The sequence below is a fragment of the Vanessa cardui genome, chromosome 11 (assembly GCF_905220365.1).
Source record: "Vanessa cardui chromosome 11, ilVanCard2.1, whole genome shotgun sequence".
In the NCBI taxonomy this organism is placed as follows: domain Eukaryota; kingdom Metazoa; phylum Arthropoda; class Insecta; order Lepidoptera; family Nymphalidae; genus Vanessa; species Vanessa cardui.
The window spans coordinates 4590944-4735122 of record NC_061133.1 but is presented as its reverse complement, the minus strand read 5'-3'; the positions used below and the strand labels follow the sequence as shown (position 1 = coordinate 4735122).

The following is a 144179-nucleotide window of genomic DNA, read 5'->3' as shown; positions in this document are numbered from 1 at the left end:
ATCATCCTTTCAAGTCCCGATGGCCTCATGTTACGCAATTAAACCTTTTTTATTATTTTCATTCATTCCGGCGTTACGGCGCGTTTTAATCGGCTCCCGAACCATTCATTTTGTTCGGGACCCGTCAACCGAGACGCTCTTGTGTAATGTTCCGGTCCTTCGCCGTCTCATTCTGGTTTATACGAGATCGTATATAGCTGTCCCTTTCTAACCACCGCATGGTTCTTTTGTGACTTCAAAGGAGATTAGGGGACGCGGCACGTTCCTGAGAAATCGGCAGATGTTATAAGTTTTGCCAATGTTTGGTTTTCGTTACCTAAGTTTGATAACTTCGACAATCGAGGCTTAACGGATTTAAATCTTAAAATATCAACTCAATCCGAGTTTTGGTACTTTTTAGAAACTTTTTTCATGTCTCTTTTGATAATGAAAGAGTAGATTATTTAAAACACGTTCAGTAAAATACTCTTTCTTATAGATATATATTCTAAACACTTCTATGTTACAAACGTCTTTTCATACATGCAAGTTAAAGCAGTTAATGGCTTAATGGCAATTAAATTTAACTATCATTAGATATATATCGTTAGATAGCAACCTAAAAGCAATCTATAATTGTCACTTAGAAAACTCGAATTAAATCCCATAAATTCAATCGGTACTGACAAAGTTCAAAGAAATCTATAAACTGTCACTTGGTGGTAGGCTTTTGTACAAGCCCGTCTGGGTAGGTAGCACCCACTCATCAGTTATTCTACCCCCAAATAATAGTACTCAGTATCGTTGTGTTCCGGTTTGAAGGGTGAGTGAGCCAGAGTAACTACAGGCACAAGGGACATAACATCTTAGTTCCCAAGGTTGATGGCACATTGACGATGTAAGGAATAGTTAATATTTCTTACAGCTACATTGTCTATGGGTCATGGTGACCACTTACCATTAGGTGGCCCATGTGCTCGTCCGCCAACCTATACGAAAGAAAAGGAAAAAAAGCTACTATCTAGTACTATCTAGTATCAAGAAGTATATATACTTATAGAATCTTCCAGTGAAGAAGAATATTTTTGTTCCGAGACGCTACTAGACTGTGTATCGCTGAATTTACATATGTATTCCTGATTTCCGTAAACATATCAACCGGCAAACTGCAATACTTTGTATTGTAATATTCCGGTTTCAATTGTTTGTGAGTCAGCCTTACATGATATAACATCTTATTTCCTAAAGATGGTTAATGTTCTTACCATGCCACATATTGAAAAGTAACCTAATTAACAAAAAATCTTCCGATAATGCAGGATTACTCACGATGTTTTCTATTATTCTCGAAATCGTAAATATTGCTGTACCGGATTTAAGCCAGTTCAAGAAATACTTATTCTATGAGTTGGATCTGAATTGAGTCTCAATGAGAATGGAAAATAATGGCGTATTATTTCAACATTTGCATGGGACGCGTATAGTGATGCAAGAGGCATCGACCCGTTTTTCCATTACAAGCCTCGTTTTTTTATTACAAATCTTGGTATTACAATAATATACAGAAAGATTAAACTTTAATATATTAATGTAAAGTATATACCTTAACTGTTGATTCAACTGTTAGAAAACAATTGAAGAATGTATTGAATTTAATCGGTACAAAAATCACTCTGTAGTATACCGTCATTGCGTATTATATACTTTAAATATTGTAAGTAAACACTATTATTAACAACTAGCTGTACCCGCGACCTTGTACGCCTTTGAATATAATAAAAAGAAATATTATTGTAGCCTAAGTTACTCCCTAGGCCTATTATATCACTCATCTGCCAGTCAAAATTTATCCAGCCGTTCCAGAGATTAGCTGGAACAAACAGTCAGACAGACCGAAAAAAAATGTAAAAAATGTTACACCAATATATGTTCTGTTTATAAATACATATGCATTGAGTAAAAAAGGGCTATTTTTATATTACAAACAGACACTATAATTTTATTATATTATGTATATGGATAAGGCATTTCTACACCAGCAATGTTCGTCTGATCGCATTACTAACTTGCTTTTCGAACCGGAACATCGCAATCTTACTAATATAACAAAAGCATGTTTGGATAGTTAACGGATCTGTTTGAAATTTGGCACAAAGATGGCATAAAGAGAGATAGATAGTCTGCAATGTCAGTAATAGTTCTCGTGGGTAAGATCTGTTTTAGCAGAGAGAAAGGGATGGACATTATATTATCAAAGTGGTAGGTAAGGGGTCAGAGATTGATATAGGCTAGTTTTCATACCGGAAAATGAACAGTTCCTCTGGTATAGCATTAAGAAGAAATGTTCGTTTGTCGATAGTCAGAGAATACTGAACCGAAATTAATAATTATCTCTCTATCAAAGTTTTTACTATATTCAGTTTCGAAGGATATAATTGTTAATATTGAGATTTAATAGAATAATAAAAATAGAATAAAGAGAATAATGGTATTTGCTATGCTATATACGCGTGCGTTAATCGAACAGGCCGTCAGAAATATATACTAGGTAATTAATGTTTGTCGGTCTTAAAAAGTCGCATTTTTTATGTTACAATGGCAAATTATTTCAAACATAAGCTACAAGTTGCATAAGCTTGTAATATCAATAAGGACTAAGGAATAACTTCTAAATATCAATAAGGACTAAGGAATAACTTCGAAAAAGAGAAAAGTGCGTGCCGTGGGACCTTTTGCGTTGCAGTCCAACAGTCTCTTTAAAATAACTGTTAATATCACTGAATTATTTTTAAATATGGATTATTTTAAAAAGTAAAATAATAAGTAAAATTTAAAAAGGCGCGTTCGCAAATTTTTTTATTATTATTGAATAGATTTCGACTGTTAAAAAATAAGTCTGTCAACTTTCAAGTGATTCGAAAAAAAGCGTGGCGATCAAATTAACGGCGAACCTACGAAGCGTACAAATTTAGTAGTGGTTGTGTTTTGGCGAGTCTTTTAAGAGTCTATTATAACATTATTTGACAGCCGTTGTCAATGCTGTTGTTTATCGACAACATAAAAAAAATCCGCTTAGAATAGGAAAAGACCTTATGGAGTACAGCCTAAAGACATTGTTTGATTAATTCACACGACTTTTATAAAAAACTAAAATCAGAAGACAGTGTGATTCATTAATTAATTACTTATAATGTAAAAATAGTATTTGTAACATTTATTGTTTTTCTTTATTACGTTACATATTAAATGAAAAAACAATATTTAAGCAATTGGTTTTCTACAGTCTGTGTCGATTGTGTGGCTGTATAGCTTAGACATTTGGGTTAGGCAAAGATGATTCACATTCTACATTCGAATTATTCGATCAATGCAAGACCACGAATAAATGTTAATACTCGAAACAGAAATAGAGTATAGGCGGGAAAATTAGGATTGGAGTATTAAAAAAACTTGTCACATTAATCAAATAATTTTATGTTTACGAATTAAATTATTAGCTAATAAATATGATCGTTAACATAATAACCTCAAAAAAAAATATGATGATTCTTAATTTGGCATTTTCATCAAAGACAGGTGAATATTAAAAGACTGAATGGATATTAAAACAAATATTAAAAAAAATACATAATATTTAGTTATACCTACTTCAAAGGCCTTGAAAACAAATTACGAAATTATGTATATTAAAATTTTATTAGCATTTTAGTCACGGACCACTTTTTGAAATAAATAGGTCGAAAATTATTTTTTATTACGTAACATAAAAATAAAAATGGTTTGAAGGTAAGTGGCCATAAAATGCATCAATAAATTACCGCCTCCCATTGAGTATAATGTAGAACGCCCACCCACGAATCCCCTCTCAGTACAATTCAGGGGATTCCAAGAAGTGTTACTTATAAAATGACTAATTTCTTGTAGGTAGTAATATATCTACCAATGAGAATGAAACGTATACCTTAACAAAAATATTCAAATCAAAAATACAAAAGTTTCAAAATTAGCGCATTTTTTTCTAATTGCATTCGGTGTCAACAAATAACTCACACAGCCTAAAATAGAATTTTAAATAAAATTTTAAACCACAAATTACGGTCTGCTTAGTTGAAATAAAACCAACATCGAGCCAAGTGACATTCCCGACTTTCAAGTCACGAGTGGGACAGACGAGACAAGCTAAATTCGAGAGAACTCTTCTAACATTATGAGATCCTAGTACTTGTCACCAGTTTCGATTGAGCATTTGTCGCCTCGATTTTAATTAATTATCCAATTTTTTTTTGTTTGCCTTTATGTAAAAAATATCTTTGATGTTTAATGAAATAATTATTCGAAAAACCATTGCATAAATAATGCATTTATTTGTTCGTTGATCGTATGAAGTACTCATAAATAATATTTTATGTGAAAATTAATTAATTACAAGTAAATTAACAACTAGCTTAGCATTATTTTTTGTTCCATTTTTTATATCATTTGATACATCGCGATGTTGTAACAATCCGGCCGACATTAATTGGATTGGTGACCGGTAAGTGGCATAAGTGTATCCATTTACCTAGTTAGAAGCGAACCTACGCTAACATAGTTCAATGTACTTAACCTGTGGCATATTATTTACATAGTACGTCATTTAATTTTAGGTAACTATAAAGTAACGGAAAAGGGAATAACTGGACGATTTATTTCATAGCATTGTTTCACATTTATGATGAATAATAAATAGTAAGTACAATTGATATAGGTTGCTTAGTATTGAGATGGTCTGTTTTATTGGTAAGTTGTTAATTGTAAATATTATCTGCATATTAAACAATGTATTGGCGATTTCTTCTAGGCCTAAAAATATATAAGCGTTTTCTATTGAATAGAAAAATATATTACGCAATTTACTAGTGAACTTATTTTAGATAAAAAATGGTTTTCGTTTTTTAGTAAAACTTATATTTACTTACCTATAGCATATATAGACTATTTTAAAAAAAAAAGGATATTATATGTTCCGACTTTCAACAAACTAGAAAGGTAGAGCCATTCCGAGTGCTCACGAACAAAGCCGAATATTTTGTCGGCAATTTTTTTCAGTCATTATTTAAAGGAGGTTTTTCTGCGAGGAAAGTTCCCGTCTGAAAAGTTCGCATTGTTCGAAATATTTACGACATTAAAATACAAAGTCTGGTTCTACTTCGAAAGTATCTATAGTTGACAGTGGAGATACTTAAAACTTCTTTTTAAAGTAGCTGGTGTTGTGGAATTAGTTGTTTACTTGTAGGTACGTTTATAGCTATAATTAACTTTTTTTTGTTTTTTTTTTTTATTTGCTCACAAAGTGACTTGGAGTTGCTTGAATAAAGATGTTTATTTTTTAATGTTTATTGTTACGATACAGGCAGCGTCGGTTTTCTGCTTAGGTGAAAATTACCTTAAATGAAAATTTTTCTTCGGCAAAGTTGTTATTTTCGATCGTTGATTTTTATAATGTTGACATCATATAACCTGTCTACTTTTATGGATAACATTTTTGTTACTTTTCAGCTTTTATATAATATAAATCGTAACGTTTGGAGTCATTTTATTATTTTAAAATCACAATTATAAATTAAATTTTAAAAACACATAGGTGTAGAATTATTTTAATCATAATATTTTATAATAAATATATTTAAGACATGTCGTTTTTAACAGCATTTAAGTATACAAATATAAGGTAATATATGAGGTAATATTTCGTAGTTTTCATAATTTTATGATTATTATTAATAGCAATAACTTAATATACGTTTCGAATAATATTTACCTATGTGACTTATAATATTGTTATGGAATAAATATACATTCAAAACACGAAACATGAACATGAAATCTATCATTTTTTTACTGTAACCATTTATTCACGTGCATAGCCTTTAAACGTGGACCAGATGAAGTCGGTAATTGACGTCGGCTGCTCGCGACGAGCCATTTAGTTCACTCAACCACTTCTGTATTGCTCGAAACGATCAATCAAATACATACCCTATCATAATAAAATAAGACACAAAATACAATGATGCAATCCACTTGCGTCATTACGCGCCGCGAAGGTAATTTGAAGCCGTATGGTTAGTAGCGACAAACGTATGATTTATATCAGAGTGTGCCTGTGTGCGTGCTACACGTGACGTGTGTGTGTAATGCGCTCAATAATATGAGGCATGCGCAGAGACGCGCACCGCCATCTGTTGACAGCCACGTGGTTGCCAGTCCAAGGCGCATGGGCGATTTCATCGATCCACTCACCTTGACTGGTTAATAAATTCATGTACACGACCGCTGGAGCGTTTCGTTCATAAACAACAGCCGTCATTTCCTTTTCAAGATGATACAAACTCGCCTGTTTTTTGACGCAGGTGCTTAATTTCTAAACGTTTATCAAAATGAGTTTTTTTTCTCAATGATTAGACGATGATAATGATCAAAAGATAAGCGACAATACGTTTTTAAAACCATATAAGTATATAGGTAATAGGTACTTATCTAACTACATTAATCATTATTCTCTGACGCGCTACATAACCAAGGACGGTAACTACACTCTTCTAATTAGGCCTATTCGCACCAGATATCTGATTACCAAATTTTAATTAACACTAATTAATTAATTTTAAAAATAAAACTTCGGTAATATCTTTTAAAGAAGCCTCAGCTTTTTGTTCGCGTCGAATAATATCTTTATTATTATATGTATTTATAGATTATTAACTTCACTTAGTGGTTTATTTGTGATAAGATAAGCGGACAATGTGTCAGTTATAAATAATTATTAGTATATCTCACTTAGCAATACAATTGTTAACATTAAATAGGCACTTAAAATCGTAATGACACTGTTTTATTTGTTGTGGTTGTAAGAAAAGATAACATAATAGGGTTGTTTACAACAGACCACACCTTATCTATGATATAAGTGCTCGTACCATACTCGTACTCATAAAAAAAACTCTTTAAAAACTGTTTCATAATGAAATTCCTATGATTTAAGCCCTATTTTCCTGGTAATCCGAAGATGAATACTACAGAATATGTTTATTTACGACATCACATTATAAACTTCTAAGATTATTACTGTTCCTTTACTATACAATCCCTATATTATATACAAAAATCTTCCTCTCGTAACACCCTACCTATTAATAAAAACCGCTTCAAAATCTGTTGCGTAAATTTAAAGATCTAAGCACACATAGGAACAGACAGCGGTAAGCGACTTTGTTTTATACTATGTAACGATGTAAATATACTACGATCAAAACATAACGCAACTGATAATTATAGTAGAAGCCGCTTGAAAACGTCGTGTAATAAATAATTCATTAACAAACAAATAATAACATAATACAGACGTTATTCTGTAAAAATTTCATATAATTTAACGCATGATCGGACCAGACATGTTGCAAGCATTGTTATGACACCGTATTCATGAAATCCTTATTCGATAACGATTAATAACACAAAACAATAATAGTTCCATTAAAAACATATCAACAAACATGAGTTCTTATAATTCAGAATGCTTTTGGTAAGTAATTAATACATTCGGCCGTTTATGGTACAAATATCGCATGACCGGTTCAAATATGCATCATGGAATTATAAATTAAAGATGTTTTATTAATTCTCTTTTTCATTTCACGAACCTTATTATAGACAGTTTTTATCCTATGCTGTAAATAGCTGGAGTTCTTAAGGTTTCGGTAAAAGTGCATGCACACTTCACTTCACTTTTGTCCGTTTTTGGCTTGAAATTACACACACATATATACACAATGAATTATTAGTATTGTAGCGAACAGAACTTTTTTTTTAGTTTTTAAGCGTTTCTATTATCATTATTTCATGAAATGCCTTAAGTACGATTTAAATTTTTGTGAAAAAATGACGTTTTTCCGCTTAAACAAAGTTTGACAGGGTATTTTATAAGAACATAAATATATCATAATATGTATAATATTTATTAACTTATTCACATTTTTTAATAATGCTTATTTTTTTTTAAATATGCTAATTAAGTAATAAATAGTTATGAAATTCCATTTATTTCAAATATTTCGTTTTTAACCAAGTAATGCAAATAAAGGTATTTAAAAAAGTATAAGAGATACCTCTTTATCAAGATGATAGATAATAAAAAATAAAGAATTACCCAACGATATTATTGGATTTATATTTATTTACTGGCGGAAATATCGTAAAACTATATGAAATAATTGTAAAACACGTGCGGTGCCTTTGTATTCAAATTACGTATACTTACTTACGTAAGAAAATAATGTACATATTTGTTTTACCTATATGCTTAAATGAAACATTGAGCGTTATTAATAACAACATATACCAATCTGCCTGAAACTCACAAACTACCAAAGAGTTTCATACAGTTTTCATGTCTATACAGTTAGGTATTAACTATTTGACTTTACTGAGGTAAGCTCAGCAATCCGCCACCAACATTGGCAACTAAGATGGTAATTCCCTTGTACCTGTATTTACACTGGCTTAATCACCTTCGAACTAGAACACAATATACTGTAATAAAAAGTAGGTAATATATGTAGGTAGATACTGCTGTTTCAGGGTAGAATATCTTATAGTAGGTACCTAATAACCAGACGAGATTTTAACCTCGAACTACTACTGACAGCTTTCATAAAAAGTAACACAATGCTCTGTCTTCTATTTTCGAATACAAAATCGTTGATGTTAGAAAGAGAGAGATCGGTATGCCGGTATATCGCTATTCATCAGCTATAAATCGTTTATTAGTAAGTAATAATGGAACATCGCGGACGGCTAAATGGGCCATCTGATGGTAAGTGGTCACCACCGCTTGTAGACATTGGCGCTGTTAGGCATTATAATCATTCCTAAAATCTCCAATGCGCCTTATGAACTAATAAATATATCCGTTGTGCCTGTGAATACACTGGATCACTAACCATTCAAATCGTAAAACGAGACTAGACTACAGAGTATTGCTACTTTGCGGTGGAATGATGAGTAACCTACTCAAACGGAATTACTCAAAGCCTTACCACCAAGTTAAGCTGCTTGATCCAGCCAATAGAACATAGGGCACATGTTTCAACGGAATTCAATGCGTAGGTAAATGTGCTCATAAAATGGTATAGTCAAGTATGTATCGCTATCATCAGGATTTCATTACAATACATATCCTTTATTTTTTAAATTTATAATAACAACAGATAGAAAACTATAACGACTCCACAAAGGTTTCATTCATATTACATTTCCATGCGCGCGCAGGATAAATTTGCGCGGGAACGACGTTCATTGGTCCGTGGGTAGCTTTTAGTCACAAATAAAAAGAGCCGACAGGTGCGAATAGAAACCACATGTTGGGTTCTGTATTAAAAAGTAAAAGTTTTAATTGATTGGATTTCATTATAGGTTACTACCATATCTTCCGTTAACTAAGTTATGACCTAGTTATGATCCCTCGATAGTTAATTTGCTCTATGAATTTTTCTCGAACGTTTTTAAGCACAGATAAACAACGCTTACACATACATGAGATTTAATCAAATAGCGTTATATTGGTATGTGAAATATTTAAGTATGTTGTTTTATTTATAATAATACTTAGCAATAAATAAAATATTTATTGTTATCGTATTTTAATAGATTTAAACGATTACAGTTACGAACAGATTACGTTATTCGTATTGCTTTGAAATTATACAAGATTTTCCCCGCGTAAAAATAAAAAAAATATAAGCGACACCGTTTTTGGGAGATTTTAATGTTATCCTCAGATAAATAAGGTAAAATAAAAAAAGGTTAAATTAATATTATAAAACATTATTCCGTGTACTAGTGTTTATTCGTAGTTAGGAGTATTACTTTCTAGTTTCCGCCCGTGTCTTTAACTGCGTATGTTTTGTTTGTGTTGTTTTTTCTGTTCTCCTGACATGTGAGCGAAAATTTAATAATGAACGGTTGAGTACTTAAGGCGTTCAAGCGAAGCAAACAAACAAACTCTTGTTCGCATTTATAATTTCAGTCAATTGGAATTAAGTTTGTGTACCAAGAGTTTGTTAACATAAGAATTAACAACATTAAATGCTTAAATATATACAAATATGAACTAAAACTACTTACTGTATAAATCTTGACCGCGTGGAATTGTGGCAAGAATGCTAGCAGTATTTCCCCGTTGAATCGCGATTCCCGATCCTCTGGGCAAAAAACGAACCAGCCCTCCTGTAACCAGTGGAGGCAATGTGGCGAGGTGTTATACTTTTGATGTATAATAATATAATTATAATAGCTTATATACTGGTGTGCACGTTTTAAGTTTATATTTTTCTGATTGTAAAGTGATGTAAAGTAACAGCCACACCTGTAAACGAATCACCTTACTGTTTCACAACCGACTGGTGAACAGATGTGGCAAATTTTCTTCAATATATGCAGGTTTCCTCACGATGTTTTTCTTAACCGCTAAGAGATGAACAACTTCCTTAAGATTATAATGGCAATATACTCGTACCTTAGATGACGTACTACGACGGGCTTTCTAGCTAAACACACGTCTACTGCATAGCATCTTAAGGAATCCGCACACGAGCATCTCAACCATAAACTTTAATAAACACATACGACAGCATACTAGTAAGGCTTATTAACAGTAAACCTTGCCTGTTTGCCTTGCCTATTACAGTACTCACGTTGCTTTTTGTTACTCGTACATAATTTTCTTTTTTATTCTACTAACATTGGTCCACCGATTCATTTTAAGAGTCGCTGATTCTGAGATCTTCGTGTCAAAAAGAAAATTTATAACGAATAATTTTTTTTTTATCATAAGTTATATCTGTATATCCAGAGTTTGGAAGGCACGTAGAACGCACTTACGTGCGTTAGTCCGTCCGTTTAATACCTACCTACATTGTGTAAACTTACTTAATAGGGAGTAATAATATCGTATAAACAAAGTCAACCTCCAGGTACCTTCAGGTCTCTTCAGATGATTTGATTCGCGTTTGATTTTAAATAAAAACTTATAGTATTTAAATTGACTCAATTAGATTTGGAGATTGATTGACTAATGACTTAAATTACTTCATATTATGAGTCTTAGTTTCTTTAAAGTATTATTATTTGGAGAAAATATGGCAAATTCATTGTAATAATGCAATGACGACGCAATATAAGCATGTTGTACGAAAATTATTAGTCCTGACAGAGCCTTTGTATTAGGTCCAGTTTAAGACGCTTGCGAATAATATTTTACTTTGGTTACTTGTACAACTATACTTACATATTAAGCCTATTGTACATAACATATAATATACATTAACTTATCATACAAACTACTTACATCTTAAACAGTTTCGTACAAAACATTGATAGTTAATTAATTTTAATGACTAACTTCAAAGTCATTAAATATACAATTAGATAAAACGAATCTACTCAACCCGGTCTTACAACGCGTCTGACGACTCTCCAGACTCCAAGTAGGTGCACGTGACGTCACAGGACCAGGGCAGCATAAGTGCGGACAAGCTCGAGCGAGACACTAGCTAATCGGGCCACGCCCACGCCCTACGCCCCCTCCGCTTAGGGATTCTATTGGAAAGTTTGCATTAATTGGACATTCACTTTTAATGGTTTTATAATGAAGTATAATTTGTAATTTTTAGAAATAAATAAAGAAATGAGTTTATTGTGTACTTATATTGTCTGTAGAACATTATATATAGCTTTTTCGTTTAGAGTATCTAGAACAGTTAGTATCTAACGAATAGTAATTTTAAGTCTGTCATATATCTTATATTTGTTTAAATTGGTCGCCTATTTATTTATTATTGTCTAATTTTTCACAAACGAAAATTAAAAAAAGTCCGAAATTTGCGCAGGACGCCTATCTACCTTTTTTTAATTACAGACCCGAAAGAGCCTTATTTAACCACATTTGTCGTAAGATATCAGATCAGTTGGTAAATTTACTTCTGTAAGTAAAGCGTAATCAGTTTTGTATATCTTTCTATTTTCCATTTCTAAATTTTTTACAATTGAAAGCTACATAATTCCTGAAGAGATATGGCCATGATATATACTTAATATATAAATGTGAGGAAACTAACTTTAAACATAAAAATTACAATCCACTGAAAAAAAGTCTCACAAAAGTGTTCTCATTCTTCAGGATCCAGTCGGATCTCCTCTTCAGATCATCGGTTATCCTGGCTGGTGTTTTTCTATGGTAATAAAATATATTTAGAGGATTTCTGTATTTATTTTATATTTGAGGTTAACCATGACCGATGTTAAAAGTCCAAGCCTTTTCAAAACTTTGGCAGTGAATTCCAATCATACTAGAAAAATGTTCTCGTTATGTTATATTTAAATTCATCTAAACTTTCCTAAAGTCATAATATTATTATGTCAAAGTAGAAGACGGTTACTGTCCTACTGTTTGGCTGAGTCAATTAGTCCTTTGAGGTGAAGGTTTTTAGCTAATTCGACACGCCGGTTTGTGAATATGTGTGTTCACGAATTTCATCATAATATTCACAAATTATGCATATGAAAATACAACAGCATTTGATTTGATGGTTAAGATATACGCGTTCTAACCATTGGATGATCTCGGCTCTTTATACAATAGAGTATGCACAAAACTATACTTCATTAAAAGTACCCTCAATATCAAGTAGCGCCATCTATCGGCGTAGTTTAATTCACAGTTTAGTTACTCGGATCATTCTCGCCAATTTTTCCAACGAAGAGAACTGTTTGAATTTTAAAAATGTAATAATGTTATACAGCTTAATTGCATTCAATATACTGTGACTCAGATGCAAATAAACGTATAATAAAAAAAATAAAGAAAAACTTATTTTTTACCTTGAACCTCAGCTTAACGAAACAATTTGGAAAAATACGGAAAAAAATTGGGTACATTTCATATATTTAATATTTAAGTCGGCTTTTATTGTTAAAGCGGCCTTGATAAGCGCCGGCTCTGGTTACCCGCAGGTATCTGGTGTCTACTCAGCGTGAATCTAAAAAAACGGTTTTTTTTTCCAAAAGGCTGACTCCGGCGCTGCGGGCCTGAACACTCTTTGCAACCACAGTTTTATCTACAGAGCGATAAGGCTTAAAAAAGTCGGGAGCTAACAGAGTCGGAGGTTCAGAACGCCTCACGCGCTTTCTTTATAATTTGGGTCTGGTGGAATTCTTATCCTTTAAAACTTCACTCCTATGCCACTTTTTATGTTAATGAGAAGCTGTGGGATTGTGTTGGTGTAACGCATCTCATGCATCCCATCACTGTGGATGAGGGGGCCTTTCCTCTGGGGATGATCTCCGTACCGTTATTCGTGAAGGAGGTAGACTTCAACAGAGCCCTCAGTGTTGCCACCGTTTCAATAAATCTAACGCATTTAGAAGGGTTGCGCTTTCGCCGCTCTGATAGAGGACGCGATTCTGCCCATAGATTCGCAGTAACATAGCTATGCCCATACAATAATGTGTTTGCATGGGGCCCCTGATACAAGGGGGCAAATCAATTCGCTAACAATAATTTTATTGCAAAGCATTTTTTTTGAGAAGGGTTCCGATTTATAAAAAAATGTCGTTTTTTTTTCTGAGGGCAACAAAGAATTTGATAGTTTGTATCATGTTGTAATAGAAACTTTGACTTTTTTTGTTTCGGGGCCCGAAAAGGCAGGCAAGACAAAATACCAAGTTTTTATCACTATCTGATAAATGTTTTAGGAATATATCGTAAAGTAATACATAAACACTAAATATTATTTGCTTACGACTGCCACTGCTATTACCTAAGTAAATAGGGTTATAAATGAAAATACGGAATATTAAAAAAAAATCCATGAGTTTTAGTTTAAAATTTCGATTATTTTACCTACCTACTGAAAAAGAGTAACTACTGAGTTTCTTGCCGGTTCTTCTCGGTAGAATCTACTTTCCGAACCGGTGGTAGCTTCACTTAATTGTTATATGACGATTCAAAAGTGCTTGAAAAAGCCCACTTGAATAAAGTATATTTTGATTTTGATATTTTGATTTTTACCAAAGTCGACATTTCATTGTTCAACCATTTCGCGGCAAACGATTTTTTTTTGTACGAAATTTTTAAATCAGTGATATCTTTTAGGTATTGATTCGAATGATATAGTGTTAAAGACAATTTGAATCTATAAGTATACTCAGACACCTCTTTTCCATAGGGCACTTTGGCAAGTGCCCAGGCCCCGCGATCGATAGGGAACCCTTCAAATCAAATAATATAATAAAATAAATATAACACAAATATGTGATTGTTAATAAAAATAAGTCTTGACCTTGTTTATCTACCTTCATTACCTATTCTAACAAAATTGTGTTCTGTTAAATTAATAGGGACCCCAATATAATAATATGCCTAGGGGCTACAACTTTCTAAAGGCGCCCCTGGGTATACTATATCTAAAAAAGGAATAATTATTATGATAACACTAATCTGTACCTACTTAATAGATAAAAATTGAATGAGTTTACCTTTTAAGATAGGAACTCCTTTTCGCAGACTTTTTTGTTGGCCATTATGTTTAAATCTTTGGGATGATTTTAAGTATTTTTAAAATATACATGTTTTGACAAATCCAGTAGTATTATTGTTATAAATGCGAAAGTAACTCTATCTGCTATTAACAACAACAGTTTTAAATTTCCCACTACTGGGCTAGAACTTCTCTCACTTTGAGGTGATGGTTTGTAACATATTCCACCACGTTGTTCCAATACGGTTTGGTGGAATACACATGTGATCAAATAGCTATGAAATTAGACATATGCAGGTTTTCTCACGAGGTTTCTTTCACCGATGAGCACGAGATGAATTATAAACACAAATTAAGCACATGAATGTTCCGTGGTACCTACTTGCTGAGATTGAACCCGCAATCATCGGCTAAGATGCAGGCGTGCTAACTACTGGGCCATTTCACCTCGTCATTCTGCTATTTCTTCACGCTAAATCTGTTGGACAAAAACGCTAAATCTGTTGATTAAAAGAAATGTGGTGTGAATATAGGAACCTAGGTTTAAATCCCGGTTAAGGACATATGCAACTTTGTTCAATGCACCTCTCAAGGGGTAAAATGGGTTGTGATGGTTTGTACCTATATTACCGGTAATTTCAGAAATCCATAAATTTTGTTTTTATTACGTAATTAAAGAGCTGTGATGGTCCAGTGGTTAGAACGCGTGCATCTTAACCGATGATTGCTGTTTCAAACCCAGGCAAGCACCACTAAATATATGTGCTTAATTTGCTCTTGCATCTCGTTCTCGGCGGTGAAGGAAAACCTCGTGAGGAACCTGCATGTGTGTAATTTCATAGAAATTCTGCCACATGTGTATTCCAACAACCCACATTGAAAAAGCATGGTGGAATATGTTCCAAACCCTCTCCTTAATGGAAGAGGAAGCCTTATCCCAGCAATGGGAAATTTACAGGCTGTTACTGTACTTTACGCAATGAAGTTTTTTTCAAACTACCTACTATGTATCCTAGTCTAAGTTTGTTTTTACTTTAAAAATGTAAGTTACTGCATCTAATTGGTACAGAAGTGACCATTTGATGGTAGCCACCACTGCTAACAGGGATTGGTTCCATAAAAAGTACTAACCTTCCAATATGTTTTACCAAACTACGTTCGTTGAGCATAAAGCATTTGTGCAGCACTTTACGTATCTCTTTGAAAAATGTCTAAACATACATATATTAATACAAATATCTAATTCATTTCTTACGATATATTAAAACATTACCTTTAATTAAACATAGTATTTTTTTTTTCATCTTTAACGAGCTGCTTAATAAATAATTAATACAAGTGGCATTAACAAGTTGAAAATAAAAGAATGAACGTAAAATCGATCCCTTTTGTATTGCAGTCCCTACGATGGGTGTGGCGTGAAGGGCCATAGGGCGTATCGGGGGCGGAGCGCTATGCAGGCCCGCCTTGGGAGGGGCCTCCGTACGCCCCTAACACGAGCCACAAGTCATTTTATTATTAGTTTGACTGGGGACTATAGGTTAACACAATGTTACATTTAAAACAGAACCAGTTTGCTTACTCGGCCGTAATTGAAGCGCGAGATTTTTTATATCGTTTTAATATGAAACTGGTTATAAATAATAATTTATATCATAGGGACGGCCTGATTTTGATTAATTAGGTTGTATTTCAAAATGTAAAAAGAAATAATACTTTTTAGGTAGATATATCACATTATAAGCATGTTTGCCCATAGTTAGTACTTAGTAGACCTATTTTTTATTCGTAGCTTTTTTTTTTTAATGGAATTGTTTTAATTTCCATAGATATATGATGACGATGAGATGATAGACTATGTGACTGGTGACGAGGATAGCGAATTCAAGTTTGGGCAATGTGATAATTAATATGTTTTGTGCATTTTGAGTAAGTACTTACAATTAAATACGCCTACCTCACTCAGGTAGATGAAGACCCGCAGTATAGCAGAATGCAATGTTCACTTCATATGGAGTTTGTTTGAGTCAAAATTGTAAGAGGAGATTTTGAGACGGATAGTGGGGTGGAGAACGAGTGATTTTATACTATGCAGTGAAACCAATAATATAGATATAATTTAGTTGGAGTAATTCTATTGTGAAAAATGATGACAAATAGAATAAAAATCATTCACGGCGTTCGAGATTCAATTTTGGATCATTTTAACTGCTCAGTTTACTTTTAGTTCGACTACCCGTTTCCTATCTAACGTTTATTTTCGTTGTAAATATTTTTAAAAGTAAAAAAGAATTGCACGCATGATGTAAGGCATCAGAGTGTTTTACGATCAAAACATTTTTTTTTTCGTCTTATTTACCATGGAAACTTTATGTATTGTTAGTTTAACGTATCAAAATAGTTTCCATACCATTGCAAAGATAACTTAATGGAAATAAAAAATGTTTTAATTTTTGTGATAGTCACGAAAAAAACATCGAAATAATTTCCTATCAACGTGAAACAAAAAAAAATTAAGTCACAAAATAAATTATTTATGTTATTTGATAGGTACCTACCTACTTTATTAATTATGAATTTGATAAATGGTTTCACAAATAACCTTATTTTTCATTAATCTGTAATTAGTAAGTATAATAATTATTATTACTAGTGTTAATAAATACTTACTTATAATAGAAGATAAATAAGTATATGACCCTTTATTACTAGCCAGTGGCGGATTTACAAATCTGCCGCCAGTAGGCTTTTACTCATATTAGCTGCAAGTTTTTTTGCCGCCCCTTGTGTTCTATCGTCTTCATTAGGTACTTACATCGGTTTTTTCCCGTTATTATTGTGATTATATACTAGGTGATATTTCATTCAGTTGCTAGATTATTTTTTCAACCCGCTATATAGTGACTAGTATACGGATTATGGACATAATGTGTAATAAAATAAAAAATAAAATAAAAAATACAATTATAAGTATTTTTTTAAATCTGTAAGATAATATAACAAATTTGGGCTAAATTTTACGCCCTCTAAATCTGCCGCCCTAAGCTCCAGCCTAAATAGCCTATTGGTAAATCCGCCACTGTTTCTAGCCCTTTTTAAGATCTACAATTTTCACGTGTGGTTGAATCAGCGTTAGTCATTCAGTAAGTATACGAAGCCAGTTTTTCTGATAAAACATCGTCCCAGCTCTGCCAATCTGTACAACATATTTACAAATGAAATCTAGTACTTAGGTAATTAATATACTAATTAGCGTAAAATGAGGCAGATATAGATAGCGATTTCGTTTAATACTACTTATATAGATATAAGTGATAAATATACACCTGCATATATCGCACAGACCAAATTCCCCACAAATACGTTTAATAGTATCGCCAGTCGCTCGGGTCATGATGTGGAAGTATAACGCCATCTATTGGGGATATTGGTAATATCTCTTACCCCTCTTAGATACCATCACAATTTAAATCAGGTGTTATTTTATCACGGGCTTCCCCTACTTGTCTTAAAAGATTTAATGACGTACAAATCGGTAATTCGGCAAACTCAGTACAAAAACATTTTTTCTTACATATTTATCATTTATACCTTCTTAAGTAATAACTACATAGGTGTTTGGCTTTTATGACCGTTCTGTTATTTGAACTAATTAATTTCTTTAAATCTGAAAACAATTGATAGGTTTAGATCCTTAACTAAGTAATAAGATTAGAAACCCATCTACATTTATTAATTTCTAAATTTGGTCACAGTTTACGAGCTCACAACACATAAATGGCTTATTATGAGTTAGACTAAGTACTTAGTTTTTACGTAGTTCTTACCTTCCAATTTGAATTATTTTATTCCAAACTTATTATGTCTATTTTAATCTTCTCTAAAATTTATGACTTGTGATGCCAAAAGGTAACAAATCATGTTAACGGCAGGGATAGTGTTTGTGGAAATACAATTGAATGAAGAAAAGAAATCTTGACCTACGATGTCTTCTGTTATTATAAACATAATTTATGTCTTTAGGGGTCTTGTTAGCTACTGTTATGGGCGGAGCTAGATATAATCAGAAATAAAGGGTACTCAGGTAGGTAATAAAAACTTACTCCCCGAATAGATGTTGTCTTGTGTTTTTAATAGTAAGTTCTAGATTTCAAGATAACCAGTCAAATGTGAGTTTCTTTCTTATTTAAACCATAAATTCCAAAAACCATAAATTTAAGACTTCTTTAAATTTTTTTTGGTCCTACGTACCATTCAAAATTTTTTGAATGCACAATAACCCTTCCGATTTCCTTAGGTCTTCTACCATACTAGTATTTTAAAAAAGGGATATGATTGTTATCTCCATAAGTAGTTAGTGGCTTTTAAAATTGGACAGAATATAATATAATTTCTCCTAGAGTTGCATATATTTTAGATTTTTTTAAAACATTATTTTACTTTAAATTTGAATTACTTTCATATTCATATATTATTCTACAGAAAAAAAATTACTTTACTTACCCTATTAATCATTTTATTAATAAAATATATACTTGTAAAGATCTCATTAAGTATGGTTAATATCGTTGATAAGCGTGGCCGTATCAGCAATCTTTATCGCCATTATAATGACTTCAAGTAGTTCATGATTGCCTCGTCCACTTAGTCCATCAACTTTCCCGAAACTTCTTCAAAAAGCCAATTTACAAATATGTAAAGGTAACTAACTCTAACTAATGGCGTTTGTTTGTTCGAAATTTGTAACTCTTGTAGGCGTCGCGTCGGAGCCGATGAATGTGCCCCTTTTCCTTGTCGGATTCGCCCTTATTACTAGTAGTGATAACTCAATATCTCCCTTTGAAAATATCCCCAATTCTCGACGTTTTCGTAACTCAAGTTCATCCCGCCGCTATACTCAATTATAGGAATACTCCAGGGCCTTGTCTTTTCTTTCTTCCAATGAGATTCGAAAGCATTTGGCCACTACTAGGTACTTAGTGCAACAGAATATCGAAATTACGAAATCATTATTTCTAATCAAGAGCGGCGCTGCGGCGGTACCTAATGTTTTAATAACCTCTTTTAAATCAATTAACAATGTAATTTAGATGAGTAGGTAATATAAAAAACGAAGAATATAATTAAAAACATTTTTATAATTGTGTTTGAAAATTATATTATCCATTATTTATTTACTTAGTGAGTATTTTATGAGAAAGATATTTCGACAATTCGGAAACCGCGACAGAGCGGCGCCAGTCCTCCGTTTAGGCCTACGTGTTGCCGCTGTAGTGTATCCGAATATCCTACTCGCTTCTGCGCTCCTGGTAGCTCGGACGCGATAAAACGTATCTTCGTACCTATTCGAGAGAGAAGGGGAATGAATGAAATTTAATTTATTTTTTTGTACCTAGCTTGTTTCAACTTTTATTGAAAATTGATTTTTTTTAAAAAAGTCATATATAACAAAATTAATTTATCACTTATTTATATTTTTTAATAAGATTAATTATAGGGAAATATGTGATGATATCATTATAAAGAGAAAAAAAGAAAAATGTGGAGAACATAGACAATTTACATTAAATACTTAGACATTTTGTAGTTTTATTTAACAGTTAAAGAGGATATGAAAATAATTATCAATTATAGTAAGAATTTCTGTATGTTTCATGTACTTAACAGAAAATACAGAAATTCTTACTACAATTGATATAAATAAATAATTGAATATAAACTAATAACCTTTCGTGGCTAGGAAATTAAATCAAAATCAAAATATGAGAAGGATTTTACAACTAACTTTTAAATCGTCAATTTACTCAACCACAGGTGCTAAGTGAAGCTGCTACCGGTTCAATGTGTAGATTCTACCGAGAAAAAGAACCGGCAAAAGAAGCAGTAGTTACACGTTGGTACTAAGTACTCCAACATTAAAAGTACAAAGTTATGTTTTATACAATTGAATATATTTATATAAGATATGCTGCTTAAATGAAAATAGTATTAGCTCCAAGCGTTTTTTTTTTATAATTTATATAATTTTATTTTCCATAATACCTAATAACCTAATATTATATTATTATAATATTCATACCTATATATTTTTTTTTAATTTACGAATAAACAAAGTTTAAATTGTCTGTGGAATTTTATTATAGAAACGGATACCGTAGCCGTAGAAGTATTTTATATGTCTAAACATTAAATAAATTATATTTGTAAGGATTAATATTTATGATTTCGTTAGTAACAAACTAAATTTAAATAGATTTACATATATTTTCTACACTAATTCGAATTTTAGAAGAAAAATTATAAGTATGATTTATTTTTTATTAAACAATAATTTATTGAAATAGTTTATAAATGTAAATATTTGTATTTGAATTAATCATATTTTATGGGATAAAAGATTATATTTTATCTTACTATTATGTTATCTGGGTAAATTGTTTATTCGGATAACGTCTGAACTCGGCAGGAGCTACAGTTAATTCTAAATTTGATTATTCCAGTTTTAATATGAGGTATTGAGATGATTATTTATCTGTATTTTTATTTTAATCATATCTTTAATAACTAACATATTTTAAAAATATGTTACTATACCTAAATACATATAATGTATTGTTAATTGTAGTTCTGGTTATATAAAATTGTTATTACATTACACAGTAGGCTATTTGACAATGCGAAAAATAAATTGTGAATTATTGTAATCAGTGTATATTATGAGTTTAAAAATGGTTATTTAGTAACGAAGTTGAAAATAATACTTTACTTATTCAAAAATCCATAAATAAATCCATTTTTTCAAACGTTTGTCACGTGACACAAAACGCTCCTGATTGGCCGGGCTTATGATGAAGTCACTTTCTTGTTAACCTTGCTTTTCTACTTATGTACCACACATTAAAATACAAGAAAGTGACGTCACCGACCCCATTGCAGCGCCATATTGTCCAAGTAGTGTTTTTGCGCGCTATTTAAATATGGAATTTTTCGGAAAATATGTACTAGAAACAAAAAAATCTACTTTTACTGGGTTCCTTAACCTCTACTTAATAATATAAAATGGATTTTAAAAACCAGTAAAATAGCTTATTATAAGTATATGTCATAAATTGCTTAGTTAAGTTATTTTAACTAAACCTTTTACATAATTTATTTATTTTCGCACAAAGATTGCTACTGTGAGCTGGCTGCTCGATGCCTGGGATTACACGGTCGGTTCGTGATGACAAAAGAGCGCCGTGGTGTTGCTGCCTCGACCTCGTACCAGAAGCATCAATAGTGTGTAATTTCATAATATATCATCACAAGCCACCCAAGAAGTAGGTAATAAACCACTTCAATGCGCCGCCAACCATAGTTAAAGTGATCTATTGTTGTTGTAAATTGGCTCACTCACTTTTCAAAGCAGAACACATAGATACAAACTATGATTGTTTGGCGGTAATGATAGGCGAGTGTGGGGGATAACAATTATCAACAGAGTAACAATTGAACGGGTGAGATTTTTTTTTTTATTAGGAAATTTTAAATGTTTTGAAACAGTACTTTCGACTGTGAACTTCTTTTTCCTTTAATATAATGTTCATACATTAGTTTTGTTATACAATATGTAATAGTAAAATGTCATATTCTTATTCAGCCAGGTAGCCTAGCTGTACCTAAAAATATAGTCTCGTTTCTTAGAACGCATGAATGAATGCAATGCATGCATGCACAGTTTAAATAAAACTTCTTTAGAATTAATGATTTTTTTTAGGAAATTCTGTAAAAAAAATTGTGAAGTTTCGCGCAATTCAAAATTCGAAGATTGTGGGAATTTCGTATTTATTTTTAATAAAGATTATTATTAAGAAAAAAAAAAGTTCCTTATTACATAATTCTAAATATATTGTTTGTAATCTCTCCCCAATGGGTTTTATAATATAAAAATAGAGATCGGTACTGTACGCGAAAACTCTATTGAAAAGAAACGAAACAAATAATATCTTACAAAATAAATAAGCTGGTAATGTGAAGAAAAAAACAAATAAGTATCTAGGTACTTAAAAAAAATAAGTTCTTGAATTTTCGATTTGCGATTCCTTGTAACAATATTAATTAAATAATCAATAATATGAATTATTTATAATCTGTACGTATAAGTAATAAAGATAATATCATGCATAAATTTAAGTAATATTATTAATAATAAGGTTGGTAAATAAAATTGCGGCCTCCATTAGGCCTAAACGGCTATCTCCTCGGCCCCTAACGTAGCAAAGTTTATAAACGCAAAGCTGTTATACCGTATCAGATACGACGTAATCATCCTTAAAATTGAAAAAAAAACGCGCCGCAATATAAAATCTCCTTTCTAATTTATACACTTACAAATTCGGTAGTATCGGCGCCCGCTTTCTCGCGGGTCACGAGTTGCACACTTCACATCCGTTCTTTACTGAATGCACAATAGGAATACTGTCGTCTCTTTCTAACTTACTGCACTCTATGTCTAGATGTCTCCGTCTCGCTCGTGCGACGTTGCCGGCTCCCCTCGTACGACGGAATGGCCTTGTCGCGGTCTGCTGCCGTCGCGATGTTGAGACTAGGTATAATTACTAAAGATTAACGTTTTATGTCTGAATTTTTTAACAGCTATGATAAAGTGATAAATTAAAAAATGGATGGTATAATAATTCATAAATGCTTAGTAGTTATTGTTTTCATCGAACAGACTATGAATTAAGCCGTAATTGTGTGAGTTGAATTAAATAGGTTGTTACAATTTTATGAGCAGTTTTTTATTTGATAACGTATTTGTTTAATTTATTGTTATGTAAATTTTGATGGATTAATTTAGGTTTGTGTTTATGTATTTTACTATTAATTAGTGCATAATTTTATGTAAACGAGATAAATGGCTTTGAAGTAAGTACATAGATATTTTTATTAGGTTAACTTTTAATCCTGTATATTTCTGAGTAAGGTTAATACAATAATGTTTGCCTAATAGAACAGCAAATATCAAATGATATCTTGAAGTATTAATGTATTTACTAATTCGATTTACGGCTATCATTTATCATATATAAGTAGGTAAGTACCAGTATAAGTAGTAGTATAGTGTATATTTTTGTACTAGAGGAATAAGATCTTATATCCGTTGTGTCACCCTTGGCTCACCTACCCTTCAAACTGTAATGTAACAAGTGATTTGTAAAAAATATTGCTGCTTTGCAGTGGAATATATGACGAGTGCGTTGTACCTACCAAATCAGACCGACTGGCACAATACCTACCGTCCATTGCCAAGTATTATAAATACATCTTGAAAAATAAATAGAGAAAATAATTAAGATTAATACCGTTTAATAAAAACTATTTCTAATAAACTTTTACTCGTTACAAAAAAAAACAACGCTACATACTAGCTTTTGTTTCTTTTGTTAAAAAATACACCAGTTTCAGCGTTTAAGAGTTAAAACCGCCACATGTTTTAAAACGAAACAAACAATACGCAGCTGAAACTCTCGAAACAAAGCGAAGGAAAAACAAAAAAATCCGAATTAAAATGGTTGAAACTACGTAAATGGTGCAATTCAACGGCTTCTATTCGAACCAAAAACCATATAATATAGACATACAGATACGATTGCACGCATCCACACTTAATTACTGATCGTACAATATACTTGGTGGTAGGGCTTTGTGCAAGCCCGTCTGTGTAGGTACCACCCACTCATCAGTTATACTACCGCCAAACAACAGTACTCGGTATTGTTGTGTTCCGGTTTGAAGGGTGAGTGAGCCAGTGTAACTACAGGCACAAGGGACATAATATCTTAGTTCCCAAGGTTGGCTATTCAATTTTTGTCGGTCCTACTGACTTTTGAAATTCAATAGGAATGTTTAGTTCACAATCATATTAATTATATTACATTTATTCCGAATTTGTGTTCTATCGTCCTCATTACATCGGTTTTTTCTCGTTATTTGTATGATTATGAACTAGGCGATATAATATGACTTTTTTTTTCTATAAGATAATAACAAATTTGGGCTAAATTTGCCGCCCCTCTAAATCAGCCGCCCTAGACTCCAGTCTACTTAGCCTATTGGGCTATTTACTTGAAACAAAGATAATGAAGGAGACCGCTCGGCAAACGTATTACGTATAAGACGTCCTCGGGCTCCGTGGAGTGACGATTTGCGCAAGACGGCTGGCAGGAGCTGGATGCAAGTAGCCGAAGGAAGATCACAATGGCGTGCAATTGGAGAGGCGTATGTCCAGCAGTAGATGAATATGGCCTGCTGATGATGATGATGATAGATAACACAAAACGAATCTACGTTTATAAGATCGATCGTGGCTAACCGCGTAGAAAGAACAAGGATTTAATAAGTAAGAAAAAAGTATATATGAAAAAATTTAACAAATCGTCAAATATTGAAAGAAGATGGATAGCAATAAAAGTTAGCATGTAGGTAATTTATACTATATATTATATTCGCCCAATTTCATGATAATCTCTTTACGGCACTAATGCCAATAACCAACGTAATTGAAACCTTTCATTTCCCATTACATTCCATAAAGCACCTTAATTTCTCATAAATTAGGTGCCCAAAGTCGTAGATATCATAATTAAATCAACGTTAAAAAATAAGCTATTATTGTCGAGAAGAAAAATAAATGGAATGGGTAAAATGCGTTTAGAAAAAAGTTTTAAACGAAATTTGCAAATTCAAACAAATCATCACTAAGCATAATTTAATCACTAGTTTCAAAGGAAGAACACCATAAGGTAGCTTGATGCATACTCTAATGCGTATAATTTCGTGAAACTCTGAATCGTGCATATAAAAATTGGGATGGGAATAATCCCGGGGACAAAGCAGAAGTCCTTCAGATAACGACATTTGATTTGTTTGGAATATTATAACGTCGGATGAGCCTGTGTGTACATTTCTTTAAATTATAAAAATGTAAAATTAATGATAATTTACTTGGTGGTAAGGCTTTGTGCATGCCCGTCTGGGTACCACCCACTCATCAGTTATTCTCCCGCCAAATAACAGTACTCAGTATTGTTGTGTTCCGGTCTGAAGGGTGAGTAAGCCAGTGTAACTACAGGCACAAGGGACATAACATCTTAGTTCCCAAGGTTGGTGGCACATTGATGATGTAAAGAATAGTTAATGTTTCTTACAGCTTCATTGTCTATGGGTGACGGTGACCACTTACCATCAGGTGGTCCATATGCTCGTCTGTCAACCTATACCATAAAAATTGATACTTCGAAATAAATAATATATAATAAAAGAAGATACAAGCGACCCACCCGGCTTCGCACGGGTGCAGTACTGATACTTATTATACTTTAGAATTTGTTTATTTAAGACATCACATTATAAACATCTAAAATTATATATTCTTTAGTATATTGCCCACGTATTACATCCAAAAACCTTCCGCTCATATCACTCTATCTATTAAAAGAAACCGCATCAAAATCCGTTGCGTAATTAAGATCTAAGCATACACAGGGAAAGACAGCGGAAAGCGACTTTGTTTTATACTATGTAATGAAGAACGGTAATAGTCAGTTCATATGGGACGACTTCAGACGGATTAATGCTATTCAAACAATGATACTGTTTCCCCTTGGTAATGCGGTGTTGTGGTGATCAAGGTGAACTGGAACATCAGAATACCTACGAGGATAAACAGTACAAATGTTAATATTACCTTGTACTTCGTACAAATAACTTAAATAAAGATTTTAGTGAAACAACTGATACAAATACAAATACTTATAATGAATATAAGAAATATTAAACACATCAAGAATTTTAACCAATGATTGTAGACACACCATATCAGGCACGGCGTTGAAGGAAAACATCGTGAGGAAATATGTATGTGTTTGCTTTTCATGATTTGTACCATACTAGCGGCCCATTAAGCTTCGCACGGGACATAATTTTTTTGTTTTATATATTTACTTTTTATTTATACATTTTTGTTGTTTTTCGACATGTAACAATTATCGTTCTATTTCAACTTATTTACACAAAAACCTTAAACAATTAGATACCTATTCCTTACTTATGAATCCCTCTGTCTATTATTGAAAACCGCATGAAAATCCGTTCAGCAGTTTTGGAGTTTATAACGAACGTACAGACAGACAGACGCGGCTGGGGGGCTTTATTTTATAATATGTTGTGAAGTTGTGTCAATATGCATTGGAGTTGCGTGGTGAAGTTATCTCCTCAAAGCAAAAATAGGCCTTAGCTCTTTTGTCATTTACAAGCTGTTACTTTGCTTTAAACATTTGTGGTAACATTGGAACTAATTAGTTGTATAGTACGTTATGTATCTTATGTCAATGATCAAACTAATTTACTCATACATTAAAACGAAACACGACGGGATTCCCTAGCTGAGGAAGGGCCCCGGTGCATAGAAAAAGAATCGGGCCCTCACCCCCTCTTTCCTATCCCTCTTCAACTAATATTAAACCTTTTAAGTTATAGATATCACATAAGAAATCTTGTGCGCAGGGTTTTTGTAGCTTCAGAAGCTTAAGTCTTAGTTTAGAGGGCCCCCTGAACTTGGGGGCCCTGGTGCACTGCACCACCTGCCCTACGATAGCTACGCCCTCTGGACAGGAATAATATTCTCACCGCAACAGAATAAATCAATAAGTGACCTTCAGTAGAAAAGTCTTTCATGTTTAACAGGATTAATCTATACCTTCATACATTGTATTAGTTACAATGTTGCCAGTCCGTGACCTTTAAACACAATTACAATTATACCATTATTGGTGTAAGAAAATCCAATCCAATTATTGTGTTTTTTTTTAATCTAGTTTCTGACAGATTACATAAAATGGTAAGCATTTCGTAGATGCATATTTACCTATAGGAAAGTATTACATGATTCTACAATTTGAATTTTTTCTAAATTATGGATTTGATTAATATCAAAAGGAAATCATTTAAGACTGTAAAATACCTAATATGTATTTAGATCGCTTTCGTAAGTTGCTGAAAATTAATTTCCAATAAAAAAACCATAAATAATGTAGGTACCATTTAAAGATTCCAAAATCGAAAATTGTTGTACCTACTCATTTCTAAAACAGTGAAAATAGGAAAAATAAACTGACTAAGCAAATCCGGTAGTGTCAGTTTAGTGATCGAAATTCGGTCACAATCATCATTGAAAACTCGAGGAAAACATTTATGTAATTCATGTTTCGAACATGTTTTTTTCCTCGACGCTTATTTCCAATTTTTTTATTGACCTGAAAACGGTACCTACATACTAAAATTTTTCTTTTACATCCAATGAATAAGAACTTTCGATAATAGACGTCAGGTTTTTACTAATAATAAGTAAAACTGTTTGTTTATAAGCATTTGTGGGTTATTTATATCAAAAGGTAATAATGAACACGTTAGTCTAGAAAGAAGATAGAATATAATACTTTTTGGAACCTCAACGATCTTTCGAGATCACTGATAACGCTACTTGACTCGACGTTCACTGAATAATTTCCTCTTCCAACATGTAAACAACATATTTTCACCGAGAACAGAAGAGTTTTAACACGCGAGATAATTATGATAGAAATTAAACCTTATCACTCGAGTCACAAGATTTAATTTTATCTGAAATTAGTAATGAAATGAAACGTTAGTGCGGTTCGTGGTTGAGGTTTATTTTTGGCTGCGGTAGGCGGTCGCTCGAATGCATGGGGCTTTTTTTTAATCTTTCATCGTGTTTTTGTTAGCCGGCTTGGTCCGCATTTAGCCCGTGCTTCCGGCTTTTGTGCGAGAATCGTTTTAATCAAAGGCCTTTCGATTTGATTCAGCTTGTGGGAACTCGTGTATCTATACTTATATTGAGTTTGTCCTTTTGTTTAGATCTTAATTAAGTCAATATTTGAACGGTTTTGAAAATTGTTTATTGGTAAAACATTCGTGTGATCTTTGATTGTATCGATTGTGTATTCACGGTCATATTAAGAATTTAATAAAACACTTAGGTATGTTAATCATTAGACCATGCGAGAATTAGATTAGTTATGAGGTATGTTTATAAGATAGGTAGTACAACCACAGATGAATTATTGGTCGCCTCTTCCAGCAAAGGTATTTTGATGATGGAATTTAAACACGAGTGTTCATCGATTTCATTTCACTAACAGACTGCCTTTATCAGGAAATTTATCTGGAATAAAAGTAGTCCTGTTTCTCTAACGCAGTGTACACATATAAAGGAGTCACCGGTAGTCTTTAAAGTATTCTAACCCTTGCAGCAGAGCTGAGATGATTCAGTGGATAGAATACATGAACTAAAGATCACGTTTACTAATCCAGTCAAGAGCGACTTAGCGCTTTAACTCACCGCGTAAAAGAAAAACGTTGTGAGGAAACCTACAAGTGTCGCTTCCATTTTTTTATGCCATTGATTACCAAATGGGTCATTACATGATTCATACTGTGGTTCATACGGCATTACGGAGGCCGACCAAATGGGTCATCGAAACTAAATGGTCACTAGGCAATTGGAGACACCAGATATTGTTGCTGTTAGTAATTTTAACGATTCTTTACATCGCCAATATGCTTCCAAACTTGGGAATTGAGATTTTATATCTCTGGTGCCTGTACAGTGTATATTCAGCCACCCTTCATACCGGAACACAACAATACTGAGCACTGTTAGAAGTTGAATATAGATGAGTGAGGTCGGTACCTACCAAGACGGTTTTGCACAAAGACCAACCAACTAATTTCCTTAATCAGATGAGTGAATGATTTGCCCCGGTCAAGAAAAATTAAGATATTTAGCGATTGCTTTTTACTTACGCTGTCGACTTTAAAAACAATAATACTATCGTTATAAAACACTCACACAAAGACACATGATGTATTGTATGTATTAGTAAATGATGTGGTGTGATCAATTAAACCGCGCATCCGTTATCTATTATAGGAATTAAAGTCTTATTTATCCATAACAAACGATGCACGATACAATTAGTACCTACATGTGAACCGCAGTTCTGACCTCACCATTAATAACAATTTAATGTACTGAATGGAAATATTCGTATGACAATAAATATTTAAAAAACCTACGATCATGAGTACAGAAACATATACGCTGACAAGTTTTATAATATTAATATAAATACAACAACAACAGCCTGTCAATTTCCCACTGCTGGGCCAAGGCCTCCTCTCCCTTGAGGTGAAGGCTTGGAACATATTCCACCACGCTGTTCCAATGTGGGTTGGTGGAATACCCACGTGGCAGAATTTCCATGAAATTAGACACATGCTGATTTCCTCACGATGTTTTCCTTCAACGCCGAGCACGAGATGAATCATAAAGACAAATTAAGCACATAAATATATTCGGGTGTTGCCATATAAATAGGTACAGTACGTTGAATAATAAAGTGTAAATTGAGTACCAATCGGCAAATTACTGTATTAAAACAAAGAAGCCCCGCGCCGCTTCTATTTGTCTGTGAAACCATCTTTGTTTTTGCTAATAGACGGCATAATTCATAAGGTAGATTAAGGTATACAATTAATTAAGGTTTCGTGTAAATTGGCCGAAATGTAACGATGATTGACGAATAATGCCGATGGGAGCTCACTGCTGCTCGAAGACCAATCAAGATATACGGACTTACCTATTACGTAGGAAGGTAGGTATATGTATGTATTAAGATAAAAGCGTTTTATGAGACTCTTAAATCAATACGAAGCCGGGAGATATGTATGTATTTTTATTAATTGTAAACAAAACACAATCAGATATTACGTAGGTTTCAATTATAATTTGCGAAAGACATGTATCTACTTGCAATCCATTTTTATAGAATTTCGACCAATTATTAAGCCTGTGCCACAAGTATTAATCCTATTTAAATCCTACTAATTTTATAAACTCGAGTTTGTGAGGATGGATCCAGTGGTGGATTTACAAATCTACCGCTAGTAGGCTATTTAATTTTTGCCGCCCCTACTTTTTTTGGAACATTTATGATTTGTGTTCTATCGTCCTCATTACATCGGTTTTTTCCCATTTCCTATTAGTGTCATTATAAACTAGGTGATATTTCTGTCAGTTGCTAGATTATTTTTCCAACCCGCTATTTAGTGACGAGTATACGGATTACGGGCATAATGTGTATACATATAATTATCTATAAGTTTTTTTTTTTAATTTCTGTAAGATAATAACAAATTTGGGCTAAATTTGCCGCCCCTCTAAATCTGCCGCCCTAGGCTCTAGTATTCTTAGCTTATTGGTAAATCCGCCACTGGATGGATCTATGTATGTACATGTTTGTTACTCTTTGCCGAAAAAACTACTAAATAGATTTGAATGAAATTTTACAGTAATATAGAACATAATTAAGAATACATACAAAGGTTATAAGTTATAATGATTTTATGTAATTTGGTCATAATATAAAGATACACAAAAAGTACCCGTGCGAAGCGGAGACGGGGCGCTATAAATTATAGAGAATATTGCGACATATTTCCTTTAATGATGTTCGTGACGTCACTACACCATACTGTTATTTATACTACTACATCCGAATATACAAATACTATGGTATAGCAAGATTAGTTGAATTGATACTAACTGTATTTTGAAAACACATTACCCTTATTACAAGACGCGTACTAACTTTAATTGAGCATATAAGCATATTATAACAACGTCTCCACGTGTAGCTTACTACAATATATGTTATATATAAGGTATATTAATACATGTTATAGGTAAGTGTGTGACAAGTTTTAGTTCACAAACTAACTATGTAGTGTTAGTATTCCCTATACGTAGGGAAAGTACTACACAACGCAAAACCGGTTTCGTATCCATTACATAAACATAAACTGAATTACTATGACGGTTTGATTGATTACCGCAAAGATTGACTAATAATAATAAATAACAGAAAGTAGGAGTGGTTTAACATTACTTCTCTATTTTGTCACTGGTAACGCCATCTAGTGAAATGTATGTGAACTATTGTGTACGCATGCGCGGCTTAGGTTTAAAGGCGCGTCGAAGTGACATTCAGGTTGACAGATGAAGAGCATTGTGTGCGAGCGAGAGGGAACAACAACAAGCGGTTTCCATCGATTCGCCGGTCAGCGCATGTCAAGACCGAAGCGCTACCACGGTTATGAAGTGTATTTTATTTTAATGTGGGCGTTTTATTTATAGAATTTTCTATTTTTAGTACATTTAATGTGATGAGTGCATTTTAAATTCTATTTTATACAGGAAAATTATGATGACGACTGTCCCTATTTTTTCTAACAAATCTGTATTCAGATTTAAAAAAAATATTTTTAAATAAATATTCTGCTTTATAAAAAAAGTTTTCATGACATTTTATTTTTACTTTTCTCAATACATTCATACACTGTACACATTCACGCAGATACTACCCATATTTTGCACATCGATAGGTACCATATTTTTTGTATCTTTTAATGTGTTGCTACTTATTATATTTATTCTGGTTCAACCCAAAATATATTTTCATATAAATTTTTTATGGGAATCAAATCTTTTATTGAGTTAATCTTTCCCCTATGAATGTGTAATAAACACACACACATACACACCAAAAGTTTCTTTTAAAGTGTTACTACGCTATCAAAGTCACATGATAGTCACCGCAGTGCCTTTTAAAATGTAACTATAAAATTTAATTTGAATAGTATTTTTCTAAACTAAACGGCACGCGAGTGACTTTTAAAACGTTAGTAGGCGCTCCCTTTCAAGCTACGTTAACGATCGATTTTTCCTAACATTCATATACACGATCTTACCTCTAAAAATATATCTCAAGATATTGTCATTAATTTTCATTTAATTATTCACAAAGATTATATGTCTAAAAATTTAATATTTCCATTATTCAAAGTACTTAACTTGTGTTTGGTAGATTTAGAATTTACCTTTTAATATAACTACTTTACAAATATAATACATATATTTAAAATATATGTTATATTAGTGTTTGAAATAAAAAAAAATCAAACAAAGAATTATATTTATTTATAAATTATTTTTGCACTTTTATTTTTATATTAAAATAATATTTAATACAGTTATCTCGAGATTAATCTCGATTAATGTATACCGAGTATATCAGACTGAACGCACACAGGCCAAATCTAACTCCCACACATAAAAAACGTAGCGATACGTAGACAGTCACTAGAATACGTCGAGACAAATCCTTACACACAGGCACAGCACGCCACGCAATTTTGAACCTTAAAGTTTTGGCACCCTCCGTTATGTGCCCTACATTTACCGATCCGCGGATAACCTCAAAAAATGAGATTTTGAACGGAACATGTCATGGTTCCTAGTGATAATTGTGATTCTGTGCGCTTACTGTGATTATAAATTGATTAAATTGTTGCAATATTATAAGTATAAATGATTATTTTATCGTCCGTTGTGTTTTGAAGTTATTTTCGTGTATCATTCGTTCCAGTTGTGTATTTAGTGTCGAATAGCGAGAATGTGGCGTGTCAAACTTGTATTACACGGTTATTTATGATATCGTATGTACCGTGACAATAACGTGATATAAATGAGTACGAATAGTGATATCGAATAGAGATGAGCGTAAGTTTTTTTTTTTAATCTTATTTTAATAGACTATAAACATATGTTATAAGTGCTTGTTATTCTATGCTTAAATATGATAATTTAGTAAATAACTAAATAATTAATATAAAAATAAAATAATGGTAAAATTAATTGACATAACTTTAGGAGAAAAATAACTTTAAGTTCATTTCTAAACGTACTTTTGTTGAAGGAAAATTATAAGTGAAATAAAGCTTGGTTGTCATTCATGGTAATTAAGAATTATTAAGCTTAGTTTACACTGATCTTGTTAACGTATAAAATTAATGACAGCTTGAAGTCCGCAACATGGCTGTAGGATATGATTCCTTTATCATTCTTATCGGACCTAATATGTCATGGCAGACGAATAAAATGCGATAAAAAGCGCAATACCAGCAATAATATGACAAATAGGTACCTATCTACTATCGTAATGTGTTTTTAGCACCATTCTTCTGTTAATTATTTCAAAGATTTTGTTGTAAGTTTTGTGAACTTAAGTATAAAAATATACTTATTTTTTTCTTTTTAATCGTATTATCTGTATTTTATTTTATCTGTTTTAATTCAATATAATAATTAATCATTTATTATACGCTTAAAATAATTGTATATTTGTATGAAAATTTGAAACTTTATTTTCTTAAGCAATAGTCACAATAATTTATTACAAGTGATTTCTTATGACAAAAACAATGCTAAAGTGCCAATTTAAATTATAGTTTCCCTTATTACTATCAATAACAGGCGAATGTTCCCAATTAACAGAATGGCTTGCCATGGTCGGATCATGTATCCGTCGAATGTTGATGACGTAAAAATTATAACCTTCAATATCATTCCTCTTGTATGTATGTTAGGATATATCTAATATCACTATGATGTTGCGAAATTAGGTTATATTAAATATTTTTTTCAATTTTATCGTTTAACTTAATTAATCTTACTTTAATGAACACTTAAAAATGAGTAATATCTAATTTACTACTACTTACTAAATACGCGATGATAGGTATACGGATTACCATAAAGTCTACTTAATATATTCTACCTAAATTTTGAACTATCTCTTTCGTGACATTAGTAGAAAAGATATATAGATATAGATATAGATATTTTCATTGTATGCCTAATTTACAGAAAAACGCATTACGCGATTTCCTAACGTGAAGTACACTTAGTGCGCCCTAATACACCGACATACCCACTAAGAAACCAGCGGTACCCACACCCTACCCCCTCTGTCTTTTCGGGCGTCACGGGATCGCTTTCTCATGCTACCGTGACGATTTATCAATGACTTTTATTGCTCGCAAATTACACTGTGTACATATATATCAGGAAATTCTACATATCGTAAATACATATATACATAAGACGCAAAATTGTGACTTAGAAGAACTTAAAGTTTAAATTTGATATATCTTTAACGCATTATAACTGAAGTTTATAAGACGGACATCTGTGTTCGTTATTTACTTTACGATGTTTTGTATATATATTCGACAATTTACTTTTTATATTCAATCCAAAGTATCAATATCCTATAACTATCATAGTTAAATTAATGTTCAGTGCGTCGTAAATAACTCATCGACTAAACCGCTCAAATGATCAATGAACTCTCAAGCCACTGTTTCCGTTTCCGTTTGTCCCTTAATAGGTTTAAAAGTGTGTCGCATAAGCCGTTTTACTGCAACAGAGAATAGTGTTTCTATCGATTAAAATACGTTTTTCAATCATTTACATTAAACTCAAAACTCAAACTCAAATTCCTTTATCCAATATAGAAGCATTACACTTACTTATTGATTGTCAAATTATCACTACAATTAAAAGCAAGGATATTTATACATTGAACAAATTGTTCCTATAGCCGCTAAACACATGAGCCAATGATATGTTATATGTAGAGCCCGTCTTGGTTTTGCTCGGATATTTAATGGTCTACGCTTATTGGTTTAATCAGTTCAAAGCTCCATTCAGCATACAGACTGATCGATAGTTTAACAATATAATAACTACATACTTACTAACAATCTAACAAAAGAAAAAAAAGTAACGTAACATCCTGCCAATTACCCACGGCTGGGCTAAGGCCTCCTCTCCCATTAAGAAGAGAGTTTGGAACATATTCCACCACGCTGTATGATGATGATGTATTCCTTCACCGCCGAGCACGAGATGAATTATAAACTCAAATTAAGCTTTTATATATAGCGTGCCTGGGTTTGAACCTGAAATCGGTTAAGACGCACGCGTTCTAACCACTGAGCCATCTCGGCTCCATACTAACAAGGAATTTGTTTATTCTTTAAATTTGTCCAAGCAGTTATAATCTCCAGTGCAAATCTGTAGAATATCGCTTCGTATGTCACTCGTGAAATATTAACAATCGACTTATAGTGTTACGCCATTTTGATACATGTATCCCATCAATTACATAATTATTATCGTTAAAGTCGTATATCACATTCTGACATTAAAATAGCGTGTTTTGCGGTGATTTTCCAGTATATTTTTACAGAATAGCCCACTAATACAATCATTAATTATTTAACGGATGAATAATGTAGAATTTTGTTTATCGATTCGACCAAATGAAATATTGAGTTGATAATTATAGATGATAAAAAAGCGTGGAGAATACCTGTTGACTTCCAAGCAGGATATATTAATTTAAATAATTGTATTTAGCTAAATGACTTTGTATTTTTTCAATGTTAAAAAAGAGTAACTACTGATTTTCTTGCCGGTTCTTCTCGGTAGAATCTACTTTCCGAACCGGTGGCTCACTTAATTGTAAAATGACGATTCAAAGGTGCTTGTAAAACCTACTTGAATAAAGTTCATTTTGATTTGATTTTGATTCAATGCAAATCTTTAAAAATAACTTGCTGGATTTGGACATCAATACACACATAGTATAAAACAAAGTCACTTATCGCTGTCTTTCTTAACGATACTATCGGGTCGATAGTATCGTTAAATAGCTGGTATTTATTGAAATATAATTTTATATTGCTTTTAAAATTTCTTTGAGAGAAATATATTATCGCGTAATTATATCAGACGCAGTCAATTGACACTCTTTCAACTCGTTGATGTATTATTTGGATCCTAATAACTAATAACTCAAGTTGAACGAGGGGTCGCTCAGCGCTACCAGTTGAATGCGACATTGACCCATTTTTACGAGTATATCACGTCTATAGTCACACATATATAGGTACATTGCCATATAACAACTACGAAGGGAAAGTACAGTTACGTATTTAAAGTACTATTGGATATATATTATTTTTAAAGAAATACTCAATGAAAATCTTTACAGTGAAACAGTGTTTTGATTAGTTTTGTTTTATCACAGTATATAAATAACGGCCATTGTCATTCCCACTAGATGCGAGAGATGGCGCTGTAACACAAAAATAAAACTCTTTTTAACTTTGTGTTATTATTACCCTATAATTCTATACCAATATTATAAATGCAAAAGTAGCTTTGTATCTGTCTGTGAATTGCTCTTTTACGGTCAAAACAACACCGAATTAAACCATTTTTTTTTTCATTAGCTTGAACTCCCAGAAAAGAAATGGTAAAAAAGTAGCCTTTTTATGTCTAACAGCTAACGACCAAGGGGCCAAGGCGAGCGAAACCCCGGCCTGCAATTAGTTCCACATAAAATAAATCGTTTCGTGTTTTGATAAAGAAAAAAAAACTATTTAATATATAAATCCTATTAAATATAAACAATGCGTCGTTTTCGTTTTTTAACCAATACATATTCAATCCTTAAAAGCTTTTATAGACTGAGTTAATGTAATAAAAAGCGAAAGCCCTCGAACGACCTTTGAGTAATCTTTTGAAGTTTTATATTATTGAGTTTACTTCGATTTTCTATCAAAGATTCAAATTACTCGATGCAAAAGGTTTTATTTAAAATGTAAATCTTTATAGCTGTATTTCGAGCTCGTTAATCTAGGGGCTACAGATACCTGAGATTAAGGTCCAGGTCAGTGCAATATGCCAGAGTTAGAGGTGATTTGGACCGGTGGTTACAACGCCTGCATCTTAACCGATGATTACGGGTTCAACTCCAAGCACCACTGAATATTCATGTGCTTAATTTGTGTTTATAATTCATCTCGTTCTCGGCGGTGAAGAAACATCTCGTGGAAAACTGCATGTGTCAAATTTCATAAAAAATCTGCCACATGTGTATTCCACCAGCACGCATTGTAACAGCGTGGTGGGTGTTCCAAACCTTCTTATCAAAAAGAGAGGAGGCCTTAGCCCAGCAGTTGGAAGTTTACAAGTTGTTGTTGTTGTTGTATGCCAGAGTCAGGAGGTTGATAGTGTTTTAACTTCCACGTATCAGAAAGCTCGTACAGCCTATAGTAGGAATAAAGATAAAGAAATCTTAGATTTACGTATTTCTTGCCATTTGCTAATACCTCAGCTTTATTGTCCATTACTTATAGTAAAATTTGTTTTGATAAGATTAGTGTCAGCTAAATTGTTCTATATAATTAATTTACGTTTATTTATGTTATTAACTAAGAAGTCTGTTCGTACGCAACACTTAAGGATACGAATTACATTGACAGTAATATAACATTTTATTCATATTTCGTCTAGACGTATAAAATTGAAAATCGAACAACGTTATTCGTAACTCACTTATAAAATAAAATATCTAGTTAAATAGTTAAGTTAAAATGTTAAGGAGTATAGTAGGACACAAATTAGTTGTAGCATCGGAAAATTCAATGGAATGAAATTAAAACCGATTACTGCCGATTTTCACAACCAATAGAAATAGCTACCTATCGCGCCATTCGACGCTATTCGTCGCTATAGATTCACGCGTCAGAGAAAGCAAGTGCATGTAAATAGACGGGTCAAATTGACGAATATATTAGGTCATATGATATTACAAGTTATTACGTTTGTGCAAAGATCATATTCGCATGAGAAATAAATATTGATAATTTGGTATGGCGTACTCAATTAGGATGTGATCGGTTTTACGAATTTTGCCGATGCGACATCTAAGTTGTGTCGTACTATACCTACCTATTAAATTTTAAGAAATCAAATGAAGCTTCTTAAGTTCATTTTCTTTTAATATTTTCTATCATCCTGTATCAATACGCTTTGTCCTTTGAATATTTTATTTAAATAAAAATGGCTTATTGTAGTCATAATCCTTTAGGACTAAGTCTTCTCAAGGAGGATCATCGATTTTGGCTTTATTCTTAACGGTACAAGCTAGTTGGAGAGGAAATATAAGGACATTGCAATCTCATAGTTGTGTAATAACATTTCGACACCATACGTTAAATAAGAGGCGAGATGCCTCAGAGGTTAGAACGTATACGTCTCAACCTATGATTGCGGGTTCAAATCCAAACAAGGACCACTAAATTTTCATGAGCTTAATTTATTGTTATATTTCATCTGGTGCACGACAGAGTAGGAAAACTTCATGAGGAAATCTGCTTGTGTGTAATTTCAACGAAATTCTGCCACATGTAAATCTACCAAATTGCATTGGTATAGCGTGGTATGGTCTTAACTTTCTCCACAAAGGGACAGGAGGCCTTAGTATGCATGCTATACGATAAGTAAAATTCAAGACACGCATGAGATACGGTAGACTATAACATTACAAAATTACTAATTATAATTATCGGTAATAACTTTATTAAACGACGTTATAACAGTAAGCCATAAACCTTACTTTGAAACAATGGACACCCATAATGGGACCGTGAATGTTACGTCGCGGAAGAGACGACGTTAAACAATGTATTTTATATGATCATGTTGTAAAATTAATGTAGAAACATATTTCAAATTTATATCTATACACGCCATAACGCATTCGTAACAAAATTAGTAAGTACTTATAATTTAACGCTTTATTTGACTGTGACTGCCACTTACATAAATGAAATTATTACAAATGATTGAATATAATATAATATACAGGGTTACTGGAAACTCGAAGTATATCCGTTAGGAGGTTATAAAATTAAAAAAAAAATATTTAGAAACAGAAACTGTTCAATTACTAAGTTATAAATAAGGCATTATATTTCATATATTTTTTAATTTGTATTCATTATTTTTAGTCAATTTTGTGGGAATTTTAAAGAACGGCCTATAGTACGAATTCGCTCAGGTTCGAATACGAATTTCCATCAGCGTCCTTTCTGGTCATTTTATTTCAGTTGCTTTGGAATAAATTCCTACTTTTTATACATTTTTGAAAAGCTAAGAACACGGTTATGTTTTTAAAATAATCTGCAGAACTAGTTTCATATTGACTTTTTTTTTTGTTTTTAAGTAATTTTTGAGGAAAAAAAACAATAAATTATTAAAATAACTTCGTTTTCCTTTTCGCATTTTTAAACTTGGACAGATAATTAATGTTTAAATATTGACAAATGTTCAGTGTTTAATCGTTTTTATAAAACCGAAAAAAAAAATATGATAAATATAAAAAAATAATCAAAAATTTGAAATTGCATTTATGACAGATTATGAAAAAAGCTAAAAAGCGCGATAACTCAAAAATGGTTATTTTTTGCATCATGCATATGGGGGTTACAAATATTGCAAACAGTCACCCCTATCACCTCCTAACGGATATACGTCGAGTTACCAATAACCCCGTATATATTGGACAACATCACGTACATTATTCTCATCCCATCCCAGCTTAAGCACTTCTGTTATGAAAAATCAGAAGTAGCGATGGTACCACAAGTACCTGGGTATTTGGCTATTGAATTTTTTCTACATCGACTCGGCCGGGAATCGAGCCGAAATATCGACTGGTGTGTAACGCTTTTGACAATTTCACTCTTAGGCTTCCGTGGAGAAGGAATAAATGTATGTATACTCTATTCCAACAATAGCAGGAAAAAACCAAATAAACAACAATTTACGCAATACAGTCGTGGGTTTGATTAATCTATGATTATAATGGATTTGGCGAAAAAATAGCAAATTTTGGACGTGAAATTAATTTGGAAATACGTAGTTAAGTTTAATAGTGTTGTATTGTAAATGAAGATATATTAATCATAAACTTATACTTCCTAATATAGCTGATTTATTAGCAAATCACTTGAAATCTCAGGTTTATTTATCTTTCTTCCTGCTTCCATTGAAATATTACTGAAGTTTGTGTACGTATAGCATACGTTTGTGTAAACTTCAGTAAAGCGCTCTTTTAATCATGCATATATTTGGTTCAAGGAAAAATAAAATGGTATAAATAAATTGGATGTAATTCATAGCTTATCCCAATTTCTCGTTGATTAGGTCACACGCCCACCGATGTAGATGAAATCTCATTTGCCCTTTCAAATTGCTTTATCGAATAATGTTATTTTATTTTTCTCTTTTCATCCTACTTAATATTTTTTCCAGAAATAAAAAAAACATCTAAATCTTAATTCTGCAGAGAAATAATTTTCGTTTGATGAAGTTAAAATTTAGGGCTCGTGTTTAAAGCGTGTATTTTTATGGTTTTATACAGATTTGTGTAAATCTAGAAGAGGTGAACGCAATTAGAGATGATCTATAGAAAGAAAAACTGATTCATGATTGTTGATTTTAGTATTGGTTACATTCTTGTGTTCGAAATGCCTGATTACCTAATAAGTTAAGGATTTTTAAGCATTTTGTATGTCAGTAATATGCATTTAACACAAAAGGGCTTAAGTTACATAACGATGTAAAAAGAAATATATCTATATTTCTTTTATCTTTTATAATTTAATTACACGCGTAATTAGTTTACTAACTAAATTTAGTTTTATACTGCGAAGTAGAAATTTTGATTTAATTTCTTTTATTAAGTATCTTTCTAGTTTTGTTTTAGAGCTGTTAAGTACCAGGATACTACGATTTCGAAGAGGTGTTTTGTAGATCAATAGACTTTTTTGTTTATGATAAAAATATAAAAATTATTCTCTTTCAGCGGTGATCAAAGTTGAATTATGGAACTTGTGGTCAGCTTCTATTTATTCTAGTGTTGGAATAAACAAGCAACATCAGCGTCAAGTCATACAACTTCCCTATTTAAAAAAAAAGGCGGGAGATTCGCAGTTGACACATTGAGATTTGCAATTATAATTTTTACGATGTAATGTGATTATTGATGGTTATTTGTGTTGTAGACTAAATGTTTTTCTTTTGTGGTAGATTGATTGTTATTATAAATTAAAGATAATTGTTTTAGAGGTTAACCTACTTCTTACTTCTGGTTCTAAAACTAGTTTTCTTTATCGTTGTAATTATCAATTAATGAAATGTGTACTATAGAATAATAATGTTAATGATTTAAAAGTGATAGCACAATGTCGGATCCCACGAAAAAGGAAACAACAAATGTATTTTGAAATAAATATCCAGCACTTAGATATGTTGACCGAAATAATAATGTTGTCATTATTAAATAATTTATTTTGTTTTCATAAGAATTGTTATATAAAAATTGCCATTAATTATTGTGACCGTATAAATAATTACCGCTCGGAATGATGGCTAGCAACAATTCTCAGTTGAATCGCAATTCATATCCTGATTTAATTAATAATTATTCGATAATCAATGATAAAGAAATGTATTTATTCCAAATTAAAATAAATATATTTTTTATTTTACAATATGAATTTATTGACTTTAAATCACCCACGATACTGCCATATTATTTGATTAATTGAAGAAGAAAGGTACTAAAAATTCGACACTGAAAATATGATGATAAAAACCGTCTTTATTAATGAAATACTTATATTAAAATTCATTTATGTTTACTTGGGCATACCACATACTCATCAGATATTATACCAGTGTAAGTATAGTCGCAAGGAATATATCTTAGCCCCCAAGGCTATGTAAGGCTATGTAAGGCATCTATGGGCGGTGCTAAACAATTTGCTCCATCCATCCATCCATCAACCATTTGCTCATCCGCGATATACCAATAGTATACAATTTTTTTTTAATTATTCATCATCGAGAATAATTTATAAGACCATTTAGTACCCACATAAAATTAAAAAGCTGACATCGACACCGCTTCGAGAGGGAAAAGAGTCTGTGTATTTTGATTTCGATTCTTTCACAGTAATTGAGATAAAAGAGGGTGTAGCAGGATATTTATAAACGAGTTAAAATTGTAGCTATCGTCTTAAAAATTATCGTATTTGATTATATTAATAAATCCTTTTTAGATAAAATATTATTCAATATTAAAATTCCCTCCGAAGAGAGGGAATGGGTTTTTTAGTGGGTTTTCCGGTGAGTTGGGGCACACTTGGCTTTCTCAGCACTTGCGAGTTCCACTTATACCCTCCACTTCAAGTGGGGGAAACGCGTAAGAGCGAGCAAAAAGAATACTATATTGTAAAATACATGTAAAAAGCAGTAAGTAGTTTTTTGGAGCAGGATAGTATGCACAGCTGAATAGATTTTGATGAAGCTCTTCACACATTAGTCCGAATTACACATTCATAGATAACGTTCAACCAAATGAAATCACGGTCAGTTCAGTTAAACCCCAAAATTCAAGTAATCAATTATAAAATATGACTCGCACATAAATCACAAGCCATTTACACGCTTACTTATACAATTACACGCTTATTTATACAATCATAAAGATCAATTTACAATATATCTACCGAGATCATCGACCGTCTGTAGTAAAGGAAGCCGGCAGATAGCGACCTGAATAATAATAAAGATAACCCCATAAGAGTAATGGGACAAATGACATATCTTTGTTTTAACCAATTCAAAATGTTAAGAGGTTGGTCAGTCCTTACTATAGACTCACAGTGTTCCATGGTACCATCACCCTTATGACTTAATATGTTTTTATTTGTCTTGCTTGTGTGAATGAAAGAAAATATCGTTGGACATTTTGAATTTGTTGGATGATAATAGATACATCTTACGTGTACTTCGCATTGGAACGGCGTGGTGGAGCTCCAAGATTTCTATTCAAAAGGAGAACTAAGCCTATGCCAACTTATTATATTTTATAAAATACCAATATTTATTAAAATACTTAGCTATGGTCCTATTATTCTCTCGATATAATATCCTAGTTATGAAAGTTGAGGCTCATTGGCAGGATCAGGAATTTTCAATATTCCTAACAGTGCCAGTGTCTAGGAACGGTGGTGAATCATCAGATAGCCAGTGTATTCATCCAGTTAGGTAATATATATAAATATCAGAGTTAAAGCCCTCAAATTTGAGCAATAACACACTGAGGAAACTTTCTCTTTCATTTTTATTTTATTGGTGTAATTTTTAAATGTATTTATTTTTAAACGAATCTTGTCTAGGCTTGGCTTTGTTCCGCTACATTTACAGTATATGTACATGTAGATATTAGTACCCAGATATACATATGTATGTATGTATATATAGGAACATTGTACATGGGTGTATCTAAGAATTGTTTATTCGTGAGCAGATGTCTTACTCTATGTTTACACTGTGTTCACCTCTATCCTCGAGCATTAGGCGAACTAATGTATTTCTGTTAGAACCCGCAACAGAACACACCAAATACTAATAATATAAATGTCGTAAACATATCTGTCTGTCAGTTTGTTTTACACGGTCAAACCGCTGAACTAAATTTGATGAAATATCATTGACCTTTTGAATGTGTCTTGAACCCTAAGGCTAAGGGTACCTTTTATGACACAGCTGATGACGCACCTCTCAAGCACGGGCGACGCCTACTGCAACTTACAGCAACAGCCTGTAAATTCCCACTGCTGGGCTAAAGGCCTCCTCTCCCTTTTAGGAGAAGGTTTTTGGAACATATTCCACAACGCTGTTCCAATGCGGGTTGGTGGAATGCACATGTGGCAGAATTTCTATGAAATTTGTCACATGCAGGTTTCCTCACGATATTTTCCTTCACCGCTGAGCACGAGATGAATTATAAAGACATATTAAGCACATGAATCAGCGGTGCTTGCCTGGGTTTGAACCCGTCAATCAATCATCGGTTAAGATGCACACGTTCTAACCACTGGGCCATCTCGACTTAATCTGAACTTGTTTACAAACTGCAACTTATTTAGAAGCAATCAAAACAAATTTATACAAGACATTTTTTAATTAAGACACTTCAAATAAATTCAATTTTTACTTTAAATTCATTGTATAAAAAGTAAACCTTGAAAATATTATTAAACCGCACACATCAATTTGGACTGCATGTAATATAAATTGATCAATATGGAATATAATGAATCCATGAAAGCGCGTCAGAGGATGAAACAATGCAAGGGAAATTGAAGCTTATGCCTTTGACACACGAACATTCTCGTGTCGACAGAGTGCTTAACTGTTGTTAGGCGTGGTGTAGATCGCAGATTTTATCGTTGCGACATTGTAGTTGGATGTATCCTGTATAGATAAGCCTATTTATAATCTACGCATATCAGTGCATTACATTTTAGGATTACAATTATTTCTCAAATTTTTTGGTTTGCGCACCAAAACTAACCATTTTACATTAATTGACACTTTATATCTTTTTTCGTTTTCAAATTGATTATTACGTTCGTAACAATCATCAGATTTTCATTATAGTCACATATAAAGTCGTTAATACATTAAAAAAACAATCTCATTTTCGCATTTGTAACCTTTTTAACTTTAATAAGGATATAAGTACATGTAACAATTTAATGGTAACTCTAAATATATACATTTGAATAGTTTTAATTGAGTAACGCAGCGATATTATACAAACAGTGTGTACTCTGCTTTACATATTGGCCCTGGAATATGCCTTTGATGTGTTGAACACAGACATGGTAAGCCGATTGATTGTGTGTCAAAGTCTATTATCATTTAATCTGTATGGCACGAGGTAAACACTGCCATGATCACGAACAATGTCAGTGCGCTCGAGCGAGTTTATTGATGTACATTATGACCCTTACATTAGTGCTGACCAGCGTGATAATGTCAGGTTAATAGTACTTATGCCTAATACGATAGATCTACCTATTTATATGTTAGATAAGATAAACGCCGAAACTCTTTCGTGTTCGATACTTGTTTGCTTGCAAACGGTTTTTTTGTTTAGTAGTTAATGACGTCATCAATAAAGGAATGGTAATAGAAAAAGATCCTATGTCATGAACATAAGTATGTATGTCAAATTTTCAGTAACGCTTTTATGGTCGAATTTCGAGCCCCGGGCGAGCTGTATTATAGTTGTTATCAATCTGAGTTTTCTTGATTTCTCTACTAATATTATAATAAGTTAAATTTATTTGATTACATTCAATTACAAATACATACAAAATATGATTTCCGGAACTAATAATACAATTGTAAAAGTTTTTAATGGTAGAAAACTAATTAATTCTCGAGAGCTTTACGGTATAAATTATTTTATCCATTTTAAATGTACTTGTCCTTTTATATATCATTTTCTTTATCAATAAATTACAAAAGTGCGAAGCCGGGGCGGTTCGCTAATCATAATCTCAATACATTAACGAAATAAAAGTATTATCGAGAATAATTTCTTTCGACGGTAATTTTGTGTAACAAACCAGCTTCTGAAAGGCTCATCGCTGTAAAAGTTACCGATCCGTCAAATAAATCGCTGATTAATTATTTCTTCAGAAACCCTGATTCGCTAATAGCAATCAAATACATTTCAATCAGATTTATTACTTTCCTCTTTTGTTAAAACATTAGGTAAATAATGATTTTGAAACAAAACAGACTCTATTACTTGGTGGTAGGGTTTTGTGCAAGATCGTCTGAATAAGTACCACCCACTGATCATATATCCTACCGTTGAGCGATATTTAGTATTTTTGCATTCCGGTTTGAAGGGCGAGTGAGCCAGTGTAACTACAGGCACAATACATAACATCTCAGCTCTCAAATTTGAAGGCGTATTGGCGATGTTTGGAATGGTCAATTCTGTGCGAACTGCCTGGGTTCGATTCCCTAGTTAAGCTTGAAATAATTAATTTAAATAAATCTATAAAGCCATATTATTTTAGAATTCGAATATGTATAATGTCGCTATATATACGTATAAATAACCTTAATATACAATGTGAGAGAAATAAGGTTGTACTAAAAGTGTTATCGATATATATCCATATTTTTATCGTTCTTCATTAAAATAAAATGTACTTACAAAAGATATATTTTTTTTGTTTAAGATCATCGTTATTTCTAAATAAAAGGTTTGTTAGAACCGTAATAATATTCTTTGAAGTAATAATTCCAAAGACATTATGAAGATACGATTTTCTTTGTGCTAACCTATTTCTTGAAATAAGCTAAATAATAAATAAGTTTTTATTTATCATTCTATACTACGTATTCTATATACTTGGTGGTAGGGCTTTGTGCAAGCCCGTCTGGGTAGGAACCACCCTCTCATCAGTTATTCTACCGCCGAATAACAGTACTCAGTATTGTTGTGTTCCGGTTTGAAGGGTGAGTGAGCCAGTGTAACTACAGGCACAGGGGACATAACATCTTAGTTTCCAAGGTTGGTGGCACATGGACGATATAAGGAATAGTTAATATTTCTTACAGCGTCATTGTCTATGGGTGATGGTGACCACTTACCATCAGGTGGCCCATATGCTCGTCCGTCAACCTATACCATAAAGTATTCTGCAGCGGAACTGACAGACAGACACATAATCTGTCGCCACGTCAATTTTGTTCACATCTGCTTGATCTGCATGATGATGGTTCAGTCTGTGACACTTCTGGCTAAAAGGTTTTTTGCTCTTTTAATTAGGCTGGTAATATTCAAACTGTTCGTATTCCCTCACAGTGCGACTTGCTAAGAACACAGATAATACAACTCCTGGATCTAGGATATGTTCATGATGTTTTTTTACGACCAAGCACGAATTTTTTGCATGTAATTGAACTATCGATGTTTGTGTCTATTTTTATTTTTGGTATGCAAATGTGTGAATGTAAGTGTTGACCATCTCCCATAGACGAAGCACTGTAAGAAATATTAACCATTAATTTCGACGCCAATACATTACCATCTCTGGGTACTAATATGGTATGTCCCTCGTGCCTGTAGTTGGCTCACTCATCCTTCAAACAAAAACACAACAATACTAATAACTTAACAGTTAAACAGTCTTGTGAACAAAACATATCGAGCTCCAACGAACAAAAATAAAAAACATGGTAAATATACTGAAATTAATATCTTTAATAATAAAAATAATCATGTTAATTTAAAACTTATATAATACTACTTGTATAACTGCTGTTTGCCGGTAGAATATCGAATGAGTGGGTAATAGCTACCCAGATTTAGACGGTGGTGGTGATTTTCCTCGTTTTTAATCGTCAATTTCTGTTAAAGCTTAATTTAAAAGAAATGTATTTGAAATCTTAGTAGGTATGGCAAGTTATCTTAATGTTAAACATACCGTTTAAAATTCATGTATTATTTTCTTAAGGAAAACGTTCGTTTAACAAATATAAGTACTTAACATTATGCTGTTTGTAAAAAGTTCAAAGAAATTTCTCTTTATGTAAAATAATATACAAACACATTTACGAATTTACCTACACTTTATCAATTGGTATTTTATAGAAGAAATCTCTCTTGAAGAATATGTAAATAATTTACCAAAGTATTTTTTATGTAATATTTACTGTATCTTATACATCAAAGGCGTAAGTCGATTTCTGAAACAGTAATTATGGGAAACTGCGCGTAAAGAATCGATTGTGGTCTCATTTCAAAGACCTCGGAGCCATGTGTAAAACAATTAAAAGAGGATTCTTGATTGCAATTTACTAAATTGTAACTATAATATTTAAAAAATAATTAATTTTAGAAAGCGGAAAAAATACTGGCCGGTTAGATAACGGGACTGCGGCTGTATAAGAAAAAATGAAAAACGTAAAGTCGAATAATTCGACATTTAAATTTCATTTAAAATAGGTTTCATCATTTTGGCGACTTGCAGTTTACAATAAAATTAAATCAAAAAAATTTTTTTAAAGCTTTCGAAATTCCTAACAAATCTCTTGAATAAACGCGAAGTTTCGCAGGACGCGAAGTTTATATTTGAATAGCCCGGTCAATCTAGACATTTGCAGTTACCTAAATTCACAACAAGCTGAAATTGCTTTTACTTGTTTAAAACATAATTAAATATAATATTCAGAAATTTCAAATCATTCCGTTACCTGATTTTTTTTAATTGAGGTTTAAGGTCGAAAACACTTTACTTCTCTTTTTCAAACTCCGTGGTCGAGTAGTGTGTACACCGGTTTTCACTGAAGACCCGGGTTCGATTCCCGGCGGGGTCGGTGTAGAAAATGTTCATTACTTTTCTATGTTGTCTTGGGTCTGGGTATTTGTGGAACCGTACTTCTGATTTTCCATAACACAAGTGCTTTAGCTGTTTACATTGGGAAATGCTGCTAGCATTCTTGCCAACATTCCACGCGTTCAAGATTTATACAGTAACTAGTTTTAGTTCATATTTGTATATATTTAAGGATTTAATGTTATTAATTCTTATGTTAATAAACTTACTGTAATACATTGGGATCAGAGTAATGTATGTGATGTTGGTCAATATTTATTTATTTATTATTTATTTTTGTTCGAATTTGACAGGACTGGAAAGTAATATTAAAATAGTCATGTAGAGTCATGTAGGTGATGTTTATGTTTGGTTGCGTTAATTATCTGGTTTCATTTATATATTACTCAGTTTACTTGTTTCTATCCTTAGCACATGGGAACTGATGACAGTATGAGTGACGACGTGTTTGAGGATGACACGCTCCGCGCCCCCGCGCCCCGCGGCACCCCCTCGCCGACGGGCTACAGGGACTACCGGCCTGAGTCACCCATCCGCACCGCCATTGATGACGATGTTCCGATACATAAGGTAATATGTATATATATTTGAAATTTATACCGTATGCACCACTAGATAGCAATTTCAAATTTGGAACTCGTTTATTTTTTTTATTTAAGTTATGACAGAACTACAAATGCTCCTTTGATGCGTGGAACTTTTGAACACTTACATTGTAAGTCATATAAACACTGCTTTACACTGAAAATAAATAGCAAATCATGTGATCTAATGGAAGGTCCAACCGATACAGGGTCGGCACAGACTTCTTCTTTTTTATTTTGTTTTAGACTTAAGTCTAAAAAAATTTAGAAAAGTCTGAACTTTGCATGAAAAATTCGGAGCCATTCATGAAGGTCGAAACTCCGTATATATGTCTGCGTATTACTTGGAGCAAAATAATTGATCAGTGAATAATTATTACTTGATTATTTTTTTTAGTGCAATATGAATGAAATACCCGAAGCAAAAATTTGCAACGATATTGATAAGAAAATTGTATGACTCTGCCTCCTAAAAACTAAAAAATGGAGATAATAAAGAGTTTGTACCTATACATTATATACATTTTGACGAGGGACCTTTTTACTCAGACTTGTGTGTACGAAAATAGTATGTGCCAAGTGTGTCGTGTGAACCTACTATAAGATGACATTAGTATAGGTACGTCATGTCCTTCAAATCGGAAAACTGCGATACAAATATTATTAATATTTTTATGTATTAGCAACAATCAGATTAAACCAAATCACAACAGGACCTGGAACATGACCAAAATCAATTCATAAAGCTAATTCTACACCTGTTTGACCAAGCGAGATATCCCTAACAAAGATATTTCACTACGGTAGAATTCGAGTGACCGCGCTTGGATGCACGGGTGTGGCGTTCACTTTACAAATATTTCTGCTTCGCTTGACCGAGCGGGTGTGTTCCAATCTCAATATGAATGAGTACAATCCAACTGAAGGTCCCCTAACAAAATACATATACATATCCTACTTATATTAAAAATGCGAAAGTTTTTGAGGATGGATGTATGTATGTTTATTAGTCTTGTACAAATAAACTACTAAAGGGATTTGGATGAAATTTTACTAGATTATACATCATAATAACACATCGGCTACAGTTTAAATTGATTTTATGTAATTTTATCATAAAATAACGATACATATCAAGTAGACGTGCGAAGTCGGGGCGGGTCGCTAGTAAGATATATATTTAAATATGTATATTATTGTTACTGAAATGAAAAAATCTTAGTATTTTTTTCCTTATAACGTACAGCGTTGTGCTTGCTTAATCACTTATAAAAAACGATACATTAATTTTTAATAATTTCTTGTCGGAGGGATTAATATATATTGCCAAACAGGAATACTTCCATTGTTGTATTTCGGTTTAAAGGGTGAGCCAGACTACCTACAGTTACTTAGATTAAAATTCCTGAATTCGTTATTAAAAATTAGTTATAATTTTTTACTGTAAATAATTGATGGGTTTCTTGCATTGTTTTTAATGAAAACTAGAAATAATAATTCGTCTCGAAAAATTTATAGTAGATAGGTGCCTTTTTCAAATTTATATTATTTACATTTTTAAATGTTTCCAGACGATTCTCCTGGGCGATAGTGGGGTAGGAAAGACTTCGCTGTTGGTACAGTTCGAAACTGGAAAGTTCCAACCTGGAAACTTCTCGGCTACCGTCGGCATTGGTTTCACGGTAAGTACTTTTATATAAATATATATATAGAATATAATTATATTTAAAACATTTTTTTTTATATATAAATACTGAGCACTCGGAAATCTATTTAATACTGTATAACCTCAAATAGGTTATGTTACTGGCTGCAAATGTCACTACCAGTGCCTAAACTATTATATTTGAGGTGAAAAATATAATATAATAAAATAGGTTCCGGGTCTTGAATTAACTGATAATTTAATGATATGCTATCACTATAACTCACTTTAATTATTAGTAAATATTTATTTTATTAAGAAAAATGTCATAATATGTGTTTCTAAACAGTTTGTAGGTCTTTAATTAGTAAAATGTTATCAATTTGTCAAATGATTTAAACGGGTTTCAGTGCTATTCATTTCGTTTTTACAAAATAGTAAAAGCGCTTCTGCGAAAGAAATATTTATGAACCTAAAATCTAATTAACATACTATACAAAGTAAAAGAAACAATAAAGTTTGAAGCTGGAAAGTCGTTTGCATTATATTCATTTTGTTTTGACAATTGTATTTTTTTTTGTATCACGAACATTTGAAGGCTTTGGGAATGTTGGTTGAAGTATGTTTTAATATTATTCGATATTTTAAAAGGTCATTGAAAGGTGGATTCGTTAATTGGTGAGAGAAACGAAGTCTCTAATATTTGTTGAGAGTTTTTTCTTGTGAAAACAATTGTCGCTGTATAATTTATAGTTTGCCAATTAAGGCCATACAACAAAGGAGCTACCGAAGATGTAGCGGGTCGTCACCGGGGAAAATACAGGTTATTGTTATCAAGTGTAAGGAAGTGGATAATTTTATCTTTCCAAAGGGTAGAAATAATCCAGACCAAGCGCTCAGAATCAGTTACTAAGTTACGAGGAGAAGATGACCATTAGAAGTTAGTTCTATAGCGTAATAATGAAGCTTGACATATGTTGTGGATTAACACTTGTATGGACTTGCGATTAGTATACTATACTTTTGGTTCGAAATCATAATCTCTATGATATTTCCCGCTTAGACAATTTGAGCTGTTTAAAAGTTTTGTATTAACAGTCAGAAGTCATCGAGGTATCGTAGGACAAACACGTTTTTCGTTTAAAAATCTAAAATTCTTCAATAGATAAAAAAGAGGTATCGTGAAACCCCCGGATAGAATAATGTTGCTTGCGTTTTACATTAAAAAAAAAACATAACAAAAATGGTAACATTTGATATATTTTATTAAAAAAATAAACCGTCTGAATTAAAACAACAACTAAAAATAATTTTATGTAAAACCCGTGTAGAGAAGAAAAAAAAGATTGCCAAGCTAGAGTACAACGTTGTTGCGTTACTTGACGATTTCAGTCTGTCTGATGTTATCAGCGAAAGGAACTTCACTTCAAAATTCAAGGTAAGTATAATTCAGTTTCATTACTAACATGATGTATTAAAACTTCATAAAATGTTCATCAAAGAAGTGAACCTCGGGGAATTGCCTTTTAACGAAATGTACTCGTATTATTTTTAAGTCGAGAATATTCATTCGGACGAATGAAGTCTTTCAAGTAAGTAGGATTATATTATTATGTATTCCGCTTGAATTTTGTAATCTTACAGACATAATAATAATACTTAAAATCCTTATTTTGTATATGTCAAACTAATATTATCTCATGTATATGCGAATATAATAAATGTGAAAGTAGCTCTGTTTTTTACGCTTTCACGGCTAAACAGAATTTGATGAAGTTTGGTTTGAAGCAAGCTTGAACCCCAAGGGACTCAAAAGCTACGTTTTTATATCGAAACCGTAAGATACCAACCCTATTTTGCATAAAATACAAATGAAACTATCCTTTGGAATAAAGGCATATATGGTAAAAAATATACCTACCGACCAATTGTTCTTCTATGCGAATTTGATATATGTATCTACTGATTACAAAGTGTCGAGCTAGACAAGAGATCCAAATGAATTTATATAACAATGTTCGTTATGGTCGTCAAATCAAATCAAATCAAAATATTCTTTATTCTAATGGGCATAAAAGCACATTTGATTCGGCACCACAATTATCAACTACAGAATTTATGTCAAAAATCTACAATTAAGTTTATATGTATCGTGGCATGAAATAAATTAATATTAATTCCACGTTTTTTATACTTAATATATATTGAGGAATGCCATATTTGTGTCATGAGAATTGAACTTAGGTTAAAAATGACTTAAATCTCATTACAATAACGAATACCGTACCCCAGGTAAGAGGTATTGACTTTGCTAAGTCGGAAACTAGTATTAATGTTAGTTATAGCAGGAGATCAATGATTGGCTAATGGATTATGACGCTGATAATTATTGTTTATACTAATTAATATTATAATTGCTAAAGCGATTGATTGTTTGTTTGTTACGGCTTCACCATCTGTCAGGGATACATAATAAGATATAGGGGATTCCCGCCCTCTTCCACACACACACACACATATGGGCGGTAACTCTTACATTTGAAATTGTTTGTATAAAATACTTCAACGGGTCAATAAGTGATTTTAATATTTGCTTTATTTCTTACCTCTCAATATTCATAGACATAACACGAATGATGTTTGTATATTAAAAAAAAACATTGGTCGCATTGATTAGTTTTGGATGCACCAGGAAATAATGAAAGATCCCAAAACAAGGTATGTTTATCTTCAAACATAGTAGTATAACTATTACAACTAATGTAGGCAAATCAGCTCTCTTATATAACAATCTATAATTTCATATTAAAATAACCCCAGACTTGGCTCTTGGAAATAAATTTAAGATTTTTCTCTTAACCAACTATACCAAAACAGTTTACATGCAATATTCATTCATTTTTATAAAATAGAAATTTTATTGCATAAATTTCATTCTTTAATTTTTAAAGTAGAATAAAATCAATGTTTTCTTTTAATAACGTATAAAAGTTATAAACTTCAAAGTTATTTAATAATGTAAAGCTGTTCGAAAATTAATGTATAAATAACTTAATTAAAATCAGAAATTTGCTAAAGTAAGTATATATATTATTATTATAAAAGACTACTACATCTATAGTTGGATACATTTCGTACATTCACATAGCATAAAGTAGGTATTTTTGTGTGTCCGTTTCGCCCGCTATCTTTTAGAATATAAGTTATAAAATAAATCGGAGTTATAGGAACTCCTTTATACTGACTTACGAGGACTAGGTTGAGTATGAAGGTTGTTAATATCGTCGTCCCCTTAAAAGTTCTTACCGACTGCATGCTTGCCTAGTCCGCGATATATGTATATAGGTGTATATGCACGCTTCTTTCAAATGCCTTATATTTTACTTATTTTATATATACTAGCGACCCGCCCCAGCTTCGCACAGCTGCAATACTGATGCTAAATATGTTACAGAATTTGTTTATTCACGACATCACATTAGAAACTTCTAAAATTATCAGTGTTTCTACTATACTGTCCATGTATTACATACAGAACCCTTCCTCTCGAATCATTTTGTCTATTAAAACAAACCGCGTCAAAATCTTTTGTTTTTAGATAGACAGAGAAAGCTGCTTTGTTTTAATACTATGCAGTGATTATACTTTTGGGTATTATGGTACATGTTTTGATGGTCATGTAATTGATATTAACTTAATAAATATCTAAATGCTCTTTAAAATGTTTTGTGTACAGTCATATTATGCGGATTATTTTCATCAGCATTAGCAACAGACATTATCAAGAACGAGATAAAATAGAAACACATAAAAATTCAAAAAATCTTGCCCGAATTTCAATCTACAAACTTCGGTTAAAAAACATGTCTGTCACGTCATCTGCAATGAACAAATAAATGCAGGTAAGATTAAAAGTTGTAACATATTTTTCACATATAAAAGTCTTATTGATTTTTATGTCTAGTTTATTTATTTTAAAATATTCTAATCATGTGCATTCATCAATATTGGTAATTAAATAAGCACATCACTATTAAAATGTCTGCTCATCTATACTATACATACACAATAAAATTGGAGTGTCTGTTTGTAATATTTAAATAGCCCTTTTTTATTCAATGCATACATATACCAAAATAATTTTTTTTTTACAATTTTCGTTTGTGTGTCTGTTTGTTCCGGGTAATCTCTGGAACGGCTGGACCGAATTTGACGGGACTTTTAATGGCAGATAACTGATATAATAACTTAGGCTACAATAATATTTTTTTTCCGTTAAAGTCAAACGCGTACAAGGTCGCTGGCACATCTAGTTTATAATACAAAACACGATTGACTTAACATATCATATAACGAAAAGAAGAATAAGGTTTCAGCAGATATCATAGATTAACTTTCACATTAGTACGAGGAAATACGAGATCGGAATCACTGCGAAATTTTTTCGTAAAAATTAATAAAGCGATTTCATTTATCGCTCGTATTCACTTATTAAATTAAATTACAATTATGATTTCGAACGTACTTTTTAATAATTGGTTATATGCCAATACGCGGCCGACCTTGGGAACTAAAATGTTATGCCAGTTAGTTATACTTATCTTTTCAATCGAAACATAAATCAAAAATTAAAAATATACTTTATTCGTGTAGGTTTTTACAAGCACTTTTTAATCATTATTTAAGATTTTTTTTTTATATATTAAGGGGACTACATGAGCTAAATGCAAGTTTTAAAATGCCAAAAAGTATATTATCCAATGCAATAAACCAAATGAAAAAAATATATGTTAATCTTCAGGATAGATGCTAGTTATTAATTGTGTTGAAAACATGATGTAATTAATTTGGTACGATAGAAAAAAATCGCAAAGTTACCTCTAAAAAAGTCTTTTTTTGTTTTTTAACTACACTTATATACCTTTAATAATTTTGGTCTTTTGTCAGATTATTCTACAAACAATATACTAAAAATTTATTATCATAATTATTTAGTAAAATCAATAGATTTTTTTTAAATCAGATTTTCTTATTTCCGACCAAAATGCGTAAGCATGTGTGCGTGAGCGCCTCATACAGACACTGCCGGCCGAGGCCTGTTGCTATACAGACGTGTCGCTCTTTTCACCGCATCGTTGCGTTAGATTTATAAATAATGATTATTGGAAACATTTATTAAAAACAATGCAATTAGTTCGCATAGAATCAGATTTTTCGACAGATTTCTTACAGTCACCATGGAGTATTTGGTCAATGCAAGCAAGTCCATGAAGAATGTGCGGGTTCGATCCTCGCACTCTGAACTAAAATTTTATTATTTTTAAAGGACTATATTTAAAAATATATATATATTTTATAATTATTAAAATTTAATTCCTAACAACTATGCATTTATTTTTTCAGAATTAAGAAAATCGAAAAAAAATAACACGGAAGCTATTTCGAGTTTAATTTTATCAATTTTGTTTATAATAGGAAATATAGTTATGTATGGATGAAATTTAATAATAAAAAAAAAAAATACAAATTAGCACATCACATGAATATTTAGTGGTGCTTGCCTGGGTTTGAACCCGCAAAAGATGCGCGCGTTCTACCCACTGGGTCATCTTGAAATATGTAATTGTTGTGAACCAAAGAACTAAAATATTTAGAAGTGTCATATACGTAATTCAATATTTTTTAAAGATTGGAAATAGTATCAATTGAAAAATTTTAGCTCGTAGCTTCAGTGAAAGTGGGTGAAATATTGATTGCAAGTATCCAAGATACTTTAATAACGAACGACGACGAACGAATAATTAAAAAAAATATTTTAATAAAAAAATTGAAACAAAATTTATTTGTTTTTTTGTTAAACCAAAAATAAATAAAAATATTTGAATTTAATTGAATCAGTTTTATTTCAAATATCAGTCAAAAACAATACAAATAATTCTAATATCCAAACTATTTTTATGAGATTTATGACTAAACCCACTGTGATTGACCGAGTTAACCAATAATTCTACTAAACCGACTTGACGATATTATTTTTATAGTAACTTTTTGATGCTGACTTTTTTAAATAATTTTTTTTCTTTGTGTACCGATATTAGTAAAACGAACAAACTCTACGCTTTTTGTCAATGTACAAATTACGAACAGTTCTAATTTTATTTAATAAATCGCTTAACAAACTTACAAAATTTAAAAATAGGTACGATTTAATATTTAGTATTACAACTAATTGAATTGATACAGTAAAAATTAAAGAAAAAAATGTTTAAATTAACTATTTTTTGTACATAAAATAATAATAATTTAAGTTTAATTAATTCAGTTTAATTTTATCATAATTTTTTAAATGACACAAAGAAACAATTCTGTTGTCCTGTCTATTTTTATGAAATCTATGATTGATAGAATTGATAGAATTGACTTCGCTTCGCTTTCGCTCGGCGCGGCGCGCGGCGGTTCGGCGCCATCTATTGGAATATTCAGGCGTAACCTCGCCGCCTCGCTAAGCGTAGTGCGCGCGGGGACATGCCGTTTTTGTCGTTAGTGTAAGTGTGTGCGCGTGATTCTCAAGGGCAATTAGCTCCTGTAGTCCCCTTAAGTGAAGTTACCACCGGTTCGGAAAGTAGGTTCTACCGAGAAGAACCGGCAAGAAACTCAGTAGTTATAAGTGCTTTTCTTATACTGACCTAACAAGTACTAATCTAATTGAAGCATATAACTGTTGTTGGTCGCTCGGCGGTTTTGCTCAAAACCCTACCACACATAGATAGAGTTGTATTTAAGATCTTATCTGGAGATTGTGGTTTCAAGTCTGGACCAACGCCACTGAGGCTTTAAGTTTGTTACAAGTATTTAAAACGGGGTATCTACCATGTTTTTTTATTTTTATTTGGTAGAGCTCGATATTTCGACATTACAGTAATGCTTTTTAATAATTGTTTAAGTACATTATTTTATAGCTTATATAATTTATATATTATATAGCTTTAAGTGATTTTTGTTTATATTTCATATCGTGATTTGCTCTCAAGAAAACATCATGATGTATCATCAACCTGCACGTGTAGATGAAATTTTCTGTGGAATAAGTTTTAAAGTTTATTTTAAAACGGAGAGGAAGCTTTCACCCATCTGTACTATACCAGATTACTTTACTTTTTTTCAGGCAACAAAGCGTTATAAGTCAGCCTTCCGTCTCGTGCGCTTAATTATGATAATTATTATCACTGATTCTATAATTTTTTTCTGTTATTAAGGAATCAACAACAATTAACAATCTATTATGACGAAAAACTTTTTTTAAACATTGTTACATTTCAAAGTATAAAAATCGTAAATATATAGTTATAAGTAAAGTAATGAATAAATTACTTTATTAATATTTTATGTCTAAGCTTCTTACATCTATGTAAAGCATAATCAAATTGTATGAGATTGTTAATTACTTAAGCTCGGCTCTCGTGCGACTATGGGCCCTCTATTTACTCGCTGGCTGCGAGAAATGTTACTAACTAACTTTGTTATAAGGTGCGTGAAACAATATTATGCCAAAGTTATCCTTGCTTAAAATAAAAGTAAAATTAGTAGACTAAATTATAGTTCTGACGAATGATGCGCGTGATAACAAAGATTACAAATTCGAAGTGACACCTACACTACCTAGATGTCCGAAAATACACAACAGTGCGATTCTGTGGAACACTCTTTCACCGGCAGGTTTTCCGAACCGATACGACATGGGAACCTTCAAGAAAAGAGCGAACTCATTCATTAAAGGCCGACAACGCAACTGTAAGCCTCCTGATGTTGCAGATGTCCATGGGCAGTGGTAGCCACTTTCCATCAGATCTCCCTGCTCGTTTTCTACCTATAACATAAAAAGGTATCTTAGTGTGCCTGATATGTAAGATTACGATTTAGAGTAAAGGCAGAAAATAAATAATTCAATTCCATGCCGTACTTATTTGTAATAGCTATTATATAAATTTTATTTGCATGTTATATAATCCATATTAATATTACATGAATAAAGTATAGTTTGATTTTGAGCTCGAAACATTTTAGAGAATAAGCTGTGCGGTTTAACCAGTCTTTGACAATTTAATTATACAACTCGTCGAGGCGAATTACAACAAAGTAGTTATTATAAAATTTGTACTATCAAATTACAATATTACAGAAATTATAGGCATAGAGATGATCAGAAGAAGGAATTGATAATATGGACAGTGCTAATATGAACAATTAAATATTACGACAAAAAAATATTTTTACCATATTTCTGACCCCCACTTGCAACACTTTATTTTTGGAGAAGAGGTATTTTAAAATAAAACCAACGGAAAATCGTATTACACCTTTGTTAATTTAAATTAACAATAACATTAATGGATAAAGAGTCCAATTAAGAATAAGCAATTTTTTTATGTATATGATTATGCAATGTCGCTTTGTAAATATTAAAGAGATTTACTTTGTTTAAAACTAAAACAGTTTTAATAGCGAATACGTATAAAGTAACAGCCTGTAAATTTCCCACTGCTCGGCTAATGGCCTCCTCTCTCATTTAGGAGAGGGCTTGGAACATATTCCACCACGCTGTTCCAATGCGGGTTGGTGGAATGCACATGTGTCAGAATTTCAATGAAATTAGACACATGCAGGTTTCCTCACGATGTTTTCCTTCACCGCTGAACACGAGATGAATTATAAACACAAATTAAGCACATATACACAGTGGTGCTTGCCTGGGTTTGAACCCGAAATCATCGGTTAAGATGCACGAGTTCTAACCACTGAGCCATCTCGGTTCGTAATACGTATAATGTAAATCAAATCAAAATAAACTTTATTCAAGTAGGCTTTTACAAGCACTTTTGAATCGTCATTTTACAATTAAGTGAAGCTACCACCGGTTCGGAAAGTAGATTCTACCGAGAAGAACCGGCAAGGAACTCAGTAGATACTCTTTTTTGCAATAGAATTATTTGTTTTTAAAGTTATTTTAAATATTAATAACTAATAGTCGCCCGCGGTTTCGCACGCGTTTTAGGGAGTTGGTTGTCATCCGTTAGGCAAAACAAGTAGCCTATGCCCTTTCTTGGACTTCAAGTTGGCTTCATAACAAATTTCATCAAATTCGGTTCATTGGAGGTCGTGAAAGACAGACAGTTACTTTCACATTTATATTATTAAAATAGATTACATGCTTTATTCGAGTCATCATTCTCCTGCCCTTATCCCAATTTTATTTGGGTTCGGCACAGCATGTCTTCTCCTTCCATACTTCTCTGTCAGACGTCATCTCACAATTAACATTCTTTCTAACCATATCGTCTTTCATACAATCCATCCATCGTTTCCTTGGTCGTCCTCTACCTCTATATCCATCCACATGCTCAAGGCCTTCCTCACAATGTGTTCCCCATTCCTCCGCATTACATGCCATGTTACAGCTTTATTCGAGTAATTAAAATAAAGATTCCAATTTGAATCTCGAAATCAAAATACCAAGCTTTAATTCATTACGTCATCGTCGTCAGCCTAAACACAACTCTAAGATCCCAATTAAGACGTATCTTAATTCGCTTTTAGTTAGACATTTCAATTTCGTTCTTTAGTTGCCTAATTTTGACGTCGTTGTAATTACTCAGTTACAAATGGGAGTTACAATACGTTATTCAATACAAGGGAATTTTTTTCACATTATTTTTTTTTAAAACGCTGCAAGAAAATTCGGGTCAATCGGGTTCAAGCCCAGGCAAGCACCACTATGTATATGTGCTTAATTTGTGTTCATATATATAATAAACGTATAATTCATCTCGTGGTCGGCGTGAGGAAACCTGCATGTGTCTAATTTCATAGGAATTCAGCCACATGTGCATTCCACCAACTCGCATTGGAACAGCGTGGTGGAATATGTTCCAAAACCTCTCCTTAATGGAAGAGGAGGCCTTAGGCTGTTACTTTAATTTTATGTATATGGGGCATATATATCTATACATATAATAAAATTGTTGTGTCTATTTGTTATATGAAAATAACGTATTCAAGTTGACGATCTTTTTCGTCACCTATATATCTTTAGTAATAAGAAATTGGTCACAAAGTGAAAAGTATCTGTTGGATTATAATAAACTAACGACCCGCCCCGACTTCGCACGGTCGTAAAGCTGATACAATGCTAAATATTCTATAGATTTTATTTATTTACGACATCACAATAGAAACTTCTAAACTTATCAGTGTTTTTTAACTATATTATCGATGTATTATATACAAAAACCTTCTATTAAAAAAAACCGCATCAAAATTCGTTGTATAGTTTTAAAGATTTAAGCATACATAGGGATATAGGGACAGAGAAAGCAACTTTGTTACTACTATAATACTATGTTGTGAAGATACTTTGTCCAAGAAGGGATTATTATAATTACGTGTGAGGTGATCAGTACCAAATGAATCCATGAATAATATCAAAGAATATATGATATATCTATAAAGGAAAAGTATATTTGATAGTTGATACTGGTTCTATTGAAACATACACAGCCCCCTCGGGGAGACCAATCTCATTCAAGTATTTGGTGCGTACTCGAGATCTGTTACAAATTACGTTCCGGGTCGCTATTCAGTTTATTGAGGATCAAAATTATTTAATTAAGCCACTATAGATACAAAACACGACTGTATTTGCTTCTAATCACTTATTGTATAATTATTCTTTCTATAAAAATTGACATTTGTGTATTTAAGTGTATTTAATTAATTAGACAAAAAATGACCCGCTGAATTTCTTTCGCCGGTTCTTCTCAGGGTGTTTCTTTTTCCGAACCGGTGGTAGTGTTTAATTTAACCCTCAATAAGAAAGTGTAATGCTTCTACATTAAAAAAAGTTAATGGCACAACCACTTTGTGGAACCAGCTTTTGCCAGCGGTTTTTCCGAACCGATACGACATGGGAACCTTCAAGAAAAGAGCGTACTTCTGTCTTAAAGGCAGGCAACACTACTGCAAGCCCCCTGGTACTGCAGATGTCCATGGGTGGTAGTCACCTTCCATCAGATGATCTTTAAAAATCTCATAAAAAAAATATGTTTGAGTTTGAGTTTTAATTTCGTTTTAGCCACTATTCCTTCAAACAGTGAATTAAAAAAGTTCCCTATACCTTTCCCTGGGATCTCATCCTAATCGGTTCAGTACTTTAAACGTAAAGAGATTACAGAGTTACTTTTACATTTATACACATAATAAAATTTTTACATATCAAAATCTGTATATGGAAGATATTTGAGAAAAAATATTGTTGGGGGTATTTGTTGACACAATAGATCGTATAACTTTGATTTTTCGAATTATTGTCTGTTTATTTGTGCTTTTGTTACCGCTTAATTGATAAACGGCTCAACCGATTTGGATATGTTTTTGACTAATGTACTTTTAGTACTCCTAGTGTAATATATGTCATTGTTGTTTTATAAAAATCGGTTCAACATAAATGACAATTTAAAAAAACACCAAAATATTTATTGGAAAAATATCGGTAGGTTGATTGAATTGAAACTTTGGTTAATCTGTAAACTCGCGTTGATTAAAAGTTAACGTGAAACAAAGTAAAAAGTACCTACGTTTGGAGATTTAGAAATGTACTAACAAATTGTAATGAACGTTGAGTTATCATCAACTAAATGGGTATTATAGTACTTTTTTATCATTTATCTCACTCAGCATGTTATATCATCTTGTTTAAGTTTAAATAATTTTAAAGATAATGTTCCAAGGATTAATTTTACTCTTAATCTATCTATAAATAAATAGAGTCGTGGAATATGTGAATTTAACTAACAATCCAGTTGAGATTTTTGAATCCCTGACGCCTTCCAGCTCATAAGATCAATTTGAAAATCGCCGTTTAATATACCTCCTAAAAAAATCTAGGCCCAAAAAATCAATATGATGGGACCAGAATAAAAGTGATCAATTTGCAACGTGACAGAGAGATCGTAATAGGATGCGCAGGTGTTGACACGTCGTATTTCTCTCATTCCAAAAAATTTTTCGTTTACTTTTAAGGTAATCCAGCTTCCAGAGCGAATAAATCTATGTATGTTTATAATATATCCTCTACGGCACTATGTCTAAAATCCTGTGCAGAGAAACATTATGATAATAATATCGTGGTATGTACATACATAGACAAGTACATGATAACTTTTTACTGCAAATATTTAATTATTAACTTAAAACATTCGGTTGTCATTTAATCCTATAACTTTTAAATTGATGATCTTGCTTATATTGTTCATGGACAAGAGCAATCTCGAATTAGTCGGACACAGAGATATACAAATATGTCAATCATACAAGAACAACAACAACAACAACAACAGCCTGTCAACTTCCCACTGCTGGGCTAAGGTCACCTCTCCATTTGAGGAGAACGTTTGGAATAAATTCCACCACGCTGTTCCAATGCGAGTTAGTGGAATACACATGTGGCAGAATTTCTATGAAATTAGGCAGGTTTCCTCACGATGTTTTCCTTCACCGCCGAGCACGAGATGAATTATAAACACAAATTAAGCACATGAATATTAAATGGTGCTTGCCTGGGTTTGAACCCGCAATCATCGCTTAAGATTCATGCGTTCTAACTACTGGAACATCTCGGCTTTTGTCACACAAACAGACGGACGGACGGACACAAGCCAGTTAATAATATTAATATAGATAGTATAGATTATTTCAGGGCGTTGAAGCCGCAATAATATTTAGGCTCTTATAAGATTTATTTCGCATTGTTTATTTTCGAGAGTTTAATTTATTTGAAAACTTTCTGAAAGCTTTATCAGTTTTTGAAGTGCTATATTCGTTAGATATTATGATTTTAAACTTAAATTTATAGGTACGAGAATTGATAATTAACTGACACTATAAGTTTTAATTAAACACTTAAGGTATTTATGTAAAATAATATTACATTTACGTATAATAATAATTAAATCATATTATTACTAGCTGCATTATTACACGAATAAATAATGAATCGTATAGCTATAATAATAATTGTTTTCATTTTATTGCTGTTGTTAAATCCACTTATAAATTCAAAATAAATTCAAACCTATTATTAAAATTATTAATAATTTTCATATTGGCCTTTCCTCGAGCTGAGATGGCCCCGAGGTTAGAACGCGTGCATCTTAACCGATGAGATTGGGTTCAAACCCAGGCGCACCACTATACATATATGTATATGTGCTTAATTTGTATTATAATTCATCTCGTGCTCGGCGGTGAAGAAAAACATCGTGAGGAAACCAGCATGTGTGCAAATTTCATTGAAATTCTGCCACATGTGTATTCCACCAAAACGCATTGGAACAGCGTGGTGGAATATGTTCCAAACCCTCTCCTTAATAGGAGAGGAGGCCTTAGTCCAGCAATGTAAAATTTATAGGCTGTTACTTTATTTTACTTTCCTTTCCTCTTATATCGTTATACAGAAATAGTAAATGATACTAAACACTATAAGGGTACTAGATTACACAGCTAATACTTAGTAAATAAGCTTTTTAAAGAGTTACTAACGTAACAAAGATTTATAAATTGATGTAAAATCAATTCAAAATAAAAAGGCATTTTATTCGAGTAGGAATTTTTTAATTAAAATTTTACAAGAAATATTAAACGTAGCTGCTTCCGGGTACCTATCTATAAGATTAACTACGGTATCTACTGAGAATTTAACAGAAATATCTACCTAAGATAAGATACGTATCTGTGGAGAATCATTATTATTAACCAAAAGTTCAATACTTTCATCATGTGTTTGTGTAAACGGATTTTTCATTTTAAATAATGAATTTGGTCGAATTGCGACCACTGGACGCTAGTAGGTATTCATGAATTTATGTTTCTGACCATTATTCGAAAAACAAAAACGATTGTTCCGGTGTAAATAATAATATTCAATAGCTCAACGGTACACAGCCTCAAATTCCGATCCTGAACTTTTGAATGTCATCCACGTTCCTAACTCAAGCTTCACCTTCATTTTTAAGTTTTTTTTTTAAAGAAAACTAGCAGTGCCCCAATTTAATTAAGAAATTACTAACAATTTACCTCAATTTATAAGATCATCAGTTTTGTTTGAAGTGGGTACAACAATAGGTCAAGGAGTCAGGATCGATCCCTCCACTTATAAACCAATACGTTATTGACGCTTAAAATGAAATAATTACTTATTTGTCTAAGATTTAGATATCAAAAGGGACAGACATCGATAATCTTTGCCGCTTTGTTACCAAGAGCGTGATGGATGACCTATTCTAACAAGAATACTTTTATATAACTAAAATTAAGATTTTCTTAACTTTTTTCTGTCTATGCAAATTACGTATCAAATTTTAAAATAATGGATATTTACGTTTAATATACATACAATCAGATATCAAATTAAGCAGGTAAGTTAGCTTGGAACATCGGATTTTCTTATTAGGTAATAGCGACCAGACCCGGCTTCGCACGGATGCAATACTCATACTAAATTTACTATAGAACTTATTTTTTCTTTACTATATTGACCATGTATATTGTACAAAAACCTTCCTCTCGAATCACTCTATTTATTGAAAAAAACTGCATCAAGAGATATAGGGACTGAGAAAGCGACTTTTTTACATTATGTAATGATTAAATCGTATATAATGAAATATGTTAAAATTTAATTCCAGCCACAAATTATAAGTGGTCAAACCGCATCCAATTTGTAATACTGCTGAAAGTGTAGCTCAATGTCGTTGCCTCAGCGACGCGACGGGGCGCGGGGCGTCCGGAGCCAGGACAGGAGCGATCTAGGATTTACGAGCAGTTGTGGCTCGGCGATAGGGTGAGTGGTTGCACTCCCTCGGCACTCGCGACTAATCGCGCGGGAAATTCGCGTGTCGCTACAAAAAGTTCCTAATTCAAATTTAGTGATTGTGATTCGGTATATTTTTTTTTATCTGTTCTTTCCACATTTAAAATTTTCGACATAACCAATTTAAAAAATAAAATTCAATAATATCGATTTATAAAAATAATAATAAAATATAATTTAAAAAAAAAATACAAAATGAAGTGTGTAACTTTTTAAATTTTATTTTTAAATTTTAATTTGCCATCATGTAACGTTCGGTTACTTTGTTAAACTTCCAAAGAAAGTAATTAACGGCGTGTCAGTTGCAAACTTCATATTTTCACGTTTTCGGTATTAACATGCAATCAATTGTTGTGTATTATATTTTTAACAAACAATAAAGTAAGTGATAGGGAATTGTAATATGAATTTAATCTTCTAACTAAAATAGAAAGAAATTCACTTAAAAAATCACACATACTAAATTCCACTGAAATATTAATTAACTAGCTGTGCCCGCGACCTTGTACGCGTTTGAATTTAATAAAAAAAAAAAAATTGTAGCCTAAGTTACTCCCTATTATATCAGTTATGTATCTGCCAGTGAAAGTCCTTACAGATCGGTCCAGCCGTTCTAGAGATTAGCCGGAACAAACAGACACATAGACAGACTGACAAAAATTGTAAAAAATGTTATTTTGGTATATTTACCGTGTATAGATACATATGCATTGAGTAAAAAGGGCTATTTTAATATAAAAAACAGACACTCCAATTTTATCATTTGTAAAGATATATATTTCCATATAGTTACATGTTAAAATATGCATATTGACCATGTTTTTAAAACACTTTTCTTATTATATGAAGTCAGTTTTAGTATGATTCAATTTCGCCCAAGAATTAATTAATTTTAACTGAACATCGTCATTTGTATTCAAGATACGTCAGACGAAACGCCCATCTAGGGTATCTATGGGTATATGCACCCTTCATTTCTCGTCTCTTGCCTACACAGCTCTTGGAAACGTAATCTTATAATTTTACTCATGAATTATGATTATATTTACTTACAAATGAAACAATAAATGAAATCATAAACGTTTAGGAATTATCATTTTTTAATGTTCGTTTATCTGAGTCCTCGGTAGGGATACTCTTAAGATATATCCAATGGGGGTAAGGGATTGAGCAACCTCTCTGCTACCCATGTATCATATTATTCTACCACCAAGCATTGTTGTCATTGTTGTGTTCCGGTCTGAAAAGTGGATAAGCCAGAGTAATTACAGGCACAACATAATGACTTAGTTCCCAAGGTTGCTTACATTGGGGGAGGTAAAATGTGGTTACTATATTTTTTATGTGAAACCGCTACTGGCAATTTCCGATCACTTCAGATACCTTCCATTTGCCAGTCTGCCAAGCTATTATATACTAGATAAGATAAGGATAATACGTCATCTTCATTACATAGTCTAAAACAAAGTCGAAGAATGCTTACCTTGATCTTTAAAATTACGCAACGGATTTTGATGCGGTTTATTTTAGTAGATATAGTGATTCGAGAGGAAGTTTTTTATATATAACAGGTGGACAATATAGTAAAGAATGAATGATAATTTAGACATTCTCTACTATATTTAATACCAGCATTGCACTCGAGCGAAGCCGGGTCGGATCGCTAGTTATGTATAAAATAAAAGTAAGTAAAGTAACAGCCTGTACATATCCCACTGCTGAGATAAGGCCTCCTCTTCCATTTAGGAGAGGGTTTGGAACACCACCACGCTGTTCCAATGCGGGTTGGTGGAATGCACATGTGGCAGAATTTCGATGAAATTAGACACATGCAATGCAGGTTTCCTCACGATGTTTTCCTTCACCGCCGAGCACGAGATGAATTATAAGCACAAATTAAGCACATATATATAGTGGTGCTTGCCTGGGTTTGAACCCGCAATCATTGGTTAAGATGCACGCGTTCTAACCACTGGGCCATCTCAGCTCTTTGTATATGTATAAAATAATACTTGTGAAATATCGTTCTCATGGCGACGAGACCGCTCTGTGCACATACATTAATCGAATCTGTTAGGGGGTATTTGTATAAATGCCGATATAAATGAATTTCCCATTCACTTTAACCCCCAATTAATTTAACAGGGCTCGGGCTGTAAGCGCGTGTCAAATAGAGAATCGCACAGATTTCACGACGATCGTGATACAATTACGGATTTATTTTCTTAACCTGCATGTTACGCGAGACGGATCAATCGTTACTTCTCGTTAGGCTTTAAATTAACAGATTATATTACGCGATGAAGTTTGATTTTAATCGTTTGTGAGACGCTTTGTGATTATTTGAACGTCGAATTTTAGAAACTCTTGTTACAAAACATTTGTATTTACTTTTTAATGCTACTAATGACATATTATGTACATATACTTACTTATATATATATATATATATATATATATATATATACTTTTTTTTTTTAATATGAGACAACATTGCATACATTACTCTGATCCCAATGTAAGTAGCTAAAGCACTTGTGTTATGGATAATCAAGAAGTAACGACGGTACCACAAACACTTAGACCCAAGACAACATAGAAAATTAATGATAATCTACATTGAATCGGCCGGGAATCGAACCCGGGACCTCGGAGTGGCGTACCCATGAAAACCGGTGTACACACCACTCGACCACGGAGGTCGTCAATATCATATATTTTTTTATTTGTTGTATTTTTAACTGAATAGACAGTGTTCATATAGACTTACCCGTTGTTATAATCACGTTTTATTACTACATATTATAAAACAAATTTCTTCCCGCTGTCTATCTGTCTTTGTGTATACATGCATGTTTAAAACTGTTCGACAGATTTTGATGTGTTTTTTTTAAATAGATAGAGTGATTCAAGTGGAAGGTTTATAAGTATATTACATGATTTATATACGAGACCGACTGATCATTTTAGAGGTATAATATAAATGTTGTAAATAAACACATTTTTACCATTTACTTTTTTTAATAAATGATGGCTTAGTTACGAAATTATTTTAATCAATATAGTGCAGTAATAAGTGCAGTGCATTGTATTTTTTTTTATGAAATAGGTTAGCGGCGGATCTGTGCCACCAGATGGTAAGTGGTCACCATCACCCATTTGAAATTTAAAATCAATATTGAATTTTACGGCTTGTAATATAAATAATTATTTTTGAAGATATTTGTTATGGTCTCTAGTTTAAAATAACAGTGAAATATCCGAAAAGCTTACAATGGCAGCAAAAGTAACAACGTTTTTCGCTATCTATTATTTCGAAATGTCGTGAATTTAGAAATTAAATAACAAATCGTTCTGTTGAGATAAAGACTAAACGGTATCTTGGATTACAGCGATAATAATATTATTAATTACATTTGTAATTTTACCCTTTTTTAACGATAACGTCCGGTAGAACTTTTATGTAACTTAAAAAATGGCAGTTATTCCTTCCTATTAATCACCGAAACATACTTTTATTTTTGAATTGTATATTTTTTCTATGTATAATCTACGAAGTTATGTATGTATAGTATAAAATCTGGTTGATTCGTTAGCAGTCTATTCGATACTTTATCGGCAAATAATAAGTTGGAGAATTACTACTATATACTCTCTGATATTACTCTATTTCTTTTAATGTTTTTTACTAACAAGGAGTTTTTAAAAGATAATTCTAAATTAGTTTATGTATCATATACATGTACAGCCTGTTAAATTCCCACTGCTGGACTAAGTCCTCCTCTTCCTTTGAGAAGTTTAAGAAAATATTAAACCACACTGCTCCAATGCAACCCGCATTGGAGCAGTGTGGTTTAATATTTTCACAAGGCACAATTTCGATGAAATTGGACACACGCAGGTTTCCTCACGATATTTTACTCAGCTCGAGATGAAGTATAAATACAAATTAAACACATGAATATTAAAAGGTGCTTGTTTGAACCCGTAATCATCGGTTATGATGTTCGTGTTCTCACCACTAAGCATTTCGGCTCTTAGTTTATGTATAATAATGGGATACAAATAATTTGATTCCGAGACCCTGTTCCGAAATGCTCATTGAGCCTTGCGACAATTTGTCCGTCCGCCCATCCATTCGAGTTCGGTAGCGCGGAAATACGTTCGTCTATCAAATGCGTGTACGAAGACACGAATAAAACCGTGTCTTAAGATCGTTTGTTCAAATCGTTCTTGTTTATATACTAGCGGCCCGTCCCAACTTCGCACGGATGGACATATGTTTTTTACACCTTGGGTTACGTTACTTAAGTTTTGGTAAGGATACCTTATCTTTTCTAGCAATAAATATAGCGTATGTTACTCGTGGATAATGTAGCTTTCGAATGGTGAAAGATTTATTTAAATCGATCCATTAGTTTTTGAGCCTCTTCATTAAAATCAAACAATGTTTTCCTCTTCATAATATTAAGTATAGAAAAATCGATTTGTCTCAGTACTTAGAACACGTGAATCCTAATCGAAGGTCACGGTTCACTTCGTCAAGCTCCACAAGTTGTGTCTATAATAATCTTTTTGGCGGTCTCACTCAAATTCGAATACTTTATTCATACATGCGTGTTGGAAAAAGTTTAAAAGTATATATATATATATATATATATATATATATATATATATATATATATAATATATGTATAGTCGATTAGTATATAATAGGTTGGGGAAAAAGTTTCTTCGTATTTTATATGAAAATTCAAAAAGTTTTTTTTATAGTTTATTTACATTTGACTAAAGTATGTAGGTGCCATTTTGTTCCATAACTTTTTGCCATCTTGTTGGTAGTGACATGATCCCATTGCTGTAAAAATTTTGGGGCTTCTGATCGAAAAACTGCGACAAGTAGTTTTGGCAGTCCTCTCGTGATGTTAACCTGACACTGCCTAAGGAATTCTGCAGAGACCGAAACAGATGAAAATCTGAAGGTGCAAGGTCAGGACTGTACGGCGGATGCATTAATACCTCCCAGCCAAACTCTCGTAATTTTTGTTGAGTGGCTAAAGATGTGTGAGGTCTAGCGTTGTGGATGGTGAAAAACTACACCCCTTCTGTTGATCAATTCTGGCCGCTTTCTCTCAATTTCTTGCTTCAATCTCATCAATTGTTCGCAATACAGTTCTGAATCGATGGTCCTGCCGGGCGGTAACAGCTCATAATGAATGATGCCCTTCCAATCCCACCATACACACAGCATTACCTTGTTGCGAGTTAATCCGGGTTTTGCCACAGTCTGTGAAGCTTGACCGGCCTTTGACCACGATCTTTTTCGCACGTTCTTTGTCGTATGTGATCCACTTTTCATCACCAGTTATCAGCTTCTTCAATAAATGGTTCGGTTTCATTACGTCGTAATAAAGAATCACAAATGAGTACACGGTTCATTAGGTTTCTTTCAGTGAGTTCATGAGGCACCCATATATCGAGCTTTTTTGTGTACCCAGCTTTATTCAAATGAGTCAAAACCGTTTTGTGGTCAATTGCCAGTTCTTCAGCTACATCGTAACTACTAATATGCCGATCTTGCCCCACTTTTTCAAAAATGGCATCAATTTTGTCCGTAACAGGGCGACCAGAGCGAGATGCATCTTTGATATCAAAATTTCCGGCTTGAAAATTCTTAAACCAAACTTGCGCTACTCTCACAGATACTGTATTAGGTCCATAAACATCACAAATTTTTTTCGCGGCTTGAGTTGCATTTTTACCTTTTTTATAGTAAAGTTTTAAAATGTATCGAATTTCTTCTTTAGATTCACTCATTTTAACAACAACAAAAACAAATGAAAATCTCACAAATTCCTAATTTGAATTTGGAAGTGCCTTCTTTAAAATTAAAACTTTTTAATGATACCAAAACCAGCCAGATACAAATGGTATAGCCAAAGAGATTTTATTACAAGTTCATACATACTATATGCGAAAAGACTTTTTCCCCAACCTAATATTATATTAGTATATATATAACGTTGACTGCACGACGCGAACAATCCTCGGGAATGTTTTCCCGTTGTCATGGTAACGCTCTCCTATAGTTGACGCGCGCCTGTATTTGACGCGTCAGATATAAAAGTCATTTGTAGCAGTGCTTTCAAAATTCATCCTCTAAGACGAAAAAGAAATATTGTCCGTCATTTTTGATTTAAGAAATACAGAATTCGACGATTACATTTACCTTGTAATAATAATAATAATAATTTATTTATTCCATACAAAAATAATCTTTATAAAAAGTTACATGGTTGAACTACGTCAAAAGTATGAATGTATGACTACAAAAGTCAATGTATGTAGTCAATGTATTATAACACGGTCATCAAAAGAAACACAGATCAAGTACTGGCTATCCTAGCTAGGCTAATGAAATAACCTGTGTTAAGGATAAACAGTCCTCTCCCCCAAAGTTAAGATATTTAAAATAAATTAAAAATATCACCTTGGTAGTTACAAAATAAATTTTAAATATATAGTGTTTGTAGGTAAATAGTCATCGCGAAATGTAATAATCGCGATACTGTAAGTTCTGTTACATGCATAACTGCTAGGTTAAAATAAATTAAATTAAATACTTTTTCGTCACTGTGGAAGCGCGCGAACATTCTACGCTCTATTTATTTATTGTATAATAAAGTAAGCATGACAAAGTACATAAATATTAAAAACAAATATAATAATAATAATTTATTGAAGTTCTTTTAACTCGAAATATTTAATCAAACTATTTTGTTACACACACATGAAAACTGGTACATGTAACTCTTGATTTTAAATCATAATATCGTAATTAATACTAAGAATATTTATAATACTAAAACAGTATTAAAAATGCTTCTTACGTTTCGTTATATTATAATAACCTAATAATAGTAATAACAATCGTAAGTTTAAACACTACTCGTTGAAATACTTGTTAACAATTGCTATAGAACGACGTTGACTTTTTGAACGCTGTATAACTTTGATTTGGTTATTATTTTGTTCGTTTTAAAAGCACTTTAATTTCATAATCTTACGTCAGAGCGTCCCTTGAAAATTACAAATAACTATACAATATTTTTATCATCATTAGGAAATTCAAATTTCGAATTTAAAAAAATAATAATAGATAGAACAAAATAGTGTTTAGGTTGTCTGCTCTGTTTGTGGAACAATATCGGTAACAAAAAAGACGCGGAATTTTTAAAAATAGAATATTTTGGCTGAAATCCTTTTGTGCAATAAATGGCAAAGGTTTTACAAAACCTAGGTATGAATCGAAACACGAAACAATAATCTATGCGCGAACCAAATTTAATAAAACATTTTTTTTTTCAATTGAAATGATAACTCATATATAATTAATGTACGAATATACCCACACGTCCACTAATAATTAATCTCAAGTATATTACATCTTGAAGCTGGAAGTACGGGTGGAGGGATTATTAAATATGTAAATTAAATGATATAACATATCTGTGATGTGATGTTATGACATCATTTGCGTAAAGCCTATGTTCCAGAATACATACAGATTTGGACACTGAATTCATTGATATAAAGTATTAATTAAATTTAGATCATCATCATCATCCTCCTGCCCTTATCCCAATATTATTTGGGGTCGGCGCAGCATATCTTCTCTTTCAATACTTCTCTGTCAGACGTCATCTCACAAGTAACATTCATTCTAACCATATCCTCTTTCACACAATCCACCCATCGTTTCCTTGGTCGTCCTCTACCTATATATCTGTCCACATCCATGCTCAAGGCTTTTCTCACAATATGTTCCTCATTCCTCCGCATTACATGCCCATACCATGATAGCCGCCTTCCTCATAACTTCTCGGCTATCGGTGTCACTTTCAAACTTCCTCTTATGTACTCATTCTTTACTCTATCCATTCGCGTAACACCACACATTCCTCTTAGCACTCTCATCTCCGCAACATGCAATTGTCTTTCAGTCATCCCTTTTGTAGCCATTAATTCAATTTAGATATTGAATAAAAATCATAATGCACTACATTATATAAAAAGACTATATATTATTTTGTACCTTTTTTATTTTTTAGTTGTTTTCCGAACAAAGGTTAGGCTACCTCACTAGTGTTTGAGAGCAGGTGCTATTTTTACTTTGATAAAGTAGCAATCCAATTTGCAAATTAATAAAAAAAATATATAAAAAATAATAAATCTTTATTGTCGTACATGTAAATACTGGCCACTTAACAATGTGATATATTTAACAATATTAATAACCATTTTTTAAATATACTTTAAACTTCTTGAGACATAGTTAAAGTTTGAACTTTAATTTTAACTTTTTGATTATTGAAAAATCTAAATATAAGTGGCGGGTAGCCGGAATGAGCTAAACCCTAAAAGGATATTTGACGATGTCATCTCTATGCCATTTTCATGATGTCAATGGTTCTCTACGGACCCTTTTGACATAACACAGACTGTCGTCCGCCTTTAAATGACTAAGATGCAAAGTTTGCAGCGAAGAGTGAGTTCGCGTAATATGACAATATCACACAATACCCGACGAAGTAGCAACCATTTTAGCTCGCTTTTCACCTTGGAACATTTTGGCAAATATGAACGCGAGAAGTCTCTTAGCAGATTTTCGTCACAATATCGTAAGCTGGCCCATATGAGTGCAACTCCATCCTACATACATATTCCTTCTATTTGTTCTCTTAGTTGGATGTAAGTATATTTTACCTGTATTTATTATGCTTTACAATAACAGCAAAAGCCATGAATGCTGAACTCCTGAGCAAACAGTTAAGTAGCATTGGAGAGCTGCTCTTCAAGCTTCTTATTTCTATACAGCTATATCCGTCATGTGGTTTAAGCCGCTTTGCAATTGTATTTTGAGTAATTTGAGCAAGATCAAAATTTTATGTGAGCAGGGCCTAAGTTCGAGGCCCAGAAAATGGATGACGTTTTTTTCATAAAATTGAGCCATTTAATATACAATAATGCAAATATATGTAAGTACATTTAAAAATGTTTTATAATACTTTTCCCAAAACAAGTTTTATTTTATTAAAATTTGAATCTGTTCAAATAAACTGGCTGCTCAATAGTCATATTATTTTGGAATCACGGAAAGCCGGATAAATAGATTTTATTTTGCGCAAACACGAGTTTTTGTTTGCACTGGACATATATTGAAGCATTATTCCATTAGTCTTTATTTACCTTAACCTATAACATTTTCGATTATATATTTGACTTTGTCTTGGGATAAGGAAATCAGTCAGTAAAATATTACAAGACTCGGAAAATCACGATTTGCGTCAATAATCTTAATTTAAAGAGGATAAAACTCCTGTGAAAACGGCTGTCACAAAAGCCTAAGACCTTGATAAGTTAAATCATCCTGAATTTATAAGCCGTTGATGCATAATAAAATAAATATCATCTTATCAATATTTTCTTGCCAAGCGCATTTTTCTTTGTTTATAAAATGAACAAACTCGCGCTAAAGATAGTTAAAACTTTTTCCGAAAAACTCCTCATCTTCGTCTTTGAATCCTATGAAAGATTTGATTCAATAAAAAAACGAAATTTTCACTTTTTCCTATTTGGAGTTGGTTTGTTATGTAATAATACTTCTGAAGAATGATTGAATGTCACATTTGCATAACAGATATTAACGTGTTCAGGCTCTTGGAGGGAACGTAAAATATTAAAAACTTTTTTTGATAAATTAGCGGTAGCATAACTGATGAGTGGGTGGTACCTCGGACGGGCTTACACCAAGCCTTACCTCCAAGGATATTGTGTCTCAGTTGTGATATTGTCGCGAATACCTTAATGTAGGTAAATATATGACAACGCCAATTTAAACTTTAAATAAGTACTTTCGTCGCCGCTCAACGACGCTTTTTATATTGTTTAATTGAATTAAGCGTTTGTTATGAATATTAATTTACTTCCGCTGTCCTTTAATTAATTAATTAAAATAAAATAATAAGCAAAGAAGGTTTATAATTTATTATTTAACTAGGGATACGCCCCGGCTCGCACGGATGCAATGCTGATATTAAATATACTAAAGAATTTGTTTATTTACAGCATCACATTAGAAACTTCCAAAATTGTTAGCGTTTCGTTACAATATGTTCCATGTATACAAAAACGTCCCTCTCCAATCACTCTATCTATTAAAAAATCTAGATTTTGTAAGTAAAATTAAAGGGTAAATAAATAGTTAATTGTAAATATACAGTTATGTTGTATTATAAATAAATTTATTAATATATATTAACCTTATAATCATAAACTCTTATTATTGTATAATATAGCTGTGTCATTAGCACGTCGAATGAAATACGTAAATGTTAGGTGTGTTTATCTTTTTTGCGCAAGAGTGTAAGCATTAGACACTTCCCAACACTGAGTTACATTCTTGACAGAAAACCCGAATCACTCTTTACCAGTAAAGAAAAACAATCTTCATCCATAAGTTTGAACCCAGGACCTTAAGGTCTACAATGACTGTATTTTATACTTATTATATGGATTAACAAAACCTAGCGATAACATTTCTATTTAGTTCCGATCTGAACTTCCGTCGTTAGCTATATAATACGATATCCTTGCCAAGATTGTAAGACGAGCAGCTTTGACGCTGAAGTACTAAGTCCTTACTCGTGCTGAATAGTATCATATACAGACGGATAAAAAGAAAGACAGGGAGAGAAAATTTGCTATAAGATACAATAGTACACCTTAACTACATACTCGTAAGTACTATTACAAAAACAACAACAACAACAGCCTGCATATATCCCACTGCTGGGCTAAGGCCTCCTCTCTCTTTGAGAAGGTTTGGAACATATTCCACGCTGTTCCAATGCGGGTTGGTGGAATACACATGTGGCAGAATTTCTATGAAATTAGACAGATGCAGGCAGGTCTTCATGATGTTACGACCGAACACGAGATGAATTATAAGCATAAATTAAGAACATGAATATTCAGTGGTGCTTGTCTGGGTTTGAACTCGCAATCATCGATTAAGGTGGACTCGTTCTAACCACTGGGCCATCTCGTCCCTAAGTACTATTATTAAAAAAAAATCTCCCGGCTTAGTGTCAGTTTAAACGCTATCTCAAAAACTGCTGAATGGATTTGAGTTGCCTACACAAATGCATGGAGTGATTAATATGGAAGGTTTAAATATAGGTATAATTTATTAAGGTTTTGCGAACCCTAAATACGACGGTGATTGTTTGATATATCGAAAAGAACCATGATAACTGGAAGCTAAAAAGGAAGGAAGGAATTTCGGCTAAACGGTAGTTAAAATGTTAGTATATGTTTTTTTTTTAGTTTGAAGGGTGAATGAGCCAGCGTAACTACAGGGACAAAGAACATAACATTTTAGTTCCTAATGTTGATGATGCATTGGACAGCGCCATTCCATGGGTGGTGGCGTCACCACCACTTGACTTACCGTCACTTGACTGGCGTCACCACCACTTGACTTACCGTCACTTGACCTATTTGCTTATCCGTCAACGAATATCATAAAAAAAAAAATTTAATAATTATTTTATATATTATATTGGCAGTATAAATAAGTAATATATTCCTGTTAGACAACTCGGCAATGTACGTGTGGAGTAACTAATATTATGCATCTGAAAGCCCCGAAAAATTTAATTTATTTTACAATATAGGTAAATATGTTTAAGCTTTCAAATAAATTATTTTTACTTCTAAGTAGGTAAACTTACCAGAAGTTGAAAACTATCGAGGAGCGCGAAGTTATCCTAAACGTGCAAACTAATGCTTTGATAAACTTTCCAGTTTATCTGAACGAACTACAAGACTTTAAAAAACTAAAACTAAACCGTGCACTTTCATATGTTTTAAGAATATCTGTAAAAAGATTTCATTTGTTTTTTTCCGAATAATGAAAGGCAATCGAGGTGAGAATTAGTCATTCCACGAATGCGAATAGTATCCCGAATTTAAAATAAGAACGCAAAGAGTTCCATGCACATTATGACAAAAAGAAAAAAATAAAATAAATATTAAAAACAAACTCTCGAAGCTGAAAACACTGGATCAGAACTCAGAAATATTTTTCATTAAAACCGTCTGCTGTCGTTTCAGGAAGATTATTTTCGACCGCTGGGAATGTACAAATAGAAAAAAAGAAATTGCCTAACGCCCACGAATTTACAGATGTGCTCTTTGAATAAAAAACAAAATAAAAGGTAAATTTTAATTACTAAACCTCTTCGTTAAAAATATTTTCTTTTTAACCTTGTTGTATTATTTATATATTAGTTAGTATTTGTATGCGTCTAATAATAGGTTGGATATTTTAAATCTTTGCCTCACTAGTGAGAATATTAGAAGAAGAAAAAAAACGAGACGGTATTGACCATAAACGTAAGACAGTTTATTTGTTGTTCGCAAGATTTCTGATAAAATCTTAGGAATTGCATGACCCTTTTTATCGATTTGCACTGGCACATCTGGCAACACTGTCAAATTGCATTAATTACATGTCATATTTCCATATTTTTTCGTCGAAGCCCGACAACTTCTCCCAAACTTTTTGTCAATTCATAACTACATATGAAGCGTAATACTACGGACTCATCATCAAAACTATTATAAATCGAATTAATTTGGAATTTAGCATAGTTATTCTAGAGGTCGTTCTCACTAAAAATATTTTTTAGCAATTTCAAATGGTGATTTCGGAGGGGTTAACATTGTATTATTTTTGCATGAAGTCGGGACCAGCGTTATTAATGTTTTCAATGTTTACATTTTTTTATTTGTCACATAAATTGTAAAAGATATTGTTATCAGTGAAATTTTTAACGATCACGACAGACCTGATCATCCCATGAAACTCGTTTTGGTGGTAGTTCATACCCCTATTAAGTTACACGGTAGAAAAAAAGACCATATTATGATAATGACCGAGGCAAACGACGCGGGCAAACCAGCTCGTTATAAAATATATGTTCATCCCTACAGGATATGAAGTTATTAACGTTATATATTTCACAACATACTATATGCGAAACATTTCCTTTGATGATAATTATGAAGCGTTGCACGGAACTCCACGACGCTCGGAAACGACGATATTAAAAACTTGCGATACGATAATACGTTAGGCTTCTCGTAAAAGCCGTTGAATGTTTAATTAATCTTCGCGTCTGCTTAATCAAATTATGCTCAGCATACGCTACGAATACGATTCATTAAGTACCTAAATGCTGTTTATAATTCGGTATATAATCAACTAATAAAATATTTGTTGATTTGATTTATGTATTTTGATAATTGTTTTGAGCAGAATTCCCGTTTGTACAGGAGGTAGATTGTCTCAGCTTTCATGGTTTTCTAGTCCAAGTTCAGTTGAATAAGGAATCAATAAAAATAACTCATATGACCTTCAATGTTCTTGTTCTTATACTCTGTAATTCTTCGGGATGACGGATGAACAGGATAGGATATGGGGACTGCGATGTTACTTGCATTAACACATTGGGCTCATCATATAGGGATCAGAATCAAGAATCAGATAATTATTAATCGAACAAACGACATCAACTATGCTCTTAATTTCAATTTATATATGGTGGTGTTTGCAGTTGAAATTCTTAACACCTGGAGTAGCAGCTTAAAAAAAAACCTAGGCATATTGTGCAAAGTTCTTGCTTCTATTGTAGATTGGGTCTTTTTTTGCCCAGAAATTCTCAATGGGCATGGTTATGCTGCAGTGCTAACATATGTATATATATAACATATATAGATATATTGCTATGTACGCTGGTTTGATGAAGAGGTCGTTACGAACGTCGTTAAAAAACGCTATTAGTTCACGTCCAGTAGGTAAGGTCCATTGATATTGAAATTGAGTACTGCCAACATTTCGTAAAACCGTTCATTTTAAACAAAATAATATACCTAGAACACTTTTACAATAGAAGTAGTTAATAATAATCTTGTTAAATATGACGGTAATAATAAATGCATTTGATAATTTTGTCAGCGTTTGATAGACTAATAAAACTTTATTTCTATTTGAATTAGTCAAACCAGCAACCATGTTGATATAAAAAAATTACAAATAAAATTAATTAATTCAAAATAGCAACTATTCAATAAAATAATTTACATACAAAACTATGCTTAGCTATTCAAATATTCATGCTTACAATAATAATGATTATTATACAACGCATATTATAAACAGGTAAGTTTATGTTTGTTTTCGAATTCACTAATATGTAACTTGTATATTAGAATTGAATTAATAAATATATAAAGCACATTTGCACATTATAATTTACGGTATGCTTTATATAAATAGAGCTGTCTCTTTTTGAGGGCAAGGTGAATGTTTGCAAAAGTATTACAAAAACCAAGGCTGGATTATCCATTACGCCTAGAGCATCTAAACAAGTTAAAAGAAATTATTTAAGATAAATATTATATTTGATTAGACGCAGGTATGCCTTTGTGTATGCCTATGAGTCGAGATGGCCCAGTGGTTAGAACGCGTGCATCTTAACCGATGATTGCGGGTTCTAACCTAGGCAAGCACCGCTGATTCATGTGCTTAATTTGTCTTTATAATTCATCTCGTCCTCAGCGGTGAAGGAAAACATCGTGAGGAAACCTGCATGCGACAAATTTCATAGAAATTCTGCCACATGTGAATTCCACCAACCCGCAATGGAACAGCATGGTGGAATATGTTCCAAACCTTGTCCTCAAAGGGAGTGGAGGCTTTTGGCCCAGCAGACAGCAGTGGGAATTTACAGGCTGTTGTTGTTGTTGTATGTTGCATGCCTTTGTAATATAGTGATAGCCTTCTGACTGGTTTCGGCGATAGCGGCAAACTACAAAAAACTACACAGGACATATTGTAGTACACAAAGAAAAGGGGACTTTTACAATCCGAAGGGATACACGAAACTCTTCCCATTCGTGTCGGATTTGCCGTCGAGAGTTTAGACGTTGGAGAAAGGGTTTTGCTTAGGCATGGGAGTGTCCACACTATCAACTTTTCGAGAATTTTTCGATAGAAAATCCAAATATTCCTTAGCCGGGCTTTTGAGCCAGGTCCTAAGTTACTCTGAATTTCTACTTGTCTTATTTATGTTTATTATTAGTTTCGTGGTCAGCGTTTTTGAATAAGCACCATACCTTTAGTCCAGCAATAGGACATAGTACCGGCTGTTACTTTTAGAATCGTTGTCAATTTATTGGATATGTTTATTTTCTTCTACAATTTAAATCGATCCGATCAAACGTTGAAACGTTAAATTAGTTTTCTGTGGATACTGTATACTTCATCGCACCGTATTCGTGTTTTCGTAACTTTTAAATTAAAGTCTATAGTTTTTAAAAGTTTGCTTCATGCTCAAGTAAAAAATCCAATCAAAGCGTCCGAGAGGGATTTTATTTTGCAGACTGTGTCTATTTTTGTTTGAAACTTTTACACTTAAAAAATATTTTTCTCGTTGAAAACGTCCTCTATATTTTTTTATACATATTTTTTCAACTTTTTACACATATAAACATGCACGCACATACACATAAATACTGATTTATCTGAATTATTATATTATCGTGTTGTTTTTTTTTTGAAAAAAAAAACATGGTAAATATAGCGAAATTAATAACTTTAGTAATAAAAATAACCATAATAATTTAAAATCTTAATTTTTATCAGTATTTGAGTGGGTCCTTCTGTGACCTTAAGATTAATCACAGAATCATTCAATCATTAAGATTGGTCACAGAATGTTGCGATCGGGTATTAAATAAAACCTTAATTCACCCGGGCGACATAAGATGAAAGTGATATAAAAAGCACGTTAAGGCATATTTGTTATAAAGTTTGAGATACAAGCATGCACAAGTGGAAGGAGATGCATGCAGCTTGTTTATTTATCCTTTAATGTATTCCTCGTTTCCATCCAAGCGGATTCATTTCTACGTAACGTAAGGACCTTCAAATTTAAGCGTATGTATGTAATTCTCATATTCTATTCATTTCCATGATGCAGTATTCAAATTATACATATGCTAGCTGCTCTCGCGACCCTGTATGCGTTTGAATTTAATAAAAAAACTTATTATTGTAGTCTAAGTTACTCCTTAATATATCAGTTATCTGCCAGTGAAGGTCCCGTCAAAATCGGTCCAGCCGTTCCAAAGATTAGCCGGAACAAACAGATAGACAGACAGACAGAGAAAAATTGTAAAAAATGTTATTTTGGTATATGTACCGTGTATACATAGATATGCATTAAGTCGAAAGGGCTTTTTTAATATCACAAACAGACACTCCAATTACATTATATGTATAGATTAAATTAGGTTGTACCGTCATTATAGCTTTCAATAATAGTCGGTACTATTATGTTCAGTTGCTTATCAATTTATCAACGTTGCAATAAATTTGATTTTATTTTATTATTGTTACTACGAATAGTTCATGGTGCACTTTATATCTTGGTATGAAATATAATTATTTACTTGTATATGTGATGCTGCGTTGTATGCTGTGCCGAGAACCATATCTTATAATGTCTCTCTCTCTCATACAGTAATGTCCTCTTTCTGTTATATATAATATAATATCGCCTCGATTATATTATATCTCAAGTGGTCAAATTTACACTTTTTCCGAACAAAATAGGTCCAGGGGCTTAGCCTCACACACTTAACTAATTCATAGTTCTTTACATACTTACTACATTTCCAATAATTATTAAATTTATTAGTCTTAGATAGATTTAAGAATAATTTCGGACGTTTAGAAATAGGGCTTACATAAAACATATATATGATATACACCTAACAGTTGATCATGAATCACTCATTCAATTGGAGAAAAACATATGAAAATCCGTTCGGTAGTTATAGAGTTTTTCGCGTTTAGACAGACAAACGCGGCGGATACACTTTGTATCGTAATATACTCTGAACCAAAAGTTCAGTTTTGGATATTTGTCAGACACCGTCGAAAGATCGGAAGGATTGTAATGAATACAGGTTTTACCTTTTTTATTCGCTGGAAAAACGCTTTACGCGCTTCCCCCACGTGTGTGGGTTTCGTGGTGGGTTTGTGTGGGTCACCGCGGTTTCCAGGACGCCGAGTGCGCCCAGTTCCACCGGGTTTACCCACTAAAAAACCAGAGGCACCCTCTCCGTCCTTCGGCGGGCGCCACGGGTCCTTACGCATGCTACCGTGACGCCCTGACGGTCGACACCGTCAACCTACTCAACCTGTAATCCTCTATTATTTATTTACATTTGAATATTTGCCAAATGACGCATGCGCCTTAATTTAAGGCATTAATATTTATAATCACTCTTATTTTATCGGTAATATAATTAAATATTTTATTAATGATTTAAACTTCTAATGCGCAATGAAGTTGGTTTAACTTTGAATAGTACGTAGAATGACTTTATTTAGTTAAAGAAATATACTCGTTTAATGAAGTCGCACTTAACAGTAACTTTTAAATATAATTCTGCTCTACAAGTTTAACGCGTGGTGTGTCGGAGATCTAATTAGATCAACGATTGCACGATACAGCTTGTTCCAGTGTCATGTGTTGATACAAATGGGTTAATTATTTATATTGGTGAAGCATAAAATTTATTCGAATAAAGTAATTTGTGACACTTGTTCTTTAATGTTTCACTTATTTTATTCATTTAATAAAATAGTTATTTGTATATTTTGTTTTATCATTACATAGTATAAAATAGAGCTGAGATGGCCCAGTGGTTAGAACGCGTGTATCTTAATCGATGATTTAGGGTTAAAACTCAGGCAAGCACTACTATATATATATCCTTAATTTGTGTTTATAATTTACCTCGTGCTCAGCGGTGATGGAAAACATCGTGAGGAAACCTGCCTGTGTCTAATTTCATCGAAATTCTGCCACATGTGCATTCCACCAACACAACATTGGAACAGTGTGGTGAAATACGTTCCAAGCAAGCCCTCTCCTTAATGGAAGAGGAGGGCTTAGCCCAGCAGTGGGTAATTTACAGGCTGTTACTATACTTTACTTTAGTATAAAACAAAGTCGCTTACCGCTGTCTGTCCCTATGTTTGCTTAGATGTTTAAAACTACGCAACGGATTTTAGTGCGTTTTTTTTTAATATTATAGATAAAGTGATTCTAGAGGATGTTTTTCGTTTGTAATACATGGACAATAAAGTAAAGAAACAGTGATCATTTTAAAAGTTACTAACGTGATATCGTAAATAAACTCTGTAAATTCTGTAGTATATTTAGTATCGGCATTGCACTCGTGCGAAGTTGTTGCAGGCCGCTAGTTTAAAATAAATCATTCAATTTACCTGATGGTTAGTATACCTGTAGTTATATTAGCTCATTCACTTTTAAAACCAGAATATGATAATTCTATTGTAGGAATGATAGACCCAGATGAACACAATACTAAGGTATTTAATTAAATCCTTAATTATAACAATAGTTCGTAAATGTATCTCAGTTGGATAAATGTGACGCATACTGTTATGATGAAGGATTAAGAAGAATCCCAGCTGTTTGTTGATCAAGACCTCATACTTGAAAAGACAATTTAATATTTCTTACAGACACTTTCACTTGGTGGTAGGGCTTTGTGCAAGCCCACCTGGGTAGGTACCACCCACTCATCAGATATTCTACCGCTAAACAACAGTACGCAGTACTGTTTTGTTCCTGTTTGAAGGGTGAGTGAGCAAGAGTAACTACAGGCACAACGACATACAACAACAACAACAACAGCCTGTAAATTCCCACTGCTGGGCTAAAGGCCTCCTCTCCCTTTTTGAGGAGAAGGTATGGAACATATTCCACCACGCTGTTTCAATGCGGGTTGGTGGAATACACATGTGTCAGAATTACTATGAAATTTGTCACATGCAAGTTTCCTCACGATGTTTTCCTTCACCGCTGAGCACGAGATGAATTATAAAGACAAATTAAGCACATGAATCAGCGGTGCTCGCCTGGGTTTGAACCCGCAATCATCGGTTAAGATGCACGCGTTCTAACCTCTGGGCCATCTCGACAACGACATATCATCTCAGTTTCCAAGGTTGGTGGCGCATTGACGATGTAAAGAATAGTTAATATTACTTACAGCGTCATTGTCTATGGGTAATGGTGACCACTTACCATCAGGTGGCCCATATGCTCATCCGCCAACCTATTCCAAAAAAAACAACAAGCTCCAAAAAGTGTTATACTTATACCTACTTTGTAGTTCTGTGTTATGTATTTAATAATTTCTCATAGGTTGTTATTACAATTTGTGTCAACAACAATGTTTGTACAATATTTTGTATGCATACAATTTTATTATCTTGTCTTAATCACGTAAATAGTTGATGGGTATGTGTGTAAAAGAGACAGGTATATAAATAATAATACACTGTATAAAAGAGCCATACTTCGCTTTATTAACGGCAAAGAGGTTTTATTGCTACAATTTTACAATGTTATTTTAGCGCAATAGTTATTTTCAAACTGGATCGCAATTACCGTTATGAACTCGCGTAGGCCGTGAGTAATTGAGACCGTGTTAAAAGCGCATCACTGTAACAAAACAATTTCAATTTTTACTTCAATTTTTAAACAAATTAATATACATATCAATCGAGTCTGAAAATAGCACTTAATTTTATAATTACGTTTGCTTTGAAATTTAAAATTAAAATAACTCGTTAATAATCAAAACTTGAAGACGCTGCTTATATTGCATCTTAGTTTCAATGAATATTAAATACAAGAAGTTCTTTGATCGCATACTTTATTGACTTTGAAGTATAGTACGACACAACTCAGATGTAGCAACGGCAAAATTCGTAAAACCGATCACATCCGAATTAAGTACGCTATCCCAAATTATCAATATTTATTTCTTATGTGATCTTTACGCAAAGGTAAATAACTTGTTATATCATATGACCTAAGATATTCGTCAATTTGGCACGTCGATTTACATGCACTTGTTGTCTCGGATTGAACTGAGGCGAGAATCTATAGCGACAATAGCGTCGAATGGCGCGATAGGGAGCTATTTGTATTAGTTGTGTGAATTGACAGTAATCGGTTTTATTGAATTTGCCGATGCTACATCTAAGTAGTGTCGTACTATATATTGTTTCATTTACCTTTCAGAATACGCAAATATCAAAATACGTTATAATTCTTATAAATCCGAGTTTATTGGTTTCGTTTTTTTTTTATTTTGCGCCAATCAAAGACAAGGCTTAATTCAAGGCCCTAATTCTGATAATCAATTCATTGCAATCACATTGAAATCCAATTGCCGCTATTCAACCGTTTCCCGTTTCTACTATCGATTAGTAGAATCCTTAGATCAGTAAGTGGATATAACATTTCAACAAAAGCTTAACATTAATCAACATTTCTTATAAAATTATCTTTTTGAATCTAAAGTTAAAAGATGAGATTATTATCTCATACTTTAACTTAATCTCTCATCTTTTAATTATTAAATAAATGTTCAAATTGTTTTCGATTTAGCGGTTCTATTTAATCTCTGAGAACGCACGTTACAATTATAATTAGTTGAGTATAATTTATGGGCTACATAATTCCAATATGATACATATATGAGGATATAGAATCCTGGAAGGATTGGAGACCTGACCGGAGATAGAGGAGTGCTGACCTTTACAGATGGTTCCAAGGTTCCCCTGAATAACATCAGTCTAACTTAACCTTTAGCATACTTAACAATCAGCGTCAATTACATAATGATTAAAAAAATCAAATAACGTATGCTCAGATATAATGTCGCTTAGCAAGTAATTATATTGAATAAATTCTAAATAATAACGTTAAATTTAATTATTTATTCATATCTTCGTTGGATTAAAAAGAGTAATTATAATTAAATTACATATATCGTATAATTACTTCTTACAACCCATAAGATTAATTAATTACCCGATTTTAACAAAGTCATTGTTTACACTAAAAATGTTTATTCAATTTACGTTTTATAATAATCTGTAAACTAGAATGAGGAGACTCAGTTCCACTTCACTGAGTTTTAATAATTTCATATCCATTGACTCAGTTAAATTAATAATTTATTAAGGATTATCGTTTACCCTCTCACTTCGGTAAACATTTATAGCAAATTCGATAAATTAGATTTTAATAATAAACTAAAAAAAGTTTTCACTTTTAGATTTCATTGTGTATTGTTTTTTCGGTGTCTTAACAAATGTATAAGGAAAATTTCGTAAGTTGTCTATTTTTAAAAGGTTTTAAGTTTGATATTAATTCGAAAGGTAATAAGCCATATCACAACCTTCTCAGACCAAGGCGGCGTCATACATAGGTATTAATTCATCTCGAGTAGAACAAGATGATAGTTTTCCATCTCAACGGTACCAAAATGTTATATGTTCGCCCGAAATAGAATTAGTTGTGGTGTAGTCGCACGCCGATAGCAAACTTACAAGTAAGTTTTAGCCCATTTAGGTACTACTAACTAACCTGTAATTAATATACTTATATAATTACTATTAAGATTACATTAATTGTAAACATATAAAATCATATGAAAAGCCTCGTACATCATATAATAAATACTCTAATACATCCTACTTATTAACACACTCTCAATAAGAAATATATCAGATGTGTGTGTAAAACGTTTTATTATTATTAGTAAATCACACACTCAAAAATAATATTTAAAAAACATTTTTCGTATTTAAGCCTATCAGGAAATTCTGTTCATTACAGATTATCCATATGATCAAGCATCGAGCCATATACCATACCAATACCAAGTTATTGTAATATCATTAAAGTTATTGATATAAGAAGACTGATAGGTGCTGATGACTCTTCTAGGAAATAGCCTAGGAGAAAATCAATTATAAAATTAAAACTGTCCAGAATAAAAAAAAAAACGTTAACAAACGTTGCCGCTCCGCTGTCGGGGCGGCAACTACGCATTCACCCCCCTGTCTTGAAATTTCTTGAAGGGCTATGCACGTGGCTTTATATATGAATATCTTTATGCTATCATTGAAAATATTTTTAAATACATTATGTAATTTCTGTAAAACCTACATACTTTTATACATGTGTATCCATCAACACAAATAAAAGCAATGCGGTGGCATAATCTCCAACTATGTTATTCCATGAAGAGAGAAAGTCTTAGTTTAACCGTGGGACATCCAAAATGACTTTTACAATAATCCATATTGAAACTCGTCATATCCTCGAAATCTTATTACGTACCCTTTGTACAAGACATGCTACGCTTACAAGATTTAATACTTCACATTCAAATTTGCTTGAACAAACATATTCTATAGAGAAACTTCATTTAATAAATCCGCCAGCGGCGCTGCAGATGAGATATCTCATGTATAGTACGACACAGATATATACTTAGATGTAGCATCGGAAAATTCAAAATAACGATAACTGCCGATTTACACAACCAATAGAAATAGCTCCCTATCGCGCCATTCGACGCTATTCGTCGCTATAGATTCTCGCGTCAGTTCAACCCGAGAAAGCAAAAGCATGTAAATTGACGTGTCAAATTGACGAATAAATTGGGTCATATGAGATCATATTCACATATTAAATAAATATTGATAATTTGGGAGAGCGTACTTAATTCGTATATGATCGGTTTTACGATTTTTGCCGATGCTACATCTAAGTTGTGTCGCACTATACACTATTTTTCGTTTACGTAAACGTAATAGTTCACGTTTGTAAGTGTCACTCACACACAGTATGTGTCTTGTGACAAAGAAAAGGTAATTAAGTCGTGAAAGCACGTGGTTATCTTTTGATTTAGCAGTAAAGTCCCGTGTTAGATCTCATTGCTGGATATGACACCGTAATACAACAGACGCAATGACATATTATGCCCGTAAATGCAATTTACAGTCGGGGTAAGAAAAGGTTCGCCACATTAAGATCTATTTTCGTGTGTTCAGTATGAGTGATAATCTGCCTTACCGATCAAGAATATTTGACAGACATATTTTGACAATTCAGTAGAAGATATCATATCTAATTGAAATATGGAATGACTAATCACGCCATTAAAGAGATTTCATGTTGATATAAAACTAGATTTAGTCCAAAGATGTTACACCAAGTTATCATGTATGTTTAATTTTATTTGCAGTTTTCAGTTTAGTGCTTTAGTTTCTAAAGGTACTAAGAGCTTAAAACTTGATAAAGGAATGAATTTGAAAACTGACGAAGGTTTTCTTACTCGGACTGTACCTGAATGAAGTACGCATGACGATTTTATGAACCTTTTTTTATTATTTCAAGGTAATCATTGGATGTATAATAATAGCGTAATAACATGGCGTCTCTGTTTAAAGAGAACACATTATTCTATAATTTATGGTTTTATTTTATAAAAGTCAAAGAACTTTGACTGTACTGTTAAGTACTGTATTGTTAAGCGTGTTATTTCAAACTTTGACTGGCTCGGTGTTCTAGTGTCTGGATGCAGATTCCGAAATCTTAGGATCAAATCTAAAATCGTGTAAAAGTTGGGTCAGTTGGGTTAACTGGAATATGACGATGATTGTTAAAGGTGTCGAAGTCATGTCGACTGGGAATCATGTCATGAGAAGATACATAAATAAATACTATGAGAAAAATTAAACTTCGATTCCAAAGATTAAATAATAATGTTTCTATAGGATCTCTTTACAACAGCAAACTCTTAAAATAACACCTAAAAATCGAATTATTTTATTTTACACTTTTTTGATGTCACCTCATTATGCTGTAAGAAATATTCTGAAACTTTGGGTATATATGTCTCTTGTACCTGTATTTACACTTGCTGACTCATCCTACACAGGCTGGAGCTGAGATGGCCCAGTGGTTAGAACACGTGCATGTTAACTGATAATTGCGGGTTCAAACCCAGCCAAGCACCACTATATATATGTGCTTAGTTTGTGTTTATAATTCATCTCATGCTTGGGGGTGAAGAAAAACATCGTGAGGAAACCTGCATGTGACTAATTTCATCGAAATTCTGCCACAGGTGCATACCACCAACCAGCATTGAACCAGCGTGATGGAATATGTTCCAAACCCTCTCTTTAATTGAAGAGGAGGCCTTATCCCAGCAGTGGGAAATTTAGAGGCTGTTAGACTTTACTTTACTCGTTCTACGAATCGAAATATAGCACTGAGTACTCTGTTTCGTACTCAAAACTATGTCCTACTTGTATTCATTTGTCGTAACAAATATACAGTTTAATTGTTTAACATGCGTTAACTTCAGCTTTACAACTTTTTGTCAGTGAGTTTCGTGTAGTCGCTTGTTTCAAGTGTTAGAGCGGAATTAATTCGTAACTCTGGTACAAGTTAGTTGTTTCAAATGGAATTAATTATATGTTGATGATTTTAATGAATTTATTAATACACTTTAGACAAAATAATATGATAGTAAAGTAATAGTTTTTTATACTTAATACTTTATTCATAGCACAACCGACATCTCTGGTACATAGATGCTAACTTGATAGCTATGTGTTATATGCACAGTGGCGGATTTACAAATCTGCCGCTAGTAGGCTAGTAGGCTATTAAATTTTTGCCGCCCCTTTTTTGCAACATTTATGATTTGTGTTCTATCGTCCTCATTACATCGGATTTTTCCCTGCATTAGTATGATTATAAACTAGGTGATATTTCTGTCAGTTACTTGATTTTTTTTCAACCAGCTATGCAGTGACGAGTAAGAGAGAATAACAAATTTGGGCTAAATTTGCCGCCTCTCTAACTCTGCCGCCCTAGGCTCCAGCCTACTTAGCCTATTGGTAAATCCGCCACTGTATACGTATATACATACATATATCTATGTATATTATTAATACGACTGTTTGAATAGATGGGTGTACGCTTCTTACTCCATCACGAGAGAACGACTGAATGGATCTAAATTTAATTTCCCACAAAGATAGATTGTGTTATAACGACACATATGGAAAATAGTAAATGTTCACAAAACATGCAACTAACTTTTTAAGTTTGAAATGAAACTCTATGTAATTGTATATTTGGCTGTCATTTTGTAGGAAGTTCTTGAACGTTACTATATTTTTATGTACTTTTTTTTTAAGGAGTTTGATTAGTTGCTTCACTTAATGCAATAAATGATGATGTTTAAAGTAAAATTAACATTTACACGTTACAGCAATAACTTCTTGACGAATGATGCTTGAATAACTACAATGTTTTATAAGGCAGATCTCGATGTCCTGGGTTCAAAGACCGGGTCGGTCAAAAACTTTTCTGCCAATGAAATCCGTATTTGCACTATAAGTCTGAAGTTTGTAAGATGCCACCGTTGACGCGCCCCTGTCTTAAAAAGCTCGTTAAGCCGTTGGTCCTTCGCTTGATTTATCTCCGGTCGTGTCAGATTGCCAATTCCCATCAATCGGATTATTTGAAAGAGAAAAGAAGGTTCAACTGTTGCGCACACAACCGAACGTATATATCTCCTGCGTTGTCTGGTCGCCGTGAGGAATGGCTTGGCCCGTCACCCAAATCAGTTCAAGTCATCATTGTATCTGACATCTGTCAACAGTAACTTCAAAACTTCATTTTCATTCATCAATCGTTAAATTTTAATGTGGTACCGTTAATTTTTAAGTAAGGTTTTTCCACCACAAAAATCTTAGGTATATTTCCTTAATTAACGCCTAGATACGCTTATTTAGTAGAATCAAAAATTTTCTGAATAGATTAAAATTGACAGAAATTTTCGATACTGAAAAATATAATACTTTTACAACTGCGAATGCTTTTTACAAAGATGAGAATAAGAAACAAAATTAGAGTTAAAAAGAAGTCAATCGAAGATCACCATCACCAAAATGACCGAAAAATATAGATCTCAATGCACAAGTAAATAAAAAAGAAAAAAAATTGAAATTAATTTTGTAAGTTTTTTAAACACGTCTTGTATAATAATTGAATTTAATTTAGAACAGTTTACTCACAAACGCACATTTAAGCCGTTAAACTATCGGCGTAAAGACAAACTAATTCGCATTCTTTGCTTTATTATTGCATTATGCATCTGACGCACACTAAGACACTTTATAAGCACGAGCGCACACCTACTAATGCACGATGATAATTTAGCGTTGAGATGATTTCATGAGTGAATAGATATCTATGATTAATTATTATATACTAATTATAACCGTGCGGAATGTCCAGCTTCCAAACGAGCTAAACGATAATTAACTATATACAATATAGTACAGCCTGTAAATTTCCCGCAACTGGGCTAAATAATACTTTTTTGAGGTGAATTTTAGGAGCATATTCCACCACGCTGCTGCAGTGCAAGTTGTTGGATTCACTTGTTGCAGAATTCGATCAAATTAGGGCTGGTTGATTTTTAAATTAGACACACAAGACAAAGACTTATAAATACAAAATAAGTACATGAAAATTCAGTGGTGCTTATCTGGATTTGAACCCGTAACCATCGGTTAAAATGTATGCTTTCTAGCCATTGGTCCACCAGGGTTCTAATTTGAATATAACTCACGCTAAGTTATAGGTACTCACATTAAGTTGTGTGGTGTTCAATAATAGGCTATTTGACTGGTTTTTTAAAAACCATTTTAAAATATTTGGAGGAGGTTATGAAACCCAGTAAAAGTTGTTTTTTTTTTCTAGTACATATTTGGCGAGAAATATCATATTAAAAATTCCACATTTAAATAGCGCGTGAAAACGCTACTTGGACAATATGGCGCTGTAATGAGGTCGGTGACGTCACTTGTCTGTATTTAAAATAATGCATTTTTATTTATGGATTTTTGAATAAATTAAGTATTATTTTTAACTTTTGTTCGTAAATAGCCATTTTTAAGCTCATAATATATACTGGTAACAATAATTGACACTTTATTTTTCGCATTGTTAGATAGCCTATTTTATTAATATTTATTGACATGTATTTAACAACTACAGACTGTTACATATATGTCTTTATTTGCACAATTTATGCAGATAAATTAAAATGACATCTTAAAAGAGGTCACAACGGTGACAAAAGATCACCATATATTAAGTTAATTAATAATATTCAATAAGCATAGCCTAAGGTAAAGCAATTTGACTTACTCAAATATCCAATTCGAGCAAATAATATTTGTTCAACTATCATGTCCCGAATCCCACAACAGTTAGTTGAGAAACTAATTAATACACGAATCCTGTTAAATTCCTACACAAAACCCATTGCGCATCGATTTCCGATAGAACACAGCCGAATAAGCCGCTATTTGTTCCCACCTACAAGTTAACAACATTAAACGGTTTTGTAATCAAACGATGGATTCGTTTACAACATTCAAGTGGACAAATGTAATAGAAGCTTTTTAATTTATAAATATATTATTAAAAAAAGAGCGAGAGATATGTGTTGACAATTGGTAGTAGGGCTTTGTGCAAGCCAGCTTGGGTAGGTACCACCCACTCATCAGTTATTCTACCGCCAAATAACAATACGCAGTATTGGTGTGTTCCGGTTTGAAGGGTGAGTGAGCCGGTGTAACTGCAGGCACAAGGGACATAGCATCTTAGTTCCCAAGGTTGGTGGCGCATTGACGATGTAAGGAATAGTTAATATTTCTTACAGCGTCATTGTCTATGGGTGATGGTGACCACTTACCATCATGTGGCCCATGTGCTCGTTCGCCAACCTATAACATAAAAAAAAAAACTTTCACCCAACGTATAGGTTTCGTCGTGATGATATCCTCAACTCCAATGACCGATTAAGATTCCCGTATTCTACAGACTGAGGTATCTCAGCTCAATATTTTATTTGCTTCTATATAATATGGGTCTCGATTCAAGTGGATTTCATTTTACTCGGGTTTCCTTCATATCAAACAAGATATTTACACGACTCCTACATATGTACACATAATAAAATTATATTTGTGAACATCTCAATATCCACGGATTTGTATGAACTATATTGGCATGGTAAATATGATACATGCGTAAGTGAGTTGATATGTTACGCTTAAATACCTAACCGATTATTCTCCTACCATAGAGGTGTATGTAGCCGCGAGTTTGTGTGTTCACTGCAGCGTTGCCAATGTGTGGGATAGAGACTATATATCATATAAAGGAAGAAGAAAAAAAAGGTTAACACGAAAAAAAGACATCAAATACCATGGTTTTCCCTTTATTTCCATGTGGGTAATTGGGTCATTTTTTTCCCCAACTTTGGGGAATTTCGCTTAGATTTTTGGGGAATTAGGTGAATAGGCATTGGCAACCCTGGTTCACTGGGAGTGTTTCTGTATCTGTAGCAAGTCATAAATATACGTTATTGGTCACAGGTGATGGTTCTGAGTTTATTACAAGAAACTGTATTATTATTCTACACGGTATTACATCTAATTCGTGTATCTTTCTCGCATTGATTTTCTTCACCGCTGAGCATGAAATTAACTGTAAACACAAATCTAGAACGTGAAAGCTTAGAATGCGAATTTGAACTAACAATTTTAAGTAGATATGACATGTCGACCACCGAAAAGTACTCAGTACTATTGAGTTTTGGTTTGAAGGAAAAGTTGGTAAATGTAAGGGACATTGACAGAGGTGGAGGGGTCGGCTCTTCCTATTTCTTTCTTGTAATTGTTTAAAAACTAGTGATTTTCTTATAATAGTCAAAAACAAGCAAAAACAGTCTTACGTCATAAACTAATGTCCTCTTAGTACAGGAACCAATGACGTAACATATTAATTCACAAAGTTGTGGTGCATTTACAAAAAGTGCTTTTATAAGCCCACTTGAATAAGACTGAAGATGGAAGATGTTCGCGACCGAACCGCGGAACACAATTTAATGAAATTTGGTATGAATCAAACTTAAGCTCCAAGAAAGGATAAAGGCTATTTTTTGCCCAACACATGACAGTGCTATACACTGACCGTTAACGCTCAGTTGACCAATGTGCCGATCTATCTATTTTGAATATAGTATAACATCCATGTATTCTTTACATTATATATTATACGTATTAATGGAAATGATTTATGTGACGTCACACTTTAGACGTTGAACGTTTTCAAATGGAATATGATATGAGCTCGAGGATACATTTGTCATATAATAAGACATTTAATTGCATTTATTATCATTAATTTCTGTGTAATTTAAATTCGTTTTTAATTCTATATTGTGTATCAACTAAGTAAGCAAATAATATATCAATCAAGCAGTTTCTTACAATGTTAAAGTGTAGATCGTAGAATAATGTTAGGACAATCAGTGGCGGATTTACAAATCTACCGCTAGTAGGCTATTCAATTTTTGCCGCCCCTACTTTATTTTTGCAACATTTATGATTTGTGTTTTATCGCCCTCATTACATACATCGGTTTGTTCCCATTATTAGTAAGACTATAAACTAGGTGATATTTCTGTCAATTACTAGATTATTTTTCCAACCCGCTATGTGAGTATACTGATTACGGACGTAATGTGTATACATATAATTATAAGTTTTTTTTTTTTTTATTTCTGTAAGATAATAACAAATTTGGGCTAAATTTGCCGTCCCTCTAAATATGCCGACCTAGGCTCTGACTACTTAGCCTATTGGTAAATCCGCCACTGAAATCAGTGTTTCAAGAAGCATTTCATTCATATTGATATTAGTTTATAGTCTAATCTTAAAAGAGCCTATATGTATTCCCGTAAAATCAAAATCAAAATCAAAATAAACTTTATTCAAGTAGGCTTTTACAAGCACTTTTGAATCGTCATTTTACAATTAAGTGAAGCTACCACCGGTTCGGAAAGTAGATTCTACCGACACGAACCGGCAAAAAACTCAGTAGTTATTCTTTTTTAACATTTAAATATACAAAGTCATGTTAGTTAAATACAATTATTTAAATTAATATATCCTGCTTGGAAGTCAACAGGTATTATTAGCTCCACGCTTTTTTATGATCTATAAAATCTTGTATAATTTATATTGTAAAATTGTGTAAATATGGGAAAATATATGTATAAGTAATGTACAAACTGATATTAAAATCTCGTATCAAAATAATTTCGTAATCTCAATTTTTATTTGCAATTTGTAAACAAAAAATATGATTGGCGAAATTTTTACTCGACGTTGATACGAAAATTTCAAATATTTTCTCGTGTAACTTCATAAAATGCTTTCAAAAGCGCTTGAAGCTTAACGAACGTTATAGCTCTTTTTGCGTAAGAAATTTTGATGAGATCGTATAAGTATAATATTTAGAAAATTAAATCAAGATTTAGAAAATAAAATATATAAGCTTACAAGTTTTTTATACTACTTATTTTTATTTATAATAAAATAAAAGTATCTCGATACCTCATATACATAACATTTTCAGATATTCAACTAAGAAAAATAGGTCATTTAGTTCTCTGTGTAGTTGTAATAGTGATGATGATAATCCACAAATGAAAGCGTGTAATGTATCATCGATTCTCCCAATTTCATAATCCGATAGGACGACAAATCCACATACCTTGTGATGCTTGTTGAAGCACAGAATATAAGCACTGGTTAAGGAGTGTAAATTTCAAAACCGATTTTCAAATGTGAGGTAAGTTTAAGGTTATTGACAGAAAAATCAAATGACTTTCCCAGTAGCGGCGCAAGATCGAATCTTAATGTGGGCAAGATACAGTTTACGAGGCCCTTGTTTTTTTTTCAATACTGTGAGCCCAATGTTATGTTGTCCTTTTCGAATTTAAATTTCGGCCGCCAGCAACGGCCTTGGGCAACCAACGGCAATGGTTTGCGAAGCCCTTGTTTTTTTAAAATTTCGAGCGAGAGACCGTGGGCGGTGGCCCACAGCGCCCACGTCTTACGCCGCCTCTGGACTTGCCGATCCCAGTAAATAATTTGAACCCAAAAAGTCAGGATCTGTAATCAAATAAGGCCAATACTAACCACTAGATAAACATGGCATTTAAGAATAAGCATATCTACTTGTAGCTAGTTACAGCACTTTAACTGAAAAAGAAAGAACACTCAAAAATAATTTATTACTAGAAATAATCTATTTTTTTTTATTATTTAATAGAGAAACAGAATTTCACATAGGATATCGTCTCGCACCTTTGCATGAAATCAATTAAGAGCATTGTAATTTTGTAGCTGCTTTGAATAAATTTATGCGATGACCTGAATCTTGCAGCATTCAATAAAAGAAAAGAATCGAAGAAGGATAAATAGGGTGGAAAATTTCAAGCGGATAGGTACGACCAAAATAAATTATAATTTTTCAATAAAAACACGACTAAAGGTATAACATATAAAGTATTTTGATTCTCCATTTCTGTTTCTTGAATTTGAAAATGCTTAGTTTATTCCCCTTTACTTAAACAACTATGTATATCGAGATGGTCCAATGGTTAGACCACGTACATCTTAACCGATGATTACGAATTTCATGAGCTTAATTGGTGTTTGTAATTCTTCTCGAAAATATATAAAATACAAATTATAATATTCCACACCTTATTCTCAAAGGGAGAGGAGGCCTTAGCCCAGTAATGGGAAAATTTACAGACTGTCGTTGTTGTTGTAAACAACTATTACCCAAGACCGATCCCAGCAACATACGAGTTTCGTGTAAATACTCGTGTATGCGACGTGCATTTAAATAACGTATAAATAACATTATATTGTTCCCTCCTCGGATGACAGCTCCAAAGATTACAACATTCTATCACAACATAAATTTAATATATCTGTTGAGAAAATCTCAGAGATGATTTCAATACAAATCCGACATTATACAATTTAATTATTTTCGTCGAATATTTAATCAATTGGCTATAATAAGATAACTCATTGCTTTGTAGTCATCTCGCCTGAACGCAACAGCCGATTGCCGTGAAATTAGGCTGTTCGGAGATGTATCGCACTTTCTTACACCGAAGTAAACGATGACACGGCTAACAGACGTAACAAAATGGATGCCAATATATCTGAACCATCAAGTAGTTGAATATGAAACATGAATTCGTATAATCTTCTGGTCTGTCAATTTCTGACATAATTGACAGTTGAAATAAAATTACTTAATATGAAATCTTTCCAGCCAGTTTATATGTACCTATGTACTTTTTTTTTCTTTTGCCGAATACGTGATATTATGTGTACACAGCTTAAAATTATGTGTACATCTTGTGAATATGACATCATTGTGGTGAGATCATCTTTAATTATTCACAGTCGTATATCATGAACGAATCGCCGAAAAAAATATTCTTAAGAAAAATGAATTAGTAATACTTTTTACTCGTACGTTATTTTCCGAAAATAATTAATATTTTTTTAACTTTTTCGTACACTTTTAATAATAAAGGTGTAAAGGTAATATTGGTTGAGTTGTGTTGAAAAGATCTGTAACAGTTTTGATATTTTTATATTATATGGATGTTTTTATTTTTTATTTATTTATTATGCCATACTGTATACATATCATTACAGGATTGTGTCCCAATCCGATATTACAGCTCTTTAAAAAAAAAACATTTAAAATATCTATTCATAAAAGTAAAAAGTAAAGTAACAGCCTGTACATTTCCCACTGCTGAGATAAGGCCTCCTCTTCCATTAACGAGAGGGTTTGGAACATATTCCACCACGCTGTTCCAATGCGGGTTGGTGGAATACACATGTGGCAGAATTTCTATGAAATTTGTCACATGCAGGTTTCCCCACGATGTTTTCCTTCACCGCTGAGTACGAGATGAATTATAAAGACAAATTAAGCACGTGAATCAGCGGTGCTTGCCTGGGTTTGAACCCGCAATCATCGGTTAAGATGCACGCGTTCTAACCACTGGGCCATCTCGACTGTATCTATTCATGTTATAATATAATACTAAATTATATATTCCAAGCAGCAATTATTGTGAGTTCACTCAGGCTGCAACAAAACAAATCCTCTCTATCTGCTATCACATTGAGAGTACTGTAACTGTATCAATTTAAGTTTGATTTTCGAAATCCTTTATTTCGGTAATCCCCATATACCGTGTTTTCAATAGTTAAAGTTCGGTAGTGTTTATCATTATAACGTAATAACATTTATATACATATGTAAATCGAAAAAAACGCAAACAAAACGTACATAATGAAGAATCGATGTTATTGTTTTCCCATAAACGATTTTCTCGTCATCACATCGCCCTCGTACCCTCGTCCAGCTAAATATAGCTCAGTACCCAAACGCACTGGCCCGATTCATACCCCACACTGAACATCCCTTTAATCATCGCACCGTACAACGCGCTCTTGTATATTTAATTAAACATACAACAAAAAAAATACAGGTAATTATAGTGAATATCACTATATTATGTATAAATTCTATATAAGTAGTTACATTGATTGCAAGTGTATTGAAATGGTTGAATCAAAATATAATAATAAAAGATTAATCTCTTCATTATTAAAATAACTAGCGATCAGTACCGGCTTCGCACGGTTTCAATCTCTACGGAATGTCTTACATCATAAGTATGGACAGCATTAAGCGACTTTGTTTTATAATATGTAAAGATGACGATGATTATAAATTAAGACGAAACATTTATATTTTGTAAAACATTCAAACCCTAATTTGAAAGAGAATTTTCTCCTATAAGTATAGTAAGTAACAGATTAAAGGCTGTTCAGATATAATTAAAACATATTTTATAAAAAATATATTTTATAACTATAAAAATGTAGCCTACGTTCTCTCTTGTGGTTCAATCTTGCTTCATACCAAAAATTATTCAGTTCAAAATGTTGAGTGGCTTAGCCTTTAAAGCGTAACAAACAGACAGACAGAATTACTTTCGTATAGAGAAGAGATAGACTACTCTAAAACAAATATAGGTACATAAGAAGCCATTATTTTTGTCTTGCAAGTTAATTAATTGTTAAGAAGTTGTGACCCTCCCAAGAGTCTCGCAATCTGGACGATTTAAGCGAGTCCTCTTTATATTTTTATTTTTGACAGACAGCTTCTCTATCTTAAAGTTTGATTATTAAATATTCATTGTAAATCACACAAAGGCACGTCAAACGTAACACAATTTATTATTTCTCTTGTGTGAAAATGGGGTGAATATTTTAATGTCAAATCTAGAATCAATATTTCTGAGAATACAGTCTAGTATTTTCAGACATATTGATTCTAAAAGTTACTTACAGTTCATTTAAATGATTGTTTTTTTGACAATATTGCCCAAAAGGCTCAACAAGTGATACATTATCTACTAGCTCAACTTAACTAAATCGTAAATATTAATTGCCGAAAAGTAGCTTTTGGTTTAAGGCATTTCGGATTTTCATGTTGGCACTTTGGTTATTAGTACCGACGATTTTTTTATGGTCGATTAGTCACTGCAGCGAATGTTTATACGATACACGAAGTAAATTAGTTTATTATGCCTTGAATTATACGTATTCTCTTCACTTTATTGGGTAGTAGGGCTTCAATCAAGTACATTTGGGTAGACTCATCAGCTATTTTGTGTTCAAATCAGCAATAATTAGTATTGTTCCATTTTTAAGGTTGAGTAAGCCAGCGTTAATGCAAACACAATATACATCGTAGTTTCTAAGGTTGGAGGTTGGGGGTTACATTGTCGATGTAAGGAATGGATAATATTTCTTACAGTGCCTATGTCTACGGGCAATGACACTTACCTTAAAGTAAAAAAAGTAACAGCCTGTAAATTTCCCACTGCTGGGCTAATGGCCTCCTCTCCCATTAAGGAGAGGGCTTGGAACATATTCCACCACGCTGTTCCAATGCGGGTTGGTGAAATACACATGTGGCAGAATTTCAATGAAATTAGACACATGCAGGTTTCCTCACGTTTTCCTTCATCGCCGAGCACGAGATGAATTATAAACACAAATTAAGCACATATATATAGCGGTGCCTGCCTGGGCTTGAACCCGAAATCATCGGTTAAGATGCACGTGTTCTAACCACTGGGCCATCTCGGCTCGACACTTACCTTACATAATGAAAAAAAATATATACTATCGTATTTTTCAGACTAAGCGAGCACTAGGTATCTTCTTATTGCGGCTCTACATTACAAAATGGAGTTTTCCAAAATTTAAAATCTATCATATAGCAATTACTTAATTGGCTATCGATAATCAGTTCAATAATAACTACGAGTTAATAGGATTTACTAATCGAATGATGCACGAGAATAAATGCAATTACAATAGCTATAAATGGATTTAACGTGTTTAGCGGTCTTGGGTATATATTGTACATTTCAACGGATTATCGCAAGCATTATTAAAAACATAGATGTATATAGCCGCTAGATGTATATATTGTTGGAATAAACAAGCAACATCTGCGTCAAGCCACACAACTTTCTTTTAAAAAAAAATAGGCGGGAGATTCGTGGTTGACACATTGAGATCGCGATTACAATTATTACGGTGTAATGTGATTATTGATGGTTATTTGTGTTGTAGACTAAATGTTTTTCTATTGTAGTAGATTGATTGTTATTTTAAATTAAAGATAATTGTTTTAGAGGTTAACCTACTTCCTACTTCTGGTTCTAAAAATATATATTTAGTTAGACGACGAAGCGTTAGAGAGGATAGGATAGGACAGGCGGGAGGGCGACGGCCATATTTTTTGACAGAGGATAAAAGATTGATTCGAGTTGCATATTCAAAGTGTTGTTTAATGTTTTTGTTATTTTTTATAAAACATAATTATAACTTTGTTTGTGAATAGTTTTTCAAATATTTTGGTGAATAGTAGATTATAATATATGTATATATTATAATCTACTATTATATTATATAGCGGGATAAAAAACCGCGGATATTGGATATTGTGTAAGAGGACGATTTTTACAAAACTTTGGAACAATTTTATTTAAATTGAAAAGATTCGAAAATTAAAAAATAACGAATCGGTGGAGATTAAGTGATGTGATCGACCAAAGAGGTTTCATTTAAAAGAAAAACATAACCTAACCCAAAAGATCATAATTTTTGTAATTATGTAAGTTCGCTCGTAAACGGTCCGTTAGAAATTTTCTAACCGTATTTAAAATTATTCATAGACCTATGTATACATACACATACTTATCTTTAAACATTGAGTTAATAACCACAGTTGAATAATCCATCCTCTCGCTAAATTATATTCATACTTAAATACGAAGCGTCCGTTATTATCGAATGATTATGACTGTTTTTCCTTGAAAGTTATACCACCACCATTTTAAAACCAAATATTGGCGTCGCAATTAATGAATTAGTAGGTTATATAAAATGATAAAAAATATAATGGTTTAGAATCTGATTGTAAGATATGTAACAATCTAACAACAACTAAGTAACTCAAGCTCGGGTGGTACTTCAGTAACAAAAAAAATAACATCTTAGTACCCACGGTTGATAGCGCTTTGAAGAAGTTAATAATGGTGAATATTACCGTGCCCATGATTGTGGGTAGTGATTTACCATCAGTCCCCAACCCTCACAATTTATAATGTTATTTTGGAAGACATTTTATATCTAATTTAGTTCTATATACAGGTCCATTTATTTCGCCTTAAGTTAAATCCTTCGATTCACTTTAATGTATCCTACTAGAAAGCCCTGGGCTAATGGCACTAAAGTGAAATAGCCTATACGAGTACATTTATAGACTCCTGAGCGATGGATCCCATCTTATTTACATCATCTCGCCGTAACCATGGACCGGGTCATGAACATAAAACAAAATGCTTTCAACGGTGCTGCAGTATTTTGATGAAAATTCTTAGTAACGTTTTTGTTTAAAACAAGTTAATCACAGATTTTTAAATTAATTCATTTTAATATTTCGCAAAGAAAAAAATGCAGTGTTTTTACAAAAATGTTAAATAACGTTTTTGTTTAAAATAATTTTATTACAGATTTTTAAATTATTATTAATATATTTTATAATTACGAAAAGAAAAAAAAATTATGAATCATAACATATCATTACCTAAGCATGAAAAAATATTACAATATACAGACACAAGTATGAATTTAGGTACATATGTATGTTTGTTTGCATGCACAATCAAAAACTCAAATAACTATTTGAGTGCGTCAAAAATTACAAGTTAACCGTTAATAATAACTCAACAATGCTAAGTTTTGAAGAAAAAACAGATACCAAAATTTTGGCCGTACTTTTGCTTAATTTACGAAAGATTTATTGCGAGTAAGAGAGTAAAGGAAACTTCGTAAGGTTTTTGTCTCGGAAAATTAATTAAACTCTGCAACGAAATTTAAAAACAAACGATATATTAAGATTTTATTTCGTAAATAATTTACAATTATTATTTCATAAGATTAATTTTTTTTGTTTTTTTTATTGTATAGGTTTGCGGACGAGCATATAGGCCACCTGATGGTAAGTGGTCACTATCACCCATAGACAATGATGCTGTTAGAAATATTAACTATTCCTTGCATAGTCAATGTGCCACCAACCTTGGGAACTAAGATGTTATGTCTCTGTGGTCACACTGGCTCACTCACCCTTCAAACCGGAACACAACAATACTAAGTACTGTTATTTGGCGGTAGAATAACTGATGAGTGGGTGGTACCTACCCAGACGGGCTTGCACAAAGCCCTACCACCAAGAAATTAATTATAAAGTTAAAATATCATATTCACTAAACATACGTACTCAAATATTATAAATGAAAGAAACTCTGTACGTCTGTCAGTCTCTCTTTCTGTCAAACCAATGAACCGAATTTGATGAAATTTGCTATGAAGCAACCCTGAACTCTAAGGAAGGACATACTACTTTTATGCCTGTCACATGCTAATCAACTCATAAAAGGCGAACGAAGCCGCGGGCGACAACTAGTATACTATAGACTATATAAATTAGTGAAAGACCGATAGACAGAGTCACTTTCGCATTTATAATATTTGTATAAGTATTTTTACAATAACAAAAACAGCCTGTAAATTCCCATTGCTGGGCTAAAGGACCTCCCTTTGAAGAGAAGGTTTTGGAACATATTCCACCACGCTGTTCCAATGCGGGTTGGTGGAATACACATGTGGCAGAATTTCTATGAAATTTGTCACATGCAGGTTTCCTCACGATGTTTTCCTTCACCGCTGAGCACGAGATGAATAAAGACAAATTAAGCACATGAATCGGCGGTGCTTGCCTGGGTTTGAACCCGCAATCATCGGTTAAGAGGCACGCGTTCTAACCACTGGGCCATCTCGACTCAAGTATTTTTATTTGTGCTATTTGTTGGATCAACTTAACGTCCAAGTTTTTCTTTTACTCGTTCACTGTCATAACTACAATAGCCATTGTTCGTAAAGAAAGTTCTCTTATGTTGCGAGCATGTACAAAACCATTATCATAAAAGCCACAGGTAGTTGGGGTTTCAGTTCAACGCATATAGCTAAGCTCAGGACCACGCCTGTCGTCAAAGTCAATAACCATTTTCGACGACGGTTCTCCAGATCAAAGGTTTGCTAGCGCCAAGCATCGCTTGAAAGTTTTAAAATTTGATATTTTGTTAGTTGGACATCAAAATCCTGTCCTGACTACAACGGCTAGATTCACAGGCTTTGTCACAGTTTACCCGGGTACTAACGGTAATCAGTACTCAGTATTGTAGTGTTCCGGGTTTCCAATGTGTATTATAATTATTTCATAGTTTAAAACAAAGTCGCTTATCGCTGTTTGTCCCTATGTATGCTTAGATCTTTAAAAATACGCAACGGATTTTAATGCGTTTTTTTAAATAAATAGAGTGATTCGAGTGGAAGATTTTTGTATATAATACATGGAAAATATAGGAAAGAAACGATGATAATTTAAGAAGTTTCTAAAGTGATGTCATAAATAAACAAATTCTGTAGTATATTTAGTACTAGAATTGCACCCGTGTGAAGCCGGGCGAATCGCTAGTTCTCAATATATTCCCAAATTTCAAGACGCATTGACGATATAAGGGTCTGTTAATATTCCTTATCAATGATTGATCACTTACCATCAGCTGGCCTATGTACCAATATTATCAATTAAATAAAATCTTAATAGTTCTATCAAATAAAACACTATTAATGACTCGTTTATTGCAAGCCTTGAGATTTTATGACCCCTATTTGACGTAAAACTAAAGCAAACTTCAATTACATTATGAAAATAATTACTTAGTAAATTAGATCTTACGACGTGATTTTATTTTTATTTTGTAAATAATTTTACTTCGAGGTTTTATCTCGTCTATTAGATTTTTGGGTTGAAGTTTATTGGTGTAGTTTATAGACTTGAGCATTTAACGTGACATCGGCTACCTTTTATCCCAAAAAGTGCACGGGAGTGAAGCTTACGGGTATTAACCACAACTTACCACACGTTTCGACCGTCTGTGTCTCTAAAAAGAATAAAAAAGAGACCATAGACAATTGTACAAGGAAGTATTATAAGTATTTTTTATATTTAACCATTACGTAGTATGAAACAAAGTCGCTTACCACTGTCTGTATGCTAAGATCTTTAAAATTACGTAACGAATTTTGATGCGGTTTTTTGTAATAGATAGATTCATTTGAGAGGAATGTTCTTATATATAGTAAAAAAAAAGATAATTTTATAAGTTTCTAATGTGAATTGTGTAGTATATTTAGTATATATCGGGATTGGGGTCGCTAGTATTTGTATAAATTATTATATTAAAACAGACTTGTATATACGTTTGAATGAGATGCTGATAAAATTATTATGAAAACGAAAACGAAAACCTCCTTTACACATGTCAGCAACAGTTTTGTTTATGGTTTTATAACACATATTCACATCTGTCAACCTCGCTGACGTCACGGGCGACAGGGGATGACAGAAACATAGACACTTCCATTTAGGAAAATGTTCCGTTCTATTTAAAGTTGCTATGAAACTACTTTTGTTACAAGTAAGTATACCTTTATCATTTTTCATTAACAGCAGAATAGGTAACGTTTATATTAATATACGTTATTGTACTCCATACATATAAAATACAGAAATCTTAGGACTTAAAATGAAAATATAAACAAATACTGGATGTGCTGTACTCGCGCACTTAAGGTTAATTAGCTATGTCTTCCAGGCAATCCAAATAATAGTAAGGGAGGATACAAACCGGCACCAACCCATACCCATGCCCAATAATAATGTTTATTATAATTACATATTCATCAAAAGCATGAAGCCTTTTCTCCGCAGTTGGATAATAACACGCTGTGACTTTTTTCTTTGAACAATTTGGTACCTCTCAATTTTAATCTAGCTTAACAATAAAAATTTATTCGTAACATGATTTTATTTAAATGGACAAATTTATATATGAACTGTAAAAATTATAAAAGCTTTTAAAAATAGTAATTCAATTGAATATTTTATTAAAATGTTTTTATATGTGTGATAAAAAAATTCGTTCGACTTATTTTGTGTGTGCCTGTAATGTATTTACAATTAATATGATATAATATATGATATGATATAAGATGTGATATTTTTACGATACCTACCGTCAAAATTGACATGAGTGGATTTTAATAAAAAAATTTTTGAGGTATGTAAAAACAATAACTTGTTTTTGAATTACATATTAAAATATAAGAAATATTTTATATATAAGAAATATGGGTTATTCTGATTTCATCACACTATCAGATCACATAACACACGTGCTTTCGCTACTTACATTGGGATCAGAGTAATGTACGCGATGCTGTCCAATATTTATTTATTTATTTCTAGTTAAAGCCAATGTATCTAATTTCGCAGATTTTTAGCAAATATTAGCTGTCAATATGTATATCGAAGGTAGTCATTAGGCAAAAACTATGTTGTTGTCTACAGCTCTATACAAATGACCTTTACAATGAAAGTGACTGCGTCCAAGCTTTGATGTACGGTTCGCAAAATACTGTAATATTATAATTTTACTAAAAAATAAATATTGAAGTATAAGTAATTTATATACATTTAAATAAATATACTGATACCTCACGTATAAATATATCTTATATTGTACCTATTTACTATTTTATATTACCACACGCTTCTATAGTTATTTTTTTTCTTACATCGAATATTGTTGTACAAGTTAGTAAATTACTGTAATGTATCAATGAATATATACATTGTTGATCTATAAATATTCGAAACATATATTATTTTCTTTTTGTTATAATTTAACCATATCGTTTCTCTGATAATACTACATCATATTTCACATGATATGTAGAAATAATATACTACATACTTAATGTCCAAACTAAGTAAATAATAAAAAAAAAAACAAACAAAAAACATCTCAAAATCACATAATTGTTAATACTTTATATACGTTGTGAATGTAATAAATAAGAAAATATATTATCAATTTTTCTGCTGACCGTCCGTTCGTTTCTATAGCCACATGTACCCAATCGAATTACCGCCGATGGAGGACGCTCAAAGGCCGGGCTTAGCGAGCTAAACTATTTTAGGCCATCACACAACGTTGTTCATATAATATGCTTATCAATATATTCAATATTCTCGGATAACTTCTGATAATCCCATCAATTCGTTTTTATTAGTTTTGGGAATTGTTAATTGAATTTAATAATTCATAACTTTCAGTGTTAAATGCGGTTTGTTTGTGTTATTTAATGAGTTATAAAGTTTTATAATGTTCGAACAAAATCGTTTATGATTTAGGGTTTGTTTAATTTACAGAATTTGAGTGTTTAATCAATCAACTTTGAATGATTTTGTTAATTTTCAATTAAGTTTTTTTTTAAATAAAATTATTTTTTACCTTTCATTTTTTTTCTTTTTATGTCATTTACTTGGTGGTAGGTCTTTGTGCAAGCCCGCCTGGGTAGGTACCACCCACTCATCAATTATTCTACCGCCAAATAACAATACTCAGTATTGTTGTGTTCCGGTCTGAATGGTGAGTGAGCCAGTGTAACTACAGGCACAAGGGACATAACATCTTAGTTCCCAAGGTTATTGGCACATTGACGATGTATGGAATAGTTAATATTCCGTACAGCGTCATTGTCTATGGGCGATTGTGAACACTTACTATCAGGTGGCTCATATGCTCGTCCGACGAACTACTTATATCATAAAAAAAAAATGAAGACTGAATGATATTTTATAGTCTGTACGCAAACAATTTCCACGTCCTCATAATCCAATGAGATGAGTAATCCATCATGACCGGAAATGGATTATATGTATATAATTAGTACTTATTATTTATGTCGAATAATGAGCAACCATCGATACGATCAAGAACTCTGCCTCGATGTTACCAGTTAATAAATTCTTGAAGATGACACTGGTATGAAATCGCTTTTGCAAAACGACAACACTGCATTCTTGATAGCTGTTAAACATTCATTTGTTAATATCGATGAGTTAAGTAAAAATAAAATATTGTGAAATCCGTTAACGGTTTTATTTTTAAAAATTAAGTAATGGAGGAAGAGCGGTCTGAGCCAGAACGTATGGAGGATGCGATATATATATATATATATACTTATTCAACTGTCTACAGTCTGCCGACATATCTAATGTGGCATGACCTTCTGTTTGCCATTGTTTCCAATCAAATAAAACACTACAGACAATTTCACTACATTTTCCTATTTCTATTTCTTTTAATATTTCTAAAAATTCGCAGGAGATTTTACGAGCTTTCCAAACACCTAATAAATAGTATATAGAATATTTTTATTATTGGTTTAATTTTATAAATCTTACAATCTTGACTTTAAAATAAAATAAAATTGGCAAAAAGCTCCTAATCAAAATACATGAGTGATTGTCATTTTTTATTTTACGTTTGAAAACATCTTGTATTACTTTTAAAACCCGTTCTGAAATCGATTACACTTATTTTTATGTTATCGGATACAGTAACAAAATATGAATTTATTAAATATATAATTCATATAAATGTTGCTGTATAAATAACTATTTCTATCAAAAGTGACTGCTGTCACAGCCATCTTTAATATTTCAGAAAACCCACAACTTTTTATAGACCTGTCTCGGGGTTAATACCTATGAGTTTGGAACTTGTTGATATAAAAAAGTTACTAGACAAAGGAGGCTCTCAAGTATAATTACAGCGGATATACCATCACACACGTTTTTTAATAAGTAATATTAAAAAACATAAATAAAGTAAGAATTGAAATGGTTTCACATTTTATACTCCGTCTACAAATAACCAATTTGCTTCTTTGTAACCGAAATAATATTTGAAGAAATAATAGGCTAAATCTTTATACTAAAAAATATTATGACGAGAAAGTTATCTTACATAAATATTCGGTATTTTTTGTTACCAACTTTCATTCTTTTCGATTTCGAAATACAGGTTCTTTTCCAGTTTATTTTTAATGAAGATACTTTAATAAACATTTTAATACATCCATAGTCTTCATAGAAACATGTTAAAAAGCCCAAAAGAGGATTTACTGCTTTGTATAGATAAAGAAATTAAGAGAAAAAGTATACTTAATACGTAAGCAATGAACAGAAAATGAATAGATATAAAAACGATTTAGATAATCACGGACAGGTACAACTACATACGAGTAGCTATATTAAATGTTTGTGAGTGTGTGAGTGAATAGATGTGTGCTTGTGTTCGATTGTGATTATTTAAATTAAGAATCAAGATAATAGAAACAAAAAATAAAACAGCTAAGAGTTAACATGTGCCTGTGTATGCATAAGTAACTGTTGTGGATGTATGCGTGAATGCATGTGTGTGTCATATGAAATACAATAGTGTATAGAGATTTTTTAAATTAAGAATGGTATATCAAAAAATAACAGCAATAAAATAATTAATCGCGAATGTGTATATGTGATTTGTGGATGTGTTAGTGCGTGAAATACTGTTGACTGTTACGTTTTTTTTATTTCGATAAGTAAGGAAGGCGAATTAGAGTTTACTGATGCAAATATAAAATATTTTTACCGAGAACACTCGACGCAAACTTGACATGACATTTCAATATATCTTCCGATATCCACTTTATTTACCTTACAATATAATGAGTAAATTGTTATTGGAAATCGGAAAGTTTCCAGTCGACAAACAACAAGATATCGGAACCGAAGCGAATTTTCTTAGAAATATTAACTCTCTGTAAGTTTATTCGCTCCACCGCCATTAGAGATCGGTATTCAATTACACAGGATACTTTGCAAAGAATTTCATCAAACTTTTGAATGGTTTATCTTGAACTATGTAACGTATTCATGCACGCCTAATTATTGACTTAGTTCGTTATTTGTTTCTTATTTGCCTCGAGGGCTATTTTACCGTTACTTCCAATAAATATATTTTATGTTCATATCAGATATTTATTATAATTTTAAAATATACGTGACTAATATTAAATCATATAGGTACATATCTATTATATATATATTTAAATTTGTGATAAAGAGTAACTGTTTTTTATCGAGACAAAACTAAAGTCAACCTAGTTAATTAAAGGTCTATATTCAGCAGAGAAGCGTTAAACTTGCTCATTGATTGTCAAAAATCTACTACCGGTTTCAGAAATACACACAACAAACACACCTCGGACCTGAGAGGAACCGATGAAAGAAACTCAGTGGGGTAGGTTTTGTATGCCTTATTTAACAAGCTTCATAGACGTAGTGATTATCATAATTTTTATTAGTATCAGGCAGCCGATTCTGAGATAGTTGAAAATGAACTGATTCCTGTACAAATCATGATAGTGCTTTATGGTGGTAAGAATGATATCAGCATTTCTTTCTTTAATCGCAATTGCAATCCTCTATAAGAAAAACAAAAGTGTTCCTGATGATACGGGATTAAAGTTGCGAGAAAAACTGTTAATAAAGTACAGTAAACAAATCACGTGGACGCAAGTTACAACAAACTGTAAACTTTCTACTACACCTACAATTAAATCAAATTCCAATTCTATTTTATACTATTAAACATATAATAAATTATAGTAGCGAGAGTAATAGCTTGATGTCTAACAGGTCCATCTTAATGGCACATAGGTTACAACAAACAAGGGCGTCGGGGCCGATGATAACCGTCAGAAAACATCTTGCATCTGGGCATTTATTATGCTGAAAATGGCCCTGGTGCCAATTATTACTAAATGTGTTGTTTGTTTTTTTTATGATTATAAAATTATGTTATCCTCGAAAAACAGTGAGTAATTAATAATGACTTTCAATTGAATACAATTTTATCAAAATTTGTCGAACTAATCATGTCTCCTCAAGTAATCCATTTTTATTTCAACCCTTTACCTTAGCTGGTTAACCTTGGCCCTATCATGGTTTTCGTTTTTACCTCTTAAACGTTTATTATTTTACAGTAGCTACACTGTTCTCTTAATTATGGCTTTCTATTTTACAAACGCCGTCTTCCTAAAGTAAAATCGAGGATATTTTCGTTGCTGTCAGATGCATGTTGCGCGTCAAATTGATTAGTCCGCTTTTATAAATGATGATAAAATGGACGAACAGAGAGAATTTTGAAATAAACTGATTAAATACAAAAATCCTTTTTTTCCGAACATAAAATACTTTTATGTTCGGAAAATCTTTTTCCTTACTAATTTTCATTTTTAATACTTGGTATCTCTTCTTATATCTTCTATTTATTATTATTGGTTACTTTTTTCATTTTTTACAGTAAATGATAGGAGCACTAATTTTTAATTATGTATTTATTCTTGGTAATTATTTTTAACCACGAAGCAAGTTTGAGCTGAGCGAAATAACCATAGTCTATTAAAATAAAAAAATAAAAATATATAAAAAAGAATGCCAAATAATTGAATCAATCCGTCATACTAACATACAATACTAAAATAATTGATGATGTATCATATGAATGTATATGTATATATGTAATACAAAAAGGATAAGTAAATAGTTTTATCATCGGTATACGCAAGGACGCAAATTATCTCTTGATATTATTGACGTCTCAGCCGATATAACTAATAAGAAAAGTTTTTCGATCATAAACCACAGATTCGTCTCTTTGAAGACCTCTGTAGGTGTCTGACTCGTCTTATATGCCCATAATACATTACCTGATTTAAAGAAATATTCATTTCTTCTTATTATATTTTTGAAAATTTTAGATATTCATAAATAATTAGTTAAATAACCATCACGTCAATTAAGGTGTTTAAAAGTTTTTTTAATATGGTTTCAAAATTCTTGAGTGATTAACTTTTTTGAGAGAACGGTTTTAGGAAAACAAAGTTTTTTTTAAATCCGATAACGTATTTAAAATTTTGTCGCGTTGGTCCGATAACTAGCTTATTAAAGACTAATTGACGCTCTTGGCTCCGCTCGCGTTTTGAGGATGTAATGTGTTAGGCAAAAAAATAGCCTATGTCCCTCTTTGAAGTTCAAGTTTGCTTCACGCCAAATTTCATCAAATTCGGTTCAATAGTTTGTTAGTGAAGGAGCAACAAACAGGCAGGGTTACTATCATTTTTATAATATTAGTATAGATACTATATATAGGAGGTAAATTGTGGATGAAAGTGACAAAATTTGAAGTATAGACGTGTGTTTGTGCTCTAACTGGTTTTCCAATATCTGTCGCCTTTGGTATTTAAGATTGGTCATTGCCTGTTTGTTTTTATTGAAACTAAATATATACCTGAACTTTAAAATTACTGACTCACAACAGCGTAGAGCTGAGGGCAGTTGAAATAGCCTATCGGACATGAATGATTTTATATAAAATCTCGTAAATCCAACAAAATGGGGTAAAGTCCCACAACCTATTTTAGCTTCCTCATAAAGATTAGATTCAAAACAGATCATCTAAATCAGATGATTTTTTCAGCGAAGTTTTACTTTATTGCTCATTGTCTACGGCTAACAGAAGAAATATTTAGTAACATATGAATTACTAAAATTAACTCCTTAAATATATACAGATATGAATTAAAAATACCTACTGTATAAGTCATGACCGCGTGGAATGGTGGCAAAAATGCTAACAGCATTTCTCAGTTGAATCTCAATACTGATGCTCTGTTCAAAACCGAACCTGCCCTCCTGACATCAATGGAGGCAATAAGGTGAGGTGTTACACCTTTAATAAAGCTTTTTGCAACACAAAATAAATAGTAAATGTAAACAAAAGACTTACGAAGTCAAGAGTTATGATTTCGATCCTTATTTAATTGTGGAGTCTCATCAGGTAATCTCAGCTGGACTTTATAATAATATAATGAAATAGACAAACAGAATTACGTCTTAAATCAAGTTAAGAATTAAATCAATTTAAACTTGTTTTTCACCCTCTTCAAAATTTTGGGGAGGCACGCTCACCCCACACCCCAATACCGCTTGGTAATGCGGAGTCAGAAACGATTAGTATCTTAATATTCGTAACCAAAATCATGATGATGATTGATTATTTATGCATCTAGATCGATCTAAAATGTGAAAAAAAATTATAAGGCCAACTATGTACACGCACACAAGTAAAGTATTATAATTAACGAGTGTCAAGCGGTTTCTTGGTGGTTGGCGTTGGCTCGTTTGTTTTAGTATTCTCTTTTGTATCGCGACACTTTATCTAAACATATAAATATGATTATTCACGGTTGAAATTGTAACGTCTATTTATTTTTATAATCTCACTTAAAAACATTAGGTAGGTAAAAAAATTGTGTTGCTCAATATTGGGTCTTGCATTTTTGCAAGAACGAGATAAAAAAAGCGTAATTTTGGACCAATTTAAGAGCGGTCCTAGTCTTAGTTAGTAGTAATACCAAGACTGTCTAAGTCTCGTCTTGTTCTTGCATTTGAGCAACACTAAGAAGGTATTATTAAAAAATAAATGATGTCGCAGATGTTTATTACGAATATATCGTCATATTACGATGTAAATTTCAATTACATCATGACACATGTAGATACGCCTTTAACATTATTAGAGGTATTGTGAAGAGAAATTTGATTAACTGTGTTAACTCTGCTTCGAAAGTATTTCATCCGTGCAAGTATATCAAAGGAAAATGTAAAAGCTTTCAAGTCTAGCCTCCATATTGTCCCGGTTATATTAAATTTTCTTTCTCAGATCATTTTTATGGAGAACAATATTTTATCATTTTCTTTTTAACTTTACATTTTTGATATTCATTAATTGATTTCTTTAGATTATTATACTCGAGGCTTCATTTGCCGATGCGTATTTAAATTAATGAGGTTATCTTAATTGCATATTAATAATTACTCATCTTGTTTAATGCCTTTCTTTCCAAACATCACTTTACACATTACATTATATTTTTGCTAGGTACGAATACAGCCTCAAATTCTTTAATCTCCGATATTTTTCAGCGGAATTAAAATTAGGATGTATAAAGTCAAATTACAAATTAGAAATAGTTATATGCATTATTAAACATTATTTTAATTTTACATTTAGATATCTATTTTTTATCTTTCCGGTCTTAGTTTTCATCAAGCTAATTTTCTTCGTAACCCACTACTTTAGGGTTGTATGTTATTCATTTGTTTTTATTAAGTAGATAATATTATATAACTTTACTTATTTTGTAAATTATAAACAATGAGTCTTCATTACTATCAGGCAGTCTCAATAAGCTGCTTTGTACATTTTCAAGAGCTCTATTTTACACATTGTATTGTTGTTGCTATAGGTTTTCTGGTGGCTCTGAATTAAATTATTTTTGCTATTATTTTCTCTTTCCAATATTTACTGTTTATTTAAAGTATCCAAATCATTTTATGCTCGTGCTATGATTTCTTAATATATGCTAGTGTACCTAATGGAACTAGAATCACTGCATCATTTAGGCATATGAGAATCAGTAATGGTCCGAAGATTGAGCCCTGAAGAACACCACATTTTTTTCAACACTACTCAGTTGTTTAAAAAAAAAAAACAATAATTTGTACAATCTGATGAGGCTTGAGGCTTGATTGCTCTAGTACTATATCTGATATTTCAAAATACATAAAATGTTATTCTTTAGCTTGTACAATACCGAAATAATTTAAAAGTATATTAATGTTCCTTCCAAACTAATAACGTTTTAGTGAATTTATCATTTTCCGCGGAGAGAAATTAGAATTTATATAAGATTTTAAATTAACACGACATTGTCTACGAATGTCTTGTTCACGAGTTGTAAAGCCCTATTGCTATTCAAGCAATTGTTTATATTTTACAAATAAAAATAATTAATTGAAAAATACATTTTCAGTTACAAAGATAGCAAGTAAATTTAAAAAGTTAAATTAATATCAACAGGTAATGTTTAACGGCGGATCTGTTTCATCTCTCTCGTTTGATAAGGGTCGTACACGATAAAGGGGATGTCAATCTTAAGATGAAAGATAAGGAAATAACTGAAAATGAACTCGTTTATTCAAATAACTTATAATAATATTCTGGAATATTCTTTTGTTTTTGTCCAGATTACTTATATATGTGCAACTAGTGTGTATAGGTTCACCGATCAGTATTCGATGGTAGCAACTAGTATCCTCACTGTCAATAAATACACTGGCTCACTCACTTATCAAACAGAAAGGGGAAACAAATTACTGACACTCGGTGTTAGATGGTACCCAGTCGGGCTATACAGATTTAGCAAAATCTGATAGAGATGGAATTGTCTGTGGTAAAATTTTGCAATTACTTTAATCGCCTAGAGCGTCAGGCTGAAAGCTACTTCCGGGATGCAACCGGCGCTAAAGTGCCTCGCATCGCACTAATCAATCGTAGAAAAAAACGCTATTAGACATCAATTAAAATGTTATCAGCTAAAATTACTGACAATAGTTATTATTTAACCGAAGAATAATGAAATTTTGTTATTTTTCATTCTATGTGTAAAACAAAACAAAATAAATAATTAGTAGCTACATAATTGTATTCAATAAACGAAAAACTTTTTCATTGTGTGAAAGCTTTGTAACTACGGTTTAATATAATCTATTTAAGACCAGATAATTTAAAAAAAAAATAAGTTAAATCAAAATTTACTGTCATCCACAATTATCCATGAATTTCATCAGACACACAAAAACTGAAGAAATTGTTATTCTGGTATATGTATCGTGTATAGATGATATATGCATTTAGTAAAAAAATGTTATTTTAATATAGCAACACTCCAATTTTATTATATGTATAGATATGTAATGACCGTACTTTTGCCGCATACCATATTGTATATGTCATATCGTTGGTTATTGCCAGACAGTTATTAGAACCTAATCTGCCCCTCAAGTGGGGATTGGCTCCCTACATCTTTATTCTCATTCGAAATCCACCCTTCTACAGAAAATAGCACCGTATTTTCATTTTCCATTCGTAACTTTGTTCTCATTATTATTTCTTTTATTTCATTAAGTAAATAAGTAAGATTTCCATTACATCATTATATAGTATAAAACAAAGTCGCTTACCGCTGTCTGTCTGTCCATATCTGTTCTTAGATATTTAAAATGACTAAACGGATTTTAATGCGGTTTTTTAGTGAATAGAGTGATAAAAGAGGAAGGTTTATATGTATAACACAGGGGTAGTATAGTAGAGAAACACAAATAGTTTAAAGGTTCCTAATTTTTTTGTATGAAATAGGTTGGCAGACCATCATATGGGCCACTTGTTGGTAAGTGGTCAACTTCAACCATAGATAATGACGCTGTAAGAAATATTACCTATTCCTTACATCGTCAATGCGCCATCAATCTTGGGAACTAAGATGTTATGTCCCTTGTGCCTGTGGTTACACTGGCTCACTCACCCTTCAAACCGGACCACAACAATACTGAGTACTGTTATTTGGCGGTAGAATAACTGATAAGTGCGGTACCTACCCAGACGGGCTTGCACAAAGCCCTACCATGAAACAAGTGATCTAAAATCGAAGACATAGCGGTTTGTATTGTCTAATGTCAAAAAGCTATACACTTTGTAAGAATGACATTCCATAGTAGGTATATGTAGTACCAGAGTAACACTGGTCGCTAATAATTCATTAAATTAACATTATTATTCTTTATTTATTCTCATTCACGTAAATTTATAACGAGGAGTCAGGCATCAGCTCGTTATCAGACATGATGACAGTGGCAGATTTACCAATAGGCTAAGTAGGCTGGAACCTAGGGCGGCAGATTTGAAGGGGCGAAAAATTTAGCCCAAATTTGTAATATTATAACTTAGTTTATAATAAATAACTTAATTTATAATCATACTAGCAACGGGAAAAAAACCGATGTAATGAGCACTATAGAACACAAATCATAAATGTTGCAAAAAAAGTAGGGGCGGCAAAATTTGAATAGCCTACTAGCCTACTAGCGGCAGATTTGTAAATCCGCAACTGCATGATGATATTCAAAATATAAGTCTAGTCGTTCACGTTCGTAATATCTTTCTCTTGATATCTTTTGAAACATCCCTTTTTTTATGTCATGTGTTCTACGTCATACTCAGGTCGCCAGTATGTACGATAAAAAATAAATAAATCCTAATTACCATTAAACTTTTTGACGCTTAATAAAATAAAACATATATAAAATATATTTAAAAATATAAAATACAAAGGCCAATCAGTGGCGGGAACTGTGTCCAAGCCCAAGGTGGTCAGGGCTCCAGAGAGATTAATTGACATAATTGTTAAGATATTAATATATAGCTCAGTGCTAAGGCACTTGTGATGCAGTTCTGATGTGTTTATATAGCGATCCGGCGCCGGTGCCAATGAGGCGACGTGCATATCGCACGGTTGTAGCGTAATTAATTAAAATTCAAACCCCTAAGAATCGATTTCGTCTGGCCAATTAAGGCCAAACGGCAGTCGGCGATGCATTCTTGCGTTACAGCTGCAAAAATATAAAAAAAATATGTATACTAAGTCTACTCATTGTTTATTTATGCAACAAAAAATATATCATTTCTGTTATTCTTTGCCTCAGGTATGATAGATTACAATCGATAAGCAAAAAGTGATGTTTTTATATTCAATAGCGATTTTAAGCTATTTGACTCTTTATGGACTTAAGCTTAGTTAACTAATATAAAAATGAACAGCGCAAAAACTCTGATAAATATTAAATATAGTATGATTGTCTTTCTTGAATATTACAAGAAACGAGGTAAGCTTATCGATTATCATTTGGGATTCATAATTAACCTGAGCTTAGTCAATTTTCCACTACTCCACAAAGGGAGAAAAGGAGAAATGAAAAAGAAAAAGAAAGCCAATTAATTAAAATAGCACAACCAAAACCGGTGTTTCTTAATTGTACTCTCAACCTCTATAATGACAACAATTATACAGCCAGTATTAATACAATAAGGTTGATATGACTAATTTAAAAAAGTAAACGTTTTGGCGTCAGAAACAAGTCTCTCAAACGTTACATTCAGATCAGACGTTGTAATTTAAGTCACGTCGCGCCCAAAGGTTCGAAATACCTTAACAGATCAGTTACAGTTTCGTTATAGTATGTGGATCACCGCTGGCGCATAATTATGCAGACCAAGTACACGCAAGACTTATAAAGTGTGGATAAACACAATGATTATCGTTTAAAGGAATTTCATAATTAAGTTGTTGAGAAAATTTTATCGCAATATTTGCGTTTGTGGTTGTATAGTCGGGGTAAGAAAAGGTTCGTAACCTTAAGATCTATTTTCGTGTGCTCCGTATGAGCGATAAACTGCTTTACCAATCAAGAATGACATATTGCGTCGCAATGATTTGATGTTTAGATTCAAAAGGTACTAAGAGTTTAAGACTTTATAAAGGAATTAATTTGAAAACTGACGAAGGTATACTTAATCTGAATGAACATAGGAGTTTGTGTCTGATAATATAAAATATACAAACTGTCTTTTATGATATTGGTAATCGCAAATAGAATACCTGGTACTGTAGGAAATAATAACCATTCTTTTCATGAGCGATATCCCACCAAACTTGTGCCTGTAGTTACATTGGCTCACCCTTCAGCCAGGAACCAAAAGTTGTGAACACCACCACTAAGTAATAATGAGGGATTCGTATTATTAAAACTAATATAATAATCATGTATAAATTCCTAAGACAAATATTTTTCCATTTTAAATTAAATGAAATAAAGTTATTTTTTAATAAAGCACGTTTTTTGATGACGGTAACGATTATGTCGTAATTAGGAGCTTGTTGGATACGAATAAAATATACCCGTCTCTTTCTATTGTATACATTTATTAACAATGGTATCTAGTTTTCTTAATTGCGCTCACAAACGTTGTACAAAAAAGTGTTACGATTGATTAATACTTTGACCTCTTTGCAATCTAATTGAAGCAACATAAAGTAATATTGTATTTCTACAGTTAATTACAATCTCAAAAGGTCGTAACTAAATATTGTAAGAGGAGAGAAGGAAACAGGAAAACTAATTAATATCTTATATATTTTTCCTCTAGTGTTGCCAACGTCGCTATGATATAAATCAAGATTAAAAGTATTTAATCTATACAAATATTATAAAAGCGAGTGGGCTGTGTCTGTTTGTTACGCTTTCACGGCTAAACCACTGAATCAAAACTAAAACCTGCGGGAGGAATAAAGAATAATAAACAACTTTAACAATTAATTGGCGCGATATCATTAGTCGAGATCTCGAATATTCTGTGATTAAAATTATGGAGTTGGCGCTATGAATGTCGACGTAGTTGACGTACGACGACGACGTAGTTGGAAGTCTAAAAGTAATAGTAAAGTTAAGTCTAAATAGTAAAGTTAAATTAGAAGTTGATTTTAGTGGAACAATGTTGTATCATAATTAAAGACCAAGAACTTTTTATGGTACATAATTTAAAGCTATTACTAAATATATCGAATATCTATGGGTTATATATCTTTACGCCTTCTTCGGTAGCAATAGGTGTATTCCCATATTTCACGCTGACATTTCACGACCGAGTTCCGAGGTGAGTTTCGAATTGCTTGTTTCAGAATAGCCCTACTGATTAGAATAAATTTAATTTAACGCGAGAGTCGCGTAAAAACTTTTTTCATAGCAGTATAAAAAATATAAAATAAATTTACTCTCCTTCGGCCGTACTTTGAACATGTTATTTTATACCTACATAATATGACGAAGATTTCATGACGCATTCATATATGTATATAATTAGCGATCCGCCTCTGCTAAGCACAGATGCAATGCTGGTATCTATTAAATATACCTAGAACAGAATTTGTTTATTTACGACATCACATTAGAAACTTTTAAAATTAAGTTTCTTTACTGTGTTGTCCATGTATTACCTATATACAAAAACCTTCTCCCCGAACCACTCTTTTTATTAAAAAGAACCGCATCAAAATTCGTTGCGTAATTTCAAAGATCTAAGCATACATAGGGACAGACAACGGTAAACGACTTTGTTTTATACTATGTAATGAAAATACATCATATCCCAACTTAATGTGAAAGTTGAACCCAATTAATATGCAAATATAACTCCGTTGTTAAGTGGCTCGATAATGAACAAAACCTCAGAATAAATTATATATGTATAACAGACATTACATCGTTACAAATAATATAATAAAAACTTACAGACTCTATAATTTGAAGGCCATTGTTTTTTCAAGAACCATCTTCTAAATTAAAAATTCAAAAATGGAATTAGTGCATAAAAATTAAATAGTGATTTAAAAACATTTAAAAAGGAAATAATAAGTGATCCAAAAATGTGGAACCCACACTCCTTAGACAATAGACAAATGGAGAAGAGAGTTGTGGTGGGGAGAGTCAGACCCACGTGGGCTCGGAACCTTCCAGAAGCGAGGGAGGATGACGATAAAAGTGAAGAGGTTGGAGTCATGCCTCACAGCGATCCACCATCACCGACTGAGACCTGGAATCAAGGGAAACAAGATGAGAAATACGATGTATTTGGAAAGGTTAGTTATTATTTTTAACGGACGTAAGAAACGTAGGAATATCTCAATTGGACTGTATGTTTTATTATTTTCTTATTATCAATATAAGTACCTACATAGTTAATTAAGTAATTAATAATTAAATTTAAGTCACTTATTAACTTGTTTATACTTGTTTTAAATATCCAATTATTTATGTTGATTAATATTTTATTGAAAGTCATTTATTAAATAAACAAAATGGCAAAATACAAAGGCGACTTGTGATGTCACAAGTCGCCTTTGTATTATGTTACTTATTATAAAAAAAGTTAGTGCTTGAAATCGTTTTGAGTAGTAGGTAAGTTATTAAAATGAATTAGGCAATCATAAACATGTTTTAAAAACACCTTATCATGAAAAGTATACACTTATTTTCCAGGTGATGCTCCTCGGTGACAGCGGCGTCGGAAAGACATGCATGCTCGTTCGCTTCCGGGACGGCACTTTTCTCGCCGGCAATTACATTTCCACCGTTGGAATAGACTTCCGGGTATATTTACTCCCAAGACAAACGCTACAAAACATCCATTTATAATTTACTACCTACTTATTTTATTTGTTAATAAAATTGCAAAAAGGTTTTATATCAATAAAACAAAACAAGCAAATAGTTTTTATTCGTTCTATATTCCAACAAAAAAAAAAACAATTAAATGGTCGTCAAGGGTTCCGAGTTCAAATGGGCCACTCACGGGGATACGCGGCTGGTCCGCCGCTACGCTATTGGTGTTAAAGTTTGGCGCGCTTTTTCTGTTCCCGCCCCTTAACCATGACAGCTGTGATTGAATCGACTTCTCGAGTGAGTGATTTATTGCGGCCCCACTGTTTTTTTTTAGTTTTGATTTATGGTATCTCGTGCTGTCTGTTATTATAGTAGTAACTGGTTATCTTCTATATTTAAAAAAAAATATAGACCGTAACCAATTCAAAATTAATTAAGTTTCTTTTTTAAGTGTGTAATAATAATACTTATAATTATGACGTTTTTATTGGTATTTAATCACCATGATCACCTACATAAATCATTAATGTATTTTTTAAGTGAGAGTTTAGTGATAGCATATTATTTGAGGCTAATGAATCAATGTTAATTATAGCTACTACGAATAATAATTATTTAATGTGCATCATATTAAGACTACGAAAGTTTAGTAGAGGTACAACTAACGCCATCTATTTTCAGAATAAGGTAGTGACGGTGGACGGTATAAAGGTAAAACTTCAGATATGGGACACTGCAGGACAAGAGCGCTTTCGCAGCGTCACCCACGCTTACTACAGAGATGCACATGGTATAATAATTATTTATTAACTACAATAAAGTTTCTAATTGCTATTTAATAATAAATATTTAATAGCACGGAGAAAGACAAATAATCTTATTCTAATTCATCTGACACTACTAACACCATCTTGTGGCAAGTATGGGAAACTCAACAAAGTCATGCATTGGATAAAAAAAGCAATCTTTTTTGTAATTTATATAACGAATCATAAACTGAAAGCTAAACTCAATTTAAAAAGAATTTATATTTGAAGTTTTTTTATTAATTATTATTTATTTTTCTTCAAGTTATTGACATAATAAATATTATATTAACTATGACAAGACAAGAATAGATAAGCGTAATAATCTGTTACACTTAGTAGCATAACAATATCAAGTCCTTAGAAGTTGTTACATACAACAACAACAACAGCCTGTAAATTCCCACTGCTGAGCCAAAGGCCTCCACTCCCTTTGAGGAGAATGTGGCAGAATATCTATGAAATTTGTCACATGCAGGTTTCCTCACGATGTTTTCCTTCACCGCTGAGCACGAGATGAATTATAAAGACAAATTAAGCACATGAATCAGCGGTGCTTGCCTGGTTTGAACCCGCAATCATCGGTTTAAGATGCACGCGTTCTAACCACTGGGCCATCTCGACTCTTGTTACATGTTTTTTTTTTAAATAGTAATTAGATAGATACAGGTACATAATTTGAACTGCCAGTGAAATTGACAAACTACATGTATTCCGACAAAACGGCACCAAGAAGAAATCGGAACTTATATTATTACAATACAAATTAATTGCTATTCGCCAATGGAATACTATTGTTGTAAATAGTTACCCCGTGAGCTCTTCCTTCATTAAATTAATAACGTTTTTTTTTTTTTTATTTCATGTCAATTTTAAATTACTTAAATATAAACTAGCGTAACTTAATTTTTAATGTCACAATAAATCTTTGTTGCCATTTTTTAACAGACAGAGAGATAAAAATGATTGATGATTATTGTTAAGTAACATGCGATCTGAGTAGGTTTCTTCAAGATTTTAAGTTGAAAGAATGTTGTAAATATTTAACTTATTCGTGATAGGTCAATATGCGAAACGGTAAATCGGTTCAAGACAAGTACCTATACGATTTATTTTACAATGATAGTTATTTCAATACCTATACATATAACGGCACTGGAGCACCATTATCATCTTTGTCTCCTAATATGGGATTTGAATCACTCATCATGAGGGCGTGGGAATGTTGTTATTGATTCCAGAAATAAAAATTGGTATCATTAGATTACAATGTTGTAATGCGTTACATACGTTCGTACAATTATTTTCAATAGTTAAATCAAATAATGAATTGGGATTACTGTTATAGATGTCGGCGATCCGTTTGCGTGACATACACTGCTTTAAGTTATGTCGATTGGCTTAGAGTAAGAAGTTGGATGACATTAGTTTGTGCAGGGATTTCCACTCCCATTGACATTGCTGAGTCCACAGAACACATATACTTAATACTCATACGCTGCGTATTTCAATAAAGTGTAAATGAGATAGATTAAAAAATATTGTTGCATTGCTTCATAAAGAGAAAAAAGTTCAGGTCGTTCAATTCTTTTAATTTTTTTATAAGGATATATTTGAAAAGATAGTTATATTTTGCGTACGATTTCGATTAATCGATCCTAAATTGTACAAGCGCAAAAAAGGTCGTATAAATACGATTTAAATTGTACGGTTGGCAACGCTGCTGCTTTTACTGGCTGCTATTCGTTGCCATAGCAATATTAGCCATCTAGCGGCGGTGCACGTCAAATGTTCCACCAGAGCAAGCTTAACTCACCCTCGTCCAATAATCAAAACTTTACAAATTCAACATTAGCCATACAGGTAGCGCCGCATTTGGCGGGCGCCGACATATTTTTATCCGTTGGAGCTCGATATTTCTACATTATCTACGAATGTCTTGATCACGAAACTTCTTAAAACCATGTTTTCATAGACCTATTTCTACCCTCAGCAGAAACGGTCGTAATGATATGTACCTAATTGTGTTATTTAGTTTTATGCGAATCAAAGTGAACATCAAAGAAACAGTTATGTTAAAATGAACTTGAATAATTAGTTACTTTTAAATTCATTCTTTGACTGCATCCATGTATTTTTAAACGCCTCTGGGTTAAATTTGCAGAAGGTACTTCTCTTTATTAAACATGTTATTATTATTTTTATTCTCTGTAATACTAATCTCACTACACTACAGCCCCGAGCGTTGCCTGTAAGAGTTCTCTAATAGCAATGAGACGGCTTTAGCGTGCGATTATATTGTTCTGCAAAACTTGTTATTTTTTTGACTGAGTGTAAAAATCATTTTAGATCTATGTTAAGACTGTTCGTAAACAAAAAGGAGAGAAGTAAAAAACCAAAACTAAGATTTAATGACATTATATAGTTTTTTATTCATTTTTTTCGAGACTTTTCTACTAATGACTTTTGAGCTAAATGTCAGTCCCCTTACTCCCTAGATAACTTTCCACTGCCACGACCAAAAATAACCTTACAGTCACAACATATTTTAACTTAACCTGTTAAATCATTTTTGACATATCTGAGACGGGAATAGAAAGTACGCTTTGAAAAACGCCAGCATCCTTTAAATTTGCATCGAAGTACCGCGTCAATCCCTGCCTCGTGATTAAAATTAAGCTTTAATAACATTACATCGGAAGTGATATTTTACAAAATAATTAAACTTTTTGATCATACTTTTTAGTTAAAGATATTTTATCTATGCAGGTTTTATTTAATCTATTATCAAAATTAATACAATTACATACTAAGTACACACGGCCCGAATATGAGCTCAATTATTCGGTGAGAAAATCGTTTCAAAATGTAGTTACACGGTTTGACCCCGAAATAGTTATATGTGAAATTAAAGTCTTTGAAAATAATATACTTAGCCTATTCTAAATAAAGGAGCAGTAGAGATGAGGAGTACTTGATAGGCTTTGAGTAAGCCCACCTGAAAAGATACCACTCACTTATCAAGTATTCCACCGAAACACAGCACATCCTTAGTACTTATGTGTTCCGGTTTAAAGTTTCGGTTTAAAGTTAAAGTATCTACAATCAATAAGAAAGTGTAAACACTTCTATTTTGAATAAAGGTTTTTGACTTTGACTTTGAAAGTGTGAGTAAGCAAGTGTAACGAAAGGTACAAGGGACATAACGAAACAACCGTCCGTACCTACCTATAGGTACTGTCTTATCTCATTCACAAATAACTTACTTATTTTTTTATTAAATAAAGCTTACTTTGGATATGTTACGCTAATGTAACGTTACACGAAAAAACGTTTCACGTGTAGACATTGAAACTTTATTTGTACACATAATGTTACGTAAATACTAAATACAACATTGAACATAATAATCATTGCAATAAGTAACCAAATGTCCGTGATCTGATAATAATGTATGTCGCGTTAATATTTTTCCTGGTGTAGTTAATTAGTTACATATAATATACCTACCTAACATAAAATAATAAATATAATAAGTGTTTTGCTCCAGTCATTTATATGCTCAGAAGAATTGAAAAGTTTGGTTATTTTTCATGGTTTCGATCATTCGATCTGTTAGGATGCGAATGGTCGATGAAAAGGCGAATTTTCTTGAAAAGTTTATGATTAATAGTGTAGTGGAGTATTTGTGAGTTAAAAAAAAGACTGACACCAGTCGCGTCCTAACAGATCGTAACAAATTTTGTATGTGAAACTCCTTAAGCATCTGCTTTCCAAAACAAAAAAAATATTAGGTATATTAATCGAAATAGAAATACAGACATCGACATCGAAAATCCGAGCCTTAGACAATACCTACGTTTTATCTTATTTTATTGATAGTTCATCATACAGAACACATAGTTTAATGTTATGTCTAATCTCTATATATTATGTTAACAGCTCTTCTCCTGCTGTATGACGTTACTAACAAGATCAGCTTCGACAACATACGAGCCTGGCTTGGGGAAATCCGTGAATATGCCCAGGACGACGTTGTTATCATGCTCCTAGGTAAAAATACTGCTGCTCAATCCAAATCTATTCGATAAATAATTGAAATAATCGCCAATTTTGCCGTAAAATTATTAAATATCATAACGCCATCAATATCTTATTAAAATTGCTCAACTGAGCGTTAATTGATTTGGCTTAATGTGATATGCCCATTACCTACGATAAGATATTAAAACTGTTAAATAGTTTAATAGTAAAGTATAATATAGAAACTTGGAGGTGAGCTGTCAATTCTCATCTTTGTAGTAACAAGACATACAAGTTCTCAATACCTCCGACATCAACTAACAAACGGAGCGGCACAAATTCTCTTCCAGGAAACAAGTCGGACAGCGGACTCGAGAGGGCAGTGCGGCGGGAGGAGGGGCAGCGCTTAGCGAGAGAGTACCAAGTCGCCTTTATGGAGACTTCTGCGAAAACCGGCCTCAACGTTGAAGACGCTTTTGCTCACGTGGCGCGCGCTTTAGTCGCGAAAGCGAATCCCGTCGACCCCTCCAGGCTAGTGGTGCGCGCGCAACCGTCACAAGAGCAACGGTCTTCGTGTCCGCCATGTTCTTAGATTTCGCGCGCATTTTTCGAATTCCGAATGCGGTTGTTTGTGGACCAATTTAACGGTCTTTATGACGTGTTTATAAACTGAATGGGCTCGTAATTTTTATTAATGAATGTATTTGATGTAGAGGCTATATATGTAGGAATATGTTGCATAACGTAAAGCACAATATTTTTAAATAAGGCTGAAAACACACGTATTTTCGATATGTTTTTATATTATTTGTTAATGATATAAAGTTAATTATTTGCAGATTATTTGCTGAATTACTGTATCAATTTATTTTTATTAATATGCACAATATTTTCAATTTTATACAATATGTTGTTGCGTTATTATGTATAATATTAAGATTTTACTATAAGACATTTTATCAACGTAAACTTGGAATATAATAATACTATGAATAGTAAAATATGTGAGGAAAATATTTCATTAGGAATAATATATAATTGCCTTTTATTAATTTATGTTGTAGAAAAAGTATTTAATGTACCCAAATGATTAATAAATACAAATAAGCTTTAGATGCTTGTATATCAACTAATAGTATTGATGGAATTGTTTTGTTAGATATATATGAAATAAAGTTACTATAGTGTATATTAATGTCATGATAGTTCTTACCACAATCATTTTAAGGTTTAATATCGCTTAGCACCCCTGAATACAACATGGGCGTCTGTCCATAATTCATAATAAGCATAATATTTACTGAAAACAAATACCAAAACCATTTTAATTTCTAACATATGTATATTATTTGACATTTGGTTTTATATAAATAATTATTCACATAGATAACTAAAATCAAATACCTATAATCGCTTAAGATCAAAATATGAGTGTTTGAAAAGTATGGTTTGTTAATTAAAAAAGTGAGAGTGACCCTTGTATTAGATATATTATTAATAATATATATGTATAATACAAAGCTTGTGCGTCTGAATAGTTGTAACTCAATCACGCTTGACTGTGTGGACAGATATTAATAATAAAAAAAAACAAGAAGTGGATTATGTCGGGGAAAAAGACATGGCGTACTATTTAAACTCTACACTGAATAAAGTGTAAACGTGTGTTTTGTAATATCTAAATAAGTTTACTAAACTAATATAAACGAAACTCGCACCAGAAGATAAAGGAGATTTCGGAGGATTTAGTACTTATGTACATATGTAATAAGATTATAAGTAAGTCGCTACGCTTCACAGTTTCACCGGCTTCAAGTTTGGACTGCTTACCTAATGTGGCAAGCTTGAATTTCATGTTATTTTTATTTATAAACGAAATAGGTGGGTAACTACTTAATATATATACTAAGTAACTAGTTAGTATACATACTTACTAGAGGGACAACAGTCACCCTTCCCACTTTTAAATAAATTACCAAAAAATCCTTACATAAGCATTCGGACCACTAGGTGATAAAGCTGTAACTATTCGATTTAAAAAAAATAACGTAAGGGCGTACATTAAACAACACCCGAACATTATTAAATAATTTAAATTTTAAAAAAGGATTGCAAACTTTCAGACCCATTACCCAATACCTTTTGCTTATAATGATGTCATCATTGGCATAGATATACCTGTAACTATGGAGTAGGTCCTATGGGCAATGAATTTCAACGTGACCTACTAACCAATAGCGCCCCTAGTAGCAATTTTAATGGGTTGTATTTATTGCCTAGTTTGTAGGATTATGTGAGTCCGACTTAACGTATCATTCGGTCATTGTGGCTGTTGCCAACATTGAATGCGAAGAGTGAAGTGAGGACGCGAGACATTTGAGAAAAATAGATGACTTTTAAGAATGTCGTTCAGTTCAGTTATGTTCAGTTCAACTTTAGAATCTAACGCTATAATTTGTCACCAGTATTTTATCCTAACGTTGATAATAATTTGAAGATCTTTTACAGAATGCTTCAGTATATTGTGGTCAATAAATTTATTGTTTTTTTTAGTAACTGAATGTATAAAAGTGCTACGTGAACATTTGTCTGTAATATTACTATACCTATAAATAAGTACAGGCCAGTATAATCTGATACATTATACATTTGTCCCAGACTTATTTAAAATCCCCTATTTCATATAAATTTAGTCTATTTCAACCATAAGAGCAGTAACGCCGTATCATTGGTCGAGGTCTAGAATAATCTCTTTAATTATATGTCAGGATCAATGATATTATAATAAACAGATATGTTATATACTAAACAACAGAAAAAAGTGTGCCGCGCCGGGGACCGTTTATTTTACATTTCGTTACAAGTAAAAAGGATAGCTTAAAAACAATAAGTAAAAGGGATAACTAGATGTTTTAATTTCGCAAAACGTATTACTACATCATTATGATGTATTATTACGTATTACTGGCATAATTATGATGAAAACGACTAAAGGCAAACGTCCCAATTAGGACGTTTTCTAGTGTTCACTTATTTACTAGAACATCATTGGTCAGGATGGAATGAAAGCTGAAAAACGGTTGGCTACTAATTACACGCACACTGGTCAAGGAGTATGACGTTTGGCGAATTTGCAAGCGTAGCTGTCACGCAACCAAGATAATAAAGTTGGTTAGTTTTCGTTCTTTAAAAGTACAACTTTCTGTCTAGATATATAAATAATCAATCATATTAATTATATATTTTAAGTATAGATTACAAAATAGGAGTATAAGGTTCACATTAAAATTATTTTTAAGCTGTTTATCTATTAAGCTTTGTATACTATTTGTCTTATCTAACTAAATTTATAAATTGTGTCTGTACAAGGTCTAGATCATTATGCCAAAAAATAAGGCTCAATTTACGTTATGCTTATTATTAACAAATATTGGTACAGAAGATATTTAAAATAAATTGGTAATGATGTATTCATGTGAATACATGTGATTATTGATTTGTATCTTTTTATCGAGTCACGAGAGAAAATCTGTGTCCTTTCTTAGCGTTCCTAGCTACTGCTCTGTGTAATATAATATGTGTAGGTCCGTACCTATTAGATACATTGTTTTTTTGAGTGCCTCTTCCTAATTTTTATTCAGTGTAATTCCCGCAATAAAACATGCCTCGTTAGATTTTAAATATAGTTATTTCTAATAGAGTTTCTTTCTAATTCAAAAATAGTAAATAAATTCTAATGTTTTATATTATCATTATAAATGTCATAAAAGATTAATTAATTATTAAAAATACATTTACACTTTCCTGTGATATTTTAATATTTCTCGTAGTCATAAATTAATAGTTCCTTTGTACCTATCTTATCAGCCTTAAAATTTAGTTCTAAAATAATACAAAATACATTATGTTAAATACAAATAAATATATCGTACTTATATAAGATTACGAAGCCCTAATTTGTATATTTAAATATACACGCGATGAAATATATTATTCGGAGATATAAATATTCGTATTCATAATATAAATAAATTGTGAAATGTGAAGTTTTTATGTTAAGTGAATATTCTGTAACCATTTCCTACTTGTTGTGGCATTAAATGTTGCTTGTGAGAAAAATAAAAATATGAATGAAAACAAAAGAGTTTTTATATTTATGTCCTGCGTCAGGGAAAATATTAAGCCAGCCAGGAAATTTAAAGTTTCATTTGGGAAAAATAAACACGAACAAAAACCTATTTGAGGTTTATAATTACGTACTTATAGTAAAAATTTCATAACATACGGTCCCTCGACTTATGAATATTATTAAACATATAATTCAAATATACATTTCTGTCAATTCCATAAGATTTTTTATAGTTATATTTATCAGGCACAATCTTGGAATTCCACTTATTTAAATGTATAAAAATGTAAATACTTAATGTTAACTACTTAATAACCTGCTCGCCTAAGGCCTACTCTCCATTTAAGAATTACTTAAAGTTTATTCCACCACGCTACTCCTGTGTGGGTTGGTGGACATGGTGTTTTCACTCATCTTATACATGTTTCTTCACGATGAATTATTAAAACGAATGAGGCACATGTTAATCCACAGACCCGGATTTGAACTTACAACCTTCGGTTAAGGTTGAGGTAATCCAACCGCTGTGCCCTGACCCATCTTTCCCACGATCGATAAGGGCCCCCACAGATCAAATAAAAAGACCTGTATATTTTCAAAATAAAGATTTTGACTTTTCAGATGCATCCAGAACCTCTCTAGATGGTAATAAATCAGTAACTAGGTATTTCAAGGTATTATTTATTCGCAAATTGAAGAACAATGATATTATCTTTTTCTATACTAACAAAATAGTTTTCTGTCAAAGCCATAGGGTCTTCATTATATTAATATGTCCAGGGCCTCAAATAGGTCAAAAACGACCCTGGCTGAGCCATCTTATTATTTAAATATAAAACATAGACTTATAGGTAAAACAATTAAAAAAAAACAATTTTATTATCTACCTACTGTACTACTTGATAGACTAAAATATTGTAAGTAGATACAATGAAATTTTAACATTTTGTATATTTAAAAATCCTACAAATGGTTGCAAGATTTATATATTTTTTAGTATGCAGCGTTAATGAAAACAATTAAAGATATAAAAAACAACTCACCACACCACTTACTCGAAAATACGAAATAATTTCATTTTATGCGGTATCATATTTTTTTAAGCTGATACCTACTCTGAACTACATACTATATGAATACAAAAATACATTCACAGTCACAGAAAATAAAAAGTTGAACTAAAATGTATCTATTTCATTTTTTTTGAGTATTTTATGTTTAGCGGTAACCGTATACTAATATTTTTGTAATTCAAAACATACCATCCATCTCCTAGGTAAATAAATCTTGTATTATTTTACACTTAATTGTAATACGTATACTAAATATTATTTTAATAAGAACATTAGCATTTTCTTGGAAAATCATTTTAATTAACATAAGAACTTATTTTTTTAAACTCATTTATAGCGTCCTTTATAATTTTTAAATATCCCGCCACAATTTGCATAAATGACAAGTTTGTCGAAGTTTAAATCGGGCGCCACATTTGATACAACTTTAGAAAGAGATGGAGAATACAAGTCAGACGCTGCAAACCTTTTCCTTCATTTTTAATATTTAAGTTATAAAGTACTTAATATCTACTCTTTTTCGTCGCAGTTTTCACAATGACACTTACTTTAAAAATTACGTTAAAAAGATTTATGACCAACCCAAATTTTAGTTATAATAATATCTAATGTCAATAGAATTGGAACGATACAATAAAAATTTAAGAGGAATGGAAATATCAATCCTTGACTCAATATGAAAAATCAGTTCGGAATATTTTAATGCAGTAGCAGAATAATATTAGTTTTGGGGACAGTCAAACACTCAAAAATAAAAAAATAACAAACCATTATTAATTATTAATTTAGGCAGACTAGTAAATTGGCGTAAGAATGAGTAGTTATCACTTCGTTTATGGTAGGTATTGACAATGTAAGAAATAGTAATTGTTCCTTAGATTACCAATACGGTAGCAACCTTGGAACCTAAGATGTTCTGTCTATTGTGCCTATAATTACTATACTGAAATACTCTCTTTCAAATCGGAACACGGCAATATGGCGTTCGGCTTATCGTAATATGGTGTTTTTATATTAATTATTACAGATGTATAAAGAATCCTAAAATTAAATAATACAAAAATAGACACATTTGTTTATAATCAATCAAATAATATTATTAAAAATTAATTTAAAAGTTTTTTTTTCATTACATTAACTTTCTATTATTGAATGGTTTACGTTCTATGAAAATACTCATTTTTCGTCTGTGGAAGGTTGGTACGCTTGACGCCATATTACGCGCACATGCGCAGAACGACAGGTGGTCGGCGACTCGACCCAGCTATTCCGACCGAACATCGACTTCTCATCCTCATCATCAGCCGCTATCGTGCTCAAGCAAGAACGATATGCAGTGCTTTGTGTTGAAGTGGTCGTGGTGACATGGCGTCTGTGTTTTAAATGTTGTAGAAGGTGTTAATACATTAAAAATTTTGTTTATTTACAATGAATGTGAATTATGATCGTGTTTGTAGACTGTGCTTGTCATCTCGATGCGAATTACTACCGATATTTCCTACCACCAGTTCGGATGACTCGGAACCTCCTGTCCTCGCTTCGAAAATTAAAGATTGCGTGTCAGTGCAGGTATGTATTGCAATAAATATGTGTCAGAATGGAGTTTTTAGTGAAAGTAGACCCTTGGTGTACGTGAGAACTCGTCATCCGGCTCTGTTCGTATAATGACAGGCAACGCTGCGTCTAGGTGAAGATGTCGTAAGAACGTCCACCATTTTGTAATGTTCCCCGGCTATCGCTCGACTCGTGGCCGTGTCGCGTCGCATTTCGTGCAGCCGGCAAGGGCTAGCTCATATGAGGAGGGTTGGGTTTGGCATTATTCCCGGAGGTTTTTTCGGGAGGGGTCTACATATCGCTAGATAGGCATGGCGTTGGACATCGGGCGTATTGATTTATCGGACGACCAGGCCAGTGCAGCTCGTCCCTCGAGCGAGCGTCGGTGTCGGCGTGAGTGCGCTTTAGATGTGTGTGTGCTTATATTGAGCGGTAACCCTCGAGGGGCTCGCTGGCTGCCACTCGACTCGCTTCTACTTATTCGGTCGAGAAGCAGCCGCTCCGTGACGCGCGGATATACCTACGCCTACTTAGTTTCTCCTCGCGCCATATCTATATAGTCATGAGGCGCGGTTTCGGTTCATGTATAGAGAGAGATGATGAAACACGCGCGTGTTTTGGCTTCAGTAAAATGACTGGTGCGCATTATTTTTTCAGATAAGCGAAAATGACGACCTGCCAACTAATGTCTGCAGGAAATGCATGGACAATGTTAATAACTGGCACATATTTAAGACTGTGTGTGAAAGAACACAAAACAAGTTACAGTCTCTTATAAATAAGGAGAGCAACCAACTAGAAGAGGTGGGTTTAATTCCTGAATGTTGATTTTAATTTTCAAGCTCAAGTTTTGTAATACTCATGTGGTTGCTATGTGTTTGCAGGTGAAAATAAAAAGTGAACCCTTATCTGATGAAGCATATGATGATGGAGTGGTCATTGATGGGTCATACCCTGATAGTGAGGTATGTTAAGATTAGTTTAATTGTTACTATATAACCATAAAACTGATATCATTTCTCTGACTCTAACATTAACTTTTAAATGAAATTGGTTTCTTTATTTCAAGGACATTTGCATAGCAAAAATCATGTCAGTGTCAAGTGAATAAAAATCTTACTAGATTGTAAATATAATAAGTTTGTACTCATAAAAATATATTTTTAGATGAATTGGTATAACATGATAAACATTTTTTTAATTTTCATGATAAGTTAAAAAAACTTAAGCAATTATTTTTGGTTATAACTAAACTTATATATTGTTTATTCAAATATTATAAATGTTATGTATAATATTTCAGAATGCCTCATCAAATAGAGTGCAGCCTGAAGGACCGCCTATTTTGGCATCACTGGGGCTCACACCGAGAAGTGATAAGGTAAAGATTAAGTGGCCAAGTTCCTTATCATTGACTCAAACTCAATTGTGTTATGTTGACATACTATACTGATGATTAATATGACTCTTTACTCTTTACCTTGTAATCGTCAATGTGTATTAGTTGTGTAGTATTTATTTAGGTCACTTGTGTGAGAATAGTTCAATTGAATTAATTTCATCCACAGAAAAATATAGATCCTCGGATGGATTGGCATCGAGTTCATGCCATACTGGATATGGTCCAAGAAGATGAGGTCATTGACTCTCTACAAACTATGGAAGAATGTGATGTAATTCATCAGTCTGACCATGATTCCGACTCTGAGGCTGAATTGAATAATGACAATGTGCTTGATGATTTCATTGATTGTAAAAATGGATATTTATGCAGGAACAGGAAAATAGTATCGAAAAACCCCAAAATATCAACAGTGGAAGCTTTGGCCAAGATAAAACAAGCCATCAATTTACGCAAACGTAATATTGTTCCATCAAAAAATTGCCCTCAGCCTAAAGCGGCTTGGCAGATGATCTTTACTGATGATTTGTTAGAGTTGATTGTTACTTCGACAAATGAAAAAATTATCAAAAATAATATTAATATATCAGACACTACAACCGTGATTGAAATCAGGACACTAATTGGAATACTGTATTTCCATGGTATAATGCGACCTACACATCAAAAATACAGTGACCTCTGGCATAATGAGTATGGAGCACCATGTGTTCGAAATGCAATGACATTAGAAAGATTTAAATTCCTTCTGAAGAACATTAGTTTTGATAATGAGGATGATGACAGCATTGTGCAGTTTGATGTTATGAAACGAATGAGGAAAGTTTTTGAAATATTTGCTCTGAACTGTAGAACTTCATTGGATGTCGGTAATTTAGTTGTTATTGATGATGTCATATTACCTGTTTATGGCCCTTGCCCATTTCGATATAATATAGAGAAGAAAAGTTTAAAAAGCGGGATTAAACTTGTATTATTGATAGATCCAGTAACTTTCTATGTGACAAACTTAGATGTGATTACAGATCCTTACTTTGGATGTGATGAAATTGCCACAAAATTGGTACAACATTTGGCTGGCACGGGAAGGACAGTTATTATGGACAGTTGGTTCACATCCAATTCTCTGATGAATCGACTGAAGAATGAGTATAAATTGTATAGTATCGGAGCGGTCAACCCAAATAACGAAATTATACCTCCATTTTTCTTATCTCATTATAGAAAAGAAAGGACATTTATCAATGGTTTCTTAGATAAAGATATGTGCCTATGTTCATATGTGAATCACAATTCGAAAGTTGTCAATGTAAATGACAAACGACCCAAACTTTTATAAAAGAGGATATAGTAACAACACATCAGTAATATCTTTGTATAAAAAATATCAGTCTTCAGTAGAAGTAATTGACGTTTTAATGCATTACTACACAACTGTGCAACACACTAATGATTGGACTCTTACTTTATTTTTCACGCTTTTAAATATTGCATCGGTTAATGCTCAAGTTATATGGACTTCGAATAATACAAACAGTGTTATACAAAGGCGCTTATTTATAAGAGAACTTGCGATTAGTTTAATGGAGAATGAAGAACAGCTACCTTCCTTCAGTAACATTGATGTCAAAAGAATCAAATTTTCAACATTTGAACATGTCACACAGTTTTACAAGAATAGAAGAAGATGCAAGATTTGTTTTCATACAAAGAAACTTGATCGTAGAACCAAACAGTTTTGTCAGAAGTGTGGGACCTTCATATGTAGAGAACACACAATTTCAATTTGCACTAATTGCATATCTTCTTAAAATAAAATTGTTAATTATTCTTAAATAAGCAATTTAAAATTTATTTCTTCTCATGTGTAATTGTATTTGTAAGAAGGTTGAGTTGTAAGATGATTGTGATTTTTTTTATTGATTAAAGAGAAAGAGTCATATTCAAATTGGTATATTAAATAGTACTAGCAAAAATACTTAATAATTTATAAATAAATAAATAATTGTTATAAAATTGAGATATAAAAATATTGCTTAAGTTGAAGAAGTTTTAAGATTTTTTTTTATTCTGTTTTTTTTTTTTTATAATTAATTAACACATTAAATTATAGTAGATTTATTAAACCACAAATGTATTAAAATTGTGTCACAAACATTGTATTTAATGACACTAAGATAATAATAATAATGATCAAGTTTTTTTATCTTTTCTTTTTAATATATTATGATGAAATGATTTGAATTATATTTTAAATTAATTTCACAGAAGCAAATAAATATTATTACTTTTAAATATAGTGTGGTTGTTATTATTTTATATATATAATTGATTATTTTTTAGTGTGTGCTGGTTTTTTATTTACTTAAATTAAATTTATTAGTATTTTCTTGAAATCATTTTCTATACTTTCCATTAAATGACACTTAATTTATATGTAACGTTTAGCGAACAAGATATTTTGAAGGCTTATTTAAATTTTAATATATATATTTTCAATTATTTCAGGGAATGGAGAGTGAGAAAGAAGAAAATGAAGATTATGAAGACGAGGAAGAAATGATGGAGCAACAGCAAACATTTACGCATATGCCTAATATGCCTGAAGTTTCCATTACTGTCATGCGTCCATCAGGAGAAACCTTGCATGCTCGCCAAGGTATTCAGCAGCTTGCATCCAAGGATTGTCTAGTGTGCGGGCGATCCTATAGGTACTCTCACAATGCTCGACGACATGAACTTACAGCTCATAACTTCGATAGATACACCAACAAGATTAATGCAAAGAAATCTCACGCTCACATGCAACCAAAATTCAGGCCGAACCCATTCAACCCTAAGGCCAGATTAATGCCAAATCCTATAAGCCACAAAATGCAGTTTCATTCAAAATCTATGCCACCTAAAATGATGCCTCAGAAGATCATTGCACCACCAAAGCCTATACCAATAAGAACAGGGAAAAATTCCCAAAATAACTTACCATACCCACTTCGCATTAAGGCTCTTAAAGACTTGCAAATTAAGAAAAAAGAACCTCAAATTTTAAAGACGCTATTAACTGCCAAGCCAGAAGTTCTAGTTTCTGAACCTGAAATAATTAATTCGGGGCCTGAAAGTCCAGAAACATTAATTTCAGAGCCAGAAATTGCCTCGTTTCAAGTAGAGGCAATTTTATCGGAGCCAGATGGTTATGTTAATCAACATGAGGATGACGAAATTGATGATGAAAACAATCAAGGACAAAATTATGACACTGTCGATATGGATTCAGAAAATGAGATTGAGATTGCTCGTCAGCAAGAAAATGATATACAAGGAGATGAAAATCACGAAGTTCATGATGAAGAAAATACTCAAGAAGATGAGAATAACCTGGAGGAGACAAATGACGATAACGAGAAAGAGAACCGTGAAGATAATGGCGAGAGTCAAGATAATATGGACGTAGAAAATAATATTGAGGAAGAAGCAGACCCAGACGATGTTAATGCCAAAGATAATGATGAAGAAAATGGAGAGAAAGAAAATGATGAACAAAATATCAATCATGAAGAAAATGAGGATGACGACGATTTGCCACCTATGAGTATAGCACCCGTTGTCGAAATTAACGAGGATTTGCAAACAAATTCTTATAATAGTGATGGAAATGAAGAACTCGATGAAACTGTAGATCCAAATGATGCAGTCGATGGCGATGAAGGTGAAAAAGATATCGATCCCGATAAAGTTTATATTACAAAAACGCAAAGAGATTTTATTCTCAAATATCGTGATATTATTCAACAAATTAATACAAAGCGGTGCATTTGCTGTAACAAAGAACACCCTCGACGAAAAGCAGTTATACAACATTTACAGAAAAACGGGCATAAAGTTCCTAAACATACATGTTACAATTGTGTGGTTACTTTTACTCATATTGGGGCTCTTCTCAGTCACATGAGATCAAATACTTGCACTGATCTTTGGAAAATAATATATAACGAAAATGGTATCACTGATGACATAGTTTTAGAAGTTGAGCCTAAAGATGTCAAAGTTCAATACAAAGATATACTTAATGCTAGATCTTACGCATGTAAATTATGTCCTGCGAAATTTCAATTAAAACAATTCATTATGAAGCATGTTCTTGATGTACACGAAGACGGTCAATCTCGTTTCCCTCATTCCTGTGTGCATTGTGGTTTACGATTTAAAGAAAAAAGTATAGGCAAGAGACACATACGTAACGGAGATTGCACAGTCGAAATCTGCTGTGAATTATGTTCCGAGAAATTTTTGAGCTTGCAAGAGTTTAATGACCATGCTGTAGCTGTACATGCAGGCAGCTTTGATCCTGATAATCAGAGCAAGTGTGTCGACGGTCGACCAACAGATTGTCCAATATGTGGCAAGAAGAATAGTAGTTACCCGAATTTGGTTAAACATTTAAAAATAATACATAATGAGGAAAAGCCTCATCACTGCCAACACTGTGATGCTAAATTCGAGCAAACTGCTGATCTTAACAAGCATATTTATATGGAACATTCTGATAGATCATTAGGTATGCATACTAATGAACCTGATATATCTCTTGTAAAAGAGGAAGCTGAGGAGTATCACTATTCATGTACAGAATGTAATGCTATATTCGAAACCGTCGATGCTTGGACGGATCATCAGGTGGCTGAACACAATCAGGTCGCTCATCACTGCGACCAATGTGAAAAGAAATTCTTGCGTCCATCAGAACTTGCAGAACATAAGAATACACATTTGCGAGTTAAATTCTATCCTTGTAGCATCTGTTCAAACTCGTACAGTACCCCGCAGAAGTTATCTGAACATGTCCAACAAGCCCACCCAGGAGCGAACACAAGGGGTGGTGAATCTGAATTTTTCTGCGACTTATGTATTCGATCATTCAAAAGCCGCCAAGCATATTCTAATCATATGCGTATTCATTCCAAAGTGCCTACCACTAACAGAAAACCTGGAGAAACTAAAGGTTTCGGACCTCAGATCATCGGAAAACCTATCCGTCATTTCTCTATGCAACCAGGTTTCAGTCCTTATGTTCCGAACGCACCTTATTGTTGTGATATTTGCGGTAAAGGATTCATGCACAAGAAAAATATATGGAAACATAAAAAGGTGCTCCATGCAGATCTGCTCAATGATAGGAACGATAGTGAGGAGAACACTATGCAAGCTTCTACCGAAGAAGATGATTATAATCTTGATGAAAACGGTGCGATTTTGTCGACTCCACAGTTTGATAGTTTTAATTTTACAAATCTTACTAATAATATGCAACAGACATCACAAGATGCTTTGCCATACTCCTGCGAATTATGTTATAAAAGATTTCCGCTTAGAACTAGTTTATGGAAGCACAAACGCGCTAAACATGGAATTATAAATGCCAGTGCAAGTGGTGCTTCGGAAACCCAAACACAGTCCTCGAATGAAGGCAGATCGAGCTGCACTATTTGTAAAATTACTTTTTCAGACAAAAAATCGTACTATCGTCATAGAAAAAATGTTCACAAGTCAACTGTTCAAATGTGTAAAATATGTGGAAAACCTCTTAACTCGACTTTAGAACTTTATGAACATCTGAAAGCAGCACATGCCCGAGAACTTTTGGGTTATAATGCGAATCAAAGCTCAAGCAAATCACAAGACATGAATCAAGAAATGGACATAGAATACGACGGTGATCAAGATTCAGTCGATCCTAGTGTTGATTATCAAGCCCGCTATCCCTGCGACACGTGTGGGAAACAATTTGTCGGATTATTGGCTCTACAAAATCATCAGTGCATCAACCAGATACAGAACCAGCCTCAAACGTTTGATTGTGAAATATGTCACAAGAGTTATACATCTATTGCTGCCTTAAAGAGCCACCGAGGCTGGCACCTGCGTTCCCCTGATGGTAAGGCCGCAGCTAATAATTCTGGACTTTGGATGCCTCAAAATAAAGTAACCAGTAAAGTGAGTAAACACGAAGTGGTGGATGCTATTCCAATTCCTCCTAAAACATCAACCTCGACCCCGGCCACGTTGGCCAAAAGAAGGTTACCCCCAGAAGTAGAAGTGACAGTCGTAAATCCTAATAAAAAATTGAGATCCGATGATTCCATCGAAATGGATCACCAGAACAACTTATCAGGGGGAGCCGAAGACAGATACTGCAACCTTTGTGACAAAGAATTTACAAAGCGAGCGGCATACCAGCGCCATATGGACGAAGTTCATCAGCCGAACTCTGTATTTTGTCCCGTCTGCGACAAGAGTTTTACGCGGAAATCTACTCTGATCGTGCATATGAAGAAACACTACGAGGGCGGGGAAGGGAGTTCTACACAAATGGAGGAAGACGTACAAGCGTGCGAAGTCTGTGGCGCCCAGTTCGATACTATGAAGGCCTTGAATTCACATCGGGCTTTACATCACGGCGAAGAATCCGCGGAGTCCGAGGACGACGGCGGGGCTATAGCCGCGCCCCCAGGCGAGTTCACGTGCGGGCAGTGCGGCGACGGCGTGGCCACTCCGCGCGACTTGATAGCCCACCGAACGATGCACGCGACTCCTACTAAATTTTTTTGTAATATCTGCAAGGTTTATTTTGCCCGAGCTCTCGATTTGTCCTCCCACACCCGAGCCAGACACTCGGACAACGAGAAGGTGTTCTTCCCCTGTGCTATGTGCGACCGGTTCTACATGAACAAGAAGAGTTTGCAAAGGCACATCGAAATGGCGCACTGATCCTTGTTTTAAAATTGAAGTTAAAAGGACCATGAAAATATATCTATCGGTGACTTAAGTGTATGGAGTTTTGTTATGACAGTGGTCAAACTGAGTGATATTAAGTGTCATTTTCTAATTGTATATATTTCAGTAATCGTCCCGATTACCTGATGTCAGTTGCATGGTACTGAAGGTTTTTTCTTATAATATTTATGTTGTCATTCCTTTGTATGCCATTTGGCGAGTAGAATTTTAATTATCCATTTCATTTGCTATTTTAAGTCTTTGCTCACGTATATTGTTATTTATTTTATAAATTTACTTTTATGATTATCGTTATTATTCATAGTAATTGTGGCTTTATGAGCTGGCATTGAAAACAATGAATAGGTTTAGTGATTATAATTATTATTGATAATACTGTGGCATGTAAGTGAAATGATTTTTTTTCTTATCTTATATTTTGAATATTGGAATTGGGCCAAAATTTTTAAATCAGTCACTACAGTGTTAAAACTTTACTTGTAAGAATGACATGTTTCCTTAATATTATATTAATTAATATTATAGTTTGCGTAGATCGTCGATATTGTTTAGTTTTAATTTCTATTCGGTTTTACTCTTAGCATGTAAATAAACATCTTAAATTGACTTCTAATTAGGACTTTCATTATTTCGATTGAGGAAACAAAGGTCGGATTAAGTTTTATTAAAATGTACTGATTATTTTATAGTAATTTGAAATGTATATTTTATACAAACTAAATTAACCACTAAGGACATTTTTCCTCATCTATGGTTAATTATTAAAAGTGGCCTAATTATATTATTTAATATAATATGCTTACAATTACTCATTCATGGATATTGTACATCTTTTTTTTAATCTGAGCATGTAATATAACCAAAAAACAATCCAGCAAGTATCACAAAACATTAATTTTTCTGAACCTCCTAAGATTTTCCTATTAAATAAATAATAAAGGTACCTTATTATTGTATAACACAATCACCTTATTAATAGTGCCAAAAATATGAGTTTATCTTAGCTTAAGAGAAATTCTAGCTAAAAAATATTTGTGTTCCAGACCTGGCTTGATAAAATGCATTTAAATTTGATTACTTAATATGGTGGTACTGTATGACTTTGTAGTAACCACAGACTATATGCATCACTATGTTTTGAAAAAGTATCATTTTTTTTTTTATATTGCTAAAATCATTTTGTTAATTTATATAGATAATCACTTGAGGGGACGATAAAAGACATCAAAATCTATATTTATAGCAATAAATATGTACCTGTATGAATCTACTTAAAATCAATATTTTACTTACGTTTTTTATCCACATTGGTTATTATGAAACTATTAATATATTGTGCATTCGCTTTGGCTTATAAATGACTCGTGATTATAAAATAAATCAAAACGCGATGTTCCAAGGCAATAAGCGCGTTAGAGCTCATTACATTTTATTTCAGGTGTTCTATTAATCTAGCGCTTTACGGCGTTTGATAGTGTTACAGTGTATATATGTTATTGTAATAAGTGGTTTTATAAATTATATTTCTACTTTTAAATATTCTCATATAGTCTTGCATTGTTCATTTTAAGACAGAGTTAATGGCACCTTCACACTATCACATTACGTGATTATTTTTACTAATTTGATTTCGAGAAAAATGAAACGATTTTGTAAATATAATATATTAAGCTGGTTGATTCTGAAGTGCCCATGTTTGCGATTATGTAAAAATATATGATAAAGTACGAAAAGTTTGACTTATATAAAAGGATTTATACGACAAATCATTGTTAGTGTACAGTTTAAAGTAATTTAGGTGTTTTTGTATAAAATTCCCGTCGACGTAAATTTTAAATGATAATGTGCTTTGATGATGAAAGAATTTGTCAAATTAATTTAAATTATAAATTGAAATTTTACACCTTAATTATGAATACCGTGTTAACAGTGTATTAATAATACCTATATATTTGTCCATAGATGAGGTTTATTTTTGTCATCTTTGTGGTTTCAATAAAGTGACTTAATAATAAGTCTGTGTTTTATTTCCATAAACCCATATTTCAATTAACTATATTAACAATTTTATAATGGCATACTAGCTTCACGTCCTGGCTTCGTACAGGCACAATAAAGATCAACAACTAGGTTTTGTCTACGCAGCGCAAGCCGGAAAGCTTGCAGCTAGCATGATTTTTACAATATTAATTATCCATTTTTATTAACCAAAGAAAGCTTTAACGACTTTTTGCGTTATTGTTAACTTTTATTTTTTTGCTTTTCTAATTAATTTATATATTTATTTAATTTTGTTAGAGGTTCTGTATCTTGCTCTTGAAAAGTAGTCACTAAACTGATATCATAGTACTACTGCAGTATATGAGATTAACATATGGTATATAGTAAAGCTTGTTTTCGATAGCGATTAGAATTTTTATGCAATTCTTCTATTTCAGTTTTTTGCGTGACGTTAAAGTTATTATCGTGCTATATTTATGTTTGTTGCAAAAATACTATACTTTATGGTTCTAATTTATTTGTTGTTGTTGAGCCGAGATGGCCCAGTGGTTAGACCACGTGCATCTTAACCGATGATTGCGGGTTCAAACTAAGGCAAGAACTATATATATGTGCTTAATTTGTGTCTATAATTCATCTCGTGCTCGACGGTGAAGAAAAACATCGTGAGGAAACCTGCATGTCATAATGTCATGTGGCACAATTCTGCCACATGTGCATTCCACCAACCCGCATTGGAACAGCGTGATGAAATATGTTCCAAGCCCTCTCCTTAACGGGAGAGGAGGCCATTAGCCCAGCAGTGGGAAATTTACAGGCTGTTACTTTACTTTA

General features: G+C 32.6%; 2 protein-coding genes across 4 annotated transcripts; both read left to right on the top strand.

The window, feature by feature from the left end:
* The first annotated feature begins 32845 nt into the window (after positions 1-32845).
* LOC124533914 (ras-related protein Rab-37) lies at positions 32846-128503 on the top strand. Of its 2 annotated transcripts, XM_047109498.1 has the most exons (6): positions 32846-33237; positions 49068-49226; positions 50812-50922; positions 122247-122355; positions 126314-126424; positions 126745-128503. In XM_047109498.1, the coding sequence occupies exons 1-6, from the start codon at positions 33232-33234 to the stop codon at positions 126984-126986; spliced, it is 738 nt and encodes a 245-aa protein (XP_046965454.1). In that variant the 5' UTR covers positions 32846-33231; the 3' UTR covers positions 126987-128503. The 2 variants fall into 2 exon arrangements, with proteins under 2 accessions (XP_046965454.1, XP_046965456.1); XM_047109500.1 differs by lacking the exons at positions 32846-33237; positions 49068-49226; positions 50812-50922 and adding exons at positions 120779-121042; positions 121443-121553.
* Positions 128504-132824: 4321 nt separating this feature from the next.
* LOC124533785 (zinc finger protein 91-like) lies at positions 132825-143359 on the top strand. 2 transcript variants are annotated; one of them, XM_047109298.1, is made up of 5 exons: positions 132825-133165; positions 133808-133954; positions 134035-134115; positions 134454-134531; positions 137061-143359. In XM_047109298.1, the coding sequence occupies exons 1-5, from the start codon at positions 133025-133027 to the stop codon at positions 141315-141317; spliced, it is 4704 nt and encodes a 1567-aa protein (XP_046965254.1). In that variant the 5' UTR covers positions 132825-133024; the 3' UTR covers positions 141318-143359. The 2 variants fall into 2 exon arrangements, with proteins under 2 accessions (XP_046965254.1, XP_046965255.1); XM_047109299.1 differs by lacking the exon at positions 132825-133165 and adding an exon at positions 133251-133543.
* Positions 143360-144179: the final 820 nt, after the last annotated feature.

What these genes read in the sequence shown, in the direction of transcription:
- LOC124533914 (XM_047109500.1), top strand. Translation starts at nt 120,830, where the DNA reads ATGTGGAACCCACACTCCTTAGACAATAGACAAATGGAGAAGAGAGTT. An exon ending in AATACGATGTATTTGGAAAG is followed by an intron (nt 121,043 to 121,442) that starts GTTAGTTATTAT and finishes CTTATTTTCCAG; the next exon opens with GTGATGCTCCTCGGTGACAG. An exon ending in CGTTGTTATCATGCTCCTAG is followed by an intron (nt 126,425 to 126,744) that starts GTAAAAATACTG and finishes ATTCTCTTCCAG; the next exon opens with GAAACAAGTCGGACAGCGGA.
- LOC124533785 (XM_047109298.1), top strand. Translation starts at nt 133,025, where the DNA reads ATGAATGTGAATTATGATCGTGTTTGTAGACTGTGCTTGTCATCTCGA. An exon ending in AGAGCAACCAACTAGAAGAG is followed by an intron (nt 133,955 to 134,034) that starts GTGGGTTTAATT and finishes ATGTGTTTGCAG; the next exon opens with GTGAAAATAAAAAGTGAACC. An exon ending in TCACACCGAGAAGTGATAAG is followed by an intron (nt 134,532 to 137,060) that starts GTAAAGATTAAG and finishes CAATTATTTCAG; the next exon opens with GGAATGGAGAGTGAGAAAGA.